Source organism: Hyperolius riggenbachi, chromosome 2 (genome assembly GCF_040937935.1).
Source record: "Hyperolius riggenbachi isolate aHypRig1 chromosome 2, aHypRig1.pri, whole genome shotgun sequence".
Classification (NCBI taxonomy): Eukaryota; Metazoa; Chordata; class Amphibia; order Anura; family Hyperoliidae; genus Hyperolius; species Hyperolius riggenbachi.
The window spans coordinates 427,196,417-427,340,595 of record NC_090647.1 but is presented as its reverse complement, the minus strand read 5'-3'; positions in this window follow the sequence as shown (position 1 = coordinate 427,340,595).

Sequence of the window (144,179 nt, the reverse complement as noted above, 5' to 3'; positions counted from 1 at the left end):
AGTATGACGAGTTCATGGAAGATTTTATTTTTTGTCGCAAGTTAGCGGAAATTGATTTTAATTGTTTTTTTTTCACAAAGTGTCATTTTCCGCTAATTTGTGACAAAAAATAAAATCTTCTATGAACTCACCATACTCCTAACGGAATACCTTTGGGTGTCTTCTTTCTAGAATGGGGTCATTTGTGGGGTTCCTATACTGCCCTGGCATTTTAGGGGCCCTAAACCGTGAGGAGTAGTCTTGAAACCAAATGTCGCAAAATGACCTGTGAAATCCTAAAGGTACTCATTGGACTTTGGGCCCCTTAGCGCACTTAGGGTGTAAAAAAGTGCCACACATGTGGTACCGCCGTACTCAGGAGAAGTAGTATAATGTGTTTTGTGGTGTATTTTTACACATACCCATGCTGGGTGGGAGAAATATTTCTGTAAATGACAATTGTTTGATTTTTTTTACACACAATTGTCCATTTACAGAGAGATTTCTCCCACCCAGCATGGGTATGTGTAAAAATACACCCCAAAACACATTATACTACTTCTCCTGGGTACGGCGATACCACATGTGTGACACTTTTTTGCAGCCTAGGTGCGCTAAGGGGCCCAACGTCCTATTCACAGGTCATTTTGAGGCATTTGTTTTCTAGACTACTCCTCAGGGTTTAGGGCCCCTAAAATGCCAGGGCAGTATAGGAACCCCACAAGTGACCCCATTTTAGAAAGAAGACACCCCAAGGTATTCCGTTAGGTGTATGGCGAGTTTATAGAAGATTTTATTTTTTGTCACAAGTTAGTGAAAAATGACACTGTGAAAAATAAAAAAAAATCAATTTCCGCTAACTTTTGACAAAAAATAAAATCTATGAACTCGTCATACACCGAACAGAATACCTTGGGGTGTATTTTTTCTAAAATGGGGTCACTTGTGGGGTTCCTATACCGCCCTGGCATTTTACGGGCCCAAAACCGTGAGTAGTCTGGAAACCAAATGTCTCAAAATGACTGTTCAGGAGTATAAGCATCTGCAAATTTTGATGACAGGTGGTCTATGAGGGGGCGAATGTTGTGGAACCGGTCATAAGCAGGGTGGCCTTTTAGATGACAGGTTGTATTGGGCCTGATCTGATGGATAGGAGTGCTAGGGGGGTGACAGGAGGTGATTGATGGGTGTCTCAGGGGGTGGTTAGAGGGGAAAATAGATGCAATCAATGCACTGGGGAGGAGATCGGAAGGGGGTCTGAGGGGGATCTGAGGGTTTGGCCGAGTGATCAGGAGCCCACAAGGGGCAAATTAGGGCCTGATCTGATGGGTAGGTGTGCTAGGGGGTGACAGGAGGTGATTGATGGGTGTATCAAGGTGTGATTAGAGGGGGGAATAGATGCAAGCAATGCACTGGCGAGGTGATCAAGGCTGGGGTCTGAGGGCGTTCTGAGGGTGTGGGCGTGTGATTGAGTGCCCTAGGGGCAGATAGGGGTCTAATCTGATGGGTAGCCGTGACAGGGGGTGATTGATGGGTAATTAGTGGGTGTTTAGGGTAGAGAACAGATGTAAACAATGCACTTGGGAGGTGATCTGACGTCGGATCTGCGGGCGATCTATTGGTGTGATTGGGTGATCAGATTGCCTGCAAGGGGCAGGTTAGGGGCTGATTGATGGGTGGCAGTGACAGGGAGTGATTGATGGGTGGCAGTGACAGGGGGTGATTGATGGGTGATTGACAGGTGATCAGTGGGTTATTACAGGGAAGAACAGATGTAAATAATGCACTGGCGAATTGATAAGGGGGGTCTGAGGGCAATCTGAGCATGTAGGCGGGTGATTGGGTGCCCGCAAGGGGCATATTAGGGTCTGATCTGATGGGTAACAGTGACAGGTGGTGATAGCGGGTGATTGATGGGTAATTAGTGGGTGTTTAGGGTAGAGAACAGATGTAAACAATGCACTTGGGAGGTGATCTGACGTCGGATCTGCGGGCGATCTATTGGTGTGGGTGGGTGATCAGATTTCCCGCAAGGGGCAGGTTAGGGGCTGATTGATGGGTGGCAGTGACAGGTGGTGATTGATGGGTGATTGATGGGTGATTGACAGGTGATTGACAGGTGATCAGGGGGATAGATGCATACAGTACACAGGGCGGGGGTCTGGGGGGGGGGTCTGGGGAGAATCTGAGGGGTGGGGGTGATCAGGAGGGAGCAGGGGGCAGTTTAGATCATAAAATAATCGAATGACGCGATCGCTCCGCCCATGCCCGTACAAGGTCCGCCGCCAATTGTACATGCGGCGGTCCTTGCGGCATCCACTTTCCAGCCGCCCCTGTGCAGTGGGCGGTCGATAAGTGGTTAAACTAGGCCAGGACAATGTCACTATAGAGTTTGTATTTTTTTCCAGCGTTGGCATTGTTTTCCTCTGAGCATTCTGGTTTCCTATCGCATCCTAAAAACAGGTAGCTGTGTGGCGTAAAGGAAAAAAAACACAGGAACACCGGGAGCCCTTGTGGTGTATTATCACAAGATAAAATGATCTAAAAAATAATAAGAGTAGTACTACTCACAAACATAGGTTGCTTAAGGAGGCAACCACTCGATCATGCATGTGGGAAAGTCCCGTCCCCACTCTGTCTTTTCTTAAGGATGGTCGCTGCTCCTTGAAAAAAAAAAATTCTCACTCCCAATAGGTCGTGAAGGCCCCACGTAGTGGGGTGGTTGACTAGATCATGGTAACAGTAGGAGGCGCCCTTTGTATTTTAAGTTGTTTTGCGATAAAATATATGTACATATGAATAATGTTGTTCGCCTACCTTATTTAAGGAGACTTCCACTTTTTTAAAAGGTATATTTATTTTAGTGGTAACAAGCACTGTAGACAACGCGTTTCGTGGCTCAAACCGCTTCCTCGGGTCAAATAGGGTGCTTTCTAACCTAACAGAGCTTCTGGGCGCCAAAAAAAATAATTTGTTACTACTAAAATAAATATACCTTTTAAAAAGTGGAAGTCTCCTTAAATAAGGTAGACGAACAACGTTATTCATATGTACATATATTTTATCACAAAACAACTTAAAATACAAAGGGCGCCTCCTACTGTTACCACATCCTAAAAACACACTGGTTGATTAACTCAGTTAACACCAAAATATGCCTTAGACTATAGTAGGTACATTACATCTATGGCAGGGATTACACTGTAGGCTCAGCTTAGTGACAATTAGTGACATGACTGTATTATGGTATGTTTATCTTATTGCAAGGGTGTAACTAGAAATGAATGCCCCCCGCAGCAAAATTTTGGATAGGTGCCAGCTCCCACCCCTCCCTCCAGTACATTACTAGTATTAGGTTGCACGCATCTCATTTATCTGTATAACTAATAACAAATATGAAGATAGTAGTAATTCACTTGCCAGCAAACTGACTGGCTCAAGTCTTTCATCTTCCATAAACACTTAATTGCTCACCTGGATATAAGTTAGGATAGTTGTTTACTAAAATGTAATTCCATCACTTAATTTCAAGGATGAAAAGGGAATAAATGTTAGCTGTCTGACACTCAACTGCCTGGGTCAACACGCTCTCAGATTGTGCCTTGCAGAATCCTGATGTAACTGATGTGCTTTTGGCAGAATTAACATGAAAAAAGAAAAAATGATGTCTACAGTAGTTCCTATCAGAGTAATAACTGACTTTATGAGACAGTGTTGGCTGGCTGCTGTAGCTTTTTTTTTTTTTTTTTTTTACTGCTAAGACGTTTAAATCTTCTCATGAGAAAGCATTTATTTTATCTATGGAGCATAAGGCAAGTCTGGTGGAAGACCAAATCGAGGAATTTGTTTCAGGTTTATTGTAGGCTTGAAAACCTGAGATTAAGTTATTATTACACTCCCTTAAAGGACTACTATCAACAAAAAATGTAAAAGTTAAAATACATATAAACGCATACAAATAAGATGTACAGTATGTTTCATCCAGAGTAAAATGAGCCATAAACTACTTTTGCTGTCATTTACAGTAGTTAGTAAAAATCTGGCAGAACTTACTGGTTTTTGACTAGTCCATCTCTTCATGGGGGATTCTCAGTATTTAATTTATTGTTCACAACAGGCATGGGCTTAAATTCAGATTTGGGTGATCCGGATAGTTAATATGCGGATTTCACCCAATAATGCTGTGCGGGCTGAGCGTGGGGGTCAAGCTTACCTATCTGATGTCTTCTTCGCTCGTCCCTCGGCGTCTCCCACGATGCGTTCCAATCTGCCATCACATGATTACAAACACTTCCTCCTTCAACCCGGAAGGCGGAAGTGTTTTTAGTCACGTGACGGCGTATTGGAACGCATCGTGGGAGGCGCCGAGGGATGAGCGAAGAAGACGTCAGATAGGTAAGCTTGACCCCCTCGCCTGCACAGCATTACTGGGTGAAATCCGGATAGTAACTATCCGGATCACCCGAATCCGAATTTAAGCCCATGCCTGGTTTACAAAAGCCCTCCCTGGAAAGGATCTATACAAAGATTGTATACAAAGATGCACATCAAGAGGTGGGATGTAGCTGGCTATGTGCTTCATATGAGGGTGATAAAGAGCCACTTCACGTGTAGGGATCTCGTCTCACTTGCAATGGCCCAAATGATGCCCCTCATGCACGGAGATTGGACCTTGGATGGGTTATAATAGGAGACCTTTTCTTAAATAGCTTTCAAGAGTCCGAGGATGTGACCTCATGCAAAGCCATCATCGAGGAAACTGAATGCACCTTAAACTCACTTAAACATCCTTTTAACTTTCAATTTAAGGAAAATTTCAGTTTAAAGACTTCATGCAGTGCACAACTCCGTTGTAAGATTACTTCTTATTCAGACTCTCATTAGAGTGGGGCCGAACCTCCGATTTTAGGTTCGCGAACCGGGTTCGCGAACTTTCGCGGAAGGTTCGGTTCGCGTAAAAGTTCGCGAACCGCAATAGACTTCAATGGGGATGCGAACTTTGAAAAAAAAAATTATGCTGGCCACAAAAGTGATGGAAAAGATGTTTCAAGGGGTCTAACACCTGGACCCCCAGGTGGAGGAGTGGGATACATGGCAAAAGTCCCCGGGAAAAATCTGGATTTGACGCAAAGCAGCGTTTTAAGGGCAGAAATCACATTGAATGCTAAATGACAGGCCTAAAGTGCTTTAAAACATCTTGCATGTGTATACATCAATCAGGTAGTGTAATTAAGGTACTGCTTCACACTGACACACCAAACTCACCGTGTAACGCACCGCAAACAGCTGTTTGTGTAGTGACGGCCGTGCTGGACTGGTGCGCACCATGGCGAGAATAGGTATGCAGTGGCGGGTTCACTGAACAGAACAGGTATGCAGTGGCGGGTTCACTGAACAGAACAGGTATACAGTGGCGGGTTCACAGAACAGGTATGCAGTGGCAGGTTCACTGAACAGGTATACAGTGGCGGGTTCACTGAACACAACAGGTATGCAGTGGCGGGTTCACTGAACAGGAATACAGTGGCGGGTTCACTGAACAGAACAGGTATGCAGTGGCGGGTTCACTGAACAGTACAGGTATGCAGTGGCAGGTTCACTGAACAGGTATGCAGTGGTGTGTTCACTGAACAGGTATGCAGTGGTGGGTTCACAGAACAGGTATGCAGTGGTGGGTTCACAGAACAGGTATGCAGTGGTGGGTTCACTGAACAGGTATGCAGTGGTGGGTTCACTGAACAGGTATGCAGTGGTGGGTTCACTGAACAGGTATGCAGTGGTGGGTTCACTGAACAGGTATGCAGTGGTGGGTTCACTGAACAGGTATGCAGTGGTGGGTTCCCTGAACAGGTATGCAGTGGTGGGTTCACTGAACAGGTATGCAGTGGTGGGTTCACTGAACAGGTATGCAGTGGTGGGTTCACAGTACAGGTATGCAGTGGTGGGTTCACAGAACAGGTATGCAGCCAGGAACAAGCTAAGCCTAACTAATCTTTCCCTATGAGAGACAGTCTGCAGCAGCTCGCCCTACTCTCACTAACGCAGGCACACGAGTGAGCGTAATGGCCGCCGCTGCCTGCCTTTTATTAGGGGGGGGGAGTGGCTCCAGGGGCTAGTGTAGCCTAATTGGCTACACTGGGCCTGCTGACTGTGATGTAGAGGGTCAAAGTTGACCCTCATGGTGCATTATGGGGCGAACCGAACTTCCGCAAAAGTTCGCCTGCGGGACGCGAATGCGAACAACTGAAGTTCGCATGGAACCGTTCGCAGGCGAACCGTTCGGCCCAACTCTAACGCTCATCAGATTTAAGCAGAGAAACCTTTCACTACTACTAGATGCAGTGTTCTCTCGGTCAAACACAGTCTGTATGAACCTTTCGGCTTTGTGACACCGGTTACTACACAAGGAAGACTTATACTCCGACAACTAACAGAGAGAGTCACTGATTGGGATGCTCCACTACTAGCTGATCTTCATCCAAAGTGGATAAAATGGAAAGAAACTACCTAAAGGTTCCAGAAGATGTTGAGGTTTCATACAGACTTACTCCTGCCTTTACGTGAAGAGGTCTTTTCTACCTGAACTAAGGAAGCAGCCTGATATGGCTTTGAGACTAATGAGTTGCCTCCTCTTTTCAGTGATGGAAGATTCATCAGAGATCTAAATCAAGACTTAATGTTATTGTTTTATGTTATCTCTCTTTTTTTCTTGTTGCAGACAAGTCTTCAATTATATGTATGTTTTAATGTTTATGCTTAAGTTGTAAAATATATAGTGGTATCTACCAATACCAGGCAGGGAGTGTGCTGTCACAACAGCCTCTCTTTATGTTATTTAATATTGTTTATATTTTCTACAATAGTATATTCCAGTTCCCCTGCTAGATTTAGCTAGTTAGGTTATCCCAGTTGTCACTTCCTGCTCAGCAGCCACTTTCTAGATCATTCTGTTATAGACTGGAGTCAGTTGGTGAGATAATCCTCTATGCACCTTGCAATTGCATCGTCTTTTACCTATGAAAAAGCTCTGAAAAACATACCTGTATGCTTTAAACGCAAGTAAAGATACTTCGGATTACACTTGGAGTTTTATTTCATCGAGTTAAACTGTCTGTGGAGGTTTCTGAATCAGTGTGGAGTCATATTCCTATACAGACTGGGTCTTCTGGAGTGTGCCTCACACATAAAGCAGGAATCGAAACAGAACAGTGGTGTAAATCTGTGCACTACTTTGATGACAATTTTACCATGGTTTTGTGAATCAAATGCATTGTTGGGATGTGTCTATACATTCACTAAATTATTACTTAAAGGAATACTTAAGTAAAAAAAAAAATGACATTTACTCACCTGGGGCATCCCTCAGCACCCCGAAGCTGGATGGTGCCCTCGCAGCCCCGCTCCGATCGCCCTGTCCCCGCCGGTGGCTACTTCCGGTTCGGCGACAGCCGCCGACAGGCTGGGAACGCGGCTGATTTTCTGCGTTCCCAGCCGCTGCTATCACCCTCTATGCTGCTATAGCGTATATATATATACGCTATAGCAGCATAGAGGGTGATAGCAGCGGCTGGGAACGCGGAAAATCAGCCGCGTTCCCAGCCTGTCGGCGGCTGTCGCCGAACCGGAAGTAGCCGCCGGCGGGGACAGGACGATCGGAGCGGGGCTGCGAGGGCACCATCCAGCTTCGGGGTGCTGAGGGATGCCCCAGGTGAGTAAATGTCATTTTTTTTTTTGACTTAAGTATTCCTTTAATCATGTTCTGAGTAAAAATTTCTTAACAAGCTAGTCGTCCAGATTTAAGTCATCTGCTTCCTTAGTCCTCACACTGGAGCAGTTGAAGGATTCATATGTCCATATTAACTATATCAAAAATAGAAAAAACACAAACACTTTGGCATTTTACAAGGTTTCCCTTTCTTTATCTTGATGGCTACTTGGGCTAAGGTATATGGGGCTGGCACATTCAGGTGCATTGTACCATGTATCATCAGTACCATGAAATTGGAAAGTAGCCAATTATTGCTTAAGATCCACAAATACAACAATATTATTTGTTCAAAACAATTCCGTAGCATTGGATCTGGCCTGAAACTTCAAATGACTGATACATTTATCTAATGAGATTTTGTGCTACCCATGTTAGTGCTAGTTCTCCTAATGTTTCTGAAATATGATTTATTCTACAGGGTGGGAAATTTATATGGATACACTTTAATAAAATGGGAATGATTGGTGATATTAATACATAGCAAGGAAATGAGCAGCGCTACTTAAAAACAGACTAGTGCCTACCTGCAAAAGAGTGCAAGCCCCACTTGTGGGGTCGAATACACACCGAGCATACACATGACCTGTCTACCACTAGAGGAGGATGTTGGTTTCCATTAACAGCTTGCATGCAACCTATTAAGTACTCGTCCCTCCCACTGCGAAGAAGTCAATCCTCCATGGGAGGGGCCTAACACTAACTAAATCCTAACCTATGTATATGCATAGCCTGGGTGCGGCTAATCAAATAAAATCGAAAATTGAAAATTGCGCAAAAGGTGGATCAGCGCAACACCAGGCCGCCTCCGAATGGCCTCCATCAGAGATGCGCTGAGCCCCCCCAGGAACTACAAACGCACCTTGAACCCAAACAGAAGCTCTGCAGGTAGGCACTAGTCTGTTTTTAAGTAGCGCTGCTCATTTCCTTGCTATGTACTAATGTAATTCGTTTTTGGTCAGCTGCTCCCACTTAACAGCCATGCTTTTGGTGTATGTGCAGAGCTTCTGTTTGGGTTCAAGGTGCGTTTGTAGTTCCTGGGGGGGCTCAGCGCATCTCTGATGGAGGCCATTCGGAGGCCTGGTGTTGCGCTGATCCACCTTTTGCGCAATTTTCAATTGGTGATATTAACTTCCTGTTTGTGGCACATTACCATATGTGAGGGGGGAAACTTTTCAAGATGGGTGGTGACCATGGTGGCCATTTTGAATCCAATTTTTGTTTTTTCAATAGGAAGAGGGTCATGTGACACATCAAACTTATTGGGAATTTCCCAAGAAAAACAATGGTGTGCTTGGTTTTAACATAACTTTAAACTTTCATGAGTTATTTACAAGTTTCTGACCACTTATAAATTGTGTTCAATGTGCTGCCCATTGTGTTCGATTGTCAATGCAACCCTCTTCTCCCTCCCTTCACACACTGACAGCAACACCGCAGGAGAAATGCAAGCACAGGCTTCCAAAATCCATAGTTTCAGGTGCTGCACATCTTGTATTTTCACAGCATAGACAACTGCCTGTAGATGACCCCAAAGATAAAAGTCTAAGGAGGTCAGATCGGGATACATTGGGGGCCATTCAACTGGCCCACGATGACCAATCCACTTTCCAGGAAACTGTTCATCTAGGAATGCTCGGACCTGACACCCATAATGTGATGGTGCACCATCTTGCTGGAAAAACTCAGGGAACGTGCCAGCTTGAGTGCATAAAGAGGGAAACACATCATCATGTAGCAATTTCACATATCCACTGGCCTTGAGATTTCCAGTGATGAAGAATAGCCCCACTATCTTGGTACCCCATATACCACACCATACCATCATTTTTGTTTTGCTCCATGTCTTAGAGGGATCTATCCGATGTGGGTTAGTGTCAGACCAATAGCGGTGGTTTTGTTTGTTAAGTTCATCATTCACATAAAAGTTTGCCTCATCACTGAACAAAATCTTCTGAGGGTCCTGTTCCAATTTTTGTTTTGCCCGTTCTGCAAATTCAGTGCGCTACTGCGTTCACCAGACATCAACACAATTTCTATCCGCGCCTCATGTGTTAATGTCAATGGCTGTAAACAAACAGAAGCTTGTAAATAACTCATGAAAGAATAAAGTTACGTTAAAACCAAGCACACCATTGTTTTTCTTGTGAAATTCCCAATAAGTTTGATGTGTCACATGACCCTCTTCCTATTGAAAAAGGTTGGATTCAAAATGTCTCAATTCAAAATGGCCAGCATGGTCACCACCCATCTTCAAAAGTTTCCCCTATCACATATACTAATGTGCCACAAACAGGAAATTAATATCACCAACCATTCCCATTTTATTAAGGTGTATCCATATAAATGGTCCACCCTGTACTTCATCTAATTTGGGGGGCAATGGGAAGCCTCCCCGAGGCGCTCCTGGATAGTGCTGTATAGCATGAACTAATTCCCGCAGGGCAACCGCTTCGCGGTATTGGTTTTTGACCCTGCAAAGTTTCGCATGCGAAAGCAGATGCATTTCTGCGTGAGCATGTCTCATGGTAAGCCATTTTAGCCAGATTTGCACAGCTAGACTTGAAAGGGTTAAGCTTGGTGTAGAGCACGCATACATTTTCTTGTGATTGACTTCATCTAATTTGTCTGAAATATGACCGTTATCTACATTGGAGTTTCCCTTATTCTGCTTTTTACCTAATGTTATCTTTTTACGATCTTCAATCTGTGTATGGAGGAGACTTGGAGACCATATACACTCCCTTCATCTATAAACTCTTCTACACATCTAAGCCAATAGAGATTATTTATTTTCTCTATACTCATTATACAATATTTTAATTACAATCTATAGGTAATTACTTACATAAATAGGTATATACACATTTCTCTATTCATGCACACAGTTAGTCTGCATCTTCCTTGTTAAGTGGTCTTTGGGATCCACATGATTGAGAATTCATATTCTTGAAGTTGTTTTCTAACTAACTTGATTATTGTCTTTAGTATTTGCTCTAGGTTGTGGAAAACAAAAAATTGCTATCTTAAAACAGAAAGTATTTGCAATAATTCAGGTTGAAGTGAGCTCCGAGACTTCTCCCAGTGCATCACTGCTGAAATATGCAAATTACCCACTGTTGTCCCCATGGGCTAAACACACCTCCAGATCTACTGGAATGCAATGATGTGTAAACTTTTTAATATTACAGAACGACACTAACCCAACATGCCCACAGACTGTTTCGAATTGATTGATCCTCATCAGTGCATGACATGTATTAATGTGGCTCTATGGATTAGGACTTGAAACACCCAGAGTTACAGACTACCCAGCAAGCAATTTTAGGTTTTCCATAGCATTTTTAGTTAGAGGACTTTTTGGTCCATTGCAGCCCCTTACACACTCCAACGAGTTCTGGTTCACCATGAGCTTGCTGGGTGATCAGGAATTTGGCAAGTTGGTGATCAGCATATTGAGGAGATTTACCAAAATGCTGCAGCTGTTTGTAAATGAGCAGCAATTCAGTTTGGTGAGCGCTTTGATTTATCAGTGGTCCTCACAGGGTGAGGTGCTTGAGTGTCGTGCTAACAGAGGGATTTGGTGAAGGTGTACATAGCTACAAAGATACTGCACTATGTTGTATATTTTCCACCATGTATATGAGGTAAAGACTGGATCAACATCAGAAGCTACTGCAGCCAAGGGACAAGGTGCCAGACCGTGTAGCTATACAAATCAAGCGAAAAGTGCTGTTTTTAACTGAGTAGCCACCCCATCTGGTGAGCGCAATATTGTTTCAAAGTGTGCCACACAAGGGTGTGGGTGAGGTGCACTAGGGCTGTATTAGTAAAAGGAGGCGGTGGAGGTGTAGAAAGTCATAGAGATACTGCACTATGTTGTGTTATTTTTTCTCCATACATACGAGGTAAAGGCAAGACCAGGATCAGAAGCTACTGCAGCCAAGGAATAACAAGGTTGATCGTGTGGTCACACAGATTAGGTGCATATTGCTGTTTGGAACCGAGCAGATAACCCATCTGGTGAGCGAAATATTTGTCCCTTTTAGTGTGCTGCACTAAGTGGAGGTGTGTTGTGCACGGAAGGTGGAGGCCATAGAAAGTTCCTGGCAATATTACACTATATATTTTTTTCTGTTGTTTTTTTTTCTATAGATGGATCTTCCCTGAGGGCTGTTCACACACAGACAATCGGGATTGGTTGGACTGGCTTACAAGCAGGAAGAGTGTGTGGGGTAATTCCCCAGGATACCATATGAGCGCTGACACTACTGAACTATTCCTCACATCAATAACCTTGCCTGGGATCCTATTGGTTAAAGAGAGCTGGAACCATAGCGGACTGCACTGTCTATGCATGTCCACACTGCCAGCCAGCAAAGTAATTTAAAATGTTTTCAAAAAAATGGATCCAACTGCCATAAGGCATAAGTATTATGGCGCCACCCCTGAATTGGGTGCAGGGTGAGCCAAATTACGGCTTACCCTGCTGCCGCGCAAATTTCTGGCGGCTTTCAAAATGATTCCCCTTCAAATTGTTCCAGTTCCTTGTTTTCCAGACTAGCAAAATGACATGACACACAGGTTGATTCACAAAAGGCTGGTAATATTGCCCACCCTGCAGCAATGTTCCCGGCCTGTACTAAAAATAGTAACGCTCGTTGCGTCAATAGCGTGGCGAGCATTACCGTAGCAATGAATATAAAAGTGTGCCCCACATTATTAAGTAGCATAGCATGAGCTACGCTACGTCCGTACTGCGTGTACACGGTGTACGCATGTTGCTACGGTAATGCTCGTCATGCTATCGGCGCAATGAGCGTAACTATTTTTAGTACAGGCCGCGTGGTGGGCAATGTTACTGGCCTTTTGTGAATCAACCCCACTAAGTGCGTATCAGGAATTCGTACAATTTTTATTTCTTCTGCAATTAGGCTGCAGTTAAGAGTGCATGTAAATATATATATACCGTATATTTTTTTTTTTTTGTGCAGATTGTAAAGTACTGTCTGGCAAGTCCTGTGAGTGAACTATTTGCTCTAATGTGACTACTGCATAGCCTGTTATATGGTTGTCCTCATCTGTGTAATACCTTGAACAATCTACTAACAACTTAATCAATGTCTACATCTGTCAATGGAAAAACCCAAATGTTATTGTTAGCAGATAATGTACTGGTTACTCACAGTTATGTGTATCTTTTTCAACTATTAACAGCAAACGTACATGTAAAAATAGCACTTGGAAATTTCCACAAGATAAAGCTGACATTTTGTTTTGTACCTTGGATGTAGTAGAGTATCATTAGAATTACCTAGCACTGCCTATTATAACTTAACTCTCACATTAACCCTCCTCTAACTCTGTTTAACACTAACCCCTCTACCAATGCCTAACACTAGCTAGCCCCCTCCCCTACTTGCAGATGATTGAAACCGCAGATAAATCCCGCCGCTTAGTCCCATGACCCATAATTACACAGCTGGCACTGCCATGTAATGATTATCCTCTATAGGATGCCAACATTATCAGGTGCAAGTGTATGCTAGAATTACCTGTCTCGAACAACAATACAGCATGGTTTAGTACAGTGTGTCTGGATAGAATAACAGTTTTATTTAGTCAATTACACTGAAGACAAAAACTTAATTGTCAATCGTTTAAGTTCAGCATGCTTGCTGTTTAAGGAACTTGTAAAGTAAGTGGATGGCTTAGAACTAAATCTGCTATTAGAGGTACAGCTGCAGCTACACAAGGGAGCAGATAAAATCACAGTATCCAGTTTGGGAAAGAAATATCACATAGACCTTTGTTTGTATTCATGTTTCTGATACACATCCCTGCAGCAATTTCTTGTTCTTATGACAGAACAATGTAAGAAAGACTTATGATAATCAAGAGACGGTAAGCTTAAATATCTACTGTGTTTAACTTCTCTGTTTCATTTTCATTTTTATGTTTTCCTACAAGGAAATTGACTCTTGTCTACACAGTAGGCCAGCATTTAAAGCCTACATCCATACATCATAGTTTAGCTTTTAAATTACAAGTTATAGCCACATTGATTCTGTATATATCACCCCAGGTAGCCTCCCAGGTAATATCAATAGTTTAACTCCCGAATAAGCCTATTTGGATTCTCTGCATTTTTTTTATTCCTTTCCATCAGATTTCATAGTCTATATTGTTTGCAGGTTAGCCTTTCTGATCTATTACTATATGTGTGTTGTGACAGAATGCATCGGTACTACTAAAATAATATGGTAAGGGACACAAGGTCACAGAAATGCTAGACTACGCACTCTCTCATAAACAGATGTTTAGCCAGACTGGAGGTGGCGATTTGGGGAGGTAGCAGTGTTCCGAGAACAGCATGCCACTGTATTTGTTGGACTATTAAACAACCAATGCAATGTTAAGAAAAGTTTGGGCAACTGTTGTACTAATACCCTAATAGTTACTTGTAATTATATGTTTAGTACCAATAACCATTATCCCATCTGTTACCTTTCCTGTTCTATGAGTCCCTGCGCATGGGATAAAAGGTATAATAATATTGAGATGAATAATGTCTCTCTAAATATGCATACAATACATTTTTATTTTTATATGCATCACCATCTGTATATTGTGCACCTGCCCAACTATTTGCACATCAAGATATGGAATAATTATGATGAAATGGTAATAAAAGAATTAGGTTATGCTCTATTGCCATAATTCTAGCTTATACAATTGCAGGGTGATAAGCTAAAACATTTAAAAAACATTCAGAAGACATTACATAACTTAAATGTTGTTAGCGACATTCATATTTCTCATACCATTCTAACATATCACATTTACATATTATCTCAGTCATATTACTCTCATATTAACATACTTCTCTCGAAACATTGTGCAACTTACCCTTTTTTTCTCTGTGTGTGTAGCAGCTACTGACCTACCTACTTCTTAGATATAACACACAACAAATGGGAAGGCTTTTTGTGACCACTATAAATTGCTCTTGGGTGGGTGGGTGTTTCCCAGAAGGAATCGGTCTACATCCCACACCTGAGGTGGTTGGATCCATCTCATTTTTTGTAAAGAAAAACACTTAGGCCCAAAGAAGCTGTTCCTTTGGGGGAAGGGGCAACCAGCATAATGGGCAAAATATGCATTAGCATGAACACTCACAACTGATGACCCATTCTCCGCCTCCTTCCAGGGAACCTTCTCACCTGGCTGCCGATGCTTACCTCTGTGTAGAGATGGCCCAAACTTCGGTGGTTGACGTTAGCAGTGAATTATATGCGAGTTCAACCGACCCCCTATACTACATCATTAGGGTCAACTTTGACCCTTTACATCACAGTCAGCAGACACAATGTAGCCAATTAGGCTACAATCCCTCCTGGAGCCTCCCCCCCCCTTATAAAACGCAGGCAGCATCAGCCATTTCACTCACTCATGTGGTTGCAGTAATTAGGGAAGGGAGAGAACCTGGCTGCTGACACAAGGGAAAGCTTAGTTACGCTCTTGTGTAAGGCTTGTTAGGTTGCACCTTCTTGCTGATCTTATTGCTAAAAAGCACTCCTCATCCTCAACAGTTCTTTTGAGAGTGAATGTTGTTCTTGTGATCTATTTTTTGTTTTTTTCGTGTGTGTCCCACAGACACTTGTGTTGCATATACAGCCCTCTCAGTCAGTCGCAGCTGCTGGTGGGACCTTGGCCCCTTGGTAATTACTACTGTGCCACTGCCAGGCCCAGCACATTAAGTGACTACCTGTGTGTGTGACAGCTGCACATTTGTAATACCAATCACTGCATACTCACCTGTTCAGTGCACCTACCTACGTGACCACAAGCAGTGTTATATACCAGTCACTGCACCTGTTCATGGTACCTGTGTGTGTGTGTGTGTGTGTGTGTGTGTGTGTGTGTGTGTGTGTGTGTGTGTGTGTGTGTGTGTGTGTGTGTGACAGCTGCACATTTGTAATACCAATCACTAAATACCTACCTGTTCAGTGCACCTACATGACCGCAAGCAGTGTTATATACCTGTCACTGCACCTGTTCACGGTACCTGTGTGTGTGACAGCTGCACATTTGTAATACCATTCCCTGTATACCCACCTGTTCAGTGCACCTACCTACCTATGTGACCGCAAGCAGTGTTATACATCAGTCACTGCACTTGTTCATGGTACCTGTGTGTGTGACAGCTGCACATTTGTAATACCAATCACTGCATACCCACCTGTTCAGTGCACCTACCTACCTCCGTGAGCGCACGCAGTGTCACTGCACCTGTTCATGGTACCTGTGTGTGTGACGGCTGCACATTTGTAATACCAATCACTGCATACCCACCTGTTCAGTGCGCCTGCCTACCTACGTGACCACAAGCAGTGCTATATACCAGTCATTGCACCTGTTCACGGTACCTGTGTGTGTGAGACAGCTGCAAATTTGTAATACTAGTCATTGCGTAATTGTTCACAGTACCTGTGTGACCACACGCTGTGTAATATACCAGTCTGTGCAAACCTGTTAACTGCACCTGTGTGACAGCTCCACATTGTATTGTAATACCAGTCACTGCATACCTTTCACTGCACCTGTGTGACTGCACATTGTATTAGTCAAGTCAGTGCATACCTTTCACCTCCCCCCCCTCCCACCGATATGGACAAAACAACAGGCAGAGGCAGAGCCAGAGGCAGACCCAGAGGCAGGCCACCCGGCAGGTCTGTTCAAGGTCGTACTGACGTGATTTTGTGCGACCCTGGCCCAAAGTACAGTGCTCAGAAGACGGCACATCCCACCAACTCTCAAGATTGTCAGGACGTGGTTGACTATTTAACACAGAGCACCTCATCTTCCGCAGCCACCAGCGCTACTACAAGCACCACATCCGCTGCATTTGACACTTTGCAGGAGTTATTTGGTGGGGAATTAACTGATTCACAGACATTATTGTTACAACAAGATGAAGGCGCTAAGCAAGTTACACCACCTCATATTTCTGAGTTAGACGACACTATGGACGTAACCTGTGAGGAGGAGGAGGATGATGAAGTACCTGCTGTTGGTGCAGTTTATGAGGTGTCTGAGTAAAGCAAATCTGGGAAGGATGATTATGATGATACGGATGCCACGTGGGATCCTAAGAGACAAGATGGCCAAGGGGACAGTTCAGAGAGGGAGTCAGAGAAAGAAGCAGGGGGAGCTCGTCTTCAAAAACAGCTGGTGGCAGTGTCTGGCGCCATGTATCGCCACCTATGGACAGCCAGCCAACATGTCCTTCAACGTCAGCTGCTGATGCAACCATAGTGCCCACACCCCAGGGTAACTCAGCAGTGCCCAAGTCCGCACCTACTGGACTTGGGCTTGAATCTGGAGGGCCTAATGAACTCTTTGTAACATATCCCGGATTCATTAAAGTTTTCTTCACTCAGTTCAATGAGGTTTGTTAGGGCTTCCAAGTCCGCTTCTGTGAGTGCCTCTTCCGTTGTCGTGACTCCAAAAGCTTTAGGTGAAATTGTTTTGGCCTTTTTATCTTTCATAGCATAAAACCTCTTCAAAGTTAGTGTCCCGATAAATCTATGTAAGTCTTTAAATCGTTGGAAAGAATTTGGCCTAGAGGTGGGTGCAAAATTCAACCCGCATATTTGCACCCACCTCTAGGCCAAATTCTTTCCAATTAAAGCCCCCAGCTTCACAAACCTGTACATGTCGTACTAGGAACAGCACTATATCTGGTCCAATCACCCCTACAAACAGAACTTAGTTCTGTACACTTGCTATATAGACGACATGCTGATAATATGGGACGGCACAAAGAGAAGATAGTATTCCTAGATCTGGAAATATCAACTGATGAACAGCTTCAAATCTGCACAAAAACACACTTTAAGCCGACTTCCGGGAACTCTTATTTACATGCAGCGAGTTGCCATCATCCTAAATGGATTAGTAATATTCCAAGGAGCCAACTCTGCAGACTTAGAAGAAACTACACCAAGAATCAGGACTATGCAGATCAAGCGGAAGCACTGGCACATAAGTTCAGAGAAAAGGGATACAGGGAGGAGACTATTACCATAGCTATCGATGAATTTTACAAATAAAGACAGGATTGGGCCACAAAAGACATCGACAGAAAACACCCATATGCCTGTATTTATAGCAAACCACACAATTGCTTCCCGACGCATCCAGAGTGTTATAAGGAAAAAACGGGCCATAATTCTGCAAGATCCTCTCCTCAAAGACTCCGTTCCAGAGAAACCTACAATCATTTTCAAAAAAGCCCGCTCACTCAAAAACCAGATTGCGCCAAGTAATAGAAGCTGTGTTCCTCCTCAAACTTGGTTAAAGAGTAACATAGTGGGCAGTTACAGGTGTAACAGTTCTCATTGCGGGTGCCACTCCTTCATAAACCATGGAGCCAAAGTTGTACAGCACCCATATGGAAGTCTAATACCGTTGAAACACTTTACCAACTGTTCCACCGAATTTGTCATCTATCTGCTGAAATGTAGTTGTAACAAACTCTATGTAGGAAGAACTACCAGACCCCTAAGGAAGAGACTAAGTAATCACAAGTGCAAAATTTTATCTAAATCAGAGAAGCACTGCGTTCCCATACATTATGCCAGATACCACCAGTCCGATCCAAGCTGCTTGAAAATCCTTGGCTTAGAGAGCATCTCTGCACCCCTACCTAGGGGATTAAGATACAAGAAACTTTGTGAACAAGAAGTTTATTAGCTTTTTAGACTAAATACATTATCCCCAGAGGGACTAAATAAAGACCTAGAAGTCCGGAGCTTTCTACATTGAAGCTCGCTATCACAAGTTGGAGTTTCATTCCACTTGTCTCTGGGGTACACATCGACCCCCCATATACAGTTGTTAACACTGTCCCCTCCGTGGTTTCCCCCTCACCCCTTTGCATCTCACCCCTCCCCCGTATCCATTTTTGTGTGTTACACATGATTTTAAATTCCCAAAATACATTTTATATTTTCTCTACAAAACACAATTTGTTTACACACTTCCCCGAACCTGTATCGTGTACATATGACCCTGTGAACTCAGTGCTTGTAACACTCCATACACGCATATAATTATATATGTTTCTATGGTAGTTTCCCCTTTTTCTTATATTTGTATGGTTGAATATTATTTTTTGTATTTTACATAACCTTGCATCCGCTTTGGATGTTAGTAAAACAATTTATTTGCACATAGCATATATGATCTTAATTCATGTTGTTTTATAAATGTAAACACTATTCTATGTATTTTACATAGCCTTGAATCCGCTCTGGATGTTAGTTAATTAATTAATGTAATTGCATGCAGCATAAGCATATATGATTTTAATTCATGTTTTATAAATTCATGTTGCTGGCAAGTCCTCACTCCGCCGGGTATACCATCGACTCATCACTTCAGCTGCGCTCTAATATACAACTAAAACATTGCGCCAGTTCAAGCTCTCACACTAAATTTTGTCCGTATTATTGAGGACAATTTTTTTCTTTTTAATTAATTTGTTATTAAAGTTTGATTTTAATTAGAGGCGATGACCCTTCTGTCACGCCCTCCACCCACCCCCCACTGGGAGCAAAATATCCTAGCCATCTCCGCCATCGCGTCACCTGATGAAGGCGTGGTCTAACGTTGAAATGCGTTGTGACGTCAGACGGCTCCAGCGTGACCAGGCCCCGCCCACCGCACCTCACTCCATGCTGAACATCGCCCCTGCAGCTCTGGCCAAGCGCAGGAGAGGGGAGAGGAATTCCGGCAGGCTTACGATGCACCTTTAACACCGCATGAACAATGTAAGTGTAACAAAGCGCTATTGCTGAAACGAAACAAAGTTAATGCACAAAGAGTAGCGCTCCTTTTCTCTTTCTGTTTACGTAATAAAAGCTATACTAAATATGAATTTGCCATCTTAAAGCAGAAGGCATTTGTAATTACTATGGTAACTGTGAAATAAGGCAAAGTTTTTGTTATAGCATGCCTATGCAACTCAGAGTGGGATGAAACTGAAAGTTGAGACGTTTTGTACTTATTGCTGGGTTCAACAGTATTAAAGAGTAACTGTCAGGCTGCAGAAGCTAATTTAAACCTCTATTCTCCTGTGTTAAACAGTTTAGAAGGAAGCCATAAAGCCATTAGTGAAGATAAAAATCTCAGTTACCTTTGATGTGTGCTTATCAGCAAGGCTGTTATAGACCCATAAGGACGCAAGCCGCATACTAAACTGCAAAGCATTCTGGGGCCCTCCCCTCGGCTGCTAATGAGACGTTACAGCAGCTTGTAATCAGTCCAGCGCGTAGCACTGATAAATCTCCGGGCAGAGTACACTGCAGGAGTCAGCTATTGTTCCTAGCCACATGGCTCATTAATATTCACTGCACACTGTGTTGTTCAAGTACGAGCTTATCTGTGATCAGGAAGCAGGCAGGACATGACGACACATTTGACAGAAAAACATGGAGCCTGCCATGAGCTGTCAGGAGCATCTATCTCTGCATATACTATATACAAATTCTGTGAAATCCAAACGTGGACAGTGAAATGCATATGTAATGTAAGTACAGCCAATCTTTAGCTACTGATATATGTGTTTATTTTCTCTGAGACCTTATACCTAACAGCTCCTCTTTAAGGTAACATAATTCTCAACCGACATTTTTATATAGACACATTTACACATTACTTGTGTCTTTGCAGTGACCAGTATACTAGAAGGTCCAGATCAGAAGTATATAACTCCCTTGCCCTGCCTCCTCCCTTGTGGAGATGCGGTGCTTTGGTAACAGTTGATGCAACGCTTGGAAATGGGCTTGAACAGCGCAGCTTTCCACTAGGTTGATACTGTAACACAGCATTGTGTCTCTACAAGGGCGAATGTGGGATGTTACAGAGTGGAAAAGGACATTTCAGTTTGAACTAAAACAAAAAAAAAATAATTTGGTGAAGAAAGAAAGAAAGAAAGAAAGAAAGAAAGAAAGAAAGAAAGAAAGAAAGAAAGAAAGAAAGAAAGAAAGAAAGGTCATCCTCTATCGTATCTGCATTACACTTACAAAGCAGATCTGTAGGTTCACTTCAAACTATACAGCATGCAGTAATTTTGCCACTAACACAGAGCAGTAGAGTGAAGAAAAGGCATTCTGAAGCACTATTTTTGCTTTATTGTCTGTGTCATCAAACTCTAAAACATATTACATAATCCATTTGGGAAAACAAAAAGAGCGATATTGCATCCCAGTGCACATGCTGTACCTGTTGTTACAAGGTAAATGTGTTAACGTAGCTTGACTGAAAAGTGAATCTATTACCTACATGATCTAGTAGCATAGTAGTTTCTAGTCACCTCTGACATGCTCTACAATTATTACTTTTAGAATTCATCTTATTTTTAAGCTGCACATGACCTGATTTACCAAGATTCTCCTAGACATGAGATGATTGCAGAACAATGAACCTGAAAACCAGGTCTGTAAAATAAGTTCTTGTGAATGATTGCATGCAGGCTGTAAATATGCAATCATACAACTGCTAATTTATCAGATGATGAAAGGTAGGTGCATAGGCCTTAAGTGGGGAAAAAGAGATATCTTTATGTAGTGTGCAACTGATCTTATTGTAAATATACAAATGTTGCAAAAATGCACCACTAATATATGTCAAACTTTACTAACAATCTTTAGTCAACATTTAATTATACATATACTTAATCACAAATCCACTCAAGAAAACAAAAACAAATGCAAAAATCTCCACTAGAGGGCACACTGCCTTAAGTATAATACAAATAATGATATACCGTATATACTCGGCTATAAGTCGAGAAATTTAGGACTGACTCAAAGTATAAAAGTGGGGGGGGGGGACTTATATACGAGTAGTCCTAAATTTCCCAACTTATAGCCAATATACCAGTGTCTTTTTAACTCCCCCCTCCCTCCCACCCACCATCATCCAGAGGGAGCCGTCTGTATCAATTTCCTACTTGCGCGGTTTAAACATGTACAAAGCGATTTCCGCATCAAAAGCCGTCACCCCCATCAGCGTGCGCTGTGTCCTCTCTTCTCCCTATACTCGCGCTGACCTCCGTGCTGTAGCGTAGCCCCGCCTCCCGATGTCAGAAGACGGAAGTAATGCTAAAGAACGGAGGTCAGCGCGAGTGAAGGGAGAAGAGAGAAAGCAGCACACGTGATGGGGGTGATGGCTTCTGCTGCGGGAATCACTTTGCACGGGATTAAACAGCGCAAGTAGGAAATGGATACAGACGGCTCCTTTTGGATGATGGTGGGTGGGAGGGAGGAGGGAATTATAAATACACCAGATTACACAGCGCAAGTAGGAAATTGATACAGAAGGCTCCCTTTGGGTGATATTGGGTGGGTGGGAGGGAGGGGGAAATAACAGGCAGCAAGTGTTTGGGTGATGGTGGGAGGGAGGGGGGAATTAAGGGCAGCAAGTGTTTGGGTGATGGTGGGAGGGAGGGGAAAATTAAGGGCAGCAAGTGTTTGGATGATGGTGGGGGGGGGGGGGGTGAAATGGAGACAGGTGCTCCCTATGGGTGATGGTGGGTGGGAGAGAGGGGGGAATTACAGGCAGCATGGGTATGGGGGAGTTGCAGGCAGCATGCATTTGGGATATGGAGTTACAGGCAGAAGGTTAATGACTGAATGTGTGCTTGAAGAGTTATTGGCTGTACTTGGGGGTCAGGAGGGAATAATGACTACAATGTTGTATGAAATTCATCCATTTACCCATCCTGATCCTCGAGTGCAGCCATTAACTTTGCTGGATAGACTTATACCTGAGTAATTGAAAAATTCCAGCTTATGAGAGTCAAATATTGGGGTCGACTTATACACTGGGTCGACTTGTATCTGAGTATATACGGTAAATCATTGCACACTATGCCATATTAGGCTCTAGATGGAACATCCAAGATGGAAAAGTCCCCTTTGTTATTCTGTAATATAAATGTGTGTTGTAAAATATCACAAATGTTTCCAAAATATCTCACTACTGCTCTGCAGTCATGGTAATAGGTAACCACTGATTGTCACAATGTACTATACAATATATACTACATGTGGGTCCTAGGCAACAGACAGGCACAAAGAGAAACCACTAATTCATGGTCATAATAAATGATCAGCCTAAAATTGTAGACTTCCACATAAATGTAGTGCATAGTGCATGAGATGTGACTATATACTGAGATGGGAAAACACACACACAGGATTTAAACTGGAAAACCCAGTGGTGCTCTCCAGTATTGTCAATGTGTGTATATAAGGTAGTGATGCTCATCCGAGCTCGGATATCCGAGATACTTGGATATCCTAGCTCTTTTTTCACTATTCAAGCGCGAATACCGAGCTCGAACAGTATTAGCTATTCGGGCTGTGCTATCCGAGCGCACTCGGATAGCAATCAGCTATCCGGAGATATCCTAGCTATCTGAGATCGAATAGCGTCATCCGCTCGGATAGCGTCACGTCACTTCGAGTCCTCACAAGCGAATCAGAGGGCTCCCAGCCCTCTGACTGCAGCCAATCACAGAGGGGGAGCCTGGCCAAGCCCCCCACTATAAATAGCGGGCGCCATGTTGCCTCACTCGTCCTGCTTGCGACTTACTGACTGACTGTACTGAGAGATTGCTCCAGTCCAGTGCTTTTTGTCTGTGCAAGTGCATTTATTGTTCAATACACCTAGCGTTTTTACACTCCAACACTTGATATTCACCTGTACTGCTTTGTATTGTAGATAGATTGTATTTTAGGCAGTTTAGTTTGTGTGATTAGGGACTAGGGAGGGAGACTGTCACTGGTGCCGCTGCAGCTGCAGCTAGGCCCTGTGCCTAGGCAAGGCAGCCTGCCCTGCTCTGTGCTCTAGTTACCTGTGCTCTCACCTGTCCTACTCTACTGTACTACTGTGTTAGATAGATTATTGTACTATTTTGTAGTTACAGAGAGCAGATACAGGACAGGTATAGCAGTAAAGCTGGTACTGCTATACCTGTCCTGTATCTGCTCTCTGTAATCTAGTCACGCCTGTTCTATTGTTTAGCTAGATTCTTCTATTGTTTAGTTAGTACTGTAGTACTGCAGTCAGTGCTAGTAGTTGTTAGAGTAGTAGTACTACTGTGTTAGCTTTCTACAGAACTGCTGTGCTGTGAGCAGTGCCAGTGTGACAGTTAGTGTGCACTAGTGTTTTCTCCTCTGCTGTCTGACTGGCACTTGGCACGTGCCACATCCGGCATGCTCCTGGGACACGTTACACCTGCTGCTGCTGCATTGCCCTGCTACTGCTGCCTGTGCAGCTCCCACCGCCAGGGTGCCACAGGCCACTGATACCACCTATATTTAACCCAAAACACAATTGCTGCGTAATTTGTTGAAAGTGTCTGGGGTGAAAACTGTCATGTCCCAGTTGTGCGGTTAGACTTTGGACACAATGTGGGCTGCACGACTGCTGTCTGGAACCTAGGGCCTGATGTTAATTTACAGCTATTTTTTTTTTGGGGGGGGGGGGAATTTAAGTCCCCACATCATAAATTAGTGTTCCTCTTTACAAAATAATGATGCTACATGTCTCATATACCCTAAAAACGTTTTTAAAGTGATTTAAAGGCTACTTCCGGTTTTTCTATCCAGATATCCGAATTTGCCCGGATAGCCCAGATACTGTGGTCGGATATCCGATTTGCATTCGGATCGGAAAATTTTGAACTCGGATATCCGACCCGGATCGGATATCGGGGTATCCGGATCCGAATCGGATCCGGATTTTGAAAAGGGGTATCCGAGCACTAATATAAGGTGTAAATATGAATTGATCAGTGCCACCACAGGAGGGAAAATTAGACTGCAGCTATGAATTTGTGCATCTGTGCAGATAACAATACATTTGTAGCCTTTCTGACATCAATAAAGCCAGAGCCCCTACACTTGGCACAGTCGGTCACCGAGGTGAAAAATTCAGGGAAAGTGGGCGGAGCATAAAAACTGAATCAGATTTCAGCAATTCATTTTCAATGGGAAAATGTACACTGCAGCCATTCTTACATTGTTTATGGCAAGGTTCTCAAACTTGCCACAGTTGGTCACTGGGTGACTGGAATTAATATTCAGGAAAGTGGGTGGAGCCTACAACAGCCAATCTAAATTCACCTATTGATTTTCAAATGGAAAATTTAAACTGCTGCCATTCTTACACTGTGAAAGGCAGAGGATTCAAACCTGCAAGACGGTTATTGGATGACTGAGGTTCAAATTCAGAAAAGGGGGCAGAGCCATACAATCACATTTGTTTGATTAATAAACTGCTGCCATTCTCACATTATTGATATCAAGAACCCCAAAGCTCACAAACATGGTCATTGAGTGACTGTGTGTCACGGTTACAAAACCAACAACCAAAATTAAAAAAAGGGGACATTTAAACTGCAGCTTTTTTTATACTGTTAATAGTAGGGTTCTCAAACTTGGCACAGTTGGACACTGGATGACTGCCATTAATATACAGGGAAGTGGGGGGAGCCTATAAGAGCCAATCAAAATTTACCTATTGATTTTCAAGGGATATATTTAAATTGCTCTCATTCTTACATTGTTCATAGCAGAGACCTCAGTCGAACATTGGGTTTAATTTCTTAAAAGAGGCAGAGCCACAGACAGTCAATAAGATTTGTTTGAAAATTTCAACTGCTTCCAGTCTCACATTATTGATGCCAAGGACCGCAAATCTCACAAACTTGTATGTTCTAGTAAACAAACAAAGGGAGGGAGCACCCATGAACAAAGGTTATGTGGTGTGCCACTGCCCAGGCCCACAGTACCATGTGGCCTATAAGCAATAAAGTCCACGGAGGCAGGCACCACCAATAGTAAAATATAGCTACAGCCTCCGTTTCAAGCTTCTATGCTCTTTCTCAAGCAGTTATGCCATATTTTACCATTGGTGGTGCCTGCCTTCGTGGACTTTGTCTCCTAGTAAACATGCAGATATGTCTGTAGATATGTAAATGTAACACTGAGGAAGCTGGGCTTTGGTAGATCAGTATTTTACAATTGTGAAAAAACGGCAATTGCAAAACTCACAATATGCATACTTCTATCAATAAATATATCATCAATGAAAATAAAGATTATAAGCATCAAAAATAAACATCAAAATATATTTAGAAGTGGTGTACAGTATATGTATATACTCTATTTGATATAAGACTATTACAGGAACATGCATCCACCAAACAACATGTTGAGAAAGTGGCCCAACCAAGACTGATTGGTAAATGTAAGCTTTGCATAAGTGAGTGGGAAAAGCTGAAGGGGACAAAATAGATCAGGGCAAAAGGGAGAAAAAAAGTAAAAATAATCATATAAAAGTGAAAGTAGTGGGGCAAAATACAAATATTTTTACAAATGAGTGATTAATTGAATCAATTCTTCCAATAAAGTGCAAAAAAAAAAAAAAAAAAAACAGGCAGCACAGATATATGTGTAATAGCACTGTTATGATCCCAGAATTTATTACAGGTTATGCAGCAAAAATTGACCTGTCAAGAAATAGAGAAACCCATATAACAATAAGTCATCACCACATTTTCCAAAGATACTGTTATAATGTGATAATGCAGTTTACTAACTGCAGACACAAAAATCCAAAGTATGTAAGAAGGATAAACATGACGATATGAAGATATCCCATGATAAAATGCATAGTGCATTGCAGCCACTGCCTGTTTTCAGTCATTCTAATCTTTCCTCAGAAGATAGACCCCACCTTATTTTTCTTAAACAAAGAAATAAAAGACAACTTCACTGTGACTAATGATTCCTGTGCAAAGTACTTTGCAAGGAAAAAACAGCTTCCACTTTAAATGAAGGCACTAAAAATTAGCTTTGGGAAAGAAAATAGAAGTCTTGATCTGATGTAATTTCTGACACCGTCTAACAGGCTGATACAAATGATATGATTTTATTTTATTATTATTAGTTTTTATTGATAAAGCACTATCATCAGAGCACATACAGACAAAACTTGGAAGCATAAATACATAGTCCAGCAAAAAGTAGGACTACAGGATAGCTATAAACAATCTTAACCTCTAAGATGAGAGGCAACTTTCGCACAAATGACCCATGAGCTGTCTGGAAAGGGCTCAAGGACACCACCAACTACAAGCCCTCCTCTCAACATGCAACGCCTAGAGCTGAGCGAGCCAAGGAGCTCAGCAGTTTCTACTGTAGTTTTAAAACCAGGGGGCAAAAGGAGGGTCTCTGACATCACCTGCCCACCATTCAGCCACTGATGATGATGCCTCTAGTCTGAGCCCCCTTCCAGCTATATGCAAGGCCAATGTTCTGCATCACCTTCCAACAATGAACGCCAGGAAAGCATCTGATCCTTACAGCGTGCCACTTGCCTGCCTGAAATCCTGCTCACAGCAGCGCACTCCTATCCTCACCTCCATCTTAACCAAATCTCTACAGGAGGGCAAAGTTCCTGAGTGTTTCAAGAGATCCACCACAATCCCCATCCCAAAAAAGCTGGAAATCCCAGATTTCAGCAACTACAAGTCTGTGGCTCTAACATCTGTTGTCATGAAGACCCTTGAAAGAATAGTCCTGTCCCTCATTAAGCTTTCTACCTTACCCCTACTCGACCCGTTTCAGTTTGCGTACAGAGCAAACAGGTCCACTGATGACCCGATCAATATCTGCCTGGTGCTGATCAGCGACCACCTGGACAACCCAGACACGTTTGCCACTATCCTCCTTCTGGATTGAGGATTGCCAATGACCTCTCACACCCAGACCACCACTTCTTCAGTGACTGGATTGTGTACTGTTTAAGGGCTCTGCCTCTGACACAGGAGACCTGGGTTTGAATCTTGGCTGTTCCTGTTTAGTAAGCCCGCACCTCTTCACTAGGAGACTGTGGCCAAGACTCCCTAACACTGCTACTGCCTATAGAGCAAGTCCTAGTGGCCGCAGCTCTGGGGCTTCGAGTCCACCAGGAGAAAATGGTGTTTGTCTTTGTCTAACTCCCTTCAGGCCGAAGGTTTCGAGTCATCTCCACCAAGCTATCTAGACACTGGAACTCCTTCTTCCCTTCTGCTGTCATCCTCCTGAACTCCCTTCCTGCCCTCTCCCCTCCAGTGCCCCCTTTATCATTCCCCCCCTCAGTTTCGCTTGCTGGCTGTAGCTATGGTAGGACTGTCAAGTCCAGCTAGAGGAACACTACCTAAATATATCTTGCTGCCTTATTATTGCTGCTGTTGAAGTTTGTTGATGTTGTATCATCTATTTGTTACCACTATTTAGCTCTGAGCCTGTACACTCACCTAAACGTTTATTAGGAACACCTGTTCAATTTCTCATTAATGCAATTATCTAATCAACCAATCACATGGCAGTTGATTCAATGCATTTAGAGGTGTGGTCCTGGTCAGGACAATCTCCTGAACTCCACACTAAATGTCAAAACTGAAAAAGATAGATTTAAGCAATTTTGAGCGTGGCATGGTTGTTGGTGCCAGACGCCGGTCTGAGTATTTCACAAACTGCTCAGTTACTGGTATTTTCACGCACAAACATTTATAGGGTTTACAAAGAATGGTGTGAAAAGGGAAAAACATCCAGTATGCGGGCAGTCCTGTGGGCGAAAATGCCTTGTTGATGCTAGAGGTCAGAGGAGAATGGGCCGACTGATTCAAGCTGATAGAAGAGCAACGTTGACTGAAATAACCACTCATTACAACTTAGGTATGCAGCAAAGCATTTGTGAAGCCACAACACGCACAACCTTGAGGCGGGTGGGCTACAACAGCAGAAGACCCCATCGGGTACCACTCATCTCCACTAGAGATGGGCCGAACGGTTCGCCGGCAAACGGTTCCAGGCGAACTTTGGTGGTCCGCGTTCGCCTGGAGTAGGCGAACTTTTGCGGAAGTTCGATTCGCCCCATAATGCACTATTAGGGTCAACTTTGACCCTCTGCATCACAGTCAGCAGGCACATTGTAGCCATTGAGGCAACACTAAGCCCTGGAGCCCCCCCCCCTTATATAAGGCAGGCTCGCTGGCCATGACACTCACTCGTGTGCCTGCTGCAAATAGACAGACTAGGGAGAGCTGCTGCAGATTTTTTCTCCTAGGGAAAGATTAGTTAGGCTCTTGGCTTGCTCCTGGCTGATTGTTATTGCTAAAATAGCACCCCTCAACAGCTCTTTTGAGAGCTAATGTTTTCCTGATGTGTTTTTTGTGTGTGTGTTGCTCAGGGGCGCCGCGAGGCATAAAGCGAACCAAGCGGTCGCTTGGGGCCTCAAGATCTTAGGGGCCTCGGCGGCTCCGTCGGCGTGACGTCACTTTTTTCCCCCAGCCCCGCGGGGCTGGCACTGGCAGAGCAGGGCTACGGGAAGATGGCCGCCGCCGAAGCCCTGCTCTGGAGACTATGTCTCCAGGACAGGGCTTCGGGTGGCCATCTTCCCGTAGCCCTGCATGAATCAGCGCGGGAGATTGGAGGAGGGAGCCAGGGAGGGAGCTCCGTGGGAACTGCGCGCCTGAGGAGCCGGCCGGGAGAGGAGACGGGGAGAGAAGACTTCTGCCAGTGCCAGCCTGCCAGGTGAGTAAATTCTTTTCTTTTTGCAGCCCTAATTGCGATTGATTTCTGCTGAACTGTGCCCTAATTGCGTTTGATATCTGCTGAAAATGTGGCCCTAATTGCGATTGATTTCTGCTGAACTGTGCCCTAATTGCGTTTGATATCTGCTGAAAATGTGGCCCTAATTGCGATTGATTTCTGCTGAACTGTGCCCTAATTGCGTTTGATATCTGCTGAAAATGTGGCCCTAATTGCGATTGATTTCTGCTGAACTGTGCCCTAATTGCGTTTGATATCTGCTGAAAATGTGGCCCTAATTGCGATTGATTTCTGCTGAACTGTGCCCTAATTGCGTTTGATATCTGCTGAAAATGTGGCCCTAATTGCGATTGATTTCTGCTGAACTGTGCCCTAATTGCGTTTGATATCTGCTGAAAATGTGGCCCTAATTGCGATTGATTTCTGCTGAACTGTGCCCTAATTGCGTTTGATATCTGCTGAAAATGTGGCCCTAATTGCGATTGATTTCTGCTGAACTGTGCCCTAATTGCGTTTGATATCTGCTGAAAATGTGGCCCTAATTGCGATTGATTTCTGCTGAACTGTGCCCTAATTGCGTTTGATATCTGCTGAAAATGTGGCCCTAATTGCGATTGATTTCTGCTGAACTGTGCCCTAATTGCGTTTGATATCTGCTGAAAATGTGGCCCTAATTGCGATTGATTTCTGCTGAACTGTGCCCTAATTGCGTTTGATATCTGCTGAAAATGTGGCCCTAATTGCGTTTGATTTCTGCTGAACTGTGCCCTAATTGCAATTTTGAGCGTGGCATGGTTGTTGGTGCCAGACGCCGGTCTGAGTATTTCACAAACTGCTCAGTTACTGGTATTTTCACGCACAAACATTTATAGGGTTTACAAAGAATGGTGTGAAAAGGGAAAAACATCCAGTATGCGGGCAGTCCTGTGGGCGAAAATGCCTTGTTGATGCTAGAGGTCAGAGGAGAATGGGCCGACTGATTCAAGCTGATAGAAGAGCAACGTTGACTGAAATAACCACTCATTACAACTTAGGTATGCAGCAAAGCATTTGTGAAGCCACAACACACACAACCTTGAGGCGGGTGGGCTACAACAGCAGAAGACCCCATCGGGTACCACTCATCTCCACTAGAGATGGGCCGAACGGTTCGCCGGCAAACGGTTCCAGGCAAACTTTGGTGGTCCGCGTTCGCCTGGAGTAGGCGAACTTTTGCGGAAGTTCGATTCGCCCCATAATGCACTATGAGGGTCAACTTTGACCCTCTGCATCACAGTCAGCAGGCACATTGTAGCCATTGAGGCAACACTAAGCCCTGGAGCCCCCCCCCCCTTATATAAGGCAGGCTCGCTGGCCATGACACTCACTCGTGTGCCTGCTGCAAATAGACAGACTAGGGAGAGCTGCTGCAGATTTTTTCTCCTAGGGAAAGATTAGTTAGGCTCTTGGCTTGCTCCTGGCTGATTGTTATTGCTAAAATAGCACCCCTCAACAGCTCTTTTGAGAGCTAATGTTTTCCTGATGTGTTTTTTGTGTGTGTGTTGCTCAGGGGCGCTGCGAGGCATAAAGCAAACCAAGCGGTCGCTTGGGGCCTCAAGATCTTAGGGGCCTCGGCGGCTCCGTGACGTCACTTTTTCCCCGCAGCCCCGCGGGGCTGGCACTGGCAGAGCAGGGCTACGGGAAGATGGCCGCCGCCGAAGCCCTGCTCTGGAGACTATGTCTCCAGGACAGGGCTTCGGGTGGCCATCTTCCCGTAGCCCTGCATGAATCAGCGCGGGAGATTGGAGGAGGGAGCCAGGGAGGGAGCTCCGTGGGAACTGCGCGCCTGAGGAGCCGGCCGGGAGAGGAGACGGGGAGAGAAGACTTCTGCCAGTGCCAGCCTGCCAGGTGAGTAAATTCTTTTCTTTTTGCAGCCCTAATTGCGATTGATTTCTGCTGAACTGTGCCCTAATTGCGTTTGATATCTGCTGAAAATGTGGCCCTAATTGCGATTGATTTCTGCTGAACTGTGCCCTAATTGCGTTTGATATCTGCTGAAAATGTGGCCCTAATTGCGATTGATTTCTGCTGAACTGTGCCCTAATTGCAATAATCAATATAGTGGCAGTGATAATAGAAAGAGCAGGATATATGTTACCCGGGCAGATAGTTAAGTTAATAAATAAACACTAGTTATTACAAACATATGCCAAATGTCATATCAAAATTTATTGAAGAAGATTATTGAAAAAATTAAAAGCACATGGGATGGCCACCCCGTCACAACTCATCCACCCAGGCAGTCCACATGCAATCACATCCGTACGCCGGCATCTAACTCTAAGATGGAAATAACAGTCCAGTTGGCGTCAGCATTGAAAAGAGGCAAAAGTTCTCATAACATCAAAGGACTTGGATACTGGCTGTCATCAGAAAGGAATGAAAAACTGACATGAACGTGCAGGCTGATGGAAATCGATCAAATGTCACTAGCAGACAACAATAGCGTAAGCACATGTAGCACAAAAGGCAGGCACTATTAGCAACAGCTCATACTGTATAAGCGCATGGCAGCGCAGCAAACAAACAGCGTGATCAATGTCAAAGCCAAAGCTTGTCTCACCAACACCTTGAAGGCCCGCTGTGGAGCTACTGTCAGTTCATCTCGATCTCGTGATTGAGAGGGCTCCTGATGATGGCCTGATATATCAATGCTGGATGGTGGTAGTAATCCGCATATGTTTCCTGGAATAACAGGAACTCGGCAGTACTCAGGGTCCAGGCAGTGTGGTTGATGGTAGGCTCACCCGGATAGCATGCATGGCCGGGTGGCTGCCGGACAGAGCTGTGGTAACTGGCTAGGTGAAGATCGGGACGGCGTGGCGTCCCATGCAGGGAAAGTGCGGCTCCCCTGACGTTTCGCCGGCTTCCGGCTTTCTCAAGGGGGCGTGGTTGCCAGCACATTGATTCCAACACTACTTATCTACAATGCTAAGCAGACACACCTCTTACTCCGCCCACTCATAGCGTCATACGCATAGTGTGTGCGATCGCGGCGGAGAGGAAACAGCGCGAGCGGCGGAAAGGCGGCGGACATAATGCTGCGAAAAGGCAGGTACTGTGCCCAGAAAAAGATGACCAACAAACACGCAGAATCAAAAAACTAAATGTAAATATTGAAAAAATGTAAATATTGAAAAAAACAGGAAAAAGAAGAAAAAGGTCCCAGTAAGCATGGCACATAAGTGCCAAGGTTGGCACAATCCATAGCAAAAGTATACGGAGGGGCCAAGAGTGGTCAAAAAACGGGACTAAAAAGGTCCTGCGTGGAGAGCACAGCTCATATGTCGCCTCAACCGCCTGCAAGCGCCGGTTCATCGCGAACGCACACACGTACACAGTCGTCAAGGGATTTCCGCCATGTTAATGACGGTACATACAGTATTATAAATTAGTATTGAATACTCAGAAATAAATGCACTGACCGCAAAATAACTAACCGCCCATAACTATACAGAAAACTAAGACCCGATAATACATCAGGTGAGCTAATAATACCAAAACAAAAAGTGACCAAATGCACCTGCCCTAATCTAAGGAGCACTGTGCAGAAGGGCAAAGGGCTAGCAGATGGGGGGAAGGGGGGGGGGGAAATAGATGCTACAACAGAACACCAGGCCATCACATGAGAGAGGTCGCATACTCAGACCAACACAGAGAGATGCACCTAAAATGGCGCAACACTAATTGCGTTTGATATCTGCTGAAAATGTGGCCCTAATTGCGATTGATTTCTGCTGAACTGTGCCCTAATTGCGTTTGATATCTGCTGAAAATGTGGCCCTAATTGCGATTGATTTCTGCTGAACTGTGCCCTAATTGCGTTTGATATCTGCTGAAAATGTGGCCCTAATTGCGATTGATTTCTGCTGAACTGTGCCCTAATTGCGTTTGATATCTGCTGAAAATGTGGCCCTAATTGCGATTGATTTCTGCTGAACTGTGCCCTAATTGCGTTTGATATCTGCTGAAAATGTGGCCCTAATTGCGATTGATTTCTGCTGAACTGTGCCCTAATTGCGTTTGATATCTGCTGAAAATGTGGCCCTAATTGCGATTGATTTCTGCTGAACTGTGCCCTAATTGCGTTTGATATCTGCTGAAAATGTGGCCCTAATTGCGATAAATTTCTGCTGAACTGTGCCCTAATTGCGTTTGATATCTGCTGAAAATGTGGCCCTAATTGCGTTTGATTTCTGCTGAACTGTGCCCTAATTACGTTTGATTTCTGCTGAAAATGTGGCCCTAATTGCGATAAATTTCTGCTGAACTGTGCCCTAATTGCGTTTGATATCTGCTGAAAATGTGGCCCTAATTGCGTTTGATTTCTGCTGAACTGTGCCCTAATTGCGATTGATTTCTGCTGAACTGTGCCCTAATTGCGTTTGATTTCTGCTGAAAATGTGCCCTAATTGCGTTTGATTTCTGCTGAAAATGTGCCCTAATTGCGTTTGATTTCTGCTGAAAATGTGCCCTAATTGCGTTTGATTTCTGCTGAAAATGTGCCCTAATTGCGTTTGATTTCTGCTGAACTGTGCCCTAATTGCGATTGATTTCTGCTGAACTGTGCCCTAATTGCGTTTGATTTCTGCTGAAAATGTGCCCTAATTGCGTTTGATTTCTGCTGAAAATGTGCCCTAATTGCGTTTGATTTCTGCTGAAAATGTGCCCTAATTGCGTTTGATTTCTGCTGAAAATGTGCCCTAATTGCGTTTGATTTCTGCTGAAAATGTGCCCTAATTGCGTTTGATTTCTGCTGAACTGTGCCCTAATTGCGATTGATTCCTGCTGAACTGTGCCCTAATTGCGTTTGATTTCTGCTGAAAATGTGCCCTAATTGCGTTTGATTTCAGCTGAAAATGTGCCCTAATTGCGTTTGATTTCTGCTGAAAATGTGCCCTAATTGCGTTTGATTTCTGCTGAAAATGTGCCCTAATTGCGTTTGATTTCTGCTGAAATGTGGCCCAAATTGCGTTTTTATTTTCTGGTGTCTGGGGTAACTGTTGCTGCATTTATTATTTAATGGTCATAGTTGGCTATATTTGCTGTGCTACGGTTAAGCTTCGCCCATACAATGTCATGGCCACGCCCATCTTTCGGCGTGCTACGCGCGCCTCAATCACCCCCACATCCATTTTTTCCCCGCAAACAGCCCCGCCCCAATCAGCCATCCTGCTCCACCCACGTCATGGCCACGCCCACTTATGCGGGATAACCACACCCATTTTTTGGCTTCGCGCGCCGCAGGATAGGGCCTCTTGCTACAGTCCGCTTGGGGCCACAAAAACCTTAGCTGCACCCCTGGTGTTGCTCACTGACACTGACATTATACAGCCCTATCTGTTGCAGCTGGACCGTGGTAATTGTTATTACTGTGCCAGCCAGGCCCTGCCTAACTATCTATACTGAGACACCTACCTATGCCTACCTAACTACTGGGGCACCTACTTACCTATACGGGGACACCTACCTACCTACCTACCTATACTAGGGGACCTACCTATGCCTACCTACCTATACTGGGTCTGCTACCTATGCCTAGCTAACTACTGAGGCACCTACCTATGCCTACCTACCTATACTGGGTCTCCTACCTATGCCTAGCTAACTACTGAGGCACCTACCTACCTATACTGGGACTCCTACCTATGCCTACCTACCTATACTGGGACTCCTACCTATGCCTAGCTAACTACTGGGACACCTACCTATGCCTACCTACCTATACTGGGTCTCCTACCTATGCCTAGCTAACTACTGGGACACCTATCTATGCCTACCTACCTATACTGGGACTCCTACCTATGCCTAGTTAGCTACTGGGACACCTACCTATGCCTACCTACCTATACTGGGACTCCTACCTATGCCTACCTACATACAAGAAGATAAGGTTGTTGCTTCATTGTGGACAGACCAAATTTGATCAGCTGGACAGTCACTGTTGTTCTATCATTGAGCTACCACAGCCCGGCGACCATATGGGCTTGAAAACTGCCACGGCCTACACTCTGGCCGCGGTGCGCACCAGTCCAGCACCGCCATCACTACGCAAACAGCTGTTTGCGGTGCGTTACACAGTGAGCTTGGTGTGTCAGTGTGAAGCATAACTCTATTACACTCCCTGATTGATGTATACACATGCAAGATGTTTGAAAGCACTTTAGGCCTGCAATTTCGCATTCAATGTGATTTCTGCCCTTAAAACGCTGCTTTGCGTCACATCCAGATTTTTCCCCGGGACTTTGGCCATGTATCCCACTCTGCCATGCCCCCCTCCAGGTGTTAGACCCCTTGAAACATCTTTTCCATCACTTTTGTGGCCAGCATATTTTTTTCTATTTTTCTAAGTTCGCATCCCCATTGAAGTCTATTGCGGTTCGCGAACTGTTCACGAACCTAAAATTGGAGGTTCGGCCCATCTCTAATCTCCACTACAAATAGGAAAAAAAGGCTACAATTTGCACAAGCTCACCAAAATTGGACAGTTAAAGACTGGAAAAATGTTGCCTGGTCTGATGAGTCTCGATAGAGTCAGAATTTGGCATAAACAGAATGAGAACATGGATCCATCATGCCTTGTTACCACTGTGCAGGCTGGTAGTGGTGGTGTAATGGTGTGGGGGATGTTTTCTTGGGACACTTTAGGCCCCTTAGTGCCAATTGGGCATCACTTAAATGCCACGGGTTACCTGAGCATTGTGTCTGACCCTGTCCATCCCTTCATGACCACCATGTACCCATCCTCTGATGGCTACTTCCAGCAGGATAATGCACCATGTCACAAAGCTCAAATAATTTTAAATTGGTTTCTTGAACATGACAATGAGTTCACTGTACTAAAATGGCCCCCACAGTCGCCAGATCTCAACCCAATAGAGCATCTTTGGGATGTGATGGAACGGGAGCTTCGTGCCCTGGATGTGCATCCCACAAATCTCCATCAACTGCAAGATGCTATCCTATCAATATGGGCCAACATTTCTAAAGAATGCTTTCAGCACCTTGTTGAATCAATGCCCCCTAGAATTAAGGCAGTTCTGAAAGCGAAAGGGGGTCAAACACTGTATTAGTATGGTGTTCCTAATAATCCTTTAGGTGAGTGTATGTGCCAAATGCAATTCCAGGCATGACTCAGTCATGCTTGACGAATAAATCCAATTCTCATTTAGATGTTCAGTACAGTTTGAACATTCAGCAACACAAGTACAAAATACATACATAGGATAAGCGCTTTTGGGAGCATTTGATTAGCGCTTTCTGGACACTTTTTAAAAATCTCTCCCATTCACTTTAATTAAAATCGTGATTTTTTAAAAAACGCTCTGAAAGCGCTAATCAAACGCAAAAGCTCCCAAAAGAGCTTATAGTGTGGATCCAGCCTTAGTGTAAAGAACCTCTTTCTACATAGATGGCCTCCAGATCCGCTGGAATGCAATGATGTGTTAGCTTGTTAATTTGTACAGAGCCATACTAATCCAACAAATTAACAATCTAACACATCATTGCATTCCAGCGGATCTGGAGGTGTGTTTAGCTTCTAAGGGCAACAATGGTTAATTTGCATATATTTAGCAGTGATGCACTGAGAGACATCTCGGAACTCACTGCAACCTGAATGATCGCAAATGCTTTCTGATTTAAGAAAGCAAACTTTTGTTTTCCATAGCATTTTAGTAAGGGGCCTTTTAGGACCATTGTTGCCCCTCACACAATCCAATGAGTTCTGGTTCACCATGAGCTTGCTGTTTAGTCTGTACATAGATGGCAAAAGCTTTTACCCTTCATATGTAGATTATGTCCCCTATGCTTTTGTGCAAGCCTAAAAACAAAAAGCTCATTGCACACTGATGTATATATACACATGTTAATTAGATTGCATCTTACTCATGCATTTGGCTATTTTAACCCTCTGGGTGATACAATTACATCACCCAGGAGGGGGCGCAGCACTTTAATTTTTTTTTTTAAATCATGTAGCTAGCCTAGTGCTAGCTACATGATAGCCACTGTGCAGCAGCATCCCCCCACCCCCTCCGATCGCCTCCGGCGATCAGCGCAAGCAGGAGATTCCGTTCAGAATGGGATCTCCTGCTTGGCTTCCCCCGTTGCCATGGCGAAGCTCGCGATGACGTCACCCACGTCATCGACGTCGTGACATCAGAGGGTGTCCCGAACCACCCCTCAGTACTGCCTGGCACTGATTGGCCAGGCTGCGCAAGGGGTCTGGGGGGGGGGGGCTGTGCGGCACGTGGGTAGCGGCGGATCGCCGGCGAGCGGAAGTTACACGCAGCTAGCAAAGTGCTAGCGGCGTGTAACAAAAAAAATTATGCAAATCGGCCCACCAGGGCCTGAGAAATCCTCCTGCGCGACATACCCCGAGCTCAGCTCGGGATTATCGCCCAGGAGGTTAATGGCTGATAAACCAATAGACAGATCTCTCTCTGAGAGAGATCTGTAGGCTGCCATAAACCGCTGGCCGATTCTCGACCGATTTCAACATGAACTCTTTCGGCAATTGACCTTGTGGCACTACCTTGTTGCTCCTGGCCGCTGTACCTCTAGTGTACATGCAGCCCCCCAGTGCCCCTGCATCAACACCTTATCTGTCCTGTCTCCTCTTCCTCATTCACACCCCACGTTGCTTCCAGTGTATTGCATGCAAGGGGCATGTGTGAAGTCATGCAGTGCGCCAGCAATCAAATGTGGTGTAAACCCAGAAGTGTCGTCCAGACATAGCGGTAGACAGGTAAATTAATAATGCAGGGACATGGGAGGAGGGGGTGTACATATACACTGGGGGGACAGTGGCTGGGGGAATCCCTTGCACTCATCGTTCTCTATTATCGCACGCCATTATCTCCATGCACCCAATCAAGCATGTCGGCCCGAGACTTTCCAACAGGTCTGCCTGAAATTGGTTGCATTATTAATCAGGCATGCCTTTGGCATCACTGATTTTCATCTGATTCGATAATTATTGAATTGAATGGTTGATGGGCCGCCAAATCTACAGATGTATGGCCACCTTAGGGCAACTTCTTTTTCAGGCTAAATTGACCCAGTTTATCTAACCTTTTCTTGTAAGTGTCTCTGCACTTGTTCCAAAACTCTGTTATACTTCCTGTAATAATGACCTTGTGATACATGTATAATACAGATTCCACTGCTTGAAATGAAATGCGGAGGGATTGGTGCCTGGCTACTGGCTAGGCTTGGCATTGGAATTTACCATGAGATCAGCAAGGAACACATTTTTTATAGCATCTAGTGAAAGCACTAAGAAGAACAATTTCTTAAATAGAATTTTCACGTTAATTTTGGAAATAATCCCTATTGCTAACTTTAGATCTAACTTGATGCGAACACTAAATGGGCCTGATCCAATTCAGTTTTTCTCCTACATTTCTCTTGTCCTCTGGTTTAAATAACTTTCAGCACTGAAAATGTACCAAAAAGTACCGGTAGGTTAGCAGTTTCTTGCTTGCTGGTGGCTTAAAAGGCATTTTATTGATAAAATGAGAAATATCATCTAGACAAAAACTTGGGAGAAAAAGTGAATCAGATCAGGCCCAATGCCCTCAAATTAACCCCACTAAAATGGATTCAGCCTTCCAGATCATCCTTACATATACAGTGCTCCCCCCCCCCCAGCATGTTTTGTTGCCTCACAACCTGAAATTAAAATGGATTGTTTGAGAGTTTGCACCGTTTTACTGACAGAACATGCCTACAACTTTAACCACTTAAGCTCTCAGTCGTTTTCACTTTATGCATCCGAGCAATGTTCACCTCCCATTCATTAGTCTATAACTTTATCACTACTTATCACAATGAACTGATCTATATCTTGTTTTTTCCGCCACCAATTAGGCTTTCTTTGGGGGGTACATTTTGCTAAGAGCTACCTTACTGTAAATGCATTTTAACAGTAAGAATAAGAAAAAAAATGAAAAAATTCATTATTTGTCAGTTTTCGGCCATTATAGTTTTAAAATAATACATGCCTCCATAACCAAAACCCACGTATTGTATTTGCCCATTTGTCATGGTTATTTCACCATTTAAATTATGTCCCTATCACAATGTATTGCGACAATATTTTATTTGGAAATAAAAGAGCATTTTTTCCGTTTTGCTTCCATCACTATTTACAAGCTTATAAAAAAAAAATAGAGAGAAATATTTCATCTTTACATAGATATTTAAAAAGTTTAGACCCTTAGGTAAATATTTATGTGGTTTTTTTTTTATAGTAATGTTTTTTTTTTTTTTTTACTAAACATTTTATGTGGGCATTTTTTGGAGGGTGGGATATAAATAGTGTTTTATTTGGGGAAATATTTGTGTATTGTAATGTTTTTTTACTTTTAGATGTAGTTTTACTTTTTGGCCACAAGATGGCAATCTTGCGTTTGTTTACATGACGTCACTCTAAGCGTACAATGTACGCATAGAGGGACATAGCTTCAGAAAAAGCGTAGCTTCCGAGAGAAGCGGTCGCTTTTTCAGCGGGGGAGAGGAATCAGTGATCGGGCACCATAGCCCGATACATTGATTCCTGGGCTACCGAATCTGCGGCCGGGAGTGCGCGTGCGCGATCAGCCCTGGGAGCGCGCATGTCCTCCTTGACGTTTTCATACATCAAGGAGGACAAAGTGGTTAAAGATGTATTATTTGGTTTATTGCAAAAACAACATATAGCACAAAAAACTGAAAAATTCAGCGTGCATACATTTTCAGTTACAAGGGGGTGAATATTTTTGCAAGGCATTATACCTAGAGCTGTGCTATTTTAGTCCCCTTGATCAAAATCAGACTTTTTTTTTTTCATTGCAGGATGATGAGTCAAATTTGCCATAAATGATGATTTGGTTCCGAAAAGTCAGAACCGAATAACAGCAATCAGGGGCGTAACATCAGATCCTGCAAGGGATGCCTCCGCAGGGGGGCCCAGATGCCACAGGGGGGCCGTGGGGGAAAAGTTTGAGAGACTGACAGCTTAAGCATGGAGAAAAAAAGGTATTCTGCTCTCACAGCATTGTTATATTGACTGCATGTGTCCATCACACAGACAACAAATCACACACACTTTGGAATTTGTACACTGTCCCTGCTCCCTAGGGTTCGTAAAAAAACATCTGTCTCACACTGCAGCAAAGTTCTAAAGACTTGTTGTACAACCCTAAAACAAAAACATCACATTTTGAAAAAAAGTTCTAGATGTTTCCTTTTCAGCAAAAGGGATCGTAGATTCTTATCACACAGGCTAATGACTTTATGGCCTCTGAATACTTTTACAACTCAGTGTGGAGATTGATGTCTTACTGTTGCTGCTTCATTGAGAGCTTGTTGTCTCACTTGGAGTCCAAGTTCTGTTGTAATAACAGTATCAATCAGTGACATTCTGAATGCTTTGCCAAAGTTACATTAATACTATATATCTTAGGTTCAGCATGTCATTGTTGTTCCTCTATATAGCATGTGCTCTCATGTAGTAAAATAATACAGCTGTGTGTGTATGTATGTACTGGGAGCAGAGCTGCAATGAGGGACTTGTGGTCTGCTGCAAGGGGCTGGAGGAAGCCCCGTGTAAGTAGATCTGGGGGTAGCATAGATTGCCTGACGTTTTCCTTTAAGTCTAAGTGTTTTTATCTGCATGGGGAAAACACATTGGTCCTCAGTGTTCCTGTGCAGAAAGAGAGGCTGGTGGGGGGGCCCCCCAAGTAAAGATTTGCAGGGGGGCCCAGTGATGTCTAGTTACACCCCTGACAGCAATGTTAATAGGAAATTTGTCAGGTCTTACCAGGGTTTCTTCAAGGCTTGCAGCATTACATATCATCTCAGTACTGCACTCTGTCCAGCTTCTAACCCTAGCAGTGGACATTCTAAGGACTCACAGATAAGAATTTTAAATCTTTTGGCAGGTAATACACTTTTCTTTACTATATTCTATCTTAATATTTAACTGCGTACCTGCCATTCAGTTTTACAACTGAGGATGTTGTTACTCTAAATATTTTTTTTTTTATTAAAACAGGGAACATTGTTGCAAGATAAAGGTGCATCCTGTATTCCTTAGGTGTATCCCTTTATCATTTGTTATTGATGAAGGTATTTTAAAAAGCATTAAGTAGTTCTTTATAGCTGGACTGATAAACAATATGCAATTTCAGTATACACTATGAATTTCATTCTGAAACTCTAAGCAAACCATTGCCGTATTAAGAATAAAAAATGTTATAATCCATCATGAACAAAGTACTTGAACTTTGTTTGAACTGTGCGCACCTCTATATAAAAATTACATACATTTTCAGTGTTTTATATGCGCTGTCACAAATACCACAAGCAAAAATGGTTTGTATCTGTAACTATCACAATTTACCAACAGTTCAATTAAAACTTGTGTAGCATAGTATAGAAGATTTATATTTTAGTTCCTTGTTTTTCTAGGTGAATTCAGAAAACAGGAGGCATTTACCTATCACCAGCTGTTCTTCAACAATATCACTATCCAAAGAATATTTATAACATACTACTTTGAATGTCTGCAGGCCACAGTGTGCCATTTGAAGTATGTATAACAGATGGCCAGCTTCCCAAGGCACAAGTCAGTGTGTTAGCACCATTAGGCTTTCCTTAAGCATTCTTCCCTTATGGAGTTATAAATATGAAAAACAGGTTATACTACCCTTACTATTAAGCAGCAGTAATAAAATGTTTGAAAATCCACTCCACTAGTGACCCACTAAATACAACAGATTAATCCAATGCACAAGGTAGCACATTAAGACACTAAAGATAATTACCCTTCATGTTTTTTTTTTTTTTTTTTTTTTAACCTTTTTAAAGAAGATAAATATTTATTTTCCTGCTGGCCCTCTAGTTCACCTCACCCCCACCCAAAAAAATAAAAAGAACCCTTATACGCATAAAATACAGTTATTACTTAACATGGTATCATTAGCCTCATCTTGACTGGTCCCCAGTGTCTTCATGTAGTGGTTAAGTGCCCTGACCTCACTGAGTGCTTTCTGGGAGAAAGTCTGGTACATATTGCCACTTATCCCTCCTACCCTTCACCTCATTGGAAAATGGCATTTTTGTCACAGTCACTTTTAATCCCAGTGTGATGTGGGAGGCATGGGAATTTGAGGGATGTGGCTTGAACATTTGCGGGATTTAGATTGGGATTTAGAGTGGGGTTCTGTGGAATATAGTGTAAAAGGTTACACAGTTTTCCACCATGTAGGGGGGCCTGGCCTTTGTATGGTCCCTGTGATCATGGTGATTTACACCTAGCTAATACATGGGTGTCAATCATGTAAAGGGCCAAAATCTAAAACACAGTCCAAGTCATGGGCAAAATGGTTTATTAAGATGTAACATTTATTAAACAGTCTAAGATAACGTGGCCTAACTATACCCCCACCAGAGGGGGTGTTCTTCCCCTTCTGCATAGTAATGCATTGGAGAAGTTTAACATTTACCTGCTCAAGTGCTGCTTTTGGTCTCTTCAAATCTTCCTGACAGCCACATGACCTATGTAGCATTCCTCAGGCTCTGAATGCATATAACCGAATGGGGATCTGGAGGTATGAAAGTATAGAGTGTGCAGCTTCTGGGAAGAACAGAAGGGGCACAACACAGCACTGGAGCAGGCGATGTGGGGAGAAGGTGGCTGGGGAAAGGTGTGTAGGTGTGTGTTTTTTACCAAACAAATAGGGTGGATTTGGATCAGAGGAGGAGGCCCTATGCTAATTTTGCAGGGGGGGGGGGGGGGGCACTGCATGCTGCACTCAGGCTCAAACTGACAATGTTTCAACCAGAAATACTGTCATACTCTGGATATGAAGGCAGTGTTTTTGTTCTTTTACTGTTTACAATGATGCACATTTGAAGCTCTTGAGGGCCACATGAAAGTGCAAGGAGAGCTACAACTGGCGCACAGGCCTTGAGTTTGTTTTTTATTTGGTTGTACAAATAAACTGTATGTGATGTTTTTAGTATTTTGTACATGTTGTCAAGAAAAGTATACTAACTTATATGTTTATGTGAAACTGATTTAACCCCCCCCCCCCTCATGGTCTCAAACGCACACACACACAATTCCCTGTATACAGTATGTTCTGTATCTTTTGCAAAAATATTTACTTCCATGCTATATCATAAAATGCAGTCCTACGCAAGACGATTCTAGGCATTTTAAATATGTATTTGCTTTTGTTTCTCTAATTGGTGCATTTTTATAATTTAAATTAAAATATATCTTCTTATAATCACTGTTTACAAGATTTTACATGTTATAACATTGCTAATAATTTTTCTATTGTTTTAAATTAACATATTCAGAACATATTTGGAGCTTTAAGCTGTTTCTTAAAGTTTACATATAGTATGCTTTTACATTTTCTTTCTTTCTTAGTACTTCCATGGATTCAAACCACAGTCCAACCGCCAACCACAGTCCATTTCAGAATACTAGCTACCAAAATAAGAGGATAGTCTTTACTTCAAACCCTTTGCTGCTATTAATCAAAATCAGAGGAATAGAAGTAATGTCTTTAGAAAGTTTTAGGTTCAGGTAGAGGTTGGCAAGAGGCTCAGTACTTAGAGATGGACTCAGATAATCTAGGACAGCAATGGTCAGCACAACAAATTATTATTATTTTGTACTTATACCGCGCTGACATCTTCCGCAGCACTGTACAGAGTATATGGTCTTGTCACTTCACTGTCCCTCAGAGGGGCTCACAATCTAATCCCTACCATAGTCATATGCCTATGTATGTAGTGTATGCATGGTAGTTTAGAGACAATTTTTAGGGGGAAGCCTATTAACTTATCTGTATATTGTTGTGGGAAGAAACCAACGCAGATATGGAGAGAACATATAACCTCTGTGCAGATGGTGCCCTGTTTGGGATTCGGACCAGGGACCCAGCACTGCAAGATGAGAGCACTAACCACTACACCGCTGCGCTGCCCGAAATTTGGGTCAACATCAGTAAACACAGCAAATAAAACAATACTCAGGTTTTAAGGAACTGGTCCTTATCAGTTCCGCTGAGTTCATCTCTTCATCAGAATGTTTTTAGGTTTTAAATAATGTCAGCAAAATGATTAACTCTACCCTATGGCTACTGAATATAAATGCCAGGTAATGAGTTAGCGAAGGTTTGCCATCAGAATCAATAAAACTATTGTAGGGTCTATGAAAGATACATATCGGGTTGCTGGGGCCCCTCTTCAAGTATAAAAAATTAAACTGCCCTCCCCCCAATACCACTAGTTCTGGAGCACCATCTTTAACCGTAGGTAGATGGTTGGCTACCCTAGGATGATGAGTATTCTGTAAACAGTGTGTGAGAACTTAAACAGAGGTAGTGATATATAATAGAATTGTATCTTATACTTAGCTGTTTACAGTGTTACAGGAGCCAACTAGCACTCTCACTAGGGTCTTGTCCAAAATCCAAATCTTTTCCAAAATCACGCTGATAAGTTAATTGGTTCACCATAGTAATTGACCTTAGGCTATGGAAAGTACATTAAACTACAACTATGGTAGGAATTAGACTGTGAGCTCCTCTGCTGGATGAAGTTGTTAGGTGCTGCAGAAGATACCAGTGCTATATAAGTAAATAAATAATTATTGGTTGTCTACAACCATAGCAGATTATTAGATTTTTTTTTATTCTTTTGGTCTACTGCTCTACTACACATACACACACTCCAATCTTATGTATTGTATCACATTTGTAATTTATTGCTCTTATTTATTTATACATTGTGTTTCCCTGACATCTTCACCCAATGCTTTACAAAGTACATACTCATGGCACTAATTGTATTTCAGATTAACTGACCAGGGTTGTTTCTTGGGCAGTGCGGGTAGGGCATCCGCCCTGGGCGCAGATCGGCAAGTAGAAGAAGGGAGGCACAGCAGAAGGACATAACCACTAGGAAGCTGGTGATAACACGCGGTGCAGCCAAATGGAAGAAGAAAGAAGATTACCAGCGCGATCACCTTCCTTGACTCCTCCTGGGCTGCCTGCATCCGACGTCAAGTCATCATCACGTCACCACCACATGATGACACCTGATGTCCTGTAGCAGTACTGCAGGCTGTCAGTGTGCGGTGCCCATGGAGGAGTCAGCTTTCTGGGCTCTCTTCGTCTATGTGTTTCTCAGGTCCCTGCTTCCTCCTGGATAAGCGGCTGGCCACTAGTAAGTACACAGATCTACTTGTGACCTGTGGCTGTGTGACTGTCCCTAAAGATTAAAGAAATACTGTAGGGGGTCGGGGGAAAATGAGTTGAAGTTACCTGGGGCTTCTAATGGTCCCCCGCAGACATCCTGTGCCCACGCAGCCACTCCCCATTGCTCCGGCCCCGCCTCTGGTTTACTTCTGAAAACCACTGCTGCTGCATTGCCGTGTCCTCACTCCCGCTGATGGCACCAGGAGCGTACTGTGCAGGCCCAATATGGTCTGTGCCTGCGCCGTGCGCTCCTGGTGACATCAGGGGAAGTGAGGACACGGCAACGCAGGGGCAGTGGTTTTCAGACTTTAAAGTCTGAAATTGCAGAAGTGAACCGAAGGTGGGGCCGGAGCATCGGTGAGTGGCTACGCGGGCACAGGATGTATGCGGGGGACCATTAGAAGCCCCGGGTAACTTCAACTCATTTTTCCCGACTCCCCTACAGTATTCCTTTAAGGGTTTGTGAGTCCAAGGGGGTGGGGGGAGGGGGGCGGAGGTGGCACAATTTAGCCTAGAAACTGCCCTGTAATTGACAATCTAATCATTAGCACAGTCATAGTCTAATCTCTATACCATAGTTTTAGTCACATTTTAAGGTAATCAGTTAACTTTACAGTATGCTTTTGACTAGACATGATCAAAGAGATGCAAATGATTTCTCACTGCATTCAAATTTCGTGTAAATGATATGCAGTTTGTCAATTTTCATTGGTCCATGTACAAGCTGCATTACGCTTACATACAATTTTAATGCAAGGAGAAATTTATTTATTTATTGTATTTATAAAGCGCTGGATATTAGTTTAGGTTACAGACAATATTTAGGGGTGACATACAGCAAAAGGCCAATACATGAATACAAGAAAGACCAGATCATGCAGCACAGTATGAGTACAAGGTAATGCTTAGTCAGTCACTGGAGGGGAGCATGGAGATTAGGCAAGTTGGGTTCACTCAGATGCATAGCATGGGTGCACAGTAATGGAGGTGCATGATCAGGTAGGACACAAAAGGAGGAGGACTCTGCCCAAAGGCTTACAATCTAGTGTTGGGCGAACAGTGTTCGCCACTGTTCGGGTTCTGCAGAACATCACCCTGTTCGGGTGATGTTCGAGTTCGGCCGAACACCTGACGGTGCTCGGCCAAACCGTTCGGCCATATGGCCGAACTAAGAGCGCATGGCCGAACGTTCCCCGAACGTTCGGCTAGCGCTGTGATTGGCCGAACGGGTCACGTGGTTCGGACCCGAACGCGCTCTGATTGGCCGAACTGTCACGTGGTTCGGGTAAATAAATACCCGAACCACGTCATATCTCCGCCATTTGTCTGTGGGTTTAGCTTTGGGTAGGCAGGCAGGGTAGTTCGCGCTCCAGCCACGCTAGCCAGGGTCCCCCCCAGTCATTGTGTGTCGCTGCTGGGAATAGTAGTACACCGCTCGCTCAGCATTCTGTTTACTGCCACTCTGTGTACCTCGCTCAGCCACACTATATAGCATTCTGTTTACTGCCACTCTGTGTCTGCTGGGAATAGTAGTACACCGCTTGCACAGCCACACTATATAGCATTCTGTTTACTGCCACTCTGTGTACCTCGCTCAGCCACACTATATAGCATTCTGTTTACTGCCACTCTGTGTCTGCTGGGAATAGTGGTACACCGCTCGCTCAGCCACACTATATAGCATTCTGTTCACTGTTCTGTGTCTGCTTGGAATAGTGGTACACCGCTCGTTCAGCCACACTATATAGCATTCTGTGTACTGTTCTGTGTCTGCTGGGAACAGTAGTACACCGCTCGTTCAGCCACACTATATAGCATTCTGTGTACTGTTCTGTGTCTGCTGGGAACAGTAGTACACCGCTCGCTCAGCCACACTATATAGCATTCTGTTCACTGTTCTGTGTCTGCTGGGAATAGTGGTACACCGCTCGCTCAGCCACACTATATAGCATTCTGTTCACTGTTCTGTGTCTGCTGGGAATAGTGGTACACCGCTCGCTCAGCCACACTATATAGCATTCTGTTTACTGTTCTGTGTCTGCTGGGAATAGTGGTACACCGCTCGCTCATCCACACTATATAGCATTCTGTTCACTGTTCTGTGTCTGCTGGGAATAGTGGTACACCGCTCGCTCAGCCACACTATATAGCATTCTGTTCACTGTTCTGTGTCTGCTGGGAATAGTGGTACACCGCTCGCTCAGCCACACTATATAGCATTCTGTTTACTGCCACTCTGTGTACCTCGCTCAGCCACACTATATAGCATTGCGTACTCTGCCAGTCAGTGTGTATATTGCTGGGATCAGTAATACTCCACTCACCGTCAACCACTATATGAGCTCAACATGAGTTCCCCAGAGACCTCCGCTGTGAGCAGCACTCCCAACAACAGCAACAGCCAACGCCCCACGCAAGCTATAACATCCACCCCAGCAGCCAGTGGTCAGCAGCAGCCCTCCCCGGAGGAGAACGTTGTGTCCATCAGTCCGTCGCCAGAGCGATTAATGAGGGCTGCCATTGAGGAGATGATGGGGCCTGATGTGGAGGAGGAGGTCTGGCTCAGGCCAGCATCCCAAGTTAATGTTGAGGACGATGAGGGGTCTGTGTCTGGGGATGTTGGGGTGGCAGAGGTGGTGGGTGGGTCAGACTCAGGAGAAGAGTTGTATGATGAGGATGATGATCGGGACCATCTGTATGTGCCTCAGAGTCCGACCCCGGAAAACATGTTGTATCGTGTGTTTAGGTACTAAAATCTGCGTTCCCTCCCAGTAGTGTTGGGCGAACAGTGTTTGCCACTGTTCGGGTTCTGCAGAACATCACCCTGTTCGGGGTGACTATATAGCAGACTATATAGCATTGTGTTTAATGCCACTCTGTGTACACGGCTCAGCCACACTATATAGCATTGTGTTTACTTCCACTCTGTGTCTGCTGGGAACAGTAGTACACCGCTCACCCGCCACTGTATAGCATTGTGCTCTGTGTCACTGCTGACAATAGTGGTACACCGCTCACCCACCACTGTATAGCATTTCTGTACTGCCACTGTACTGCTGCCAGTCAGCGTGTACTTTAAGGATAAGTGAAATGAGGAAGAAATCCGGTGAAAGAGGGAGGGGCAAGGGAAGAGGTGTTTCCCCTGACGGTTCACGTACAGGCCACAGGGGAGCACCCAAGAAAACCCACTCAATACTGCCCATGTTGTCCAGGACAACAACCCTCACAGATCCAAAAGAACAGGACCAGATAATTACTTGGATGACCTCTCAAGCGTCCAGCAGTGGGTTAAGCAGCACCAGCACATCACGCACGAGGTCCGAGTCCTCAGCCAGTTAAAGTCTGGGCTTTCTTTGAAGACTGCACTGAGGATGTTACCATGGCGATTTGCAAGGTGTGCAAGACCCGCCTGAGCAGGGGGAAAAGTATTAACAACCTCTCCACCACCAGCATGAGCCGCCACATTCTATCCAAACATCCCACTCTGTGGGCAAACGCGGCAGGACAGGGTACCACCAGCAACACTGCCTCCCTTGGGTTCACCAGACTCACCACCAGACCCGCCTCAGCAGCAGCAGTAGCCCAGCCATTGCGTGGTTCACAACATTCACAAACATCAGACGATGCTGACACTGTCACTTTCCGGACTAGTGCTCTTGAGGTCTCCCAGTGTTCATCAAACACAACAACCAACAGCCCTTCGGTGTGCAGCGCTACGGTTGAGTTGTCTGTTTCTGAGATGTTTGAGCACAAGAGGAAATTGCCAGCAAATGACCCCCGGGCCGTGGCAGTAACAGCCAGCCAGCATAGCCAAGCTTCTGGCCTGCGAAATGCTGCCATATCGAGTGGTGGAGACAAACAGCTTCAAGGGCATGATGTCAGTGGCCATCCCACGTTACGTGGTTCCCAGCCGCTACCACTTTGCGCGCTCTGCAGTGCCTGAGTTGCATGAGCACGTGGTCAGCTAAATAACCCGAAGCTTGAAGAATGCCGTTGCCTGCAAGGTTCACCTCACCACTGACACCTGGACGAGTGCGTTCGGCCAGGGTCGATACATCTCCCTTACCGCGCACTGGGTGAACCTTGTGGAGCCTGGCAGCGATTCCTCACCTGCTACGGCGCGGGTGTTGCCCACGCCGCAAACAGCTGGATAACAACAGCAGCACCTACCTCTCTGACTCCTTCTCCTCCAACGCATCTCAAAGCTGTACCTCATCCGGAAATGCTAACCCAGCACCAGCAGCAGTAGGATCGTGGAAGCAGTGCAGCACAGCTGTTGGCATGCGTCAGCAAGCGTTGCTGAAGCTGATCTGCCTTGGGGATAAGCAGCACACAGGGGAGGAAATTTGGAGGGGAATAAAGGAACAGACGGATTTGTGGCTGGCACCGCTGGACCTGAAACCGGGCATGAAGCTAGACACCTGGCACGAACTGGCAATGTACGCAATAGAGGTGCTGGCTTGCCCGGCAGCCAGCGTTATGTCGGAACGCTGTTTCAGTGCTGCCGGAGGCATCATCACAGATCGGCGTATCCGCCTCTCCACAGAAAATGCAGACCGTCTGACTCAAATTAAAATGAATCAATCCTGGATTGGAAACGACTACGCAACACTCCTGGACCCCAACCAAGTAACATGACCGATGAACATCTGGGATGGTTTAGCGTTTCCGGTCCCTGTTTATTGAACCTCTCATCTGTATTACATTTATGACTGCATGGCGGCAAAAAGCATTGCTGCTATATCCGCACGCTTTTTGTCCTCATGCAAGGCCTGGGTTGTTGTGTCTCACAAAGCGTGGCCTTCTCCTCCTGCGCCTCCTCCTGTTCCATCACGTGTGCTGCTGCTGCTGCTGCTGCTGGGTTAGCGTTGCCGCGTGGTCCCTGTTTATTGAACCTCTTATCTTTATTACATTTATGACTACATGGCGGTACAAAGCATGCTATCCGCACGCTTTTTGTCCTCATGCAAGGCCTGGGTTGTTGTGTCTCACAAAGCGTGGCCTTCTCCTCCTGCGCCTCCTCCTGTTCCATCACGTGTGCTGCTGCTGGGTTAGCGTTGCCGCGTGGTCCCTGTTTATTGAACCACTTATCTTTATTACATTTATGACTGCATGGTGGTACAAAGCATGCTATCCGCACGCTTCTTGTCCTCATGCAAGGCCTGGGTTGTTGTGTCTCAAAGCGTGGCCTTCTCCTCCTGCGCCACCCTCCTCCTGTTCCATCACGTGTGCTGCTGCTGGGTTAGCATTACCGGTCCCTTTTCCTGGAACCTCTTATATGTATTACATTTATGACTGCATGCCGACAAAAAGCATGTTACCTGTGCAAAGAAAACAGACATTTCCCGCATTTAAAAGACAGTTTTCCCTTTGAAACTTTAAAATCGATTTTCTCAAAAACTATAAGCTCTTTTTGCTAAATTTTTTTTTCCTCTTGTACCCACTCCCAAGGTGCACATACCCTGTAAATTTGGGGTATGTAGCATATAAGGAGGCTTTACAAAGCACAAAAGTTCGGGTCCCCATTGACTTCCATTATGTTCGGAGTTCGGGTCGAACACCCGAACATCGCGGCCATGTTCGGCCTGTTCGGCCCGAACCCGAACATCTAGATGTTCGCCCAACACTATTACAATCTAGAGGGAGAGGTAAGGACACGGAAGGTAGGGGACCAGAGTTCAGATGTGGGTTTAGAGCACTTGTGAGGGGTAGTAGGCCAGAGTGAAAAGGTGAGTTTTGAGGGCTTTCTTGAAGATATTGAAGGAGGGGGCTGCCCTAATGGGTGGAGGTAGGGAGTTCCATAGTGTTGGAGCAGCTCTTGAGAAGTCCTGGAGGCGTGCATGGGACTGGGTGATGCGGGGGGCAGTTAGGCGAAGTTCATTGGAAGAGCGGAGTGAGCGGCTAGGTGTGTACCTCTGAGTAAGATCGGAAATGTAGGTTGGACAGGTTTTGTGGACAGATTTGTAGGTCAGACACAGTATCTTGAATCTGATTCTGGACTGGATAGGAAGCCAGTGGAGGGATTCAAGGAGGGGATCCACCGTGGTGGAGCGATGGGAGCAGTGGATAATTCTGGCTGCCGCATTCATGATGGACTGCAGTGGGGCTGTTAGGGTCATAGGGAGACCAGACATCCGGGCATTGCAGTAATCAAGGCGGGAAATTATGAGGGCATGGATGAGGATTTTGATGGTGGCAGAGGTCAGGAAAGGGCGAATCTTACAGATGTTACGAAGGTGGAAGTTGCAGGACTTTGTGAGGTTTTGGATGTGGGGAGTGAAGGAGAGTGCGGAGTCCAGGGTGACACCCAGACAGCGGGCTTGAGAGGTAGGGCGAATGGTAGTGTGGTTAACAGTGACATGCACATCTGGGAGGTTCATGGATGTCCGGGGTGGGAAGATCATAAATTCCGTTTTGGCTAGATTTAGTTTCAGGGACCTAGCGGACATCCAGGAGGAGATGGCTGATAGACAGGAGGAGACCTTGTCCATGGTAGTGGTGGATATGTCAGGGGTGTGGAGGTAGATCTGGGTGTCATCTGCATACAGATGATAGTTAAAACCCATGGAGGAGATAACCTTGCCAATGGAAGATGTGTATAGGGTGAACAGTAGGGGGCCAAGGACCAAACCTTGGGGGACTCCCACCGAGAGGTGGTTGGGGGTGGACGAGGACTCATTGAAGGCGGTCGTGAAGGAGCGGTTGGAAAGGTAGGATGAAAGCCAGGACAGGGCGAGATCGTGAATGCCCATGGACTGGAGGGACTGGAGGAGTAGGGGGATGATCTACTGTGTCAAAAGCTGCTGAAAGGTCAAGGAGGAGGAGAATGGAGTATTTACCTTCAGCTTTACCATTTCAATGATCAGTCCTATTTTTGACACGCACAATACCACATAGTGTCAGCTCTTTACAAACTTTAAATAAATAGAACAATGGCAATTAGAATAATGATGATCATAACTTTTCTCGCCTTTTTAAACCGTGAATTAATGTGTGATACAAGTACAACTTAAATATTTTATTTTACAAAGTTTTAATGTTTTAGCAACATATGTGAGAGCTTTGCAGTCCTATAAACACACCTCTACAAATTCCACCTAAAGCAAAAGCAATCTGCCAGATCATATGGCAAGGAGAGCTAGATAAATATTTCAAAAAGTCTCTTCTGAGTTTCATTTGGGAGAACACCTGAAGTCAATTAAAATATAATTTTGCTTTAGAAAACTATTAGAGTTCATTACCAACTATGTTCAGTTTACTAAAAGGATAATTAAATAATCTATAGACCAATACAGAATGCAAAAGGCATCAGAAGTCAATTGATCAGATAGGTATGATCTGACCACCTTCAGACATGTATTTTAAACAAGCTCCTGTATAAGCCCCTGGGGGGTGCTGCTAACCTCTGTTGGTTTCATTTCATTTGCAACCTAGGAGCGCTGCCTGTTTCTTGCTGTTCTTTTAAACAGTAATGTTTGGTTTTGGCTTCCGTTTCTTTTTATTTATTTTACTATTTATAGAGCGCCAACATATTACGCAGCGCTGTACAGAGTATATTGTCTTGTCACTAACTGTCCCTCAAGGGGCTCACAATCTAGTCCCTACTATAGTCATATATCTATGTATGCATTGTGTAGTGCATGTATCATAATCTAGGGCCAATTTAGGGGGAAGCCAATTAACTTATCTGTATGTTTTTGGGGTGTGGGAGGAAACCGGAGTGCAAAGAGGAAACCCACACAGTCCCAGGGAGAACATACTAACTCCTTGCAGATAGTGCCCTGGCTGGGGACCCAGTGCTGCAAGGTGAGAGCGCTAACCACTATGCCATTGTGCTGTCCTGTATTTATCGTGTAGCAGTTTAATGCCCCCCCCCCCCTCAAAAAATCATCCATGATCACAAATACACATATTTAATGCATTATAGTATTATTCATTCTAGATTGGGGGAAACAGATGTTGGCTATCTAGCAGATGCCACAATACCAGATGAGCCAACATGCTACTAGGCTTGCTGCTTGCTAATATGCAAATGCATAATCAGTAAAATCAGTTTCAGATAGTAAAACCAATCAAAATCCATTTTATCATTAAAGCATTTACTCAGGAGGCAGTGTTGCTAAGTGTTTTTTTTTTAACATTCCTAAGAAGTTAGAACTAAATTATTGAAGAAACCATTAAATCCTTCATGTAGCTAAAGCACGGCTGATCTTTGACGAATGTAAAAGTGTTTGTTAAAGTTCTATTGACATTACTAGGCCTCTGGGTCTAAACTCCATTTTCCACCGTACCAGATTCTTTTCTTCACAGGGAGTGGTGGGTTATTTAATAGCAAAGCATGTAAGGTCAAGTGAACCCAAAGGGAAGCACATCTATCTGTGTACACATGAGCTTTCAGTCATTCCAACTGTCTTGCTTTGGCATGAGTTAAGTAATTGATTTAGCAAAACACAGGCAAAGCAAAAGTGCCCTTGCATGCATTCCAGTAAGCACTCCCATGGCTACTCGGCCTGCCTTTCTCATTGGCAACATCCCAAGGTTACATGAAAATTATATTTATGAGCCATCTCAGTTGAATACTTTATGCTGTGTTTACTCTATGGTGCTTAAAATACTTGAAAAAAATTACCTTAGCATTTCCTAATCTAAAAAGCACTAGCGTGAAAACTGGCTATGCACCACGACTACTCAGTGTTCTAACAAGTTATATTGCAGTTTTATTAGAAAACACATATTACTCTATGAAATCAAATGCCTTATGTAACTTGCCTAATAACCTATTACGTATTATAGAAAAACCTAATGGTATACCAAATTAAAGTGAGTCTACCAGAATAATATTTATGTGCCATCTTCTTGCAAAGTGGTTATACCAAACTACCTTTCAGCTTAGTAAGATATTTTTATACTTTCCTTTATAGAAAGCGATGCAGTTGTTAAAATGATTTTAACACACCACTTACACTTTGTAAGTGTGGATAACCTTGCAGAGGAACTCCAGTGAAAATAATGCAATAAAAAGTGCTTAATTTTTACAATAATTATGTATACATGATTTAGTCAATGTTTTCTCATGTAAAATCTTTCCTCTCCCCGATTTGCATTCCGACATTTATTACATGGTGACATTTTACTGTTTCTAACCTTGACATACAGTCACTAAATAACCAAATTTAAAAGCTTTGGGGGCTTGGCATCAATAATTTGCATTTTGTCATTGAAATTAAAAAATCTGGCTGTTTGTGGCTCCACCCCTTTCCAGAATTTAAATTTGAGTCACCCACTGACCGACTGTACTAGGTTTCAAGTCTCTGCCATTAACAGTGTAAAAATGGCAGCAATGTAAATATTGCCCTTGAAAATCAACATGCACATTTTGATTGGCTATTGTGGTCTCCACCCGCATCACTGAATATTAATCTTAGTCACCCAGTGACCAACTGGGCAAACTTTGAGAACCCTGCCATTAACAATGTAAGAATGACTGCAGTTTATATTTTCCCAGTGAAATTTGTTTTTGGCTCCGCGAACTTTTTCTAACCTTGACATACTGTCACTTAATGACCAAGTTTATGAGCTTTGGGGTCCTTGGTATCAATAATTTGTATATTCCCATAGAAATTAAATAAATAAGATTGGCTGTTTGTGGCTCCGCCCTCTTTCCAGAATTTAAACCTCAGCCACCCAGAAACCGACTGTACCAGGTTTGAGGCATCTGCTATTAACAGTGTAAAAATGGCAGCAATATAAATATTCCCCTTAAAAAAATCAACATGCAAATTTTAAATGGCTATTGTAGGCTCCACCCGCATCCCTGATTATTAATCTTAGTCACCCAGTGACCAACTGGGCAAGGTTGGGGACCCTGCCATTAACAATGTTACAATGGCTGCAGTTTATATTTTCCCAGTGAAATTTGTTTTTGACTCCTCCCAGTTTTTCTAACCTTGACACACAGTCACTCAATGACCAAGTTTGTGAGTTTTCGGGTTCCTGCCATCAAAAATGTGTGCATGAAAGCAATTGATCCATCAAAGAAATCTGATTGGCTGTTTGTGGCTGCGCCCCTTTAGTGAACTTAACCACTTGCCGACCGCGCACTCATACCGTGCGTCGGCAAAGTGGCAGCTGCAGGACCAGTGACGCAGTTCTGCATCGCCGGCTGCAGGCTAATTAATCAGGAGCACGAGCGGCTGTTTCCTGTCATTTCACGGCGGGGGGCTCCGTGATTAGCCTGCGGGCCGCCGATCGCGGCTCGCAGGCTAAATGTAAACACAACGCTGCTACAGTAGCAGCGTTGTAGTAGATCAGCGATCCCCGGCCAATCAGCGGCCGGGGATCACTGTCATATGACAGCGGGGAGCCTGTTAGAGGCTGCACAGGACAGATCCGTTCCTGTGCAGCCTCCGATCTCTCGGGGAAGGGAGGGAGGAGAGGGGGAATCGGGCGGTGGAGCGGGCTTTGAGGTGCCCCCCCCCCCCCACCACCACCCACAGCATGCAGGAGCGATCAGACCCCCCCAAGCACATCATCCTCCTAGTGGGGAAAAAAGGGGGGCGGTCTGGTCGCTCTGCCTGTCATTAGATCTGTGCTGGGGGCTGTAGAGTCCACCCAGCACAGATCTGAAAAAGCAGCGCTGGTCCTTAAGGGGGGGGGGGGGGGGGGGGTAAAGGCTAGGTCCTCAAGTGGTTAAACTGTGCCAAATTTGAAGCCTTTGCCATTAACAGTGTAAGAATGGCAGCAGTTTAAATATTCCTTCTGGAAAATCACTAGGCGAATTTTGATTGGCTGTTGTAGGCTCCACCCACTTTACCAAATCTTAATCTCATTCACTAAGTGACCAAGTGTCCCAAGTTTGAAAACTCTGCGATTGACAGTCTAAGAATGGCTGCAGTTTACATTTTTCCATTGAAAATGAATGGCTGAAATTGGATTGGCTGTTTTATGTTCCACCCACTCTTCCTGGATTTGTAGCCTCTGTCACCAAGTGATCAACTGTGCAAAGTCTAGGGACTCTGGTTTGATTACTGTGAGAATGGCAGCCTTTTAAATTTTTTCCATTGACATGAATGGGTGAAATCTGATTGGCTGTTTGTAGCTCCACCCAGATGTGCATGGGGACATGAGACTCCCAGAACATATCATCCCAGGTAGTAAGGGATCTGTCTACCAAGTTTTGTTGAAATCAGTCAAGGCGGTTTCGAGTAATCGCGGCACACACACACACACATTATTTATATATATACATATATATATATATATATATATATATATATATATATATATATATATATATATATATATATATATATATATGTACAGAGGGGCTGCAGCACACAACAGGAAAACAGTGACAGGGGCTCTTGGTTACGCTTTAACGCGCTTAAGCTCACCAACTGCGCCAAAGTGTCCCCAATCTGGTGAGTCCTACTCTACCATGCAAAATGCCAGTTTTTATAAGCAGTCTAGTGGGAACTAAACCAAAAACCCTAAAATGTCAACTAGATGGGAAAAAAGGAAATTAAAAACACCTCACCCTTCACCTAGCTACCAAACGAACTCTCTTAACATGTGCACGAACTCTCTTAACATGCTCATCGCAGCGCTGCACCTAGTAAATAGATGGCGTGATCGCCGTCTAACAGTCTCCCGAGCGGCAATAGCCGCTCGGAGTCTGAAGGCGGGGTGGAGCTCCGCCCTCCGAGCATGAGATGCGCGCGCACCATGCGCGCGATCTCATGCAAAACAGAGCCCCAGGACTTTACGCCAATTGGCGTTAGGCGGTCCTGGGGCTGCCGCCGCGGCCACGCTCACTGGCGTGACGCGGGCGGCAGAAGGTTAATTAGTAAAGGCATTTGCCATTTTGGAATCCCTGTGTCTGAAGCCAATCCTGATGTAATTTTCTCCCTTACTTTGGGAGAAGGGCAGCCAATGCAAACACAGACAAGTCTTTAGACACTCCCACCCAGCTCTGCCATAGAAAGTGCATTGTCATTGTGTGACTCTGCAGGTTCTCAGCATGAAAAAATATTGGCAAATCAGAGAGGGACAGAGGTGTGGGAGGGGAAAACAGGAGGGAAAGAGGCTTCAGCCAATCAGGCTGCATTAGTTAAGTCTGAGGGGAAAGTAAAAAAGAGAAAAAACACAACCCAGCATGCCCTGCAACTTCCTTTGTGCGGCAATGTACCTAATAAGAGCCAGGTAAACTGGGGAATGATCTTTTATCAACAACAAGAGTAAGAGTGATTTTTAACTTTTGGATTGCCTGGTTAGCATCCTTATTACTTGTTTACCAGATAAAAATAAAGAATTGATTTTTAATTTTATGCCTGACAGTTGTGCTTTAACCTCTTGAGGACTGCAGTGCTAAACCCCCCTAGTGACCAGGCAATTTTTAGTAAAATAGCCCACTGCAGCTTTAAGGTTAAGCTGCAGGGCCACACAACACAGCACACAAGTGATCCCCCCCCCTTTTCTCCCCACCAACAGAGCTCACTGTTTGTAGGGTCTGATCGATCCCCCATGTTTATTTTTTTAAATAAATATTATTGTTTCTATTTTTAATAAAAAATCCTGTTTCTTTAAATATCAACCCTCCCTCCCCACAGCCAGCCAATTATGGCGATCGGCTGTCATAGGCTTCTGCCGATCGCTCTCTTGTCCCCCAGGGGGACAGCCGTATCACACGGCTGTCCCCAGTGCAGTGCTGCTGCTGATCGCAGCGCTGCACCATGTAAATAGATGGCGATCACGCCGTCTAACAGTCTCCCGAGCAGCAATAGCCGCTTGGAGACTGAAGGCGGGGTGGAGCTCCGCCCCCAAGCAGGAGATGCGCGCGTAGCCTGCGCGCGATCTCCTGCAAAACAGAGCCCCAGGACTTTAGGCTGCTGCCGCGGCCACGCTCATCAGCGTGACGCGGTCGACAAGAGGTTAACAAATATAGTGACACTTAGTTTCCATTGTAATGTATGCTTCATGAACTATAACCAATATTATGTAAAAAAAATTTCTATAATTTTTGAAAAGTTGAGGTGGCTGAAGTAGGTCCATAAAGTGGGGGTCCATCAAGTGGGGGTTACTCATGCATGCGTGAAAGCTCATTTTTACAACACGTTTCCATGCACTTCCGTAACCCCGAATCGGGAAGTGACCTCAAGTGCTCGTCACTTCCTGATTGGCCGGAAGCCAGAAGGGGAATACCGCATAGAAACATGGTATACCCCGATGGCCTGTTTTTTTGCAGTACAATGCGGCCGCCACCCCGCTGACACCAATCTGCAGTCTGAAACTGGCCTCAGTGTTGGACTGGGAGGTGGAAAAGCTGAGGAAATCCACCTGATGGCCAAGCTGCAGAAAAAATGCGTCATCACTACTAACAGAAACCTGTAGCAAAACTTTAATGTTGTAGGTAGTGGTTGGCCTGCTATCGTCTACACTTCTGGTAGTTCACAGTTGATTTACTGCGTCCATGTACGGGTACACGCATCTCACGTGACCCACACTGGGTCACATGCACGTTTCAAGAGCCGTACACAGAATACACAGGTAAGCTGTTGGGAGCTGCAGGAAGTGAAGAACACGGTGGGCGGTTAATCATTAAGTTGCTTCTATTCTGTAAAACTTTGCAAGGGGGATGTTAGTGTTATTTTGGTCACACATCAGGCAGTCCACCTCTGTTCCTGATACTTGTGTTATTATATACATTTTATTTGAAAACCTAATTATTACTCTACTAATAGAACATTCTCTAAATTACCATATTTTTGGTATATAAGACGCACTTTTTCTAGACCCGAAAATGGAGAGGAAAAAAAAAGTCTGTGTGTCTTATTTGACAAATATAGGGAGTCCACGACTTATGAAAGCTCGATGATATGAAGCCGCTGACTAGGCCAAAATGTGAGGATTCCCTGTAATCAGTGGTGTACCTAGGGCATTAACACCCGCTGGTGGGTATTAAAAGACAACCTCCCACCGAAAGAAAGGGAAAGGAGTGAGTGCGACATGCTAAGCGCGCCACGGAGGTTAATGCCAGGTATAGGTGCCCCCAGTATAGGTAATATAGTTGCCCCATTATAGGTATCTAGTATAGTTGCCCCCAGTATAGGTAGTATAGTTGTCCCAGTATAGGCAGTACAGTTGCCCCAGTATAGGTAGCTAGTATAGTTGCCCCTGTATAGGTAGTATAGTTACCCCAGTATAGGTAGTATAGTTGCCCCAGTATAAGTAGTATAGTTGGCCCCAGTATGGGTAGCTTGGAAGGAGGGGCAAAAGGGGCAGCGGCAGGGGGGGAGGGAGGGAGAGTTCTAAAGTTATTGTAGTATTACGGTAATACATATTTAAAATTAGTAGCTGAGATTCAATTTAATGTTTTTACAGTGTTACAGTGCACACAAGCAAATAGATACCAAAATAGATAATTATCTAAAGTAAGGGAAGATCTATGGATCCTTTTAATGATACCCTTGTTGTCCTGTGGTCACCCGCGCTGGAGCACAGAACTCACTGAGATTGACAAGGGATAGTCTGCTACTACATCAGGGCCACGCTCCTCTTGTGTCACAAGCACGTCCATGCTGCACCTGTGCAAGTTCAGCCACACCAGCATAGTAAGTCTGAGCAGATTGTGCCTGAGTGGATCCATACTACAGCACCGGCTTGACCAATCTTGTGAGAAAAGTTTATCGGGCAACAGAGTAAAGCAATGGAAGCCTCAATCAGATCCTGAGACTTCCCTTCTTTGTAGGTTGTTTCTGTTTTTGAAACCAAGGTTCAGCTAGTATTATTATTGCCAGTGTGTGATCACATTCATAAAGATTTAACTTGCATAATACCTGAACATGTATGTTGATGCCTTCAATCAACATGTACAGTCAACTATGTTTTTGCGGACATACTGTAAACTTTACATTCCTCGACTGCATGTCTAACATTTATATTGTGCACTGTATCACCACTGTAGGAAATATTCAAATACAAGTAGTCCCTGACTAATGAACAAGAAAGTGAATGTGTCTTCATTCTGAACCTGAATCCTTTCTAAAGTCAGAACTCTGTTCCATCGTTGTCCCATGTACCCTTTTGCCTACAGTGGACCCCTGTGCCTCTTCTGTTGCTCCCTGTATCCTACTTTGGGCCCCTCTTTGCCTCCAGGGTCTCCCTCTGCCTATAATGTGTACCTTGGTTTGCCTCCTATTCCCCATTCTAACTCCTTTGTTCTTCCTTCTACTTCATGCCCCTCCCCATGTGCCTTATTTGTGTCACACATTGCATTATTGTGGCCTCCTTATTGTTACCCTTAAAGTCATTTTTGTTACCCTGTGCCTACTTCCTGTGTTCCTCTTTGCCTTTGTGCCACCTTCGTGTCCCTTATCTCTTGATCCCATTGATCCCATATTCTGTGATGCACAAGAATAGTGCAGGTCTAAGCTAATCACCTCCAAGCTAGTCCAATGTTCAAAATTCATGTCTGATCACAGTTTACTCATGTTTTCAGAATTTCCTCCTGCATGGTGCATAAATACATGTGTCATGCAGAAAGCGATGCCGGGCACAAGAGTGAATTAGGACAAGAGAGGAAAGTGACATGGGGGGCAGTGGAATAGCTTACACCTGCTTTATTCTCTGGCTTACGGCAAAAGGATGGGTATGGATGGAGGTACAAGGAAAGTCCACAATGGCAGTTGATGGCTAGTTTGTATCAATGGGTCTTTCTTATGTCCGAATTTTGTAATTCAGGGACTACCTGTTTAGAAATAATGAGTCATTGCTCAATGGTGCTCTTCTTGATAATATCCGACTTAGCTTCAACATGAACAGGTCAAACAGTTGTACTATGTTTCACACTGTAATCGCTGCCTGCACCATCCACCATTGCTGTGCCAAAAAATATTATGTGGGTGCATTCATAGGTTTGCAAAAGCAAGATATTTTTCTGACCTGCGTTCCACTATGTGGTTCCAAGTGTTAGTCAAATTATATAGGTGAACCTAATTCAGATGAGTTTGGATTAGCTTAACACTAGAATTACCGAGTTTTCTACTTTCTGTTGCAAGGCTAGAGGTGTTATTCACTCCTGCTGAGATGTTCACAGGTCTTTAGGGTTGATTATCTTCAATCTATTGTTGTGCAAACCACCCATTACCTAAGGCCTTGCACATTTGTTTACACAAAGTAGCTGTGTGAGACTTGGATGGAAACCTTCAGACATGCCTGCCGTATCATATTACGTAGCACTGTACAGAGTATATTGTCTCATCACTAACTGTCCCTCAGAGTGGCTCAAAATCTAGTCCCTGTCATAATCATACAGTATGTCTATGTATGTATCATGTAGTGTATGTATCGTCATCTAGGGCCAATTTTATGGGGAAGCCAATTAACTTATCTGTATGTTTTTGGGATGTGGGAGGAAACCGGAGTGCCCGGAGGAAACCCACGCAGACACAGAACTCTGTTGCCGATTCATGCAGCAAAATGCAATCAGAGGGCAATTGGCACTTTTGGCAGTGTTCCATTGACATGACAAATGATGACAGACTGAGGCATTCCATTGCCATGGCATTGATGGCAGTATGGCAGATACTGTAATGCAATTAGGCTGGCTTTTCACAACATATGAATGCTGTAGAGGTGGCCAAAAGGTGTGATGCTGTCCTGTCGGAGGGAGAGAGGCTGGCAGAGAACGTGGTCATGAATCTGATGGAGCCATTTTTGGATGATGGGAGAAATGTCACGACGGACAATTTCTCTACTTCACTGTCACTGTTGCACAGACTGCTGCGGCGCAAAACAATGCTATTGGGCACGGTGAATAAAGTCCGGCGTGAACTTCCTCAGCTTGCAAAAGACACTGCACAGCGAGAGGTATTCTCCACTTCAGTGCTTAGACGTGGCAGTGTCTCCTTGACAATTTATGCACCTAAAAAAAACAAGACTGTGTATGTTCTAAGTTCCATGCACCAAGACGTGACGATCGGTGACGGCAGAAAGAGGAAACCCAACACGATAACAGACTATAACCACATGAAGGTATGTGAATGTGTGTATAATTTTACCATGGCCGTTTCTAGGGCCGTGCAGGCGCCCTGAGCGCTGTTGGGAGGGGGGGGGGGGGGGCGCTGTGATGGAGGGGGGAGCTGCAGCCGCGGGGAGGGCAGCCCGACCTCTCCCTCCCTTCCTCTCCCAGGACGCCCTCCGTGCTCCCCCCTCGGACTGCAAAGCAATGGGCAGGGAAGCGCTATACAAAACTACTCACCTCCCTGGTTCCAATCGCTGCTCTCTCACCGCCAGTCTCCTCTCTGCACAGAGTAGACGCTGATACACACACAGGAAGCAGCGTGTGTATCAGCGTCTACTCTGTGCAGAGAGGAGACTGGCGGCGAGAGAGCAGCGATTGGAACCAGGAAGGTGAGTAGTTTTGTATAGCGCTTCCCTGCCCATTGCTTTGCAGTCTGAGCGGGGAGCACGGAGGGCGGCTGGGGAGAGGAAGGGAGGGAGAGGTTGGGCTGCCCTCCCCGCGGCTGCGGCTCCCCCCTCCATCATGGGGGGCACCTACCTAACCTATACTGGGGGGCGCCTACATATCTAACCTATCCTTGGGGGCACCTACCTATCTAACCTGGGGGGCAGCTACCTAATCTAACCTATACTGAGGGGGCAGCTACCTAATCTAACCTATACTGGGGGGCACCTACCTATCTAACCTATACTGGGGAGCACCTACCTATCTAACCTATACTGGAGGGCACCTACCTATCTAACCTATACTGGGGGGCAGCTACCTATCTAACCTATAGTGGGAACATTAACTTATCTAACCAGTATTGGGGGCACCTACCTACCTACCTAGCTAGCCTATACAGGTGACAACTATACTGGCTACCTATATTGGAGGCACCTACCTAACTAACCTATACTGGGGGCATCTACCTATCTAACCTATGCTGGGGGCAACTATTCTGGCTACCTATATTAGAGGCACCCACCTAGCTAACCTGTACTGGGGGCAACTATACTGGCTCACCTATGCCTGGCTACCTATACTGGGGGGACCTATAGCTGGCTACCTATACTGGGGTACCTATTTTGGGCTACCTATACTGGGGGAATCTATACTGAGTGCAACTAGACCTGGCTAACCTATACTGCGGGCACCCATACCTTGCTTTGGGGGGGGCGCAATTTTTACACCCTCGCCCTGGGTGCATTTTAGCCTAGAAACTGCACTGAATTTTACACCAGTGCTCAGTGGCGTCGCTAGCGCTATTTTGGGGGGCCCTAGCGGACACCGCTGATATGCGGAAGTGACATCACTTCTGCATATTTGCGCCCGGCGCCCACTCTAACTGGTCAGGTCGCTGCTGGCTGCGAGGTGAGGGGCGCCTGTCACTCACTACCTAACGGGGGTCCCTGTCACTCACTATCTAACCTGGGGTCCCTGTCACTCACTATCTAATGGGGGTCCCTGCTGTCACTCACTACCTAACAGGGGTCCCTGCTGTCACTCACTACCTAACTGGGGTGCCAGTAATCAAAGAGACAATGCCCCGAAATAGATTAATTTCAATTATGCAACACCTTCGATTTGATGACAAGGACACGCGGGAAGAACGGCCCCGCTGTCACACACACCACCTCCCCCCCCCCCCGGCCGCCGCAGCTGTTCCCGCTGCCAGACAGCCAGCAGCGTCAGACCTCGATCAGCCGGCGACCAGTTAGAGTGGGCACAAGGACCTACCTAGCGGACACCACTGATATGCGGAAGTGACATCACTTCCGCATATTTGCGCCTGGCGCCCGCTCTAGCTGGTCGGGTCGCCCGCTGATCGAGGTCTGACGCTGCTGGCTGCGAGGTGAGGGGGCGCCTGTCACTCACTACCTAACGGGGGTCCTTGTCACTCACTATCTAACCTGGGTTCCCTGCTGTCACTCACTATCTAACGGGGGTCCCTGCTGTCACTCACTACCTAACTGGGGGTCCCTGCTGTCACTCGCCAGCAGCATCAGACCTCGATCAGCGGGCGACCCGACCAGTTAGAGCGGGTGCCAGGCGCAAATATGCGGAAGTGATGTCACTTCCGCATATCAGCGGTGTCCGCTAGGTAGGTCCTAGCGCCCACTCTAACTGGTCGCCGGCTGATCGAGGTCTGACACTGCTGGCTGGGCGGGGCGCACAGGTGCCCCGATCTTCAAGGACCCAAGGAACGCCCCTGCCAGTGCTACAATGTTTTCTGATGTGTACTATACAGGCCTATAGAAAAAAAAGCACATATACTCATGTCTCTCTCTCTCTCTGCTTTTACAGTGTGGTGTAGACGTGTTGGACCAAATGGCACGGATGTATTCCGTAAGAGCAGCAACACGCAGGTGACCAGTAGCAGTTTTTTACAATATGCTGGACCTGGCGGCGGTGAATGCCTACATTTTGTACAAGGCATGTACAGGGTGGACAGGCAAAAGAAGATTGTTTCTGAGTCTTCTAGCTAAGGAACTCCGTTGCCGATTCATGCAGCACAAGGAAATATTGGCACAAAGGCGGGCTGCTGAAGCTGTTGCAGCTGCTGTGCCAGGGACTGTACAGACAACACAGTGCCAGGTGCAAGAGAGCTGCAACAGGAATCGCAGCAGGTTTACCTGTGCAACATGTCAAAAATTCACCTGTGCCAAATGCAGGGACGATGGACACTGGGTCTGCAAACGCTGTAAACTCTGTAAAGTTTGAAACACTGAAAAAGAAAACAGAATTTTTGGTTTTGCGCGATCGTGAATTTTCACGTGAAACGATAACGTTTTCGCGCGCAAACGAGATTTTTTGCGCGAAACTAATATCTATAAACGTTATCGATACACACCAAGCCGCTCACTCCGCTCCTCCAATGAACTTCGCCTGACCATCCCCCGCATAACCCAGTCCCATGCACGCCTCCAGGACTTCTCAAGAGCCGCTCCAACACTATGGAACTCCCTACCTCCACCCATTAGGGCAGCCCCATCCTTCAACACCTTCAAGAAGGCCCTCAAAACTCACCTTTTCACTCTGGCCTACCACCCCTCACAATTGCTCTAAACCCACAGCTGAACTCTGGTCCCCTACCTCTCGTGTCCCTACCTCTCCCTCTAGATTGTAAGCCTTTGGGCAGGGTCCTCCTCCTTTTGTGTCCTACCTGATCATGCACCTCCATTACTGTGAACCCATGCTATGCATTTGAGTGAACCTAACTTGCCTAATCTCCATGCTCCCATCCAGTGACTGACTAAGCATTACCTTGTACTCATACTGTGCTGTGTGATCTGGTTTTCTTGTATTCCTGTATTGTCATATTGCTGTATGTCACCCCTAAATATTGTCTGTAACCTAAATTATTATTCAGTGCTGCATAATATGTTGGCGCTTTATAAATACAATAAATAATAATAATACCTCTCGCTGTGCAGTGTCTTTTGCAAGCTGAGGAAGTTCACACCGGACTTTATTCACCGTGCCCAATAGCATTGTTTTGCACTGCAGCAGTCTGTGCGACAGTGACAGTGAAGTAAAGAAATTGTCCGTCGTGGGTTTATATAAATATCATATGTATTATGGCAATGACAAACCTTAGCAGACTTTGTGGGTCCAGCTTGCGCAGTGAAGCACGAGTGACTTGCTACTGCACTGGGCACTCCCATGACCTCTACCCACACAGTGCACATTGAAACACCAATAAAAGCCCCTTGATTACAGTATCAGTCTGGCACACAAAGAACAGAACTCTCTGGTTGTGGGGGATGTGAGGTAGAGTAAACAAATGCTCAGGCCTCACAGGTAATGGTTGTGTTTTCAGAACAAAAGAAAGAGAACAATGGAGCTGATGGCATGTTAAAAAACTCAGCAGGGATGCTACTAGGTGTGAGCTGTGGGGAATTAACGCAAATTTGCGCAGCCCTGGTAAATCTAGTGTTAATCAAATTGTATTTAAATTAGTTCCGCCAAGAGCATCACCATTCAACGATGCAACCAGTTTTGGCCCTAAACTGGTAGCATGCATCAAACATCCTGAAGAATCTTGGGCTGACATGCATGTTTGGGTGCACAACGGCAACAGTGTGTGATAATTACCGACCAATACAATGTAAACCCTCAGCTGCTGTCCCCTCTAAGTGTACTTTTCCCTCCGGTGCCCCTGCATTAATACTCTACTTCTCCACCGCCCGTCAACCCTCCTCTACCAGGTTTGTGCACCATGTGGTTGCCGACACATTGGGAAACACAGTAACTATAATGGGTGTGACACAGCGTTGTGCAGTGGAGAGGTAAAGTATTAATGCATAGGCAATGGGGTGGTACATGTACAGTAGGAGGAACAACAGCCAGGGTGGCAAGGTGGCTTCACAAGGCCAATTGCTGAAATATTTAAAAAGTGTACCCAAGGCTGCACTGGAGGGATAGATGGGACACAGAGGCATGTTCCCTGGTTCATGAAACGCCCACCCCCCCTCCACCCCCCATGCCGCACTCACCCCCAGAAATTAGCGAAATGCAGCTTGTTGCCAAGGGAAAGGGAGGAGAGGTATTCCCCCTGTTTAAAGGGGCATTCCTGAAGCACGTCTTAAAGAGACTCTGTAACAAAAAAAAAGTTCCCCTGGGGGGTAATTACCTCGGGAAGGGGAAGGCCTCAGGGTCCCAATGAGGCTTACCCCATTCCTGTAGTTGCAGGCAATCCAGCACTGGCTCCCCCGAAGTCTCCTGGCTCGACAAGCCTGACAAGGCTTGATATATTTACCTTCCCTGGCTCCAGCGGGGGGCACTGTTGCGGCTCTCAGCACGGAGATGGGCGGAAATAGGCGATCTCTGTCGGGTCCTCTCTACTACACAGGCACAGGAGACTTGCACCTGCGCAAGTAGAGTGTAATGACAGTGATCGGCTATTTCCGCCTATCTCCAAGCGGGGAGCCAATACTGCGCCTGCGCTGGAGCTGGGAAGGTAAATATTTACATCCCCGCTGTTTGGAGGGGCACATCGAGACCGCCGTGGGACACAGGAGGACGGGGGAAGCCTCGATAGGATCCAGAGGCTTCCCCCATCGAGGTGAGTACCCCCCAGGGGAACTTTTTTTAGTTACAGGTTTTCTTTAAGCTGCCATTGGGCAGCTCTGCCTCTCCCTGGCTACTTCCCTACCTTACGACCACTATACTCTGTGATGAGACACACAGAGCAGAGATTGTAGCATGCTATCTGGCCATAGGTGCTGCGGTGATTGAGTCAACATGATCTGGCTCCCCCCCTCTCCCCCACCGGATCAGGATTTTTGGGGGGATTGGTTTACTGAAGTAAACATATGTAGTTATTTCAATGAAACCTGTATTGATCATCATTTGAAAATAACGGCAAATGAACAGTCACAATGTGGAATACTCCCTGTTCATTGATCCCCATGCAGAGTTAGCAACTGCAGGGCATGTCACACCTGCTCCAGGCACATATGGCAATCACCAACATCTTCTCTCCCTCAGGATTTCCTCTAGTGTTGGCTTCTGCTGATTATGTTAACAGATGGGAATGGAACTAGAGGAAGCATAGAGGAACAGAATACTTCACTTATTGCTGCAGGTGCACACGGAGCAGGTGAGGCACGCATTTTCATTGCTTATGCTTTGCTCATACTACAGCGGAAAGCACATATTTATTGCCTGCCCTCCGCTCATACAGTGAACAGTTCGTATTTTATGAATAGGAGCCATTCACACTTGTCACATTACATCGGATCTGCATGATCCGATGCAGTATGCAGACCACACTTCTGTGAAGTCTGCGATAATTGCAGGCGGATGCGTTCCCCTATATAGCCTATAGGGAAGAGCATCTGCCACGGGTTCAGGCGCATCACTGTGGACCAGCAGATCAGACATTATACTGCCTGCTCCTGCTGGCCGCACGTGATATGGAAGTGTAGTGGGAACTGAGCCTAATACTCTGCGTTGAACACAGGAGGGACAAAAGAGTACACAGAAGGGAGTGGGACATAGGGGGACATAGGAGGACACCAAAGGTAAAGAAGAAGACACAGGGGTCACAGTGGTAGACGCAAGGGTGCCAAAGGACACAAAGGTCACAGAGGACACCCGGGGCACAGATGAGGACACACAGCTGCACAGAGGAAGACACACTGGTCACAGATTTGGACACAGGGTGGCACAGAGGACGACACAGGAGAGACAGCGGGGGACAATGGAGACAGACAGTGGAGAGAGAGATTGGAACACCAAAGGCCACAAGAGGTGCAGAGGAGGACATAGTGACACAAAAGGTACAAGTGAGACAATAAAAAACAAGAGGTACCAGGGGACACAAAAGGTACAAGGTGACATAATAATTGCGGTGTAGAAAATCAACAAGACGCACCAGTACTATTGAAGCACTATGTTTATGTTTTTCCCCCACGATTTTTGAATTGTAAATCTAATTACATATGTGACTATTGCATATTATGCATTGAAAAATAAGTTAGCCTTAATTATTTTTTATAAGGCCTCAATAACAGTGTAATAATTTCTATACAGTTTATCGAGGAATACACATATTGTAATGATAAAGTGAAAGAATTTTCTTAATTTTCAATCTAATCAATAATTTTGAGAACATCTCAATAAAAAATCATCAAGGAGAGTGGGAGTGAATTATTTTTACAAATGCAAATGTATTCTTTTACTACAGTAGAATCACTTTATAGTAAATGCCAAGGGATTGAGAAATGTAGCGTATTTTATCAGAAGTTTACTAGATCAGAAATGGTTATACTCAAGCACATTAAGTATACTATAGTACTGAATCTTAATTCAGTCAATAATTAGGAGTCATTTTTTTCCATTTCAATGCTCATTATGCAAGGATTTGAATGCACTATTAAGTCAACAGCTTGCATGGGATGCATAGGTCTAACCAGGTAATACAGGTGCAGTACTTAGTGTGCTCCTCTGTCCACATTTCTTGTGCAGCCTGAATGATACATTAGCTTTGCAGCCATGCACAAGCAAGTCACAGATGCCAGGTGATTCCCTCAGTAATCAAGACAGCAGCTTACAGAAGAAGCATAGGTCTCACCGGATGGTGATTTTGTAGTAATCCGCACAATTTCAGAGTAGCGTGCAGATAACGAGCAGGCAACAATGATGCATGCACACGTTCCACTATAGCTAAATACCTTACCTTAGGGACCCAAAAAATAGGTTGCTAGAACAGTGGTTTTACAATATCAGGGGTTACTATACCAAGTGTTACTTCCATTTACTTATAAAGGGGGTTGGATTGGACCAGGACACTTGTCTACGATTACCCAATGAGTACTATATCAGAGTTTACCTTAACGTGATTATACTGTAGTCTACTTTATTAATTATAATTTACCGAACAATCAGGGAAAATTTCAAAATTTGGAAACTTTTTTCTACAGTAATTCTTGGGTACTAGACCTGGGCACTTTGGAAATGTTTGAGGGTAGACATGCGGATCTTGATTCCCAAGGTTTAGTCAGAGTTCCTTGGCATAACTTCAGAGAATCTTCCAAAATTGGTTGTAGGAAAATGTATTCCTTTGGATCGTATGCTTTTCTTGCAATCCATTTGTTCTTACCTTTATGTGCAGAAAATGTTAATGTTTTGCTCCCCAGTTTTCCACTTTTACTATGTTTTTTTTTTACTGTAGCTCGTTCTCCGCCAACATTGAAATTGTTGGATAAGATGCCAAGAGTTGTCCTACACTCCATACTGTCAATTTCAAAATGGATTCTTTTAGTACAATATTTTAACACATTACAGTGAAAGCTCTCAAGAGCACCAGTATGGCAACACCAAATCAGGTGTTTCAGATCTGCAATTTTCTTGGCTTTATCACTTTTCTAGGCAATATCCAGAATCCTTTTATAGCCCAACAAATTTTGCCTATAACAACATCCTTTTTATAAACTAAAACTAGCTTTTTGGCACAATGTGGAATACTCCCTGTTCATTGATCCCCATGCAGAGTTAGCAACTGCAGGGCATGTCACACCTGCTCCAGGCACATATGGCAATCACCAACATCTTCTCTCCCTCAGGTTTTCCTCTAGTGTTGGCTTCTGCTGATTATGTTAACAGATGGGAATGGAACTAGAGGAAGCATAGAGGAACAGAATACTTCACTTATTGCTGCAAGTGCACACGGAGCAGGTGAGGCACGCATTTTCATTGCTTATGCTTTGCTCATACTACAGCGGAAAGCACATATTTTTTGCCTGCCCTCCGCTCATACAGTGAACAGTTCGTATTTTATGAATAGGAGCCATTCACACTTGTCACATTACATCGGATCTGCATGATCCGATGCAGTATGCAGACCACACTTCTGTGAAGTCTGCGATAATTGCAGGCGGATGCGTTCCCCCATATAGCCTATAGGGAAGAGCATCTGCCACGGGTTCAGGCGCATCACTGTGGACCAGCAGATCAGACATTATACTGCCTGCTCCTGCTGGCCGCACGTGATATGGAAGTGTAGTGGGAACTGAGCCTAATACTCTGCGTTGAACACAGGAGGGACAAAAGAGTACACAGAAGGGAGTGGGACATAGGGGGACATAGGAGGACACCAAAGGTAAAGAAGAAGACACAGGGGTCACAGTGGTAGACGCAAGGGTGCCAAAGGACACAAAGGTCACAGAGGACACCCGGGGCACAGATGAGGACACACAGCTGCACAGAGGAAGACACACTGGTCACAGATTTGGACACAGGGTGGCACAGAGGACGACACAGGAGAGACAGCGGGGGACAATGGAGACAGACAGTGGAGAGAGAGATTGGAACACCAAAGGCCACAAGAGGTGCAGAGGAGGACATAGTGACACAAAAGGTACAAGTGAGACAATAAAAAACAAGAGGTACCAGGGGACACAAAAGGTACAAGGTGACATAATAATTGCGGTGTAGAAAATCAACAAGACGCACCAGTACTATTGAAGCACCATGTTTGTTTTTCCCCCACGATTTTTGAATTGTAAATCTAATTACATATGTGACTATTGCATATTATGCATTGAAAAATACGTTAGCCTTAATTATTTTTTATAAGGCCTCAATAACAGTGTAATAATTTCTATACAGTTTATCGAGGAATACACATATTGTAATGATAAAGTGAAAGAATTTTCTTAATTTTCAATCTAATCAATAATTTTGAGAACATCTCAATAAAAAATCATCAAGGAGAGTGGGAGTGAATTATTTTTACAAATGCAAATGTATTCTTTTACTACAGTAGAATCACTTTATAGTAAATGCCAAGGGATTGAGAAATGTAGCGTATTTTATCAGAAGTTTACTAGATCAGAAATGGTTATACTCAAGCACATTAAGTATACTATAGTACTGAATCTTAATTCAGTCAATAATTAGGAGTCATTTTTTTCCATTTCAATGCTCATTATGCAAGGATTTGAATGCACTATTAAGTCAACAGCTTGCATGGGATGCATAGGTCTAACCAGGTAATACAGGTGCAGTACTTAGTGTGCTCCTCTGTCCACATTTCTTGTGCAGCCTGAATGATACATTAGCTTTGCAGCCATGCACAAGCAAGTCACAGATGCCAGGTGATTCCCTCAGTAATCAAGACAGCAGCTTACAGAAGAAGCATAGGTCTCACCGGATGGTGATTTTGTAGTAATCCACACAATTTCAGAGTAGCGTGCAGATAACGAGCAGGCAACAATGATGCATGCACACGTTCCACTATAGCTAAATACCTTACCTTAGGGACCCAAAAAATAGGTTGCTAGAACAGTGGTTTTACAATATCAGGGGTTACTATACCAAGTGTTACTTCCATTTACTTATAAAGGGGGTTGGATTGGACCAGGACACTTGTTTACGATTACCCAATGAGTACTATATCAGAGTTTACCATAACGTGATTATACTGTAGTCTACTTTATTAATTATAATTTACCAAACAATCAGGGAAAATTTCAAAATTTGGAAACTTTTTTCTACAGTAATTCTTGGGTACTAGACCTGGGCACTTTGGAAATGTTTGAGGGTAGACATGCGGATCTTGATTCCCAAGGTTTAGTCAGAGTTCCTTGGCATAACTTCAGAGAATCTTCCAAAATTGGTTGTAGGAAAATGTATTCCTTTGGATCGTATGCTTTTCTTGCAATCCATTTGTTCTTACCTTTATGTGCAGAAAATGTTAATGTTTTGCTCCCCAGTTTTCCACTTTTACTATGTTTTTTTTTTTACTGTAGCTCGTTCTCCGCCAACATTGAAATTGTTGGATAAGATGCCAAGAGTTGTCCTACACTCCATACTGTCAATTTCAAAATGGATTCTTTTAGTACAATATTTTAACACATTACAGTGAAAGCTCTCAAGAGCACCAGTATGGCAACACCAAATCAGGTGTTTCAGATCTGCAATTAGCTGAGGGTGGTTAACAATGCTCATCAGTACTTTATGTTATTTAGCCATATTCCATTCTCTTCCTCAGTGTCCATTAATGCATCATGTCTACATTTCTGGATATTTCCATCCTCTTCCTACTGATGCACATTCAGTACATGGTGCAGAACTGACAGCTAGTTTTTTCTTAATTTCTCCTGATCATTTCCAGTGAGTTACTGACCACCAAAATGTTTGTAGATGTTATCAATCCATGGAATCAAAGATGCACATATTTAGGTGAGCACTCTGACACTACCCCTCAATGTCTGCACTCACCCTGCAAGCCTCCTACTATTCCCGGGATGCAAGATTGACAGCATTAAGGGGATGATTCCAATGATTCCCATATAGGCCATCAGCCACTGTACAAACTAAAAGAACAGCACATAGCATAAAACTATTTATTTAAAATCAATAATAATTGCAAATTACACTCACTCTCTGGGTGGAGCTACATCGGGTGCTATCGGCCATATGGTGGAGACGCGTGGTTTGAAGAAGCTGGCAAGCAAGTGGTCACCCGGGGACCCAACTGTATACATAAGCCCTTTACCTAAAATCTCCTATTGTGAGTGTAATTTGCAATGTTTAATTTTACATAAATAATTTTACGCTACGTGCTGTACTTTTAGTTTGTACAGTGGCTGATAACCTATATGGGAACTGTTGAAATCCATTCCCTGAATGCTGTCAATCTTGCATCCGGAGATAGTAGGATGATTGAGGTGTGAGTGCAGACCTTGAGGGGTAGTGTCGGAGTGCTCACCTAAGGTGTTTTATTAATTTAGTAACCCACTGTGGCTGTTTAACATTGAAGAAGGTGGTGGGACTCTACAGAATCACACTATTGGTCTTTTATCTCTTTTTACATGTGATGTGTTGGCCTTGAGAGGAAAATAAACAGAGGAACCTGTTGAAAGAGGACATCTTTACTTTTGATGGACACTGATCAGGTTACCATTTGAACGGTTCGGGTCTTATCCAGACCTAGGCCTTGAGTGCTGCTTATTCTTTATGTATGTAATATAATCCTGCATCGGATTGTTATTGAGCGCACACCACACATATTGCAAGGTTTAACCAATTAGTATCTAGGAGCGCAAATTTAACTATTGCATCCCCTGCTATTATCAAAGGATTTTTCCTCAAATCTGGAAAAAGCATCTTCAAAGCTAATTGCACAGATGGAAAACATATGTTGATATTTGTAGAAGGATTTACCCGTCGTTGGCGGACATAGTGCGCTTTAGACAAATATCTCCAGTCAACATTCCAAAATAGCTGACTGCTTGCTATCTAATATCTAACCTTCTTGAGGGACACAGACTATTCAACATTATATCGCTATATTAAAATAGGCTATTAATTTCTTAATAAAAAAAAAAGAAAATCATATCCATTACTAATCAATACACCTCTATTAACCTATAATAATTATACATCAAAAAGTCTTTGTCTTCTGTACCTAAGGGAAGGAAAATATTAGGACTTATTTTTATTTGATCATACACAGTTTGATTAATCTATAAATCGCCATATCGGGAATCCTGACAATCCTCACATACACTACGTACAATCAGAGCTGATCCCTGAATTTGCTTACTAATTTTCACAATTTGTTTGAAACATGTGGCAGACTCCTGACACTTAACCTTTTTTAAAAGGTCATCATGACATGATTCAAAAACAATGAATGTTCGCATGCGCTCAATGAAATTCTCTTAATCACTTTCAATTATTGACAACACAGTTTCCATCTCTTCAGATTCTTCACTAACATCAGAACAATCTAAAGTACACTCTAATGGATTGAAATCCACATCGCTGTCATTAATCTTGTGTACAGTAGATACTGTAATGTTCTCTTCTTCATCCTGCTGTTGTTCAATTTGTAAACATGCTGTAAAGCAGCCTTTCTCAACCTTTTTACCTTGGAGGAGCCCTGTAAATAACTTTTGGATCTCAAGGAACCCCTGCAAACAATTTTTTGGTCTCAAGGAACCCCTAAATCTATTTTTCAGGAGGCATGGTCTTTAAGTAGGTTAGGCTGCTAATTTCACTATCTCCTATTACACTGCCACTCATTATACTGTCTCCTGACCCCGCCAATTTAGTGCTTCTTGTTACAGTACCCCCTATTATAATGTGCTCTATTATACTTCCTCCACAATGGAGTAAAATGCCAAGGAATCCCTGCAGAGTCCTCAAGGAAACCTGATGTTCCAGGGAACCCTGGTTGAGAAAGCCTGCTGTAGAGGATGAACTTCTTGCTTATTCATGGTATGTTAAATGGAATTCATCAGAGCTATCCGTTCTTTTCCTTTTTCTCAGTTGTATACTTGAACTAGGAATCAGACTTTCTGGAAGCAATGACAGGGTGGTGGGAGCATTTCTGGTCCTTGAATCTCCATAGGTTTGATGGGTGTTGAGTACTGTATATGGTATGGATGCTCTATGTGTTCAGGCATACTTGTTGATAGTATTGAATCATCAAATAAATCAAAGTCCTCTGTACGTGTTAAGAAATCTTTATATTCAATTGATAATTTCTGCTTACATTTTGTATAAATTGTAGATGATACTTCAATTTCTTGTTGCAAAATTGTACTTTTTTTGCGGCCTTCTTCTAACATGTAAAATATTATATTTATAAGAATGTTATTTTCAGCAGAAGGAAAAATTGAGCTTTTTCAGACTCCTTCTTTGTGGACTGATAATATAGCAATCTGGATTAAAATGTGCAGAACACATTCTAAACACATCTGTGTCTTTACCCTCAAGAATTTAGTAGGAAACTAAATTGGTACAAATTTGTCCAGTAATACTGTCTATTGTATTCGGGAAGGAATGGAAAATAACAGTATTTTCTGAGGCTTTTTTTCCTGTTTACACATCCTTCAACTAGGCAGTATGGAATTCTTACTTTTGATGCAAGTATTCTAAAAAACAAAACAAAAAACAAACAAAAAAAAAACCCCTAAATTTATATTATAATGTTAATTACATGAAATGTACATGCTAATTAACATGAAATCTCTCCGACCCTGTGTGAGGCTCAGGCAACAGCATCAGCAGGTCTCTGGGTGTATTGCTTGTGTGAGGCCCAGGCAGCAGGCAGGAATCAGTTGAAAAGGGCGCCTGAGCCACCTGTATTAAAAGTGCGCCTCTATAGACCACTGTAAGATGAAGATTTCTGCAAATCTCGGCTACAAGGTGGTGAAAAGGGCGCCTGAGCCACCTGTATTAAAAGGGCGCCTCTATAGACTTCACTGTAAGATGAAGATTTCTGCAAATCTCGGCAACAAGGTGGTGAAAAGGGCGCCTGAGTTTTCATTTCGGTTACAAGGTTTTCAATTCGGCTACCAAGGAGCGCTCCTTTGTAGCCGAGATTTTTGGTTCGGTTACAAGGTTTTTGATTCTCCTACAAAAGGGCACCCTTTTATAGCCAAGATTTTTGATTCGGCTAAAAGGTTTGGCTCCAAGGTTTTTGATTCGGCTACAAAAGGGAGCCCTTTTATAGCGGAGATTTTTGATGCGGTTACAAGGTTTGGCTACAAGGTTTTTAATCAGACTACAAAAGGATGTCTTTTTATAGCCAAGATTTTTTATTCGACTACAAAGCTTGGCTACAAGGTTTTTGATTGGGCTACAAAAGGGCAACCTTTTATAGTCAAGATTTTTGATTCGGCTGCAAGGTTTGGCTACAAGGCTTTTGATTTGGCTACAAAAGGTTTGTTTGTTTTGGGTTAGGCACCACCGGGGGTGGGGTGTTAGGATTAGTCATCACAAGCGGCCAGGGGGTCTTAGGGTTAGGCACCACTGGGGGGGGGGGGGGGGTCTTAGGGTTAGGCACCACCAGGGGAGGGTTCTGTGTGAGAGTAAAGAGAAGTTAGGTCATAGTTATCACTGGGGAAGTCTTAGAGTTAGGCACCACCAGTGGGGTCTTAGGGTTAGGCACCACCAGGGGGGTCTAAGGGTTACGCACCACCAGGGGGGTCTTAGGGTTAGGCACCACCAAGTAGGGGGTTAGGCAGTCAGGGGAGGATTCTGTGTGAGAGTAGGGGGAGAAGTTAGGTCATAGTCACTTTTCTTGGCTATATCACTTTTCTAGGCAATATCCAGAATCCTTTTATAGCCCAACAAATTTTACCTATAACAACATCCTTTGTATAGACTAAAACTAGCTTTTTGGCGACAGCAGGTGCCTTTTGTTGCAGATTTTGGCATCTCGGCAACACCAGGTGCCTTTTGTAGCCGATTTTGGCATCTCGTCTACATCAGGCACCTTTTGTATCCGAACTGGGCTCTTGGCTACACCAGGCACCCTTTGTAGACGAATTTGGAATTCCGGCTAAACCAGGTGCCCTTTGTAGATGAATATGGCATTTCGGCTACACTAGGCACCCTTTGTAGCTGAACCTGGCTTTTTCGTCTATATCAGGCACGCATTTTTTCCAGGTGCCCTTTTCAAATGTATGCAGCAGGCATGCGTATCTCTCTGGCCTTGTGTGAGGCTCAGGCAACAGCATCAGCAGGTCTCTGGGTCTATCACTTGTTTGAGGCGCAGGCAGCAAGCAATAGCATGTGTATTTCTCTGCCTTGTGTGAGGCTCAGGAAACAGCATCAGTAGGTGTCTGGGTCTATCGCTTGTGTGTGGCCCAGGCAGCAGGCAACAACATGTGTATTTATCCTGAAGCAGCTTGTGTGAGGCTGACAAAACAATGCATCTAAAATAATGCTGATAAATTGAAATAAAAAAATGGATTATAGGTAACCATGTCGTTACCAACAACAGCTTAATTCCTGCTCCAATGCCCTCCCTCTGCCAGTCATGTGGTAGCCACAGTAATGAAATCTATGCAACATGGGATAGGTTCAATTGTGGTTCCTAGCAAATCCCTGCAACTCGAATAAGAGATATCCTTGGACGCATGGAATAATGTTCATATGGACCACATCCCTGCATTACCACATTCAGACTTATGTGAAGGGGAGAGCATCAGACTGTCAGTGGTGAAGACTTATGATGCAGCCCAAGAGGTAAACCACTTGATATTAAAAGTATACCATTTTGCAATATTATTTTCATTGCTTATTTATTATAAAATATATACTAATAAAATGCATGTACATAAAATGAAAGGTGGCCTAGGGTTCAAGAGAGAAGTTGGGATAATCACATCTTTTTGAACTGTCTGAAATTATATTTGCTACTTAGTAGTAAAGCAAAAAAACTTTGTAGGCAATTGCCAGTCCTGATTGCAAGGAGATGCAACACATGAATATGAGATTTGTGTATATATATATATATATATATATATATATATATATATATATATATATATATATATATATATATATATATATATATATATATATACATATATATTTGTAATCTGCTTATAGTACTAATTGTATTAAATTAAAAGTAATTAACAGTAAGTTAACTAATGATAAAAAATGCCATCAACTCCCTGTGCATGGCATCTTTACTGATATTTAGTGAATATGGCCCATTATTTTTTCCCATAGCACTGTAGTAAATACATCTGTTTGTTCATAGAGTAGCCTACAGAACATTTCCTGAGATTCTGTACCCTGTGTTTTGTATTTAATCCATTAACTTGTAGAAATGTTCAGGTGTGGTTGGGGAGATTATGAAATACAAAATGAGGTGCTAATCTACTGGCAATAGTTTTTAGGGTTATTTCAACGGTTTATGTATATGAAGTTGTGACTACAATCCTGGAAAGTGGACATTGATCAGTTGAAAATATGTTTTTTTTTTTAATTACATTTACAACAAAAGTAGAAACCTGTAGGAGTATTCTAGACAGGGTTTTTTTGTTTATTTTTGTCTTAAAATGCTATTCTTCAGCAGCATTGAGGGGAACGCACAAAGTGAGCCACATGTGCTATAGTAAGTTTCCCATTTCTTACTTTACAACAAAAACTAATAGCTTGATGTAGACTGTCTGGCTCACTATGGGGCTCAAGCACTGCAAGCTGTATATGCTGAAGTGTGCGCAATTATAAATAGGAAGTGTTCCATGTGTAATTTCACTGAAAAATTGGCGATTAAGTGTCTGAAAACCCACTCCTTTTATGGCGTTTTTTTTTACCAAAGTTTTTTTTAAACCAGTCTAAAGCCTTCTGACAAAGCTGGGACTGGCCCCTGTAACACACCTGAGGGTGCCCCTGAGCTGGGGACTAATCCTGCAAGACTTCATGAAAAACTGCCACAGTGGTTTTGCTGGCAGGAAGTGGGGCACTTATCTTGTTTTAGGGCCAGTGGGTAAGTTATGTAAATTGTTAATTGCTGATTCTACATTCAAATTGAACATGCTTCAGGTGCTCTTTAAAAGATAGAATATGTAAATAGCATTTGTCTATACAAGCAATAACATTTTTCACTTTTATAAAGCAGTTTGATAAATGTTGTATACAGCAAATGCCAGCAGATGCAAACGATGAGATCAGGTGTGTGGCAAACTGACAGTGAACATGTAGTGAGATCAGAAACCAAATGAGAAGTTCTGGAGCAGGACTGAAAAGGGAATCACTTGATACCAGGAACATACGGTCAAAATATCGAAGTCTTTTTAGATAAATCTATTCAGTGTGACGTTATCCAATTTATAATTGCTATGCAAATGGTTAAATAAGGAACATGGGAACAACAACACATATTGGGGCTAGAATACTCAACATCAATACAAGGTTGCAGGCTGCACTGTGTTACAGAGGAAATAGTCAGGTGTTCATAAATGCCAGACTAAGCAGGTGGCTTATCAGTTTCATTTTCACACAGTACAGAGAATCTTTAAAGGGCACCTGAATTGACATATCATATGATGATATCAACATGTGCACAGTCCTAAGCCTCCATAGGCAGTTTTCCTAATTTCTTTTTTCTTACAGTAAGGGTTAACAATTCAGGTATGTCAATGACACTTTCTCTACAAATGGACTTGAGTAAGATCATAGCATAACTCTCACTGACAACTAATTGCAATACAATAATTTTAATCGTTTAGTTTGGCAGATGGCGGTGGATGAAAGTTTATGCTTACTCAGTGGCGAGTTGGGAGCGCATTACCAGCAGTATTCGATCTCATGATGAGCGGTGCACGCAGCAAAGCTTAAACTCACCTGTCCATCAGCAAGTGTCTTCTCTCCACTGCCCGATGCTTACAACAGAGAGGGAGACCTGGGGAACCGTACAGGCAGTGTGCAAAAATGATCAATACATTTTGTGTCAAAATCTATTGAAAATGTGTTTACAGTGTGTTGAGGGATTCAATCCCTCTGATCAGATAATGATCTTAGAGGGATCTGATTGCCACATCAACCAGAGTATGATCATCAGTACATAGGAAAAAGAGACTGCTGCACTCACGTATAATCTCAAATGGGAGCAGGGAAGTTCAAAGCCAGGTAATCCAAAAGTAATGGTAAAAGATCCCGCTGCACCAGATGGTAGGGTAAAGTAAAAAATTCTTTCACTTTACGTGTATCGGAGCAAAAGATGGCTCCTTAATCTATGATTAAGGAGCCATCTTTTGCTCCGATACGCGTGAGCTTTTATCTGTAACACTGACATGGAGTAACGGAATAAAGAATTTTTCACTTTACCCTACCATCTGGTGCAGCGGGATCTTTTACCATTACTTTTAGAGTATGATCATCTTAAGTGCAGGGAATAGGATTAGAGCCTCTGAACATTAAAATAATGTGACATTCAGCCGAGACAATGAAACATTAAATGTATGTCTTTAGCTGTTAAACACAAAAAAACTTCTAGATTTTAGGAAAGTCCAATTTAGGAGTAGGTTTACACCTACAATTGTTTATCTAACCAGTCTACTTATAAATGAGGTTTGCATTAAGGCCGCATCTGGATTATATGTGCACCAGGCATTTTGAATGACTTAGTTGGCCCTAAAATTATGAAGACATGATTTACAAAAGGCATGATTTAGATTACTGAATCTGCTGTCTGGAGATAAGTATATAGAAATGTTCTTTTTTGTGATGTAAATTATTATTGTTTTTGTTTCAAGAAGGCAATGCTTTACTTTGAAGTTACTAGAGAGCCGTTTTATTCAATTTGTTCAGCACACAGATAATGTAAACTTGCTGCTCCTTTAAACTTCTACACCATAAAGCCACTGACCTTTATAATCACAAAGTAGTCTCAAAAGAAGTTGTTGCCGTGGAGATGCATGTTTACGAATGTATCTGGGCTATACCCTTTTAGTTCTGGATGCTTCAGTTAGCCACAGGGATGAGAAGGATAAATTTGCATGGCCCCTCCTACTGCCCTGAAATGAAAAATTAATGCGTTATACTTTGGATTAGTAATGCTAGTGGCAGTATGTGTTTACTTTCTATTTTAGGAAGGCAGAGCTATACTTTGTAATAGTCAGACTCCTATATCTAAAAGCTAACTTAGGTTATTAGTTTTCTACAGTGTGAAAAATAGCTACATTAGTGCTCGCCTGTTTAAACTTTGGATTTTGCAAAACTGTATTTCTTCTCATGTGTGTTTTTCTCTTTTTGGAGAACATTAGTAATAGCATTAATAGGATACTTTATGGAGTTATATTGTACTAAGGAGCAATTATAAATAAGAGCACTTAAGATATATCACTTTGTTCTGCACGGAAGAATAACGGTAAAAATAATTATCTAAAAAGTGAAGATAGATTATACAACACGTAAGACATCAAAAGATTAGTAAGTAATTATTGTAATTTATGCAATTATAGAGTGTGAAAAAGGAAATTTTGTTCATATTAGAGGACACTTTCATTAGAAACCATTACTATAATTGTTTTCTATTTTACTGTAATGACAAAAAAAGTCAATTTACAGCTCTTAAGTATAGCATATTTAAACTGCAGATACTAAATTTTCTGATACAAGACATTATATTAACCTCATCTAGAATGAACAATTCTGTTTTTTCTTTGTTTATGGAGGGCTTGAACTGGTGCCTATAAAATAAAAAATAAAATTAAATGCAGATGTAAACTTAATATAATTTAACATAATGCAAAAGCTTATTCAGACAGCGGAAGTTTGCAAATGATGTTCTAAAATTGTCATGCTCTTTATAACACAGTTCATGGAAAACGCAAACTCTTATATGCTTCAAAGCAGCAATAACAGAGTCATGTTGAAGTACTTGAATGCTTAACATAAATGCATAATAAATATGCTATAAATAAATATGTAAAGAATACATTCATTTAAAATGCTGTTGAAAATTTCACATTATATTACTAAGCAGGTACAGAATAAAAACTAAACATAAAGACAAACATTGTTTGTTGTTCATTTAAAGCTATATCTTCAAAATAAAAACATGGTATGCAAGCCATAGGTATAGGAAAAAATTACATTATGCACACATTGTTGCAAAATAAAACCATCTCTATTTTACAATGGTTTTCAGTGATGATCAGATCACTGTGGAAAAGTAAACCACTATAGAAAGTATTCATGAGCTGTTGTAACGTTTGCGGAATCGTTTTCGTGGTCAGCGCACGAGATGCGCACTGACACAGCGAAAACCTTCCACAAGCGTATAATTGGGTGAACCCAGGCTAGGTGCAAAGCACCAGCAGAGGGCAATTCCCACCGGCAGATGGCGCTGTGGAGTGCAGACGAGTACAATCGCTGCACGGCCACAGATGCCAGATGGGGATTGTACAGATCAAGACAATGCGGGACTGAACAGCCCATAAAGAGAAAGAGCACAGGGACAGGACGAATGTGTGTTCACCAATCTAGTCGCGACCCTGCGACAGTGAACACACATCAGCAGAAACAAAAGTAGGAACGCGATCGCGAGAAAGGTGATCGCCAGAAGTGACACAAGACAGACTAGAACAGAACACAAGAGGAGCAAAGGCACAGCAAATAATACAATGAGAATGATAAAGAAAATAACAAACGCTAACTAAACGCGAACACCGCACTCATTCGCAACAGCGAACGCATTTATAGCGCGGTCTCCGCGTGTTAAGCACAACAGAGACAAGCACGCCTAACTAACCACCAACAGACAAACACGAAACAAAGAACGTGAACGCTTGCTTAACGGTTACCTCACCGAGCCTACAGCAAGTGCCCGTATCAGACAAGACAGACAAACGAGAAACAGGAACTAGGCAGAAAGGATCCACCGCTCTTCCGCCAGAGCAAGTGTGATCCAAGCAGGAACACAGATCAGAAAGATCCACAGCCGCTAACGCTAGCGGCTAGTGCGATCTAAACAAGACAGATCAGATGAGGTAGCCAGAAGCAACCGCAGCTCCAGCTTACACTCCAGAAACTAGATCAGAAGGATCCATAGCTACTAACGCTAGAGGCTATTGCGATCCAGACAAGACAGATCAGAAGGGGCTACCAGTAACTACAGCAGCACCGGTTAGCACCCCAGACAAACAGAACGATTTCCTGTCGACCACCGCTGGGACAGGACAATCGTAACAGACAAACTAACAGATATGCAATCCTAACTGCACTAGGGAAACTGCCTAGTGCAGTCCTAAAAATTACTCTAAGATAACTGTAACAAGAAGTAGCATGGCTGACACTCTAGGAGTGTTTACTACAAACCCTGAAGGAATGACCAGCAAAGCATTCTGGGAGCAGAAAGCTCTTATAGTGCCAGTCATCAAAGGAGGCAGGCAGGGGATTTGCATAACTAATGCATGCAAATTCCTCAGCAGCAGAACAGACCAGAAACTTGCAATGGAAAAACAGGTCTCTCTTCCAGAGACCTGCAGCCCACAGACTAGAGGAATGGTCAAACAGCTGTCTGCCTGCGCAGCCAGCTGAGCGGATCATCACAGCTGTACATTAAAAAATGGCAAACCCAAATTTAGGTCCAGGGTGAGGCTGCAAGATGGCTCAACCTGCTCTAGCTATTCTCCCTTTTTTTTCTCAAAACGATTTTCTTACTGATTACCCAATATTTTATGTGGGCACTTTCTGGCTATTTGCTATTGTTTCGATTGTTTGTTTATGGCTATTGCTGGTGGCCAAATCACCCTGCTCTTTGTTATTTGGGCTTCGGCTATTGCTGGCACCCAAATTAGGTCAGTGATCTCCACTATAACCGTAATTTGCTTACGGACTATGGAGGTGCTCAAATTATGGCTGTCCCGCTGCGCCCAAAATGCCTCTTGCTCAAACCTGAAATTGTGGACATCCCTATTTTCTTAGGTAAGGAGAACTTGGGGTGTCAATTGCATGACCACATTTTTTATGGGTCTATTGTATGCTCACCCTATGTTTCATATGCAGGCGACCACAGCGGGTATCATTAAACACCCTTTCTTGTTTCTAATATAAGGCAATGTATGTGGCATTCTTGACGCTAGTAACTATTTATGCAGTGATAGTACATATGTTGTGAACAAGCTGTGGTCATAAGGTGAGAAGACCAAATACATTCTTTATTTATGCATATACTGCATATAGTCCACTATAAGTCTAGAAATTTAGGTCTAACTTACTGAGTAAAACTTTAGGGGTCAACTTATACACGAGTAAAAGCAACACTGATTCCACTGAGTAATATGTGTACTATTAGTGACATTCAACATAATGATTAAATTGTATATGAAGACTTGTCTCTTTGGTATTATAGATTGGTTTTAGCTTTATGGCTTTGGATGTCCTGAGACACCTCTCTGGAAGATGGAGCTCTGAGAAATGGACCGTCTGGAGTCTAAGGACATTATATCACCCCTTTGTGTCGACCATCTTCAATACTCTATATTACACCTGTTGCGTATCTTATGTAAATCTAATTATCCTTGTACATGTTGTGTACCACCTTAAAAATCCAATCCCTTTATATTTATTCCCTTTGATTATTTAGTTTAATCTTATGGCTATGATATTGTTCATTGTATTTGTATATTCATAATTTGGTAAGACTACATGCGTGCATATGCAGTAATAGAATATACAGGGTGGGCCATTTATATGGATATGCCTTAATAAAATTGGAATGGTTGGTGATATTAACTTCCTGTTTGTGGCACATTAGTATATGTGAGGGGGGAAACTTTTCAAGATGGTTGGTGACCATGGCGGGCATTTTAAAGTCGGCCATTTAGAATCCAACTTTTGTTTTTTAATAGGAAGAGGGTCATGTGACACATCAAACTTATTGGGAATTTAACAAGAAAAGCAATGGTGTGCTTGGTTTTAACATAACTTCATTCTTTCATGAGTTATTTACAAGTTTCTGACCGCTTATAAAATGTGTTCAATGTGCTGCCCATTGTGTTGGATTGTCAATGCAACCCTCTTTTCCCACTCTTCACACACTGATAGCAACACCGCAGGAGAAATGCTAGCATAGGCTTCCAGTATCCGTAGTTTCAGGTGCTGCACATCTCGTATCTATACAGCATAGACAATTTCCTTCAGATGACCTCAAAGATAAAAGTCTAAGGGGGTCAGATCGGGAGACCTTGGGGGCCAGCGAAATTGCTACATGCTGATGTGTTTCCCTCTTTATGCACTGAAGCTGGCTGAGTTTTTGTAGCAAGATGGTGCACCACCACATTGTGGGTGTCAGGTCCGAGCATTCCTAGATGAACTGTTTCCTGGAAATTGGATTGGTCATCGTGGGCCAGTTGAATGGCCCCCAAGGTCTTCAGATCTGACCCCCTTAGACTTTTATCTTTGGGGTCATCTGAAGGCAATTGTCTAAGCTGTGAAGATGCGAGATGTGCAGTGCCTGAAACTACGGATACTGGAAGCCTGAGCTAGCATTTCTCCTGTGGTGTTGCTATCAGTGTGTGTGAAGAGTGGGAGAATAGGGATGCATTGACAACCCAACACAATGGGCAGCACATTGAACACATTTTATAAGTGGTCAGAAACTTGTAAATAACTCATGAAAGAATAAAGTTACGTTAAAACCAAGCACACCATTGTTTTTCTTGTGAAATTCTCAATAAGTTCGATGTGTCAAATTTTTCTCAAAAAGGGTGATTTGTAAACTATATTGTGATGTTGAAAGGCAAGTGGTGACATCTCTGGCACACAGCGTTGGGTCAAGGGTCCATCTGACCATGGATGCCTGGTCTGCAAAGCACGCTCATGCCTGCCCGAAGACTAACTCAGTCCCCACACACAGCATCTCTGCCTGCACGCCGTGTGACTGCCTGCCCCAAGACTAAGTCAGTCCCCACACAGCATCTCTGCCTGCAGGCCGGTTGACTGCCTTCTCTGCCACTACCTACAGGGTCCAGGACTCAAGGCGGATTCCTGAACACCCACGATAATAAGGTCGTTGCTTCATTGTGGACAGACCGAATTCTATCAGCTGCACAGTCACTGTTGTTCTGTCATTGAGCTACCTCAGCCTGGCGACCATATGGGATTGAAAACCGCTATCGCCTGCACTCTCGCCATGGTGCGCACCAGTCCAGCATGGTCATCACAACACAAACAGCTGTTTGCGGTGCGTTACACAATGAGTTTGGTGTGTCAGTGTGAAGCAGTACTCTAATTGCACTCCCTGATTGATGGATACACATGCAAGATGTTTTAAAGCACTTTAGGCCTGCAATTTAGCATTCAATGTGATTTCTGCCCTTAAAGCGCTGCTTTGCGTCAAATCCAAATTTATCCCTGGGACGTTTGGCGTCTATCCCACTCCGCCATGCCCCCCTCCAGGTGTTAGACCCCTTGAAACATCTTTTCCATCACTTTTGTGGCCAGCATAAGTGTTTCTATTTTTCAAAGTTCGCCTCCCTATTGAAGTCTATTGCGGTTCGCGGAAGTTCGCGAACCGAAAATCGGAGGTGCGGGCCATCTCAACTGACATCTATGGATGATGAAGATAGTATTTCATTTCCTTGGTTAATGTGGCACATTTTTTGCATCAAAATTTTACATCAAAAAATTAATTTACTTCTTTTTATCGTACGTATAATACGTATAGATAATACGTATAGATATTTAACTATATTGGTCAGTTGCTATGCTACCCATTTCTGTATCACATTAATATTCTACTATATGTGCCACATACATAAATCACGGCTATGATTTTTCTGATATCATTTGGATGATCAGGACCATGTGTGTATATACACACACCTTTTCTATAATTATTTGCATTGATCTTGGTTTATGTGGTGCATTTCGTATATTTTGTTACCATCATTATATTATGGTTGAGGAGGTCCAGAGGGCAATGCCTTGTTTTTAGATAATTTTAATTGTAGTATAATATTACAATAAAAAGATTGTTACCAATTATGCCATGGTTTTTGGATGAATTCAATATAAATTTATTCATCGATTGTCTGGGGAGTTAATTTCCTTATTTCTTGAATAAATGTTGCGTATGGGTTATTGACCCATTCCCCAGTAATCCAATCCATTCTACCACAGGAATGTGAATAGGGAGTATATGTAATGCTCACCTTCTTTTTTGTTTGCCAGTAAGAATAGAATTAATCACCTAATACACTGGTATGTGGAACTAAAAGGGTCATTGGTCAGTAGTGATGGTCATGTCTAGGTGAACACATGGAAAAGCATGTGATCAGTTTGATCAGGTAATTAATATGTAAGCCTTGCTAGTCATGACCATGTCTAATGCTGGATACACACGGTGCGTTCGTGCACTCGATTTTCCCGTCGATTCCCGTCGATTCGTTTATTTCCAACATGTCCGATTTGGATTTCGATGGATCGTTAGGTCGATTCGGCATACTTTGCATGCGAATCGACCTAACGATCCATCAAAATCCAAATCGGACATGTTGGAAATAAACGAATCGACGGGAATCAACGGGAAAATCGAGTGCACGAACGCACCGTGTGTATCCAGCATTAAAGCAGAATGTGATCACAGCAAATCAGACGGTCATGTATTAATGTCTCCCAGTAGTAGCTTACCACTTTTATTTATTAACCCTTAGACTACCACCATCTATAGGTGTTTTCACATCCATATGCCACATACAGCTAACATCTTTTTACTTCCTCCTGCAGCAGATATCTATAGGCATTTTTGTGTCCCCATATTCCTGGGCCAGTTATGTCTAAAAGGCATTTAGTACAAAGTTTTGGCTCATGTGCCAAATTTCTACTTTCCTTGAAATATGAAAATAATTCTAAGTTGATGCAAATGTTACTGCAAATCTATGCAGCTTGAATATGTACCTGTGAATTGCTTTTGCTGGAAGCTTTGATTAAATCATTTTACAAAAGATTTTCATATTAGTCATATTAGTATAATTCTATATCATAAAAACTAGCATAATTCTCAATCATCTCAAATGTATTTGTACCTTAATAACAATCTTACTAATTTGGACTTTGGTACATCTAGATTTGGGCAAGAGATTTAATAAACACAATACAAACATAGCTGACACTGTAGCTTTTGTAAAAAAAAATAGGTGGCAGTCTAAGGGATAAGATAAGGTAAAATAAAAAAGTAAAGAAGTATTTTATATAAAAGTATGTCTATAAAAGTTCCATATTTTACACTGTTCTCTGGTTTTAACATGTTAAAGAGACTAACAAAAAAGAGATCCCCTGGGGGGTACTCACTTCAGTTGGGGGAAGCCTCTGGATCCTATTGAGGCTTCCCCCATCCTCCTGTGTCCCACAGCGGTCTCGCCGCAGCCCACGGAATGCACATCCGACAATTTGTCAGGCTGTGCAATTTTTACCTTTTCTGGCTCCAGCTGGGGGTGCTGTTGCAGCTCTCCGCTCGGAAATAGCAGATCTCTGTCGGGTCCACTCTACTACCCAGGCGCAGAAGACTTGCACCTGCACAGTAGAGCGGACCGACAGCGATCGGCTATTTCTGCCTATCTCCGAGTGGCGAGCCGATATTGCACTTGCACTGGAGCCAGAAAGGTAAAAATTGCACAGCCTAAAAGGTAAATATTTACATCCCTGTTGTTTGGGGAGCTTTATCGCTGCCGCCATGGGACACAGGAGGATGGTGATCCCCATCACCCAGGATATGGGAGCATCGCTCTGGCTTTTGCCTGATCAGAAATCGCACAAGTGAAACCAGCAATAGGATTTGCGGTTAATCCTCGTGCAGTGGCAAGGTGATAAGTAGCTTGATTACTCTATCACCTCTTTCTGTGGCATTCATTTATCAGGCACAGTAGTAGTAGTTTGTAATTCTCTTCATTGCCTATTATTTTTATTTCAATGAGTTGTTTTTTTTATAGAAAAAGTGACTTGTGCAACAGTTTATGGATGCTCATTGCCTTATTCATTAAATGTTCAAGTCCCTGTGAACTCCCCTCTCCCCCTTCCTTCATTCACTTAGAGCCCTGGACCCATATGCAATTCACTTTTTTTCTGAGTTTTCTCCTAGTAGATAATTTTTCATCTTCAATTTAAAATAACTCTTGAATACTTAGCAATAAAAAAGTACAAATAAGTAGGTTAAAAATTACTGCAAAAATTATTTTGAGTACTTGTTTGTAAGCTGGTGGTTTAAAAGGCATTTTATTTTACGTTTTGAAAATATCACCTAAGAGAAAAAGTGGCTTGCATATGGCCCCTGGTGTTTAATTTCATAACATAGGTCTCTTTGTTGGAGCCACACTTCCCCACTGATGGACAGCAATTGATTCATGTGCGTAGGCTGTATTCCAGTAGGGAGGGTGGTTTTGTTTGGAATAGTAAATGCAGATAATATGAACTGTCATTTTAGTGGCTAATGTTTTATGTAATTTTGCCTTCTTAATACAGAAGGTATTGCCATAATCCAGCTTAAAGTGAACTTCCAGACTAAAAATCGATTTAGCAGCACTGAAAAGGCTTGGTGCTTCTTTAACAGTTTCACAGCATCAGAACTTTGTTTCTATTATACAAGCCTCATTTTTAGCTGCACAGAAGAAAACTGCCCGGGCTTTTTTCCCCTGATGCTGTGCAAAGCATGATGGGATTTCTGATGATGTTGTTCTCGTTCTGCTGTTTTGGTGCAATTTTTTTATTTGACATTTTGAATTTGACATTTGAAGCCTAGCGTGTGCAGCTGGGAGGGGTAATCAGGACACAGGACAGTTGGAACTGTGTCTCCTGCTCCTTGTCACCTCCTTTCAACCTAAAAGATGGCTGCCCCATGACAAAGATGGCAGCCCCCATGAACCACAAACATTTGCCTGTTCTTTTAAAACAGGGTGGGTAAGAGATTATATTACTTATCTATTCTAATTAACATAACTAATGCAACTTGATGACAGTATGTTTGTTTAGGCTGAAGTTCCCCTTTAAATCGAGCAGCTTTGGTTTCCCATGATGCATCTCTCCTGAATATGCAAATCATCTATTTCTGCCCCTAACAAGCAAGGATGCACATCCAGAAACACTGGTGTATAGTGAGCTTTTAGCCAATACATTTTACAGAGCTACATTAATCCAACATAGTTGCTGTATGACTGCATCAAGGACGGTGGGCTGGACTTTGGCCATTTTAGTAAACTTGTATTTCCCCCACTTGATTTTCTATTTCCATGAGGAACATAGCAAAGGAAAATCCACCAATGTTTTAACATACCTGTAGGAAGACAAATGTGGCATCAATCACCCATTGCTTCTTATATTATTTTGGATTTCTAGCAATGAAACCACCTTTCTTGAGTTACTGACTGTGACCATATAATACAAAGTTTCCTCCTCTGCTACATTCTGAATAATGGAAGTATGTTTTTTATTCCTTTGCTTTGCTTTTCCTAAACATTATAAACATCCCGAATTGCCCTTCGGTAATATTGACATTACCTGAGTAGTATAAGAATTTACCTACAGTACTGCACATCAATGCTGTATTGCTTTTAGTTTGGTTTCAGTAAATTGGTTATTGATTTAATTAACTCCATAACACTTGACAAATACGCATAGACTACGATTTCAGATTGGCTTCCATGCAAGAAATGTAATGGATTTGAAAGTACAGCACAGAAAATACCGTTTCTATTACCTAAAACACCCCATACATACGCATAACATGCATGCCTTACTTTGTTTATCTGTCAGTCATTTGAATTTATAGATTGTATCTTGATATGTTATTTTTCCAATTTTTGCACCTGCATTGCGGTGACTCAAGCTGTTTCCTTTTACAGATTGCAGTAGCACTACACTACAGACACAGCTCAGCAAATGAGGCATCAGAGAGAGCATATAATTCATTTCTTATGCCACACACCAGAGACAGAAAATTACTGTCAGAGCTCTGTGCTGCATCTTTTATCATCCTGTGGAACAAAAGGTGCATTTCTGAAAGAATGGCAGGAAGAAAAAGACACAGAAAGGGAACGAGAGAACACCTTTGATCTTGAACCTAAAATGTCACACAGTTGAAAAGACTTATGTTGTTTTCAAGCACGATAAATAGAGATCAGGTATTATAAGGCTGACTGAGCATGATGCAAAATAAGGTTATTGTGGACCTCAACTCTGAGAGCAGCACAAGAATGATTTTACAGAACAATTATTTCTGTAGACAGGATTCCAGTATTTTAATCAGTAATGGAAACAGGAAATAAGATGTTTCTGGACCTTACCTAGCATTTCTATATAAAGACAGTCATTAGAGATAAACACCTTTCTTTTAAAAGTCTGCTCCTTTGATCCTCTTCACTGGGTTTGAATGTGCCATGATGTCAGGTGTATTCATCTTTCTTATTAGCTCTTCCAGCTGCATATAACCCTTTTCACCTCCTGTTCAGTACATGTAGTTGTGTTTTTTCTGATACCCTTAGCAGTGGTAGTTTCAGCATTATTTTATTATGATAAACGTATTATGGTGTGTTTATGGTAATAGCTGACAAATAGTCCCTCTCCCAGCTATTACTCCCCCTAATACTTAACCACTTCCCCTCCCCCAGGATGAGTAACTATATCCCTGAAAAATGCCATAACTCTGGGCAGGGACGTAGCTACTACATCCCTCCCTGCCGTACTTTCCAGCCCCCTCGCGTGCTCATTACCGCTGCTCGTTAGCCATTAGGTCAATGAATGGAAACACAGTTCCCATTCATTGATCTAAATCCTTCCACTGCTTCATCTGGGAGCCTCCTTTAATAAGAAGACCCACAGAGCTCCCCGTTGGCCTGTCCACACAACAGTTAAATGGACCTTAAGCAGTCATTAAAAATAAAATTGTGACTTACCTGGGGCTTCCTCCAGCCCACCGTAGGCAGTGAGGTCCTGCTGGCTCCTCTCCCTTGTCCCGGCTGGCAGCTCCATTATTGTACGACTTTGGTCTGAAGTCATCAGAGCTACTTCTCACTTTGCCGATACGCATCATCACGCCGGCCGGCGTGAGAGTCTTACGCATGCGCAGTTCAATATTAGAGAATAGCACATGCGCAGGACTCTCTCGCTGGACGGCGTGATGACGTGTATAGGCAAAGCAGGAAGCAGCCCTCACGTCTTCAGGCCAAACTTGTACAATAGTGGAGCTGCGAGCCGGGAACAGGAGAGGAGCCAGGAGGATGCCGGGGGACCTTGTGTCCTACGGTGGGCTAGAGAAAGCCCCATTTTATAATGACTGCTCAGGGTCCCTTTAAGTCCCCCACAGCTGAGCTTTGTACCCATGAGCAATTTGCCTGGGGGGGCGCATTTGTGTGCCGAACATCTGCCACCCCTCACCGCAACTCCCGTGGCTGTAATAATCTCTGAGCCCCAGCAAAGCATCTTTAAAGCTCACGCCGGGGCTCTCCATTGGTCCACTGTCTGGACCAATGGGGATCCTCATTGGCCCAGACAGTGGACCATTGGGGAGCCCCAGCTGGAGCTTCAAAGAGGCTTTATCGTTGCCTGATTATAGGACTCACCAGCTTTAGTCTGACAATTACATCAGGCCCTATTGGTTTGAAGCAATTATCTGTCATCACATTCTCAGCCAAGCATGATTGTATCCTGTGATAGCACATTGCAGCTTTATAAGTCTAGGCTTGATAGCAGCACCAGTGGTTTAGATGTGGTGTGGGTTATCAGGAGTAACATTGCTAAAATTCTTCTGTATCAATTATGCAACAGTTTTCTTTGGTGTTTTGGTATTTGTCCCCTGTTATGTTCCTTTAACCCTACCTGGCTCCATTATTATTATTATTATTATTATTATTACATATTTTTGCCAATGTCTAACCCCTAAAAGATGCAACAAGTTGTTCTCTGGCAGCAAAGTGTCCAGTGGTCATAACACCCAACCAATAACCTTAACTGATGCTGACCTTCATTTGTCATGATTGGGTATTGACTGTGGTTATGCGTTGCCAAGTGTCAACACCCAAGCAAAGCACCATCAGCCACCAACACAACTTTCCTCTAAACCTAATACAAAGCAAAAGTTTTAGCAGGTACATGGTGAGGGAAATCGTTATTTGACACCTTCCCAATCTTTTCTAAATTTGCTCACTTACTAAGAAAAAACACATTACGTAAAAGTTATATATTGATTTACATGCCACTGAGTGACTTAAAGAGAAACTCCAACCTAGAATTGAACTTTATCCCAATCAGTAGCTGATACCTCCTTTTACATGAGAAATATAATGATTTTCACAAACAGACCATCAGGGGGCACTGTATGACTGATTTTGTGCTGAAACCCCTCCCACAAGAAGCTCTGAGTACTGCGGTACTCTGGGCAAACTGCCACAATGTAACAATGTTCACAGACAGGAATTAGCTGCTTACAGCTGTCTCTAACAGCCAAAACAGCTAGGAGCAGCTACATAACCTGCCCACAGTAAAAATGTCACCATGTAATAAATGTCAGAATGTAAATCAGGAAGAGGAAAGATTTTACAATGAGCAAACACTGACTTAATCATTTATACATAATTATGGTAAAAATGAAGCACTTTTTTTAATACATTATTTTCACTGGAGTTCCTCTTTAAGTATTTGATCCTCTACAATCCTCAATTGATTATGTGTCCATGCACCACACAGACTACAATCAATAAAACAATTACAGATACTCCTCACCTCAGCCCATTCTGTGTATAAAGCACACCTGTCCACAGAAACAATTTCTTCCACCGCAACCTCTCCCCACCATGGGAAAGAGTTAAAGAGGTACTCTAGTAAAAATAATTTAATTAATATTTTATTTACAATGTTCATCTATAAATTATTTAATCATTGCTTGCTCATTATAAAATCTTTCCTCTTCCTGAATTACATTCTGGAAATGATAACAGGTGGCGACATCTTTAGCCCTGCCTCTCTGTGCATATACCTCACAGTAAACAAACATTCCACAGAGTGAGATATGGCTGGCTTGGCAGTTATTTCTCACAATGCAACAAGGATACACAGTAAACTGTCAGGACCATAGTCCTCATATCACACTGTGGGAGGGGTTTCACCACAATGTCAGCCATACAGATGTTCCTGATGATATATTTGGGAAAAAAACTATAGATTTCTCATGGGAATAAAGTTGATTAGGATAAAGTTCAATCCTTTTGTTAAGCCCTTGCCGACCGCTCCACGACAAATGGCGTGAACGCTGTGGCAGCCCCAGGACCACTCCACGCCAAATGGCATGAATAGCTGCGGGCGGGAATTGCAGGAGATTGCGTGCGCTGTAGCGCATGCATCTCCACTGTGATGACTGAGCTTCGCTTTGCCTTCAGTCTACCCGCGGTAATCGCTCCTTGGAGACTGTTAGAGGGTGAAACCGCTGTCTATTAACAGTGCACAGTGCTGCGATCTACAGCAGCGCAGTGCTGGGGACAGCCGTGTGACACTCGCTGTAATAGGCTGACAGAGGGGGGGGGGGGGGGTATGAAATTAATTAAAAAAATAGCAACATTTAATACAAAAGATATTTATAAATAAACAATCATGGGGGAGATCTGCCCCACCAACAAAATGCTCTGTTGGAGGGGAGAAAAGGGGGGGGGGGTAATCACTTGTGTGCTGAGTTGGACAGCCCTGCAGCGAGGCCTTAAATTGGCCTGGTCACTAGGGGGGGGGGGGGGTTCCCACCATGGTCCTCAAGTGGTTAAAGTTCCTCTTTAACCGCCTATGGACCGACGTAGTTTAATTCTACGTCCAGCAGGTGGCAGCACCGTTCTGACTTTACGTATCTTCTACGTCGATCCCTTTCAGGGCTCTCAGAAGCACTGCGGGCATCCGGTAAATGTAACAAAGTTGTCATTAGACAGCTTTGTTATTAAGTAACAACCAGGAGCCTGGCTCCTGTACATGTGATCGCTGTGAGCCAATCACAGCGATCACTCTCACAAGCAGCTGGTCTGCCTGCCTCTCCCTGACAGGGAGAGACACGCAGTGCTCCACGGAGCAAAAATGTGAACTATAAACACTTTTAAACACTATTATTAACCCTTTGATCTCTTCCCCAGTGACCCCTTAGTGATATATATATATATATATATATATATATATATATATATATATATATATATATATATATATTTATTTATATATATTTATTTTTCTCTTTTTTTTTTCTTTGTGAACAATAGATCTATATATCTGTATATAGATCTATATATTTTCTGTACATATATAATATATAGATCTATATATCTGTGTGCATACAGTATATAATATATAGATCCATATCTGTGTATATTGATCTATATTTCTGTTATAGTTTGTTAACGCTATAACTTTTACCCAAACCAATAAATATACACTGAATGTTTTTTTTTATCAAAGACATGTAGCACAATAAATTTGGACAAAAATGTATATAGAAATTTCACTTTATTTGAAAAATGTCAGCACAGAAAGTTAAAAAAAAAATCATTTTTTGACAAAATTCATGTCTTTTTTGATGAATATAATAAAAACTAAAAACCGCAGCAGCAATCAAATAGCACCAAAAGAAAGCGGTATTAGTGACAAGAAAAGGAGGGAAAATTCATTCAGGTGGTAGGTTGTATGACCGAGCAATAAACCGTGAAAGCTGCAGTGGTCTGAATGGAAAAAAAGGCTCTGGTCCTTAAGGGGGGGTAGAGCCTGCGGTCCTCAAGTGGTTAAAAGAACACTAAAGATGGGTTGTGGACACTGCAACCCAAGCATATCACGTGATCATTTGTATGCCCCCTCAGCCATGTCTGAACTGAAGTTATTGCAAAAAAGGGCCGATGTTGCTTTTTGAAAATTTTTAGTGTTAGTATATTCATTAAATGCGGGAAAGGGGGTGGGGAGCACAATTACAAGTAGCACCATCCAGAGGTAGTCATTAAACCAATTGTTGGGGAAGCTTACTTTGGTGCAGTTTGTCTGGGGAACCTGGTGAGCTAACTGCTTGCTCTGCACTCAAAACAAACATAAAACCAGCCCCACAAGTGTGCTGGATGCTGGCCCCCCCCTCCTTTCCCCGGCTCATTATATTAGAGCCACTGATATAATGTCCCCTAGCCTGCCATCACCACTCTCTTCACCTCCGATTCTGCATCCTGGGGCCACGCTGATGTCACTGCCCCCAGAACATACACAGCTGGATGGTCAGGCTGAATGAGACTGCCTTCCAGCCCTGTGCTCTCTGTGATCCCTCAGTGGTGAACAGAGTCCCTTCCAGCCCACCTCTCCAGTTTTCTATGCTCCCTAAATGGCACACACATGGTTTTAAACACTACAGGTACCTTGTGATTAGCATCAACTAATCTTTTCACCTTACTTTTTTTTTTCTAATTATCATTTAAAGAAGGTATACCTTTTAAAGAAGGAATTGTCTTCCATGCTGGACATTTGTATCTAGTCAATTTCCACTGCAGAAACTGCCAAAATGCCATATTAGAAAAAGAGCAGAGATGGTACTGCAGACCTTTATTAACCCTTGACCCACCAATAACAGAACTTAATGATGGAGGACTATCGGTCTATTGGACTATCTAGAGACTATCGGTAACCCTCTGTAAACATCACTGCCATGGCCACCTACTGAATACAAATATTTCACCTTCACAGCAACCCACACACTGTCTACTATCACTAACCTGTTTACTGCATCCCTGTGATATGCAGATCAAATCAGATTTATGTTCTCTAAAGCATACATTTTCCTGTTCCTGTAAATGAAATGGATATGCTGAGAGAAATTATATAAATCATTGTTCTGACTACCACATTTAAGGAGCTAGAGTTGAAAGCTGTTTGCAAGGCTTGACAGGTTATGTCCCCAATCAGTCTCTATGCCCCAATCTAGTGCCACGGCTCTGAGCCTGGCCCATGGTCTTTACCTATAGGCAAGCCCCAGCGTGAACAGATCACTTTATTTCTCTCCTGACTACGATTACCCCCAGGTCTTAACGTGCAAGGCATACAGACTGAAGTAGAGTGGACAATAACCTGCCAGAACCCCACTGAGGCAAGTATAGCAAAGTTCAACAGTTCATAAGTATCACACAGGACTAGTACCTTTGATTTAGGAGGATGAGGCCCTCAGCGACGACTGCCAGAAAGGACAGATAGTTCAGGTAACAGGCAATGGTTGATCCAGGCAGCAATTAAGAGAGTCCAAGCAAGGTCAGCATGCAAGAGTATCCTAGTAACAAGAAAGGGTCGGTCCAAGTAGCATGCAAGAGTATCCAGGTAACAAGCAAGGGTCGGTCCAGGCAGCAGGCAAGAGAATCCAAGTAAAAAGCAAGGTTGGTCCAGACAGCAAACAAGAGTATCCAGGTAAGAAGCAGAGGTCGGTTCAGGTAGCAGACAAGAGTATCCAGGTAACAAAGTATCTATACGTTGGTTACTATTGGCAACAGCACAACATTCCTTTTGCTCCGGCACCAGCAGCTCAGTAGAGCTGCAACTCACAGCGACAGCATACAGGAGATAGAGCGGAGACAGCCACCTTCACCTTTAAGGGGTTTATTCAGCAATCAGGCATCTTTTGTTACATGTTGATTTCTTTGGAGTATAAACAGTCTTTCCTATGTCCTATGTACATCACATATATTTACAGCATACAGACATGAAGCTATTATTCTAAATAGCAAGCATAGAGAGCAGGATAACATGCAGAAGACTAAGTAAAGTAAAGTAGTCTCTGCCATCCGGTCTCACTATTTTATATGAACATCAAAGAGTTAAATTCTGAAATCACCCGAGCCATACCCCCAAGCCTACAATTGGCGGGCATGGGCATGTGACCCACATCATCTAATACCCCAGTGCTTTATAACCTAGTTGCAAGGAATGCAATGTTTTCAAAATATCGGTTTTGTTTACCATTTCGGGGTCTAACTGTCAGGAAAGTTAGACCTGATAACCCATTATGTGTCCTTCTAGAGGAACATGTTTCTTATAAATGACTGCATAATTTCTCTCCGAGAAACTATGCTTAAAGAGACCCTGCATCTCAAGTCTTTACTAGACTTTAGTACCTGAGGCCTAGAATTCAAGTATACTTACATTCTAACAGTAACAAACAAGGGTTAGTAAACAGCAGGCAATAATGGTCAAATACAAGCCAAGGTCGACTCCAGATAGTATGAATACGCACGCAGCAACTAGCCACAGCTATGCTTATCACAGGCGATGAGTGGGAGCACTATGCGCGTTTAAATACAACTTCCATCCAATCAGTGGCCGGCCACACTCCGCACATCCAATCACAGCAGACACACCTGCCTGAGTGCCAGCCGAATAATCAGCTGACAATTGTGCTGTCAGCCGACTACCTTTGCAGAGGGCGTACTGAGAAGTGCCTGTGTCCCATCCTGCATGTCATCAGCGGGGGAAAACAAGTGCCGAGACCCGGAAGGGGTGGATTCCACCCGTTTATCGGCACAACCATCAGTATTCATAGGCAAGTTCCTTATACTGGTGAACTTAAAGGGGCACTATGAATAAATTGTAAAATGTAAAATATATGTGCAAACATATACAAATAAGAAGTATGTTTTTTTTCCAGAGAAAAATGAGCCATAAATTACTTTTCTCCTATATTGCTGTCACTTACAGTAGGTAGTAGAAATCTAACAAAAGTGACAGGTTTTGGATTAGTCCATCTCTTCATAGGGGATTCTCGGCAAGGCTTTTATTCTTTATAAAGATATCCCTAAAAAGGATTTAAACAATGATGCTGGCCAGCTTCCCTGCTCGCTACACAGTTTTTTGGCAGTTGGACAGAGCAACTGCCATTCACTAATACATCCCTGAAAATCCCCTATGAAGAGATGGACTTGTCCAAAACCTGTTGCTTCTGTCAGATTTCTTCTACCTACTGTAAGTGACAGCAACATAGGAGAAAAATAATTTATTACTCATTTTATTCTGGAAAAAACGTACTTCTTATTTGTATAAGTTTGCACACATGTTAAATTTTACAATTTTTCGCCATAGTGCCCCTTTAAGGAGCTGGTGTTAACTGAACTAGCTGCTGGTGATATGCTAATCCTAATGTCTGTCTCCTGGCTGGAGCCTGTTACCATGTTAGGACAATTTTTTGTTCATCATCACCTTTCTCAAACAGAGAATCATTAGCAGATTAAACAAGGTAATGCAGAATGAGATTTGTATTTGTTTAATTTGACTTAAAATGGTAAAACAACATGACTTTAACATTTAAGACATTTCTAATATTTGTTTCTAGAAGAGGCTGTGGGAAAACCAACAGAAAGCCTGAATTTATTGCTATGAAGAGGTGGTACAATGTCGGTTAGCTTCATCAAAATATATGCCCAGTGCATAACTATGTATATTCTCTGTTTCTCAGTCTTTGAGATTCCCAAAACAACATAGGTGTCAAACTTACTGAAATACTGCTTTTTTCATTTTCCTGGAGGAGTATGTAGGCATCACCAGATCTAATCAAAGCAGTAAGTTGGATGATTGTACAATACTATGTGCAATTCCCTTACAATAAAGCTGTGTTTGCATGACATCTCCTGTTCCTGAAGTACTAGATATTTTTTCCTTTACAATAATTAAAAGTGAACTTTATCAAGTATTTCTAACAACCACCTCTATACTTTAACAAATGCTGTAGATATAAGAACATAAGTTATTTTATATTTCAATTATTTCATTACTCAAACCAAATGATATGCGTTATGCTAGCTTCTGCTTATTGTTTACATTTTTGGGGGGTTTGCATAAAAAGACTATTTCTTCTGCTAATAATTTTCGGTTTGTGTTGTGTTTAACTTATAAAACGGGTAGCTTTCCCTCCCCTTGTACAAGGAATAAAAAAAATACCATATTGCCGTTATGTGTCTATATTTTTCTTCAGTTATTAGATTTTTATCTTTTTCCAGACAAATCATAAAAACCTAATAGAATCAGCTACTTTATGGTTTAGGATGGAGTATACATTATAAATAGTTTTATGTCTTATTTAAAAAGTAAAAACAGTAAAACAGCTACAAATTAGACATATTTGGGAGCCTGTTCTGTTCAATGATGTGTAAGAAAGAATAATAGGGAAGACACAACTTCTAGATTAAATATGGACTAAGGGCTCACAGTATAGGAGCCGTATGTTTTCTCTCTTGTTTTTTGATGTATAACGTACATATTAAAAATAGTATGCTTTTCTTTCTGAATCCTAATGCTTTATATTCTGTTATCTGCTTTTTGTTGTAGGTTTATAAGAACTTTGGTTAGTCAGCTTTTACACTATTGTTTCTCAAACTCTTTATAAAACAACCTCACTGTCAACCATGTCAAGGTCCATACCTACGGCGTGAATTTTTCGGGCGACAGTTTCATGACGAACGACCGTTTTTGTGATATCACGTAACATTATTTTAATGAAATTTCATTAAACGATGTTTAGCGCTGTGTGAACACCTGTGGCAGCTGTTCATATTTAATAACCGCCAGGACAGATCACTGAACGAGCAATCATTCAGATGTCCAGTATATTGTTTGAACGATTGTTCACACGTCACTCGTTCCCGCAGAACGTGATTAAGGAAGATCCATCTTCTGGTGGGTTCTCAGCTTTAGCACTACAGTTTGTTCACATTGTCTGAGACACCAGTTTTGACACAACAATGTGAATGTAAGTCTGTACCGGTTAACAACCACATGTTAGCATCTGTCTGTGCTCATTGTGCCTGGGAATCTTAAGATGACTAACTAAGGAAGCCCTCAGCAGAGATCTGGCATAGATGAATTATACCCCAGTAAAAGCATAGGAGGGTTAGATGGATATTGTACTGGTTAAAGGACAACTGAAGTTAGCAGAATATTGAAGCTGCCATATTTATTTCCTTTTAACCTCCCTGGCAGTATGATTGCTTCTGGTTTTAGGGTCTAAAAGCGGTACCATTTTTTCATGTGCTTTTAGACCCTAAAAGCATGAAAAATTCATACCACAAGAGAGTCTGCAGCAGCCCCAGCACTTACTCACCTTCCTGGACTCCAGCGCTGCAGTTTTCCCTCTGTCCTCCAGGTGGCGCTGTAACCCTATAGTGAGATTGCCGGCCTTCGTCATAATGACAGATGGCGATCTCACCAGAGAGAAGCAGAGCCTCGGAGGAGAGGAAGAAGAGTAGCGGCCAACATCGGGATCCCCAGGAAGGTGAGTTGAAACACCTGCTGTGTACAATGCTCTGCGTAGAACCTCCGGCGACCACACACGAGTATTGGTCGGGGTTACTGCATTGAGCTGTGGTTTTCCGTCCCGACTGTAGCTCTGGGTTACCACCAAGGATGTTAAATAAAATCAGTTGCCTGGCAGCTCTGTTGGTCTAATTGGCTGCAGTAGTGTCTGATTCACACCAGAAACAAGCATGGAGATAATATTGTCAGATCAATATTGTCAATAATGAAACATCTGATATGCTGCATGCTTCTTCAGGGGATAAAGTATTAGAGGCAGAGGATCAGCAGGATAGGCAGGCAACTGGTATAGCTTAAAAGGAAATAAGTATGGCAGCCTCCATATCCCTCTTGCTACAGTTGTTCTTTAAGAGCTCTGCATCTGTCACCCTGAAACCAGATTTCAAATCTTTGCTCTTCCTGTTCAGCAAGCCAGCGCATATTCAGTAAGGAAACAAAAGTTTGCTCAGGCAGGAAACACACTGGGCCGTTTTCGTGTGTATTTTCAGCAAAGAAAAACTGAGAACTCATGTTAATCAAAGGGCTAGTACACACTTAATATGTTGTTCGCACGCAGAAAAAAACCTGACATTCTGCATGATGACTCTGCACATTTTGTCAGTTTTCTCTATCAATTACATCAGCTGCTGTGAAAAAGCGTGCGCGTTTTCCTGCATAGAAACACACCTGGTGTGCAGAAAAAGTACGCAGAAAAACATGCGCAGAAAACTGAAAGACAAGCGTGTTCCCTAAAACAAAGTATTTGCAAAAATTCAGGTTGGAGTGAGTTCTGAGAGGTCTCCCAGTGCATCACTGCTGAAATATGCAAATCACCCATTGTTGTCCTTGGAAGCTAAACACACCTCCAGATCCGCTGAAATGCAATATGTCAGCTTGTAATTTGTACAGAGCCATAATAATCCAACATGCATACAGACTGTTTCGGATTGGTTGATCCTCATCAGTGCATGGTATGGAAACCTTGGGTAAGACTCCCTAACACAGCTACTGCCTATAGAACACGTCCTAATGGAGCTCTGGTGCTTTGAGTTCACCAGGAGAAAAATGTGAGATAAATGATCTGCCTCTTGTTTTAAAGGGGCCCCTCCTGTACCCCGTAGCCCGCAAAGTCCTCCGGCATGCTCTCTTCCCCTCGCCTGGTCCCGCTGGTGGCTCTGGTAAACGGCAACTTTCTGGTGAAGTCGTGAGTGCGCGCCCCAGTCATGTCGTCATGCCGGTCGCCGCAAGCCTCCTGCGCACGCACAGTTCAGTCAATAGAGAACTGCACATGCATAGGAGGCTTACGGCAACTGACCTGATGACATGATCCAATGATTTACCTATGCCTAAATCACAATATCCAGTAGTGAGGATTAGGCATGAAACAAACAGTTAACAATAATATCAAGTGATATCATGAAACCAGTCAGCCCGCCACAGGCACAGTGTGTTGTGGGTGTACCATCTTGCATTCTACATATTTTGACCTAAATTACCTCACCAAAACATTGTTTTCTGTTTCTACATCGTGAATCGGTATCTCTGAGCTTCCCTTGAACTGTTTTACAGGGTTTAGAGACTAGAAACGCATTTCTAACTGTTAAATGAACTCAGACTAAAGAATAAGATTTGTGTACAGTACAAAAAAGTGAGATACAACTCCAAACATAAGGCACCAAATCAGTATATCTAAAATCGGTTGAATAGGAAGGCAAACGGTTGGCTTGTTCTTCAAAAGTTGAAAGGGCAAGACTAAAAACACAATCTCTCACAAAGGGTGGGCAATATAAGAAGTTCTATTAGGAGGCTATTTCTTCCCAAAGGAGTGCGCGTGTACTCCTGCCTGCGCAGTAAGCCACGTACAACGTAGGCTTGATTGACAGCGGCAGTTTGCGCAGGCGTAGTGCGGACGACCTCGGGGTCGGCCTCCGCACCGTGCACAGAGCCTGGGACGGTGGCACGGAGCAGTGGGCGTGGGACAGTTGGCTGCAAGGGGCTGGAGAAAGTAGGTAAAGCTCATTTCTTATAATTTGGCTGATAACTCCTTTAAGGACTAAGGCATCCTTTGAAGTGATATTTTCATTAACAGAGTTTGATTTCCAAAGTATAAACTTAACCTAAAGAGGTGTTTTGATAAATATTAAAGTATTAGCAGTTTAAAATGGTTAGACTGGACAGTTGTTGTCTGCAAAGGCAATAACATCATGTTTGCAGATTCCTTGCATATAGCTGGTGCATTACTAAACAGGGTAAAAACTGCTGAGGTTCTAACTAATCCAGAAAAAACAAACAGACAAAATATTCTATGACAAGCTAACCGGTTTTTTTTTGTTTTTGTTTTTTACATGACAAGCCACATAGTCTGGGGAAAACACAGTAAGTATTAAAAGGTTGCATATGGTTGAAGTGCCCCAAATGCTGCACCAAGAGCTTAGAGTAAAGTCATTTTTCAAACTTAGGAAACAAGTTCCAGTTCACAAGAGTACAAAAATTAAAAAGTAAATATTTCATTGTTAATATTGGTTTTAATGGTTCAGCTTCAGATAGTTGGATGGTACATTAGCTATGAATGGGTAAGTCTTTTATGAGGACTTTGCTTCTTACAATATTATTTTTCATAATCTGTAAAAAAAATGGACAGACAATTTTTATATGTGTGATAGTGCAACATCAAGGCAGACCCTGTAAGAAAAGTTGATTTTGTCAGACAAGTATGCACTTTTCAAAATAATGTGGACTCATAGGTCTACATTATTGTGGTCCTATGAGTGCATTATGAAAAAACAAAACAAAACACTTTGTAAGTCAATCTCAAATATGAAAGCATCAATTATTTTTACCAAAGCCCAGTCTACTGCCATGTTTTTAAAGGGAACCTAAACTTTCAGCGCTGCGTAATATGTTGGCGCTTTATAAATACAATAAATAAATAAATAAACTGAGAGGGATATGGATATTTCCTGTTAAACAATACCAGTTGCTTGTCAGTCCTGCTTATCCATTTGCTGCAGTAGTATCTGGATCTCACACCTGAAGCAAGCATGCAGCTAATCCAGTCTGACTTCAGTCAGAGCACCTAAACTGCATGCTTTTTAAGGGGCTGTGGCTAATAGTATTAGAGACACAGGATCAGCATGAGAGTTGGGCAAATGGTATTATTTTAAAAGGAAAAATCCATATTCTTCTCAGTTTAGGTTCCCTTAAGGTAACTAAAATAATTTATAGATTATTGGTTCCATATGTGATTGATCACCGGACCCCTGACAAGGTCAGTCTCATTCATGGATTCCTACCATAGAAGTGGACACCGAAGAAGTGCATATCCTACTTCATAGAAGTGGAGTAGGATATGCATCCTACACAAACAATCAGTGTATCCTCATTTCCACAATTGGCCACCAGTCTAATTGTATAAAACAAATCTCAGGTCTGGATTCAAAGAGAAAGAAACCCTGTGGTGTTAAATGATGTTTGCCACTGTATTAATTATGTTTACTTTTTTTTTGCTTGAGAGCTAGAGCCACTAAGGGCACATGTTAAGTACGCCACCCAGGAGCTTTATGAAGTCTTACTGAATTGGTGACTAGCTCCAGCCAGGATTTGAACCTTGATCTCCTGTGTTAAAAGTGGTGTCTTAACCAGTATCCGGCCTGGATTTACCTCACAGGAGCCTATAGGCACAGATTTCCTAAAACCTTACACTTCACCCTCCATGAACCTTCAAATCCCCACCTGCAACTGCACCACAAGTGTGGTGGCTGTCCCAGCTGTCACTTCTCCCTTATTTCCCTTACCGGTCATACGTAGCTGCAGGTGCCCCTTAGCATTAGGTAACCAGAAGTACCCTCAATAAGTAGCTAAAGGTCCTCCAAGTATTAGGAACCTCAGTATTAAGTAGCTATAGGTGCCCCTGACTTAAGACAGATCTAGTCAGTGGAATAAGCAGAGTGAGTAACCTCTCATTTTGCACTCTCAACAGGACTTTGCATAGGAAAGGAGGGAGAAAGGCACTCGGGGAGGGGAGTGAGCCGCCTTTCCCTCATCAGGCGCCTGTAGACACGTGTCTACAATGCCTGATGGCAAATCTGGCCCTGACCAGTATATTATACAACTTATACAAGTAGATTGTCAGCAATGCACCGGATTTCTCTAATTGGCTCAAAAAGCCATTGTTTTCCTTCCACTTTTTGAATCTAGCTATACAAAGATTGTGTGAATCATATAGTATATCATGAGGGAATAAAGTATTTTTGTTGATTGCACATAAAAATGCATTAAATCTGATTTTATTGAGCACTAGGCTAATGTAAGAGATCATTTTCCTTTTCTATTTACCTAAAATTCAGTTTATAACAATTCAAGAAAGAGAAAAATGTTCCTGTGCAGCCAGCAGAAATACTTGCAAATACTTATCTTGTACTTAATTTGTATTTTTCTCTGTGTCTGAATGAGCAACAAAGAAAGAAATTACTTAATGTATGCAAAGTAAAACATAAAATAAAAAAGATAAAAGGATTATTTTATCGCACCCAGAAGAATCAAGAGAAGTTTTAAATCTCGGAAAGCATTGCTGTGCTGAAACATGATTTATGATATTAACGGGGAAAAAAATTAATGTTTTCAATGTTTTATTCAGGCAATTAAGTCTTTTCAAGAATACATTTTTGGAGCATGTTATATGACAAGGACCACAATTTATAATGTCACTTCTTATGACAAACACTCAATAAACCTAGCATTCTGTGTTATTTATCCAACCATGTTTTATTATAAACAGTAGACTAAACAGCCTTTTCTTGTTAAATGAATATTAATTGATATGTCAACTAACTAAAATCGTTAATATCTGGAAAATCGGCTTTGTATTAGTGAGTATGATAACAAAGCTTGTGTTACTTTTATTATTGTTCATATATTTTTGTTTTATAGCTACTTGTACAATCATAGAATAAATTCTCAAAAAAAAATGAAAAATATTTTTACAAAGTGTATGTAATGGTGAGAGTGGTGGTGGGGGTAATAGAGAATTAATTGTAAAAGCAAGTGTAGCATATTGTTCTCTTCCTGTGCATATACCCGAGTTGTATTACCGGCTAGGGTCCAGTGTTAGTCTACCACTGGGAGAAATTTACCACCTTTTATACAGTTTATAAATGTTCTATTAGTAGTAAAGTAATACAGGCGGTACTCAGATACTCAAATAATGATGAGGTTGTGAGTATATAAAAAAGGAAAGATACAGTAAAAATGTTTAAAATAATACTGGTGTGGCAAGTTTAGAAAAGCTGTGCTCCTTGCTTTTGGACAGTATATTTTTCTTTGTGTTGTCTTAATACAGAGTAAATAGTTTCAATGTTTATCATAAGGATGTTGTAGTGATGTATTCATTGTACAATGACAAGGTCAGGCTTGTCCACCTCACCTTAGAGCTGCTGCAGGCAACACATAGAATGCAGAGGTATGCCCTGGGAAGCTTATAGGGGAATCTGAAAGCCCTTTTTATAATAAGGTCTTCTCCCTTTTAGGAAAATAGCTAAAGGAGGTACTTGTGACCCCTTATTCATGGAAACTGGTTAAATGTAAAATATCATTTAAAAAAAGCACAGGCATAAAATGAATGTTTTATTTATTTTTATTTATAAGCTTCTATGCTATGTGGTGTAATCTTCTTCTTTCTTGTGTACTTGCACCTCGTGACATTATTTTCTTCTGTTTACTTCTATCTTTGTCATTTTTGTCTCTAAACTTCAATCTTGTCCTTTTTTTTTCTTCTAGTCTTCTATTTCTTGAGTTGTTCTTTTATGGTAGAAACCCCTCGTTCATTTTAAACCCATACTCTAGCCATTTAAGTAATCATAACTGTAGTTTACCCACTATGACGTAGGTGTGAATTGCCCGGATTCAAAGATTATTTTTGCAAAATTTTAGGCACGATAAAATGACTGTCTACAGAATAAAAACGGTTTTGTATTTGATCCGAGGAAGGGGACTGTGCTTCACACGTTATAATTTATAGTGTCTGATGAATAATAAATCTTTTGTTTGAAATTGACATTGCTCTTTCTTTTAGAGGTAAGCCATTTTTATTATTATATTTCTGTATTATTTTTTGTCACATACTATAGATTTTCCTGTCAGCCACTACCACCTATTTTGGGGGCGCCTTCTCCCTCCCAGTTTTTTTGCAATACTGCAATGGTAGTGCAGTGGGGGCAGAAATGTAAGATGCAGCTCTTCAATCAAAATTCTTGAATCAAAAGGGAAGGGGGGAAACTAACTGAAGAAAAGAACATCATAAGTAATGCTGTGTTTTTTGTGGAATTCTAATTTTCCGGTGACAAAGTCATTTCTAAATTCTTACATTTGAAAAATGTTTAATACCAAGTGTTTGTCAAATCAAACTCTTTTAAATGGGCATTTATTTACGGATTAGTATGTTGGTGGGAAAACATGAAATTTTAAGAAAAATACTATTTCAGTCAGGTGTTTGGTGCCCTCAGATGTGTTGAAAAGGATATTTGTAACGATTGGTGTCAGCACACAGAGAGCATCTGATTTTCGATTTGCAGAATCATCAACAATACAGATGTATACCTGATTATGGATGATCTGCAGAATCACCAATAATACAAGTATGACTAACCTCTGGACACCTAATGAAGTGTAAGTGCTTGGTTCAACTGTAAGGCTATCTCCCGTGGAGCGAGAGACACAGATATTACTGCAGCCAGTGACCACCTGAGGGGCAGGCGGCCTCTGGCTGTGCAGGGACTATCTCCTTGAGAGGAGGAGATAATCTTGCAGCCAGTGATTCCCTGATGGGCTGGAAATCAGACTGTACTGCAGCCAAGGATTCCCAGATGGATTGGGAATCAGACTGTACTGCAGCCAGTGGACTCCTATGGGGTAGTGGCCACTGGCTGAACTGCAGGAAAGACTCTCTGAGGAGCAGGAGGTCCTTGCAGCTAACTGACACCTGGTGGATTAGTGTCACGGGTAGTACAGACAGACTGATCACTCGAGGGATGAGTGACAGTCAGAAGGGTCAGACAGGCCAGGTTGGCAACACACGAGCAGATAAGGTACAGAGACAGAAGGCTGATTCGGTAACCGGGTACAGGCAAGGTTGGCAACTGGTAGACAGATAGGCAGAGGTACCGAATCAGAAAGCAAAAGAGAGGTCAACAGAGCCAAAGGTCATAACAGATATCAAGCACAATCCTAGTCTGATGTGTGAGGTCCTTGGTCTCGACACCCGGGAACTAGTCTATAGAATACCACAGTATCCTAAGCTTGGGGGTGAGGTCCGTGGTCTCAACACCCTGGAACTGGTCTAAAGTATAACACAGTAATAACAAAGTAAATGACAAGAGCGGAATCTGGCTAAGTGTGAATTCCCAGTTCCAACTGGTTCTAACACACTGTAGGATCTGACTGAGGTCTGAGTGCTCACACGTAAGTATTCGCAACGGCAGACAACCAGCAACTGACAAGCAAGATCTATATATACTACAGCGCTCTGCAGCGCGGCCCCCAACCACTCAGCCAATCAGGAGTTCCGCTGGGATCAGCTGATCGTCCTGATCAGCTGATACCTCTCCTGCTGGCATAAAGGTCCTGTCTTCTGGCGCGCGCGCACGTAGCTCTCCATCTGTGTGCACTAGAAGGCCCAGGCAAACCAGACACATGCTGCTGTGCGGAAATCGCGGGTCTGAACGTGGAGACAGCCGCCCTGCCGCCAGACCGCGTGGCGGCATCTCCGCTATTCATTACAATATTGCATGCAATAATTAACAAAATAGTAGTTCTTGTTAATGAACCAATTAAGCCCCCAGGATGTGAGACTCCTGACCCGTTTTTTTTTCTGTAGTGTCACAAGGACATTATTTTCCCTATCACAGTCTGACCCGTTTTTTTTTCTGTAGTGTCACAAGGACATTATTTTCCCCATCACAGTGCATGATCGCACACATGCATGTGCTTCCATGGGTCCACCGTGTGCAAGCAACTTGAATTTCCTGAGCCCATCTATGCCTGTTTTTTTTTTTTTGTGACTGAGCACTGTTACAGCCAGTAACTTTATTTTCCAGTAATTCCACCACAAAAAAAGGAATTTATGTCAACTCATAGTGTGTGAATGTGATGACTTTATCCATTATAGCTCTTGGTTCATTCCAGCAGCAGGATCCTATACCTGGTAGCCATATATTTCTCTACCTCAGACCGATCTGAAGGTACTCAGTGTGCACATGAAGCTATGAGACTGAACATTACTAATTTCAGCTACATACGCTAATCGGCACAGCCTAGGTATGTTAGTTTGGGTAGTTAAAAGTGTCATGACAGAATCAGTGTAGTTAAGAGAATGCATATTTAACCCTGGAGCAGCTTCTGGATTTTTAATCACTTCTGCATCTTGAAAGTACTGTATGTTTATTAAATATTTAAGGTAATTTATACACTTGTCAGTTTGAGCATGTTTAAATACATTTTTGTTGCAGTGTTCTGGTTCATGAGTTAATTGTAAACCAATGTTTTCTTACAATGAAGGCTAGGGTCAAAGAGGGAGCTGTGCTGCATTCCCTTTAAATGCAGGAAAACAATGAAATGGAACAGGAAAGTAGCGCTGCATGCTATCCACACATTGGGCTTGATTCATTAAGAAAAATAGTATACCTTATCAGAGTTAACATGTCTTATTGGGGTTAACATGCCTTATCAGAGTAGAATAGTGAGAGCTACACATTTATGCCTGCTAATTGGCAATGACGAGAGCTCCACTCGTCCTGCCCTGAGCCCCCGCGGGTCCAATCACCTTAAAGGACATTATCCCCGCACTTTTGATTGGCCCAATAGGCTGCCTGTCAAGTTTCCTGTCAAGTGACAAATAGTCTATTGAGCCAATCAAAATACGGGGATAATGTCCTTTAAAGTGATTGGACCCACAGGGGCTCAGGGCAGGAGGAGTGGAGCTCTCATCATTGCCAATTAGCAGGCATAAGTCCGTAGTGCTCATTATGCTATGCTTTTATGGCGCTTTAACTCTGATAAGGCGTGTTAACTCTGATAAGGCATGCTACTTGTCTTAGTGAATCAAGCCCATTGTGTTGTGTAAAGTATAGTAAAGCATACAGTCAATAAAAAGTAAACTTCACTGTGATGGTTAATGCACATATTTTGCAGTGTTGCACTGCATGCAGTGTGGTGGGATGCCGCACGTCATTATACAGCAACCCACCCTGCCACTCTGTAAATGTCACATAGTTGGTCCGTTGCAATGTGGCAAGCACCGTTACAAAGCAGTCTATGCCGCAACACAATGCACCATTGTGAATGCAGCCGCATTATTAAGGATGGTCGGAAATGCCAATTTCCAATTCCACGGAAAGTCAGATTCAGCCAATGCCGATTACCAACTCTGTGGATTTCCGAGGAGTCTTTTTTTTGTAATTTTTTTGCTTTCTCTGATTGGCCAAATACTTCTAAGTTGACTCTGCATTCTCTGGTTGGTCCAATGCTTCCGAGTTCTGTGATTGGGCTAAAATTATAGAGTTTTGGTAATGCACTATTTCTGCAGAAATCCAGTTTGCATTTTCCGATTTCCAAGGAGTCTTCTTTTTTGCATTCTCCGATTTACCAAATACAATGGAGTTGACTCTGCATTCTGTGATTGCTCTAATGCTTGATGCGTTCATCAACATGAGCTCTGTCACTGGGCTAAAATTACTGAGTTGTGGTAATGCAGTATTTTCTGCAGAAATCCAATTTCCATTTTTTGATTTCTTAGGAGTCCTTTTTTGGTCATTTTATGCATTGTCTGATTGGCCAAATAATCCCGAGTTGACTCTGCATTCTCTTATTGGTCCAATGCTTCAGAGCTCTGTTATTGCGCTAAAATGACAGTTACGGTAATGCAGCATTTCCGCATCCGAATGAGCATCCCTACTGGGGTGCAGCTTTTTTTTTTTTTTTTTTTAAAGGGAACCTGAACTGAGTAAAATTATTTAGAATAAACACATGATGTAACTGCAAATGAATATTACATACTTACCTCACTGTCAGTTTCTCTCAGAAGCTCACCATTTTCTTCTTACCATGATACGCTCCAGTTCTGACAAGATTTTGTCAGAACTGAAATATATCAGTTGCTGTCAGTTATATATCAGTTACTGTCAGTTATAACTGAAAGGAAAACTGATGAGCAAGGTAATGTCCAAGTTTCTTTATGGCTCAAGTGGGAGATATTGCAATTTAAAAGTGTGATGACCAGAAAGCTGTTATGGGGTTATGGCCCTTTTTAAAATGGAGGACAGAGAATTCCATTGATCACAATGCACAAACAGTACACAGGAGAGGGGAAAGAGATTGATGAGTAGACTATGTGGAAGGTAAGTATGTGCGTTTATTTTCACTTTTATTTTTCAGTTCAGGTTTGCTTAAAAAAAAAAAAAAAACATTGGCACGTGAAGGGTTAAACAAAAGTTGTTTTGCATAACGGTTTCATTTCAGACTAGTAATTAATAGCAATAGAGAACTGTACCATGCTAGCCATCAGTAAAAGCAAGACATTTTGATACAGGATGATACTATTTATTGGCGAACTTAAAAATATAAAAGAGCAAACTTTCAACTATTGTGCCTTCAACAGGCTTTATCATGTATGATTCAAGTCTGACAGGATTCAAGTCTGATGAAAGCACAATAGCCAAAAGCTTACTCTTATATTTGTAAGTTATCCAATAAATGATGTCATCCTGATTCAAAACTTCTTCTCATTTCAGACTGTGTCCCTATATAGACAAGTGGTGCCAACTGATTTAGTTGTACGTGTGTGATCAACAGTTTGCCTGCTTTTAGCTGGCTTGTACATACCTAGATTGTGGTCCTGAATGATAAAACAAATCTATGTTTAGGGTGAGGCTGTGAAAGGTGTTACAGATAATTTGGGTTGGTGACATAACTTATTGAAGGTGATTGGTTTCTTGGATTGGATATATAGTTGAAAATATGTGAGCCGGTTTAAAGAGATCTGAGCAAGAATTTACCCACCTAAGTCAAAAAGCACCAGCTATATGGCCCATAAAAAGCACCACACACTGTTATATTCAAAATATAACAATTTTATTAGGTAGTCAAAGCTATCTCGAAGATATGAGTCCAAAGCTGTCACATGATGCTCCAAGAAGAAATCCAAAAATGTACATGAGGGGGCGGTCAGACTACTAATGCCAGCTACGATTGGTCTTCCAGGAGGATTGGATATAGTTTTATGTACCTTAGGCATCATATAAAAAGTAACAATGGTTGGAGTCTTGGGATACAAGTAATCAAATTCTCAAGGGGAAATAATACGTTTCTAGTTGGAACTGGTAGTAGTCTGTGGGATCACCAGGGAGGACAACATACAGGTGTTGGACAAAATAATGAAACACCTTGAAAATCAACAAAATATATTTTAATATGGTGTAGGTCCACCTTTTGCGGCAATTACAGCCTCAATTCTCCGAGGTATTGAGTCATACAAATTGTGAATTGTTTCCAAAGGAATTTTAGCCCATTCTTCAGTTAAAACACCCTCCAGTTCCTTTAGAGAGGAGGGCAGCGGAAATAGACTTCTTACGTGAATCTTTAATAACGACCATAAATGCTCAATAATGTTGAGTATTGGGGATTGTGGTGGCCAGATGAGATGCTCAACTTCATTAGAATGTTCCTCGTGCCATTCTTTAACAATTCTAGCTGTATAGATTGGGGCATTATCATCTTAAAAGATGGCATTCCCCTCCGGAAACAGTTCTTGAACCATAGGATGAATTAAATAGTCTCGGCTGTTAATTCTTCCATGAAGAAAAATCATTGACCCAGCAGATTTCCAAGAAATAGCATCCCAGATCATCACAGAACCTCCGCCATGTTTTACGGCTGGAAGAAGGCAGTCTGGATGAAATGCCTCTTTCGGCTGTCTCCAAATGTACACTCGGCTGAAGGTCAGAAATAAGGTAAACGATGATTCGTCACATTTTACCACTGTTCGAGGGACCAATTCTGGTGGTTTCTACACCAATCTAAATGCTTTGAAACACTTGTCTTTGAGAGCAGAGATTTTCTAATTGTAGTTCTTCTGTGGAATCCAGATTTGTGCAGCTCCAGACGAACAGTTTTTGTGGAAACTGGGTTCTGTAGGTGTTCATTCAGCTCTGCAGTGATTTTAGGAGCCGTGTTCTTTCGAGCTTTTCTAACAATTCGATTTAGAGTCCAACGGTCTCTCTCAGACAACTTCGACTTTTGGCCACAACTGTGCTTTGCTGAGGACGTTTTTCCTTCTCTTTCAAAGGCAGTCATTACTTTTGAGACAGTACCTCTTGAAATGCCAACCATTTGGGCAGTTTCTGTTACAGTAGTGCCAACAATTTGGCCTCTTTGAAAGTCTGAGAGATCTGCCATTTTTATAACTTGTAACCAACTTTGGTTTAAATATTTGTAAAACAAACAATTATTTTAATTAAACATGTTCAAATAACAAAAATAATAAACAAAAAAAAATTAACATATGGCAAGTTTTGATTGCTTAAAACATGTTCAAAGATTATGATGCCAAAATGTTTCCATTATTTTGTCCAACCCCTATAATTATTGGTATTATTAAATTGTCTATAGGCTTCAGTAAGATGTAAATCTGTAGGCCAAACAACTATGTTGCCCCCCTTATCAGCCTCTTAATTAACAAAGTCTCTATTGTTATTTAGATCAAAAATGATCTTATGTTCCTCTCTAGTGAGATTTTCCTTATTGTGATGTGGTTTCATGTCAGAAATTAAGTGTAACAAAACGTCAAAGAAGACCCTGATAGTAGGATAATTGCTAAAATAAGGCATGTATTTAGATCTTGATTTAAAGAGACATATTTGTCAACTCACTAGATCCACATCGTCTTGATGTTCATTAAGAAGGTCCATCAGGTCATTTAGTACTTGGCGATCTCCTTCATTTAAACCAGGTTCCAGTGCGGGATTGTATTCTAAGTGTTTTCAACAGCCAATTGTTTGCAAAAAAGATACAAGTACATTACTACTTCAAATTTATCCAAGATAGGTTAACCCCTTCTGGAGTACTGCCACTTCAGTTGCTTTAAAGGGAACCTGAAGCGAGGAAAATTATTTAAAAGAAAGACATGACATAGCTGCAAATGAAAATGGCAAGCCCCTGAGAGGAACTGACCATGAGGTTAGTATGTAATATTCTTCTTACAGTGATCCCTTCCAGTTCTGGAGCTATGGAGCCGGGTGACGTCACCGGACGCGGTGATTGGTCGGCATGCATGAACACGGCGGTGTCTATTCGGGCCTGGAAGCAGGGAAGAACAACATAGTGGCTTGTACACTTAAAGAGACTCCGTAACAAAAATTGCATCCTGTTTTTTATCATCCTACAAGTTCCAAAAGCTATTCTAATGTGTTCTGGCTTACTGCAGCACTTTGTACTATCACAGTCTCTGTAATAAATCAACTTATCTCTCTCTTGTCAGACTTGTCAGCCTGTGTCTGGAAGGCTGCCAAGTTCTTCAGTGTTGTGGTTCTGCTATGAACTCCCCCTTCCAGGCCCCTCTATGCACACTGCCTGTGTGTTATTTAGATTAGAGCAGCTTCTCTCTTCTCTCATCTTTTACAAGCTGGATAAATTGTCCTCTGAGCTGTCAGGGCTTTCACATAGTGAGGAATTATAGACAAGGGCAAAGCTGTTTGCAGGAAGAAAAGAGCAGCCTGAAACTTCAGTGCATGAGAGATGCAGGGGGAAAGAAACACACAAATGATCTCATGAGATTCAAAAGGAAGGCTGTATACAGCCTGCTTGTGTATGGATGTATTTTCTATGTGTGGACATACTGTACATCAACCTACTTCCTGTTTTGGTGGCCATTTTGTTTGTTTATAAACAAACTTTTTAAAACTGTTTTTAACCACTTTTAATGCGGCGGGGAGCGGCGAAATTGTGACAGAGGGTAATAGGAGATGTCCCCTAACGCACTGGTATGTTTACTTTTGTGTGATTTTAACAATACAGATTCTCTTTAAAGCATATAGCTGTTTACTATCCCCCTATCCAAGGCAGCCGCAAACCGTTCTTTGTACATCAACATCAGCCTTTTGGTTGTTTTTAACTATTTTACAATAAACATGGGAAAGAATCCCTAGCACTCTTACACTATGTGAAGTGTCTTTTATCTCTCTGGAGGTCATATCATAAAGCAGCGGTGAAGGAGCCCAGCGGAGCAAGTTGCCCAGCAGTGGAGGTGCCAGTGAGGCTGAGGGGTGGCCTATACCATTCAACAATTTTACTTCCTACATAGGTAGTATTAAAATATAACTTTTAATATTTTCCTCTAAAATAGAGCAATGTACAATAGACTGACTGTCAGTATATATATTTTCTCATTTTACTTAAACTCGGGGTAATTAGTGAGTCATATCAGAGAAAATCTCCTCCCCTTGAGTCTAGTATAAATTGTAGTAATTACAAATACCCCCCACCAAAACAAAAACCCGACATGTTTCACTTCCTTGCGGAAGCTTTTTCAAGGGAATAAAGTGCTGTGCATAAGTGCATAGTGCAGAGTGCTAAGGTGCAATTACATCAGACAATACAACAGAGAGTCATAGAGCATGTCTGCTCATGACAGCAGTCAAAATAAGACTGGCTAGAATGGAGTCTTTTTATACTCGTATGGTGTCACATGTCTGGGGGTGTGTCACAGATCCACCCCCGTATCACTGAACTGGCCTGTGATTCGTTGGCCATAGTGTCAGTTTCCCCATGTGGCCAATCCCAGAAGATCTCCATATACTTCCATAGTTTCTCAATATTCACTTTCCAAACATCACTGTATCCCCAGACTTACAGAATCCGTGTCCGCTTACATACAGTATAGACCTATCTCCTTAATACTGACTCAGCGGCGTTGCTTATATCCACTTTACGAAAACGCCGAGAATCCAGGCATCCGATTGGTCAGGGTCAGCCAAAACTTGCTACTATCCGCCCAGCCAATCCGCAAACAGCTCTGCTGCCTCCGCAACAGGTCTGCCAATCAGGTCAGTCCTCTGTGCTGGCGTAGGGTGGTGGGGCGGGAACTGAATCAATCACACTCTGCACTGAATCATTTAGAGCCTCTTGTGAAGGAGTCACAAACAGTGACTCATTCTAAGTGAATCATTTTTGCCGCGCTGTACCTTTTCGCACGGCTCATCTTAAGGATCCACATTCAGCTGTCTTTAGACTGGAAAGAGTCGACTCATTTTGTATACAGCCGCACGGCTCGCACACAAGGAGTCACCCGGCAGCTTATAAAAGACCCAGCTCTTTATGCCTAGTACATTCTTCATTGACAACCAAAGTCTTCTATATCATATGTTCTTCCCACATATATTTAAGGATTATTGCTTCATATTAAAAGCACTGAAATTCTTTCTCCTGATTGTCAATAAACTTAGTATGTTTGACTGATTTTTTGGGGGGATTTTTTTACACTGTAATGTTGCGATTGATCCTGTCATTACTGGTTACACCATCCTGTTCAACTACTCACAATGGGGTATGTATTACATAGCAACCTAAATCTTTTAGGATCTACGACTCTGATATTCTTATCACTGCTGATTTTTTCTTATCTCTATAGAAACGGAGTGAACGTAAACCCTTCATTTAGGCCTGTTGGGGATAAAGTACCAAGTCTGTAGATCCATTTCGCCTCTAATTGTCTAAGTTTGAGATCCAGATTGCCCCCACGAGGGCCCAGTTTCCATTGCTGTATTACCCAGTATCTAAGGAGGGTCACATCCCCTCCATGTTTTTCTACGAAGTGTCTTGCTACCGGTGTATTTCTTTTATGTTTAATATCACCTAAATGTTCCATTATTCTGGTCTTCACAGCTCTTGTAGTTTCCCCCACATATACAAGGGGGCACGGGCACGTTAATGCATAGATTACTCCTTCCGTATCGCATAAATGCAAGGATTTTATGGCCCCCAAAAACAACAGGATTTATAAATTATTGGACTTCTTTAATTGCGATACGGAAGGAGTAATCTATGCATTAACGTGCCCGTGCCCCCTTGTATATGTGGGGGAAACTACAAGAGCTGTGAAGACCAGAATAATGGAACATTTAGGTGATATTAAACATAAAAGAAATACACCGGTAGCAAGACACTTCGTAGAAAAACATGGAGGGGATGTGACCCTCCTTAGATACTGGGTAATACAGCAATGGAAACTGGGCCCTCGTGGGGGCAATCTGGATCTCAAACTTAGACAATTAGAGGCGAAATGGATCTACAGACTTGGTACTTTATCTCCAACAGGCCTAAATGAAGGGTTTACGTTCACTCCGTTTCTATAGAGATAAGAAAAAATCAGCAGTGATAAGAATATCAGAGTCGTAGATCCTAAAAGATTTAGGTTGCTATGTAATACATACCCCATTGTGAGTAGTTGAACAGGATGGTGTAACCAGTAATGACAGGATCAATCGCAACATTACAGTGTAAAAAAATCCCCCCAAAAAATCAGTCAAACATACTAAGTTTATTGACAATCAGGAGAAAGAATTTCAGTGCTTTTAATATGAAGCAATAATCCTTAAATATATGTGGGAAGAACATATGATATAGAAGACTTTGGTTGTCAATGAAGAATGTACTAGGCATAAAGAGCTGGGTCTTTTATAAGCTGCCGGGTGACTCCTTGTGTGCGAGCCGTGCGGCTGTATACAAAATGAGTCGACTCTTTCCAGTCTAAAGACAGCTGAATGTGGATCCTTAAGATGAGCCGTGCGAAAAGGTACAGCGCGGCAAAAATGATTCACTTAGAATGAGTCACTGTTTGTGACTCCTTCACAAGAGGCTCTAAATGATTCAGTGCAGAGTGTGATTGATTCAGTTCCCGCCCCACCGCCCTACGCCAGCACAGAGGACTGACCTGATTGGCAGACCTGTTGCGGAGGCAGCAGAGCTGTTTGCGGATTGGCTGGGCGGATAGTAGCAAGTTTTGGCTGACCCTGACCAATCGGATGCCTGGATTCTCGGCGTTTTCGTAAAGTGGATATAAGCAACGCCGCTGAGTCAGTATTAAGGAGATAGGTCTATACTGTATGTAAGCGGACACGGATTCTGTAAGTCTGGGGATACAGTGATGTTTGGAAAGTGAATATTGAGAAACTATGGAAGTATATGGAGATCTTCTGGGATTGGCCACATGGGGAAACTGACACTATGGCCAACGAATCACAGGCCAGTTCAGTGATACGGGGGTGGATCTGTGACACACCCCCAGACATGTGACACCATACGAGTATAAAAAGACTCCATTCTAGCCAGTCTTATTTTGACTGCTGTCATGAGCAGACATGCTCTATGACTCTCTGTTGTATTGTCTGATGTAATTGCACCTTAGCACTCTGCACTATGCACTTATGCACAGCACTTTATTCCCTTGAAAAAGCTTCCGCAAGGAAGTGAAACATGTCGGGTTTTTGTTTTGGTGGGGGGTATTTGTAATTACTACAATTTATACTAGACTCAAGGGGAGGAGATTTTCTCTGATATGACTCACTAATTACCCCGAGTTTAAGTAAAATGAGAAAATATATATACTGACAGTCAGTCTATTGTACATTGCTCTATTTTAGAGGAAAATATTAAAAGTTATATTTTAATACTACCTATGTAGGAAGTAAAATTGTTGAATCTAATTGTTGCTCAGGTTTTGTGTCATATATGGGTGGCCTATACCCCTGACATGCTATCAGGACCCGGTCTGGACGCATAATCCGGTGAGTCGTTCCACATTGGGGGTGGGAAACCGCAACCCTGTCATATGCTTGCTTAAAGATGAAGTGCAAGATTTGAAGCTTTTTACTACAGTAGAGACTATTTTGAGCACTTACCCACTATATTCTATATTTTACATGAGCTCTTCACAAAAGCAAGGGAGCGCTCCACCTGATTGGACTGGTGTTGTAGTAATACTGCAAAGGCTTTGGTTATCATTATTAATGTCACATGTGCGCTTATGTACATCTTGTTTTTAATTCATTGCTCATGTTTTTCCATATCTTCTTTGAACACATTAATTAAAGGTTGAACAATAGTACCCTTATCAAATGTGGACAATTGTGCTTCAAGTTTACCAATGCCAGATTTGACCTGGGTCTATAAGTTTCGATCACGATCAGGTAGCAGGTCTATCAAGATAACAAGAGTATTTGCCCAGGCCCATCTCCCATGTTTTTGGGAGTCTCCCCGTACCTGGTGGGAAAATTTGGACCCGCAAACCCCTAGGAAAAATAGATTATTTTTTATATTGTTCTAAGCTGTGGATGTTCCACAATAGCTTAATATGGGTTTTGTGAAGTTATTTGTATTCCTTAAAAGCCCTCTAGTCTCCTCTGGCATTTGCTGATCCTGATTGCCCTTCACTGAAAATGCTTTCTTAAACTTGTTGTTCCAACTCGCCTCCATAGACTTTAGGAAGCTCTCCACGATGAATTAATAACAGTACAGTAATCAATTTGCTGGTGCAAAAAGTAAAAAAAAAGTCAGGGCATAAACCTGTAAGAAACAATATTTACAAATAGATTCCTGCACTCTGCAAAAAAATGGTGTGTGTTAGGGCTCAGACAATTAATCTAAGCCAAAAAGCACTAACTATATGGCCTATAAAAAGCACCACACACTGTTATATTCAAAATATAACAATTTTATTAAGTACAATACCACACTATAAGTCAAGATTAAAAACCATTAAAATGTGTCCACTCCACATGATATATTCAAATGTGGATATATTCAAATGTCATATAATATATCGCAGTATGCTCCGTTACTGTTGACTAAATAAATACTAAATAATAAAGAGCTGAAGTCACATGTCTAAGCCACAAACAGCGGCGCATGTGACTCATACTTGATGTCATCATAAATAGACGAGGGAGCTTCCTGAGTTGGTGGAACTACGACGGAACGCAGGAAGTAAGTATTCAGAGCTCTTAGCAATGGAATCCACACTGGAACTCAGAAATAGGTAGATATAAATGGGCAAATACAAGGATCAAAGCGATATAATTAGGAAACGATCTATTCAATAAAATTAAGAAACAAATAATCACTTTGCCACCATATCAAAGTGAATCAAATACCGCATTTCACATAGCATTAATCAATGTTATAATTCAAAAAGGCAAAACATAATGCAGGTCGTATTTTAAAGAGGTATTACAGACAATATTGAAAGACATATTGCAAAATAAATTCAATAAAAACTATTTGAAACCATTTGTTCCAAAACGGGAGGAAAGCGATCATAAATGTTTCATAAGTGCAGGAATCTATTTGTAAATAAAGAATTTACCCATACATCATGTACAATTAATACAGAAGCAAAATGAAAGCCAAATATAATAACACATTTCATAGAATATTAAAGTGGAACTTCAGCCTAAACAAACATACTGTCATTAAGTTACATTAGTTATGTTATTAAAAATAGATAGGTAACATAATCTCTTACCCGCCCGGTTTTAAAACAACAGGCAAATGTTTGACTTCATGGGGGCAGCCATCTTTTCGGTTAAAATGAGGTGACAGGGAGCATGAGACTCAGTTCCAACTGTCCTGATCACCCCTCCCAGCTGTGTGCGCTAGGCTTCAAATTTCAAAATCAAAATTTGGAAAAAAAAATTGCAACAAAATAGCAGAACAAGATCATCATCATCAGAAATCCCATAATGCTTTGTACAGCATCAGGGGAAAATGTCCAGTAAGTTTTCTTCTTTACAGCTAAAAATGAGGCTTGGATAAGAAAAACTAAGTTCTGATGCTGTGAAACTGTGAAAGTAACACCAAGCCTTTTCGGTGTTGCTGAGTAGATTTTTAGTCTGGAGGTTCACTTTAAAAGATTTAGCTCAACAATCTAACTGAACTGCTTTGATCTTTGCAAACACATGCATTTCACCCTGGCGCTCTATTTATTGCGGCCATGGGTGGCTTTAAAAAAAAAAATCGTGTTCAAGTTAGTGTAGCTAGCACTAGGCTAGCTACACTCCCCCGCCCCCCCCCCCCCCCCCCCGTCCCCCAGCACTGTTCCCCCTCCCTCCGATCGACGCAGGCAATATTTACCTGGCCGCGATCCTGCAATGGCCGAGACTTCCGCCATAACTTCAGGCGTTGCTATGGCAACGATCAGGCATGAAGTCTGACATCATCGACATCATGCGCAGTTCCGATCGCAGCCATAGTGACCCCTGGAGGCTATGGAGAGGCTACGCCGGCGCTGGCTCCGGGGGGTATGTATTCATCGGCGATCGGGGGGGGGGGGAATCAGAGCGGGCCAGCGGCGATCTGGGGGTTGAGTGCTAGCTACACACCCCAATGAAAATTTTATTAAAAAAGACCCTCCAGGGGCTGAGCAATCCACCGCGGCAGTAATGGACAAGCTGAGCTTGCCATTACCGCCAAGGTGGTTAAAAAGGCATAAAATACTTTAGATTGACCCTAGAAACTCAAAAAGAAGGTAGTACCAATAACATAATAATACACACTCTATTTAGTTTCACTTGTCCAATGGAGATAATTTTTAATCTTCTGTTTAGGGTCCTTTTAAACTTGTTGCAGCGTGATTTGGAACAATCGCACTACAGGCGAAAAGCACCACGCACTATAGCTGCAAAATATATAACATGGCACTTATGGTGCACGTCCGAGATAACTGTAACTGTAACACACTGCAGCTTATGCATTACAGTAAGCACTTCCATTGCACTGCATTGCATCACAGGCAGTTTGTCATATTCCATTGACTTGTTGGCCATTGCAACAAGCTGTGGTAGGAGAGAGTACTGCAACACCACACAGTAAGTGTAAAGGGGCATTTAAAATAACTTTTTAACACTTTGAAAAATTGAAAAAGTACCAATAATGTAAGTGAGAAATTACTGTCAAAATTATTACGTTCGGGGGTGATGCATCATGGGTAACCACAGTTGCTCACTTACAGCTGATTATTTCTGTTTGAAGAAGGCAAAATTTAATTTAGCATTGCTTTTTATTATGGGGTTTTTGGTCTCTTAAAGCCCTTTTTACCTTCCAGGTGGTTCTGGATCACCATGAGCTGTCTGGGTATTCCTAAAAAATATTCTGAGAATTATCTTGCTTTCTGGTTGCTTAAAAGGCACTTTATTGATAAGCTGTGAAAATTTCACTGAGAAGATAACTTAAGTTTTTTCCAAGGTGACATTAATAAATAACATAATAAATAAAAACTTCTTAACCTACCAACAAGCAAGAAGATTCTTAGAACAATTATGACAATACTTTTTTCACCTACTTTTTGGCAAACAGGATTTAGGCTATATACACACTTGAAATAAAAGTCGTTGGAAAAGGCAAGATCACAGACCAATTTTACCCCATTCCATGTAGTATGAGAGCCATACCTACACAGTCTATTCTATTGAGCTGAACTCCCCATCAGATAAAAATCTTTGCAAGATGCTGGACACAGAGATGCTGTACACATTCAACAGATCAGTATCTGCAAAAGATCAGTTCCTGAAAAAGATCCGTTCTTGCAAAATGCATTCGTAGTCTATGATATCTGCAGATCCTCATACACACCTTGTTTAACAGACATTCATCTGCAGATCAGATCCACAGGGATGGATCTTCAGATCTGCAGATGATTGTCAGATATGCAGATGAATGTCTGTTAAACAAGGTGTGTATGAGGATCTGCAGATATCATAGACTATGAATGCATTTTGCAGGAACGGATCTTTTGCAGGAACAGATCTTTTGCAGATACTAATCTGTTGAATGTGTACTGCATCTTTGTGTCCAGCATCTTGCAAAGATTTTTATCTGATGGGGAGTTAAACTCGATAGAATAGACTGTGTAGAGTATGGCTCTCATACTACATGGAATGGGGTAAAATTGGTCTGTGATCTTGCCTTTTCCAAAGACTTATCTCAAGTGTGTATGTAGCCTAAGGCCACATACACACATCAGACCATGATCTTTGGAAAATGAAAGATCACAGACCAATTTTACCCCCTTCCATGTAGAATGAGAGCCATACCTACACAGTCTATTCTATGGAGCTGAACTCACCATCAGACAGAAATTTTTGCAAGATGCTGCACACAACATGCTCAAAAGATCAGTATCTGCAAAAGATCTGTTCCTGCAAAAGATTCGTTCCTGCAAAATGCATTCATAGTCTATGATATCTGCAGATCATCATACACACCTTGTTTAACAGACATTCATCTGCAGATCAGATCCACCAGGATGGATCTTCAGATCTGCAGATTATTGTCTGATCTGCAGATGAATGTCTGTTAAACAAGGTGTGTCTGATGACCTGCAGATCTCAGACTATGAATGCAATTTGCAGGAACGGATCTTTGGCAGGAACAGATCTTTTGCAGATACTGATCTTTTGTGTCTGTACAACATCTGTGTGAGCAGAATCTTGCAAAGATTTTTTTCTGATGGGGAGTTCAGCTCCATAGAAAAGACTGTGAAGGTATGGCTCTCATACTACATGAAGGGTGGTAAGATTGGTCTGTGATCTTTCATTTTCCAAAGACTATAGTCTGATGTGTGTATGAGCCTTTAGTGTGGGAACATCTGGTGGACTTGAATAATTACCTTAGGGACTCAACTGTTTTTCATATGTATGTCATGAGTGTATATTACTGTTTTTATCCGCAAATTAGGGTTTCTAATTATTGATATATAAAGACACACAAAATACATACTTTATTTCCAAATAAATACTGTCATCATACATTGTACTAGGGGCATAATTTAAATTTTGTAATAACTAGGACGAATGAAAAAATAAAATGTGTGGGTTTTATCTACCATAGCATTTTATGTTTTCAAACTATAATTGCTGCACAAGAAAGAAAATAATTCATAGCAAAAAGTGCCACAGAGAAAAAGCCTAGTTTGTTCTGCAAAAAAAAACAATCTATAGATCATTTTAGTGTGATAGGTAGTGATAAAGTTATTGGCAAATAAACAGGAGGGGTGATATGTGGAAATTGCTGTGGTTTTTAAAGAAAACCTGAGATGAAGAGGGGGAAAAAAATTATACAAATCTGGAGCTTCCTCCAGCCCCCTCTAGGCTTATCATTCCCTAGCGGTCCTCCTCCGCTGGTTCTTCTGAAACTGGTCACGGAAAATCCCCCGGTCCTGGCGTACTGCACATGCGTGGCCATAAACCATAAGCCAGCAAACCATAAATATTTTTTAACTTCAGCATAGTTTCCAAAAGTGAACAAGTAAAAAGACAAATGTGAAACTTATAGTGAAAAGTTGCGTAGCTTATAATTATGGTATCAGCATTAAAACATTATCTGCAAATACACAAGCTATGGAGCATTATAAATAAGCAAAAAATTATTAATGTATCAGACTCTTGTTTAGATGATCATGCATAATGTGGCTGATCGGGGAAATATACAATTGATTAATTCTATTCTATTCTTGTCCTTGTCAAACCATAAGAGACTGATTAGCCCATGAATAAGCTGAATTTCATATTCTCAGCATGTCAGAGTGACTTTGAGTAATTTTCTAGACTCATCCTAAATCACAAACACTTTTATATCACAGGTATTTTCAAGAATTTACTGTAAAAATGACATATAAAGAACTACATTAATTCTTATATTTGCCAAGTTTATACTCTCCCTTACGCAAAGCCATGAAAGATCCCTGGCTCACCAGTCATAATATAGGTGGAGATGTAAGGCTGCAGTAAATATTCTGTTTGTATGAAGTAAATAGAGATGGCCAGAACTGTTCACTTGCGAACATTACATGGGGAATGACCTCAGGGTTAATTCCATGTTCGCAAGCTTCCTCAATACTGCGCAGACACTTTCCCGGGGCTGCGTGTCCTTGATTGCGTGCCCGCAGCGGGGAGTGCTCAGAGCATGACGTCACATAGGGTGCTTCCGATGCGGACACGTGATCAAGGATGTGTGGCCCCCGGGAAAGGCGCAGTATTGAGGAAGCTTGCAAACACGGAAGTGACCCCAAGGTCATTCCCCAGGTAGTGTTCGCAAGCAAACAGTTTGGGCCATCTCTAGAAGTAAACTGACTTTTGGCTGTTAATGTCTATACATTGATTGCTGAATAAAAATAAAAAAAATACCCAATTACATTATGCTAATTGGTGACAAAGATAGGCTTTACTCACACATTTCGCTGCTCATTTAGTTCCATTTTGTCTGGTGTTTATGCCCTGATAATGCTTTGTCATGCATTTTTTGCAGGCCATTTCCGAGTGATGAGTTTTGTACTAACATAGTACAAAAATGCTGCATCTCATTGCAGAAGCAGTGATAGCCCTATGGTGCTTTCAAATTGCTTATGGTGCGGCAAGTCCCATTGTAACGCCACAAGAGTGTCCGTGCATCGTCTGTATTTTACCCAGAAGCAAGCATACTTTCATTGGAAAGCATGCCTCACTGTATGGTTGCACTGCATAAGTACCATATGGTACAACCTTTCGGGACTGTTACAGAGTGATTTTTGCCGTATATGAGGAAGTTTTAAAGTGTGGAAGGGGCCTTAGAGATTTCAGCTCAGAACCTGTTTTTCAGGGTGTGAACACGCCTCTCATGAGCTTTTGCCAGTTTGTGCCCTGAGAGGTCCCATGCCTAAAAACCCTCTAGCTAGCACTAGGCTAGCTAGTACAAATGCCCGGCACCCCCTGATCCCTGACGCTCCCCCGTTACATTACTCAGCCTGGACCCAGCGATCGGCGCAGCCTCCCCGCACAGCTCCTGTCTTCACTATCAGGAGGATCGCACATGATGTCGCCGACGTCATGCACAAAACCTGATCCTGGGAACAAGGGAAACAATCCTTTCAAAAATACTCTATCTCCCAGTCAAAAAATTGATTGCAGAATAAAAACAAAAATAATACATTAAATTTACGTTGGAACATTCCACAGAGGATATCCACTATCTAGATGTGTCAATCTCGGTTTCACCCCAGGGGTTACATACAGATTTGTATACGAAACGGACTAATCGCAACAATCTTAAGAGCGGACAGTTTTCATAACTCTGCGGTTGTGAAAGGTATCCCTAAGGGGCAATATCTTAAGGCAAGGAGAATCACATCCACAGACCAGGGATACAGAGTTGCTGCAGAACGGATTACTAACATATTTCTAGAGAAAGGGTACAAGAAAGGTGAGCTTGATAAAGTGGAGAAGGAGGTGTCTCAAATCCCAAGAGCTAACCTGTTGAATAGTAGTAGACAGGTGAACAACCAGAGTAAAAACAAGATCCCGTTCGTGCAGACATTCTGTAAACAGTCTGTAATGATTAAGGGAGTTGTTATGAAATATTGGCCCATACTTCAGCATTGCCCAAGTTTTGGAATGCTATTCACTGAGCCACCTTTATTCTCCTACAAGAAAGGTAGAACAATACGTGACAAAGAGAGTAGGGTTGATCTGTCAACCATGAAAAAATGTACTAGTGACCTGACAGGGAAAAGGGGTACTTTTCCCTGTTTGGAGTGTAATTGCTGCCATGCAATTATAAAAGGCCCTTATGTTGAACATCCCTACTCTGGTGTCAGAATAAAAATTAACTCAATGTATACATGCAACAGCATATTTGTTGTCTATGCCTTGAAATGCCCTTGTGGGATATTTTATGTGGGCAAAACCACCAGATCAGTAAAAACAGGAATCCAGGAGCATAGGGGTGACATTCGTCCATCAACCCCAAGGGGATGAATGAAGTGTTCCGCTTAAAATGTTTTTTTATGATGCTGTATTATGTGTTGCTGATTTAACTTCTCTTTCTCCAATCCCCAGGTATTAATGGGACACACAGCATCGAGATTGGTTGGGGGTGTCGGTTGGAGGGTGGTAAGATGGATCTGTGGTCCAACTATTTGCAACAGAGGTTTTTTGCATTATTGTCTGTATTAGGTTTTAGGTAAACTGCAGTAATTTGATTTGTTAATCAGGTTTACCGAGGTAGACAGATATAGTAGTGCCTCCAATCATAGCCCTAAGGGGTTAACAAGACTTCGGACTGTGTGAGGTCAGTGATCAGCTGAAAAGTTGGAGGTGGTCCAATTTAGGGTGTTGTGGTTAGGAGTATGTATTTATTCACTGTGTGCCATTCAATGCATATACACCTGATGAAGGGGATATGCCCCGAAACATGTCATGTATTACTGGGATTTGATAAAACGCAAGTTTGAAGCCAATTGAGTGCCTCCTTCGTATTTACTTTATTGAACCGTGTGTGGAGTGGTGACCCACAGAGGGATTGTGCACCGGCTACATAGACCTGACTAGGTCTATTCCACAGGGACTCGCTGCAGTTTGCTTGTTGTGTACTTGTGTCTCCTGGCTTGTGGAACAGAGCATGCAAGCAACATGTCAGCGGTGCAATGATTGGGGATTCTTACTGTGTGGCATTTGCTGTGTTTCAGATTTATGATGCCATCTAGTGGTGTCTTGAGACACAGCTGTATCATCCTTGGGGCACATCTGGCTATGGGGAAGGGGTCTGACTTGTACAGGGGGTACATCTGGCTACTATGGAGAGGGCTATACTGGGGAGGGGGCTTATACACGAGTCAATCCCTTTTTCCTGGTTTCTGTGGTAAAACAACAACAATAATATTTTTATAGCGCTTTTCTCCCTGGGGACTCAAAGCGCTGTGACCCTGCATTATGCAGTCTCAAAGGCTCAGGAAAAGAGGTGAGTTTTTACCCTTTTTTTAAAGCGGTCCAGAGAAGGAGCCTCTCGTACTGATTGTGGAAGTGAGTTCCATAGCATAGGGGCTGCATAGGAAAAGGCCCGAGCACCAAATGTTAAGTGTGTCCTGGGAATAACCAGATTAATCTTGTTGGCAGAGTGGAGGGTGCGTAGAGGGGCATAAAGTTCCAATAGATCAGCTATGTACAGTATTTGGGTCCCATGTGGTTTAGAGCCTTGAATGTCAGCAGGCAGATCTTAAAATGGATTCTCCATTTTACTGGCAACCAGTTAAGAGTTTGCAGTACTATGGTGATGTGTAAGCTGTGGGGAGCATTGGCTAGGAGTCTTGCTGCAGCATTCTGTACTAGTTGTAAGGGGTGCAGAACCTTATCTGCAGATCGGATGAACAGGACATTGCAGTAGTCTAGGTGGGAGGAAACAAATGCATGAACCAGGGCAGGTAGGTCTTCAGCTGGAATAAGGTGTTTAATTCTCGCTATATTTTTTAAGTGTGTACCTCGGCTTATATGCGGGTCAGCTTATATGTAATTATATACTGTATATAATCAATGGTGAAATAGAAAAAGTACTTCCCAAGGGGCGATCACTACACTCATATTTATTCACTGATGCATACTGGGAAGGGGGGAGGGTACTAAAAGACAACAAGAAAGTCTGTTTGCAACAGTGTAAGCAAAGGTTTTTTTGTATAGAGTCTGTCCACAATAAATCACATGGGTCAGTGTGCAGTGACAGTACTTGTGCACTGCACGGAAACCACACTTGTGACTCCCGTGCAATGTCTTGGATCACTCCAATATTGACTCAGTTATATTTATTGCTTTTTATTAAATGGCCTGTACCAACTGCGATCATTAACAGTTCCTATTCACTTCTGACTTTGTTAGAGGAAGGGCTTGAGTAGCCTGAAACATGCTAGTGTTGTCACACTTTTGTACTAAATTTATGATTGGAACATTGTTACTGCACATTGAGTCGCATGATTTATTGTGGACAGATTCTATGAACAAACTTTGATTACAGTGTTGCAAAACTTGCTTTTCTTCTTTGAATCCAAACCAAAATAACAGACGGTAATCTAAAAAGGGAACACAAAATATCTGGGAGGCAAGAAATGTCTGGCACTCTAGTTTATTAGTGCAGCATCATGAAAAAGACATCATGTGGCAAATACAGTCGATACAACAAAACATGCAGATTGACTGGTTTAGTATCAAAAAATGGCATCACAAAAAACGTGTTAGCTGTACCTGGGTGTGGGGGAGGTAGCAGGTGTGGGCGCCAATTGGTGCACGGTCCTTACAACCGTTTCGCAGGGCAACTGCCGAGCTTTATCACAATTGGGAGAAAAAACAAAAAACAAACAAAACTAACTTTACCTTTGCAGAGCACTCTTGTACATTTTGGACAAAAAGCTAATCTTCACCCGTGGTGCTCAAGAGACAAATATAACTTCACCTATGAATGTGGTGGTTAGACCCTCTATCAACGCTGGTAAAAGGAAGGTTCCTTAAATAAAATACTTTCTAGATCGATAAAAAAGGTAAACAGTTATACAACCTACCAGGCCTATTTTAGTGGGTAGCAAAGTGGGTGCCTGAAATGAAGGGTGAAGAGGAATAGAGGAAACACCCAAACAGATGGAAAGCTCACAGCAAATAATCAGGTGGGTGCACTCCTCATTTTTTCAGCATCCCAATTGCTACCCACAGCATCAGTGTTTCTGTAATCCCCCTAGCATGGGATAATAACAAATGGAATGGTAACAAAAATTACATCATGGCAGACAGGAGAGGAAGCAACCTGTCAGAAGAAGGCATGGCTCCAGGACAGGTAAGGCATGCTCCTGCTGGCTGCTCCTCTGCACAGCACTTTGGGGTGGGAAAGCTTACACTGGGCTACTTAATTCTGATATCTGGGGGGGAGGGGTGTTGCACCAGACTACCTGATTCTATATATTTATATTTATTTCATTTTAAACAATACTAGTTTCCTGGATATCCTGCCTCTAATAATTTTAGCCATAGATCCTGAACAACCATGTAACAGATCAGGTGTTTCTGATATTATTATCACAAACACTGGTCCACATGACAGCCCAGGGGCCCCAGGTCTCTCTCACTCACTGGGGCCCCCAAACCGCCATGCGACACCTAGAGGGAAGTGCGGGCAAGCCCTGGACCTCTCATCTCCAGGGAACTCACCCCACCACCTCTAAACTGAATGCCAACTGCAACAAACACAATTGCTAAATTCCAGTCAGAGCAATATCCTGCCTCTATCTGGCCAGCAGACGCTTGTCAGCCAATCAGGTGCACTGTCATACACCCTTTGCCTGCTGTACCATACCTAGCAGGAATTACATAGATTAGCATTCAGGTGGGAGGCTTCGGTTGGACGCAATCGTGAATTGCGTCGTTTAACAGGGACGCCCCGTGTAGGTACATCTCCCACACGGTCCCCTCCCTAACCACTCACCTGTCAACCGCATCGTAGAAGCTGCAAAAAATAAAATTTAAAATCACAAACACTGGTCCACATGACAGCCCAGGGGCCCCAGGTCTTTCTCACTCACTGGGGCCCCCAAACCACCATGCAACACCTAGAGGGAAGTGCGGGCAAGCCCTGGACCTCTCACCTCCAGGGAACTCACCCCACCACCTCTAAAGTGAATGCCAACTGCAACAAACACAATTGCTAACTTCCAGTCAGAGCAATATCCTGCCTCTATCTGGCCAGCAGACGCTTGTCAGCCAATCAGGTGCACTGTCATACACCCTTTGCCTGCTGTACCATACCTAGCAGGAATTACATAGATTAGCATTCAGGTGGGAGGCTTCGGTTGGACACAATCGTGAATTGCGTCGTTTAACAGGGACGCCCCGTGTAGGCACATCTCCCACACGGTCCCCTCCCTAACCACTCACCTGTCAACTGCATCGTAGAAGCTGCAAAAAATAAAATTTAAAATCACAAACACTGGTCCACATGACAGCCCAGGGGCCCCAGGTCTCTCTCACTCACTGGGGCCCCCAAACCACCATGCGACACCTAGAGGGAAGTGCGGGCAAGCCCTGGACCTCTCACCTCCAGGGAACTCACCCCACCACCTCTAAACTGAATGCCAACTGCAACAAACACAATTGCTAACTTCCAGTCAGATCAATATCCTGCCTCTATCTGGCCAGCAGACGCTTGTCAGCCAATCAGGTGCACTGTCATACACCCTTTGCCTGCTGTACCATACCTAGCAGGAATTACATAGATTAGCATTCAGGTGGGATGCTTCGGTTGGACGCAATCGTGAATTGCGTCGTTTAACAGGGACGCCCCGTGTAGGCACATCTCCCACACGGTCCCCTCCCTAACCACTCACCTGTCAACCGCATCGTAGAAGCTGCAAAAAATAAAATTTAAAATCACAAACACTGGTCCACATGACAGCCCAGGGGCCCCAGGTCTCTCTCACTCACTGGGGCCCCCAAACCACCTTGCGACACCTAGAGGGAAGTGCGGACCAGTGTTTGTGATTTTAAATTTTATTTTTTGCAGCTTCTACGATGCGGTTGACAGGTGAGTGGTTAGGGAGGGGACCGTGTGGGAGATGTTTCTGATATTATTATCAGATCGAAAATGATTAGCTGTATACTTGTTTCTGGTGTGATTCAGACACCACTGCAACCAAATAGATCAGCACGGCTGACAGGCAACTGGTATTTTTTTTAAAAGGGAACAAATATGGCTGCCTCCATATTCTTCTCACTACAGTTGTCCTTTAAAGACACTCTGTAACAAAAATTTGATCCTGTTTTCTACCATCCTGCACGTTCCTAAACCTATTCTAATGTGCTCTGGCTTACTGCAGCACTTTCTACTATCACTGTCTCTGTAATAAATCAATGTATCTTTCCCGTGTCGGACTTGTTGCCCTGTGTCTGGAAGGCTGCCTACTCTTCCATGCTGATATGTTATGCACACCCCTCTCCAGGCCCCTCTATGCACACTCCAGTGTGTGTGTTATTTACATACGCCAGCAGCGTCTCTGCTCTCTTATCAGTGAGATAAGAGAGCTGGATAAAAATCCTCCTCTGTTAGGCTGTGAAAGGAGCTGGGCTGACACATACTGAGGAATTACAGACACAGCCTGGCTGTCACTATTCAGTGGATGAGAGCTGCAGGGGACAAAAGGTAAACACACAAATGATCTTTTGAGATTCAAAAGGAAGGCTGTATACAGCCTGCTTGTGTATGGATGTATTCTCTATGTGTGGACATACTGTACATCAACCTACTTCCTGTTTTGGTGGCCATTTTGTTTGTTTATAAACAAACTTTTTAAAACTGTTTTTGACTACTTTTAATGCGGCGGGGAGCGGGGAATTTTTGACAGAGGGGAATAGGAGATGTCCCTTAACGCACTGGTATGTTTAAAATGTTGCGATTTTAACAATACAGATGCTCTTTAATGTTTTTGATTTGGGGCACTACAAGCTACAAGGACAACTATAAAAAAAATTATATTAACCACATTCACTGCAAGAACTGTTTGCAAATAACAAGACACATCTCTGTTTTGGCTTTAATAATAACCTGTATGAGAAAAAATGCCTCATGTGTCAGAGCACTGTTCTCCTTGTCAGTGTCAAACTTGATGACCATACCACATAGACTGGGGTCAATTTGTAGGAATGATTTACACCCAAACTACCCACACTGAATATTTTTTTCATTAATCCTAAGAACCTAGCTATGTTACTTAATTTCAATATCTTGCAGTAGGTACCCCCTCCCCCAAACACACACACACATACATACACACACACACACACGCACGCACGCACGCACGCACGCACGCACGCACGCACGCACACACACACACACACACACACACACACACACACACACAAACTAACATGACCATGGGCATTTTATTTGCCTCTTAGCACTGTGTGCACTACAGAATCTCTTTTCCAGTGGGTTCCTATGATGGGAGAGGCACAGGGAGAATTTTCTTCACACTCACTCACAAGAGATATTTAACCTAGAAAATACCCTCTACCAATAAAAGGGCAAACAAACTAAGAAAAGTACAATATATGAATTATAAAGTAAAAAGGTAGTATTTTTTCCCATCTACACTTTTTTATTTGTATCTTTATACTGTACTTCTATCTTCTGCTTTGTATACTTTTTTTTCTATTTTCTTTAAAGATTCAGTGAACCTTTGTGTTTTATTTTGTCTTGTTCTTTTTCTTCTACTATTCTTTTTCCTTCATATCATATCCCTATTTTTTCTTCTTATAATTGTATTATTTTCTTTAGTCATAATTGTAAACCCCTACATCCTGTAAGTACGTGTCACCTTCCACCATAATAATGATCCCACCACAATAGTGATCAGCAGTCCCAGTGACAACTTACACACATTATTGCCAGGGCTTCCTATTGGCATGTTGGTGTGCACCAATAATAATGTGGCTGATGCGGCCCAGTATCTGATTCTGTTTTTGGATTTAACACCAAACATTCCTTCGGCTAATTTTTCCTGATTGTAATTTACCTTCGTGAATTATTTTCTTTGCATTGCAACATTTTGCAAATAGTTAAAATCATGCTGCTATTAGGATTTTGGAATACTTAGCCCAATTTTATACCTGTATTTCTCTTTATGTGTATATATTCCACCTAAAAAATCAGTTAAAAGTAATCTACAAGAAAGACAAAATAATACAATCCCTATTATGACCCTTTCCTTGAGGAGATAAAAATAATTTTCATGTATTTATTGTAATTACAATCAACCATGTGAAGGTAATTAGTTGTAATCAGAGACATATAATAAACCTGACTTCTTTCTTTCCCTCTAAAAATGGAACAAAAGCAGAAACAGATTATTTATTTGTGAGAAAGGGTCAGACTGACATTATGTTAAACCAACACTATCAGGAAAGGTCAACTCCTGAGATATTAATTTAAGTTTCTAGTTAAAGGACACCCAAAGCGAAAATAAACAAATGAAATAAATGATTGTATCTATCTTCGTTCTCCTAAAAATGCCTTTTTAAGATATTTCACCGTTTTATGTTTAAATCTGCTTTTTTTTTTAAAAAACAATTTTTATTTGGTTTTCTCAAAATTACAGATTCATCATATAACACCAAGATGTAGGGGGTATTAACAACATCACATCAGGGTCACAAGATTGAGAGGGTATTTCCCTCCTGAGAGTGTAAAAGTCCTTCCATCTTGGGAGGCCATGTGACCTACAGGCCTACAGATTATTTGTGTCCGAGTCCGGATGAAATCTATTTTAAGGAAGTAATAAATGAACACTATAAAACCCTTTAAACCCCCAACATTCCCACCCTCTCTCCCCCCCCCCCCCCCGGGGGTGCTCTCTCCGCTGGGTCCACCATGGCTGATTTTAAGGAAATGAAGGTCAGGGATTCACATTAAACTATTAGATAATTTAAGCATGAAGTTTAAATGGTCCCAGGGTTCCAAGAAGATCCTCATTACAGTACCAAGAAGAGTATTTGAATGGTTCAGCCAAATGGGTGATTTCTTCCTGGCTAAACATGCATAAAATAAAAGGTTTCCATTTACTAAAAAAGCGTTTGGCTCTTTTTTCTTTATGAAGGAGTGTGTCATATCTGTCCATGGAGTATAGATCTAACATTTCGTCTTTTACATCCTGAATAGTCGGGCTAGTAGGATATATCCATCTATTTAATATGGCTTTTTTTGCTGCTGCAAGTGTCACGTGTGTTATATCAGATTCAGAGGGGGTTCTGTCTGGCTTTGTTGGTGAGGGAGTCCTGTTATGGAATAGGTAAAGCATGGGGTCCTTCTCAGGGTGTTTACATTTAAGCCTTTTGAAAAAGCGAGAGACTTGATCCCAAAAGTGAGAAATGGCCGGGCATTGCCATATGCAATGTACCATATCCGCGTTAGGATGTTTGCACTTGGGGCATTCTGGGGAATATCCCTGAGGGGGAGTGGAATATTTAATATTAAATGCATACTTTGCATGAAAAAGGAGGAGGAGGTGAGAGTCTCTCCAGCTCTCACATATAATGTTTTTCCTATATGTTGATATGCCTTCTATAATGAGCTTTTCTTTTGAAGGAATCTCAAAGTATTTGTTCCATCTTTTAAAGTTATCTTGTGCTAATTTTCCGCCATTAATAGTTAGTAAGCCGTTGTGTAACATTGAAAGGGATAGTCTCTCGGTTCCTGGTTTAAGGAACCTGTCGAATGGAGTAATCTCCATTAGGCAGGAGGTATTGATTAGGTGTGCTTTGACATAAGACTTTATTTGGCAATAGGCTAGAAAGTCAGTTTTAGGGATGTTGTACAGAGTGTGTAGCTCTGATAAACTCCACCAACGTTTACTTTTGAAATTGAAGAGTTGGCTAAGCCTAGTGACGCCCCTGTCTTCCCAGCCAAGGAAAGTGCCATGTTGCATACCTGGGGAGAAGTCAGGGGCGCCCCAAAGTGGCATGTATTTAGTGATCTTCCATGGTAGGTGAAACAGCTTCCTACATTCTTTCCATGTAGCAATGGTGTCTTTTACTATAATGTTGTGTTTGAGACGAACAGGGAGAGTGGACCATTTGGAGTGTAGCAGGCCCACTGGAGTCCAGGGTTCTACTAGGGCCGCCTCGAGCTTATAGTTTGAGAAACCTGAGGTTTGGGATACCCAGTCACGAATGTGACGTAGCATACAGGCTAAATTATATAGTCTAATGTTAGGGAGGGCAAGACCACCCAGGCTCTTGGGTATTTGAAGGCTGCTTAATTTAATCCTTGATCGCTTGGTTCTCCATTAGAAAAGTGAAGTTGCTCTATTTAACGCTTGTATGTCAGAATGTTTCAGAAGAAAAGGGAGTACTTGCAGGGGGTATAAGAGCCTGCCAAAAGTAATCATCTTAAATAAAGCTGCTCTCCCAGAGAGACTAAGAGGAAGATTTTCCCAACTGTGTAGTTGGTTGACTAGTTTTTGGATGAGTGGGGTTATGTTGAGATTGTATAGTGAGTGGGGGTCTCTGCCCACCTGCACTCCCAGGTATGTGATTGGTCCTTTGGTGATCTTGACCCTTAGGTCAATATCTGTTGATAGATTACATTTGCTAGATAGAAACATAAGTTCGCTTTTTGTTTTATTGACTTTAAAGCCCGATTCTCTACCTATTTCTGTTATCAGTTGTAAGATCTTGGGTACTTGGGTCAAGGGATCATCAAGAAATAGCAGAATATCATCTGCGAAAAGAGCCTGAGTGGTTCTGACACCCCCCACCCTAATTCCGCCGATCACTCTGTCTAATAATCTAGCAAGAGGTTCAAGAGCTAGGTTGAAGAGAAGGGGGGATAGGGGACACCCCTGTCTTGTTCCCTTTTGAAGGGGAAAAGAGGCGGATAAGAAACCTGGAGTGTAAACACGTGCCTTAGGGGCTTGATACATTAGTCTAAAAAGATTAAGAAAACTACTAGTGAAGCCCATTTTTAATAAGACCATGTCCAACCATTGCCAGTGAACTTCGTCAAAAGCCTTATGTGCATCGAGTAGTAGAAGTGCACTCTGTTGATTAGTAACAGGGTACGCTTTTACCTGTTCTAGGATTAAAAGTAACTTCCGAATGTTAGTGACCGCAGACCTGCCCCTCACAAAGCCCACTTGATTAGGGTGGATGAGTTTAGGCATGAAGATGGCTAAACGGTTGGCCATTAATTTGGTTAAGATCTTGAGATCTTGATTAATTAATGAGATGGGTCTGTATGATTCAGCTAAAGAGGGGTCCTTTGTTTTTTTGTGAATTACTTTAATGTAGGTATCGTTTCCACAGGACAGAAACTGCTCACCACGCAAAATCTTGTTATAAACTTCAGAGAGGGAGGGGGAAATCTCTGTTTGTAAGATTTTAAAAAACTCTGAGGAGAGACCATCCGGGCCTGGTGCTTTATTATTGGCCAGACTTTTGATAGTTTGGGTTATTTCAGAAGTGGTAATAGAGGCATTAAGGGTATTAAGGTCTTCCTCGTTTAGCTTTTTGAGGGGAGCAGAGTCTAGCCATCTGGCACTGTTAATTTCATTAAAGGTGTGGGAATTTGTATAGAGGTTCCTATAGTAAGAAATGAAAATATCATTGATGTCCTTTGGATGATTTTTAATTTCCCCTTGGTCATTCTGGAGGCCTTAGATGACTCTGGCTAAGAGTCTGCCGGATTTATTGCCAAACTTGAAGAATTGTAGCTTTTTGTAAGGTTGGGTGAGGAGCTCTCTTTGTTTGAACCATTTATCTGCTATTACTTTGGCCTTGAGCCACTGTTCTCTGGAAGATGGTGAATGAGAGCTCTGATATTCTAGCAAAGCCTGTCTAACTTTTTTAACCTGGGCAGAGTATTCTTTTGCTACTTTCTTTTTTTTGGAGCTAACATAGGCTATGATGCGTCCTCTAAGGACGGCTTTGGCAGTGTCCCAGAATAGATGAGGGTCATTTTTATGGATTTTGTTATCCTCACAGAATTCAAGCCACCAGCTCTGTAGTAGAGGGTGGAATTCCTCATCACTATAAAGGTGGGACGGGAATCTCCAAATATAGTCAGAGCCTCTAGGGGTGGTCTCATTCAAAGCTATTGAGATAGGAGAATGATCAGAGATTACTGCATCGTGTATGGTGGCTTTTGTTAGTCTAGGGATAAGATATGAAGTGGTGAACAGATAGTCTATCCTCGAGAAAGACCTATGGGGGTGGGAATAAAACAAAAATTCCCTTTCACTCGGGGAGAGGTATCTCCAGGTATCTTGCAGTGTTAGAAGAGTACTAAATTGAGAAAGGCAAGTGTCTTGGGCTCTGTGAGAGGGAGGCCCACGGTCTTCAATCCTTCTATCTTCGAGGGGGTGCATGACCTCATTAAAGTCACCTCCCACTATTAAATGTTGTGGTTCAGATAGTAAGTGAGTACCTAGGTGTTGGAAGAAGCTTTTTTTCCCTTCGTGTGGCCCATAGACATTATAAATGGTAAAGACATCCCCTGGGAGCGTAACTTTGATTGCAACACATCGACCTGATAAGTCTGCATATGTTTGTTCAACGGCGCCTTTAAGGTGTTTGCTTATTAAAATTATCACTCCGGCTTTTTTGTTGATTGCGGGTGATCCAAAGCAGTGGGATACCCATTTTTTTTTAAGAATTGTATTTCGGAAGAGCCAAGATGGGTCTCCTGTAATACGGCAATATCAGCGTCTAGAGATTTTAGATGCCGGAGTATTTGAGACCTTTTTATGGGGGAGCGTAGTCCCTTAACGTTCCAGGATATTATTTTCATGCTATAAGAACCTTAGGCGTCGGTGAACAAAAGCAGATAAGATATATATCATATGACATACAATAGCTACCTGTGGCAGCCAAGATAATGTAGTGTGGACCCAAATAGAGAGAGCAAGACCCCATAAACATAAGAACAAAATGAAAACATAACTGCTATAACTATTGAGAAACTTGCAGGCATAAGAGATAATGACAGGTGAGTGATAGACTAACTCCATCATGTGTAACGAATCCCACTTTAGTGGGGATTTAAGTTCCTGCTTGGGAGGGAGAAGCAATGGCATATATTGCCAGTAAACCTTTAGGAATTGACTTCTCTTCTTCCCTGTGGATGACCAGCAAGCTTCCTAGCTTCCGAAGCCTTTAAGGGCTGTCCGCGGATTAATGTCGGACTATGGTAGAGTCAGAGTTATTGGTAAGGCAGGCAGGTCCTCAGTCATTGGAAGATTGATGAGGAGAGGTAGATCGTCTCGAGGGAGACGAAAATCTAGTGGTAAGGTATCTATCCGCTTCTCGGGGATGCTTGAAAATTTTGAAGGTATCTTCGTCCTCGAAGATCTTGAGGGTGGCAGGATAAAGCAAAGAGAATTTGATTTTCTTCAGCGCGAGGAAGGAACAGGCTTTGTTGAATGCCTGACGTTTCTCCGTCACTTCAAAGGAGTAGTCGTTGAAAAGCTTGATGGTAGCTTCTTGGTGTAGGAGAGGCTCGGTTAGGGCTTTAAAGGCCCGAAGTATACTAATTTTAGCATTGTAGTCCAGGTATCTGGTCATGACCATCCGGGGGGTAGCTTTAGCCGGGTTCTTTTTCGGGGGCCTACCCTATGGGCGCGCTCCACTCTAAAGTCTCCCGACAAGTTGAGCAGCTGCGGCAGGGTCTTTTCGCAGAACTCGGGGATATCGCTAGGGCAGCATGTTTCAGGGAGGCCTACAATCCTTAGATTGTTGCGCCTTGACCTGTTCTCAAGATCCTCAATGCGGGCGTGGAAGACTGCGTTGTCTTTTATGAGAGAGTCTATTTTAGAGATATTGAAGTCGCAGTCCTGTTCACACTGCCTAATCCGCTGCTCTGCTTCTCCTATTCTAGCGCTTTGGGCCCTGAGTTCTTTGGTCACGCTTGCCAAGGACCTGGAGACAGCGGTCTCCACAGTAGCTTGTAGGTCTGGGGCCAGCAGCTTCATCATTTCTTTGGCCATAGCTTTGTAATTAATGGAAGGTGTAGATCGCTTACCCTCCTCGGATGGGGCATCAGAGTCTTCTTCCCAGTCTTGCTGCGAACGTGCAGCCTCAGATCGGTTTCCTCTCTTCCTCGCGCTGGCGGCCATCTTGCCTTGCTGCTGCGTGTCTCCCTGAGAGTCGGTCTGGCGGGTCTGGCGAGTAACGTAGCGGTCCATATGATTGTCCCCGTGCTGTAGGGGCTGTGTGCAGCTCGGATGTATGAGATCCGAGCGATTTGAGAAGGTATTATGACCGCGGGCGGCCTGGCTTATCGGAGCTCTGCTAGTCTGCGTCTACCATCACAGGCGCCAGAACCGGAAGTCCTAAATCTGCTTTTTAAGTTTTAACTGTTTTATTGTTTTTGCTCAATGACACATTCATTGCAGTATGCCAGATCTAAAATGTATGAACTATTGACCCTTTTTATCTCTTTCCTGCTCTCAGAAGCCATTTTCTGCTAGGAAAGTGTTTGATAGTTGGAATTTCGTACCAGTGAGGGTCACACTGTAGTCACTTCCTGTCTGAGTCAGGACGGAGTAAGCCACTTACATACCTGATATTTAACTTTTTCAGGTACAGAAAGAAAAAAAAAAAGGAACACAGCATAGTTATTTGTGTGCTAGGCAATGTACATACCCATGTCTATCTCATGACACATGTCACTTCAGGTTTCCTTTAAAAACAGCCAAATCTGGTAAGCATACTTTTAACACAGAGAAGAGTATAGCATAGCTTTGTCCCTGAATTAACTGGTCAATCTTTAAAGAGAACCTGAACTAAAAATAAAAAGTCAAAATAACCATACATAGGTCATACTTACATCCTGTGTAGACTACTTCTCAATAGATTTCTCCTCTCCTGCATCCCATTTGTCCACTGTGATCAATGGACTTCTACATCCTCCATTTTAAAAATGGCCATTACCCTATAACAGCTTCCTGGTCAGCACACTGTTAAACTGTAATATCACCCACTTGAGCCATAGGGAAACATGGACCCTACCTTGAACATTCAGTTATAACTGAAAGCAACTAGTATACAGGGTGGGCCATTTATATGGATACACCTTAATAAAATGGGAATGGTTGGTGATATTAACTTCCTGTTTGTGGCACATCAGTATATGTGAGGGGGAAAACCTTTCAAGATGGGTGGTGACCATGGGGGCCATTTTGAAGTCTACCATTTTGAATCCAACTTTTGTTTTTTCAATAGGAAGAGCTTCATGTGACACATCAAACTTATTGAGAACTTCACAAGAAAAACAATGGTGGGCTTGGTTTTATCGCAACTTTATTCTTTCATGAGTTATTTACAAGTTTCTGACCACTTATAAAATGTGTTCAATGTGCTGCCCATTGTGTTGGATTGTCAATGCAACCCTCTTTTCCCACTCTCCACACACTGATAGCAACACCGCAGGAGAAATGCTAGCACAGGCTTCCAGTGTCCGTAGTTTCAGGTGCTGCACATCTCGTATCTTCACAGCATAGACAATTGCCTTCAGATGACTCCAAAGATAAAAGTCTAATGGGGTCAGATCGGGAGACCTTTGGGGCCATTCAACTGGCCCACAACGACCAATACACTTTCCAGGAAACTGTTCATCTAGGAATGCTCGGACCTGACAACCATAATGTGGTGGTGCACCATCTTGCTGGAAAAACTCAGGGAATGTGCCAGCTTCAGTGCATAAAGAGGGAAACACATCATCATGTAGCAATTTTGCATATCCAGTGGCCTTGAGGTTTCCATTGATGAAGAATGGCCCCACTATCTTTGTACCCCATATACCACACCATACCATAAATGTTTGTGTTCCAACTGTCTTGGAGGGATCTATCCAATATGGGTTAGTGTCAGACCAATAGCAGTGGTTTTGTTTGTTAACTTCACCATTCACATAAACATTTGCCTCATCAATGAACAAAATTTTCTGGGTAAATTCAGGGTCCCGTACCAGTTTTTGTTTTGCCCATTCTGCAAATTCAGTGAGCCAATCTGGGTCATCCTCATTGAGATGCTGTAGTAGCTGGAGTTTGTAAGGGTGCTATTTGTGAGTAGCTAATATCCGCCAAAGGGATCTTCGACTAATGTCACTCTCCAGTGACATGTGGCGAGTGCTACGCTGTGGGCTCTTGCTGAATGAAGCTAGGACAGCCACTGATGTATCTTCATTAGTGACAGATTGCATGCGTCCACATTTTGGCAAATCCAACACTGAACCAGTTTTATGAAACTTAGCAAGCAGTTTGCTAACTGTAGCATGGGAGATGGGTGGTCTTGCATTGAAATCTGCTGCAATGGCCCGGTTACTGCGTTCACCAGACATCAGCACAATTGCTATCTACTCCTCACGTGTTAACCTTGGCGACATTGTCAATGGCTGTAAACAAAGAGAAACTTGTAAATAACTCATGAAATAATAAAGTTATGTTAAAACCAAGCACACTATTGTTTTTCTTGTGAAATTCCCAATAAGTTTGATGTGTCACATGACTCTCTTCCTATTGGAAAAAAAAAGTTGGATTCAAAATGGCCGACTTCAAAATGGCCACCATCGTCATCACCCATCTTGAAAAGTTTTTCCCCTCACATATACTGATGTGCCACAAACAGGAAGTTAATATCACCAATCATTCCCATTTTATTAAGGTGTAGCCTAATAAATGGCCCACCCTGTATTTCAGTTCTGACAAAATATTGTCAGAACTGAAAGGGATCACTGTAAGCAGAAAATGATGAGCTTCTGAGAGGAACTGACGGTGAGGTTAGTATGTAATAATCATTTGCAGCTATGACGTGTTTATTTTAAAAAAATTTACTCGCTTCAGGTTCCCTTAAAAAAAAAAAAAATACAAAAATAAAAGAATGCTTAACCACTTCGGGACCAGCACCCTCTGCCCCCTTAAGGACCAGAGGATGCTGGTCCAGTAAACCGCCGCTTCCCGATGAATCGCCGCTAAAATCCGCCGCTCCCGCCAATTACGTCGCTCTGTCCCCGCCGCAGGCTGCTCTCTCTGCCGTCGCTATGACGGCAGAGCGCTGTGTGCCGGTCAGGAGCTGCTTTCATTGGCTCCTGACCCTGTCACTCAATGTAAGCCAATGGAAACGGCTTACAAGAATGACAGGGCCAGGAGCCAATGAAAACGGCTCCTGCCCGGCTCATAGTGCTCTGCCGTCATAGAGGCAGCAGGGCAGCACATTGCGGCGGGGACCGGCGGGGCGCGCGGTGAATGGGACGTAGAGTTTACGTCCAGTCAGAACCGCAGCGCCCCCTTGCCCGTCATAGATTTATACTGCGGCGGTCCGCAGGTAGTTAATATTGAGGAGGTTTTCAATTTTGAGTTTTTCACACTTAAGTCTATGGCCCCAACTTTACAAAGATAACATGATGACCACATTTCCTATGTATTTCAGTGCATCTTGAAGAAATGTGTTGTGGAGATTTTTATTTTAAAAGGCTAGTTGTATTGGAACTTAAGGTAACTTTTTGGTGGGAAAATGCATACTTAAATCCAGAAAGAATTAGAATAGAACTGCATGAGTTTTAGTTAATTAGGATAACAATGGCTAGATCTACAAAAGGCATCTTTTGTGTGTGTGCGTGCGTGCGTGCGTGCGTGCGTGCGTAAAGTTATGATCAGGGTGTTGGCTGTGCATATGGCATAGGCAAACCAACAAAAATGTTGAAGATAAGAAATAGATAAGTAAAGAAATACAGAATTTCAGGATCACCAGAGTAAATATTTGGATAGTTATAAACCCCTTTATACCATGAAAGGTTTATTCCTTTATCTCTGCTTATTAGTTTACACTGCAGTTTACTTTCCCTATCCTCTACATCAGATGTGTAAGAATCATTAGCCAGGGATTTCTGCACTGCTAGTGGTTCTAGCTAAGACTTTACCATCTTGACTAGTTACATTATCCTGACAAACTGTTGTCTACTTTATTCGTTTTTTTATTTCTTTTTTTGTTGTTGCCAAACTTACTGGTGAATCTAGTAAATAAACTCACTAGGAATGTGGCACAAATAAAACCATTCCTAAACTGTGA